This window comes from Nycticebus coucang, chromosome 10 (assembly GCF_027406575.1).
Source record: "Nycticebus coucang isolate mNycCou1 chromosome 10, mNycCou1.pri, whole genome shotgun sequence".
Taxonomy (NCBI): Eukaryota; Metazoa; Chordata; class Mammalia; order Primates; family Lorisidae; genus Nycticebus; species Nycticebus coucang.
In genome coordinates this window covers 50,199,998-50,344,176 of record NC_069789.1, presented here as the reverse complement: position 1 = coordinate 50,344,176, position 144,179 = coordinate 50,199,998, and the positions used below count along the sequence as shown (strand labels likewise).

Here is a 144,179-nt window from a genome sequence, read left to right as displayed (position 1 = left end):
TAATAATAAAAAAAAATACCTGGGTCACACTTGGGAGCTCCTGAGTCAGGGACCCTGGTGAGGCCCAGGCTTCTGTAATTTGGGGAAGTTCCCCAGGTGGTTCTGAGGGGTCTCCAGGGGCAAGAATCATCAGTAGAGGATCCTGCACCTCTGCTCAGCACTGTCCTGTCTCTGCCTTTCTGCCTGTCTCCAGATGGAGGTGCCCTCTGCCTCCTATCAGGGAAGAAGGATCTGCAGGACCCCGCCCCCACCTGCTAGGGCCAACAGACATTTTTTTTTCCCTGGTAGAGTGAAGTGTGGATTATTAGACTCTGGAGAACTCAAAACCCTTGAGAGGCTTAGAGACTGCACATTGTCTGAGTATAGAAATACTGACCCCTTTACTGAAACAGTAACAGCAAACTGCAGCTTTTCATGCATAGAGATGTTCCCAAAAGTGCCTTGGGTCCTGTTCTCCTATGCCTCGGAGTGGTTCCCTCTGAGTCCTTCACTCTCTGCTCATCCAAATTTCCTCTCACCTGCTATGGCTTGATTTTGAGGAGAGCTCAGATGAGGTGAAGATGCATTCCATGGCTGTGAGACATTTTTTTTCCCTAAGAAATAAGATTTTTATTTTTTAAATTTTTATTCAGATTAATATGAGGATACAAACGATTAGGTTACAATGTTTGCATTCGTAGGGTGAAGTCCCTGTTGTAGTTGTGCCCCTCACCCAAGGAGGTGTACCCAGTAAACCCTTACATTGTGCCCCTTAGGTGAGAGCACACCAATCCTCCTCCTCCCGCCACCCCACCCTCCTCCCAATTTGAATTAAATCGAGATTTTCTCTTCTGTGTATTAGTTTGTCTACTGGCTTCATATTAGTATCGAATACACTGGATATTTGCTTTTCCATTCTTGTGATACTTTACTAAAGAGAATGTTCTCCAACTCTATCCAGGTTAATACAAAAGATGGAAAGTCACCATCTTTTTATGGCTGAATAGTATTCCATGGTATGCATTATTAATCCATTCATGGGTTGATGGGCACTTGGGTTGAGTCCATATCTTGGCAATTGTAAATTGAGCTGGGATGAACAATCTAGTGCAAATGTCTTTATGGTAAAACGATTTTTTTTCTTCTGGGTAGGTGCCTAGTAATGGGATTGTGGGATCAAATGGGAGGTCTATTTTGAGTTCTTTGAAGATTCTCCATACTTCTTTCCATAGAGGCTGTATTAGTTTGCAGTCCCACCAGCAATGTAAAAGTGTTCCCTTCTCTCCACCTTCATAGCAATATCTGTAGCTTTGGACTTTGTGATGCGGGCCGTTCTCATTGGGGTTAGGTGATATCTCAGGGTGGTTTTGATTTGCATTTCTCTGATTATTAGGGATGGTGAGCATTTTTTGTGAGTCTTTTCTCCTGAAGTGTTGTGCAAATTCCTCCCATATCCTTGCTCACTGTGCCCTCTGGGGCTTAGCGGTTTGTCCCTCACTGAAGGACCTGGGAGCTGGCTGTGGTGGAACAGGGATGGGGACAGGTAAAGGAAATGGGAAGTCAGGAGGCCTGGCTTCTAGTCCCAGCTTGCCCAAAATGTTGTGAGTTATAGGTCTTTGGGCTATTCCATCCCCTGACTGGAACTTAGTTCTCCTCTCCCTGTGAGACGAGTTGGTCCAGTTGGCCTCTGAGCTGTGCTCCAGCTTTACAGAGCCATGACTCTGTGAGTGCTCTTACGTGGACAAGAACCCTGTCCACCAGTGCACCAGCTGAGAACTTACAGGGGACACGCTCATGCAAACGTGCTCTTATATTACAAGTTCTGAGGGGTAAGTTTAGAAAGGCTCATTTTGCCTTCTTCCCTACTAGAGGCTCAGGCTGCTCCTGCACCAGCAATGGTCCCAGCACCTGGGGACTCTCATAGGCCAATGTCTACTTTAGGTGCCTGGCACTGTACGACCCCTTTGCACATTTATCTCATTCCACCCTCCCCACAACTCCATGAGGAACTATTATTATCCCAATTTGTTTTATCTTAGTTTTGGAAGACAATTTTTTTTTCTTTTTTTAGAAGACAATTTTTATGTTAGTTAAAAATATTGCTGCCTGGACAACACAGTGAGATTCCATCTCTACAAAAAGTTTAAAAATTAGCCAAGCATGGGCGGCGCCTGTGGCTCAGTCGGTAAGGCGCCGGCCCCATATACCGAGGGTGGCAGGTTCAAACCCGGCCCCAGCAGAACTGTAACAAAAAAATAGCCAGGTGTTGTGGCGGGTGCCTGTAGTCCCAGCTAGCTTGGGAGGCTTGGGAGGCAAGAGAATCGCTTAAGCCCAGGAGTTGGAGGTTGCTGTGAACTCTGTGATGCCATGGCACTGTACCTAGGGCCATAAAGTGAAACTCTGTCTCTACAAAAAAAAAAAAAAAAATTAGCCAAGCGTGGTAATGTGGACCTATAGTCCCAGCTACTTGGGAGGCTGAGGCAGGAGGCTTGCTAGAGTTCAGGAGTTATAGGTTACAGTGACCTGTGATGACACTACTGCACTCTAGCCTGGGTGACAGAGTGAGATCCTCTCTGTCTCTCTCTCTCTATGTGTGTGTGTGTGTGTGTGTGTGTGTGTGTGTGTGTGTGTGTGTGTGTGTGTATAACGTATCAAGTCTGCTGAAATATAATTGTGGTCTTTTCTCTGTTGAACTAAAATAGGGCTAATTGTGTGACCATTAATGATTGGCATCTGCAGTAGGGAAAGTCTGGTGAGACTGAGCCCTTACCTTCTGGGATCTGATGCCAACACCAGGTTGATGGTGTCAGAATTAAATTGCAGGACACCAGTCTGGTATCAGAGAATCAGTCAGTGTGGGGAAAACGCTCTTACTTCTGGTGTCAGAAATAATGTGTGAGTGTAAAGAAACTGTTTTTCTCATCTACCCCAGACCTAATTTCCTGGCTTTCTTGTATTTGACCTTCAAAACCAAACTTGAGGCCCACTTCTGGGGAGTCTTCCCTGATCCTCAGTATGGGGGGCAGCTGATGCTCTTCCATGTTTCCTGAGCACATGTACCCCTCCATCAGCGCACTGGAGACATTACATGGCCTTGCTTTTTTTTTCAGCTTAACCAGACTCTGAGTCTTAGAGAGCAGGTCTATGTCTTAGGTGTCTTGGGATCTCCAGCACCTGAACACAGTCTGACACTTTACAAAGCAGTAGTTTGGGTTTGTCAGTTTAATTACATTGTATAGAAGGAGCATGTGGTGCAGAGGGAGATGGGGACAGGAGTTCACATGCTCACCTCACCATTAAGATGGTGTGGTGTGCTGGTAAGAGGCATGAGTCCAGATCTTGGCTTTACCACTCACAGACTACATGCCTCTGGGAAGGTGTTTTTTTTTTTTATTATTTTTTTTTTATTGTTGGGGATTCATTGAGGGTACAATAAGCCAGGTTACACTGATTGCAATTGTTGGGTAAAGTCCCTCTTGCAATCATGTCTTGCCCCCATAAAGTGTGACACACACCAAGGCCCCACCCACCTCCCTCCTTCCCTCTTTCTGCTTTCCCCCCATAACCATAATTGTCATTAATTGTCCTCATATCAAAATTGAGTACATAGGATTCATGCTTCTCCATTCTTGTGATGCTTTACTAAGAATAATGTCTTCCACGTCCATCCAGGTGAATACGAAGGATGTGAACTCTCCATTTTTTTTAATGGCTGAATAGTATTCCATGGTATACATATACCACAGCTTGTTAATCCATTCCTGGGTTGGTGGGCATTTAGGCTGTTTCCACATTTTGGTGATTGTAAATTGAGCTGCAATAAACAGTCTAGTACAAGTGTCCTTATGATAAAAGGATTTCTTTCCTTCTGGGTAGATGCCCAGTAATGGGATTGCAGGATCAAATGGGAGGTCTAGCTTGAGCGCTTTGAGGTTTCTCCATACTTCCTTCCAGAAAGGTTGTACTAGTTTGCAGTCCCACCAGCAGTGTAAAAGTGTTCCCTTCTCTTCACATCCACGCCAGCATCTGCAGTTTTGAGATTTTGTGATGTGGGCCATTCTCACTGGGGTTAGATGATATCTCAGGGTTGTTTTGATTTGCATTTCTCTGATATATAGAGATGATGAACATTTTTTCATGTGTTTGTTAGCCATTCATCTGTCATCTTTAGAGAAAGTTCTATTCATGTCTCTTGCCCATTGATATAAGGGATTGTTGGCTTTTGTCATGTGGATTAATTTGAGTTCTCTATAGATCCTAGTTATCAAGCTCTTGTCTGATTCAAAATATGCAAATATCCTTTCCCATTGTGTAGGTTGTCTCTTTGCTTTGGTTATTGTCTCCTTAGCTGTACAGAAGCTTTTCAGTTTAATGAAGTCCCATTTGTTTATTTTTGTTGTTGTTGCAATTGCCATGGCAGTCTTCTTCATGAAGTCTTTCCCCAGGCCAATATCTTCCAGTGTTTTTCCTATGCTTTCTTGGAGGATTTTTATTGTTTCATGCCTTAAATTTAAGTCCTTTATCCATCTTGAATCAATTTTTGTGAGTGGGGAAAGGTGTGGGTCCAGTTTCAGTCTTTTACATGTAGACATCCAGTTCTCCCAACACCATTTATTGAATAGGGAGTCTTTCCCCCAAGGTATGTTCTTGTTTGGTTTATCAAAGATTAGGTGGTTGTAAAGTGTTAGTTTCATTTCTTGGTTTTCAATTCGATTCCAAGTGTCTATGTCTCTGTTTTTGTGCCAGTACCATGCTGTCTTGAGCACTATGGCTTTGCAGTACAGACTAAAATCTGGTATGCTGATGCCCCCAGCTTTATTTTTGTTACAGAGAACTGCCTTAGCTATACGGGGTTTTTTCCGGTTCCATACAAAATGCAGAATCATTTTTTCCAAATCTTGAAAGTACGATGTTGGTATTTTGATAGGAATGGCATTGAATAGGTAGATTGCTTTGGGAAGTATAGACATTTTAACAATGTTGATTCTTCCCATCCAAGAGCATGGTATGTTCTTCCATTTGTTAATATCCTCTGCTATTTCCTTTATGAGGATTTCATAGTTTTCTTTATAGAGGTCCTTCACCTCCTTCGTTAGGTATACTCCTAGGTATTTCATTTTCTTTGAAACTATGGTGAAGGGAGTTGTGTCCTTAATTAGCTTCTCATCTTGACTGTTATTGGTGTATACAAAGGCTACTGACTTGTGGACATTGATTTTATATTCAGAAACATTACTGTATTTTTTGATGACTTCTAGGAGTCTTGTGGTTGAGTCTTTGGGGTTCTCTAAGTATAAGATCATGTCGTCAGTTTGACCTCCTCTGCTCCCATTTGGATTCCCTTGATTTCCTTGTCTTGCCTAATTGTATTGGCTAGAACTTCCAGCACTACGTTGAATAGTAAAGGTAACAGAGGACAACCTTGTCTGGTTCCAGTTCTAAGAGGAAAAGCTTTCAGTTTTACTCCATTCAGTAAAATATTGGCTGTGGGTTTGTCATAGATAGCTTCAATCAGTTTTAGAAATGTGCCACCTATGCCTATACTCTTCAGTGTTCTAATTAGAAAAGGATGCTGGATTTTATCAAATGCTTTCTCTGCATCTATTGAGAGGATCATGTGATCTTTAGTTTTGCCTCTGTTAATATGGTGGATAACGTTTATAGACTTGCGTATGTTAAACCAGCCTTGCATCCCTGGGATGAAGCCTACTTGATCATGATGAATGACTTTTTTGATGATAAGCTGTAATCTATTGGCTAGGATTTTGTTGAGAATTTTTGCGTCTATATTCATGAGTGAGATTGGTCTGAAATTCTCCTTTTTGTTTGGGTCTTTTCCTGCTTTTGGTATCAGGGTGATGTTTGCTTCATAGAATGTGTTGGGGAAGATTCCTTCTTCCTCAATTTTTTGGAATAATTTCTGCAGTACAGGAATAAGTTCTTCCTTGAAGGTTTGATAGAATTCTGGAGTGAAGCCATCTGGACCAGGGCATTTTTTGGTTGGAAGCTTTTTTATTGTTTCTTTGATCTCAGTGCTTGAAATTGGTCTGTTCAGGAGCTCTATTTCTTCCTGGCTGAGTCTAGGGAGAGGGTGTGATTCCAAATATTGATCCATTTCTTTCACATTGTCAAATTTCTGGGCATAGAGTTTCTGGTAGTATTCAGAGATGATCTCTTGTATCTCTGTGGGATCAGTTGTTATTTCCCCTTTATCATTTCTGATAGAGGTTACTAGAGATTTTACTTTTCTATTCCTCGTTAGTCTGGCCAATGGTTTATCTATTTTATTTATTTTTTCAAAAAATCAACTCCTTGTTTCATTACTTTTCTGAATGATTCTTTTGTTTTCAATTTCATTGATCTCTGATTTGATTTTGGATATTTCTTTTCTTCTACTGGGTTTAGGCTTAGATTGTTCTTCTTTTTCCAATTCCATAAGATCTCTTGTGAGATTGTTGATGTGCTCTCTTTCTGTTTTTCGAATGTAGGCATCTAAAGTGATGAATTTTCCTCTCAAAACTGCTTTTGCAGTATCCCACAGGTTTTGGTAGCTTGTGTCTTCATTGTTGTTATGCTCAAGGAAGTTAATGATTTCCTGTTTTATTTCTTCCTGCACCCGTCTGTTATTCAACAGAAGATTGTTTAATTTCCATGCCTTTGGGTGGGGTCGAGCATTTTTGTTAGAGTTGAGTTCCACCTTTAGTGCCTTATGGTCTGAGAAGATACAAGGTAAAATTTCAATTCTTTTGATTCTGTTGATATTTGTTTTGTGTCCCAGGATATGATCAATTTTGGAGAATGTTCCATGGGGTGATGAGAAGAATGTATATTCTTTATCTTTGGGATGGAGTGTTCTATATGCGTCTATCAAGCACAGTTGTTCTAGGGTCTCATTTAAATCTCTTATATCCTTGTTTAATTTCTGTTTAGAGGATCTGTCCAGCTCTGTAAGAGGAGTGTTAAGGTCCCCTGTTATTATGGTATTATCAGATATCATATTGCTCAGTCTGAGTAAGGTCTGTTTCAAGAATCTGGGAGCATTTAAATTGGGTGCATAGATATTTAGAATTGAAATGTCTTCTTGTTGTATTTTTCCCTTGACCAATATAAAGTGACCATCTTTGTCTTTTTTGACTTTAGTTGCTTTAAATCCACATGTACCTGAAAATAAGTTTGCAACTCCTCTTTTCTTCTGAATTCCATTTGCCTGAAAAATTGTCTTCCAACCCTTGACTCGGAGCTTTAATTTGTCTTTTGAAGCCAGGTGTGTTTCTTGCAGACAGCAAATGGATGGCTTGTGTTTTTTAATCCAGTCAACCAATCTATGTCTCTTCAGTGGGGAATTCAAGCCATTAACATTTATTGAGATAATTGATAAGTGTGGTAGTATTCTTTTTGTCTTATTTTGTGAGAGTCCATTGCTTAGTTTTATCTTTTGCATCAGTGTGGAGGTTAGGTTCTGTCCTTTAATTTCTGAGTTCTTACTTTGCTGCTGATCCATTGTGGTGGTCAGTGTGCAGAACAGGTTGAAATATTTCCTGTAGAGCTGGTCTTGCTGTGGCGAATTTCCTCAATGTTTGTATATCGGTAAATGATTTGATTTCTCCGTCAATTTTGAAGCTTAGCTTAGCAGGGTACAGAATTCTGGGCTGGAAATTGTTCTGTTTAAGTAGATTAAAGGTAGATGACCATTGTCTTCTTGCTTGGAAAGTTTCATTAGAGAAGTCTGCGGTCACTCTGATGGATTTGCCCCTGTAGGTCAACTGGCGCTTACTCCTGGCAGCTTGCAGGATCTTTTCTTTTGTCTTGACTTTAGACAGGTTCATCACAATGTGTCTTGGAGAAGCTCGGTTAGAGTTGAGGCGACCTGGGGTCCGCTATCCCTCTGAAAGCAGTGTGTCAGAGTCTTTGGTGATATTTGTGAAATTTTCTTTTATAATATTCTCTAGTATGGCTTCCATTCCTCTGGGGCATTCTTCTTCCCCTTCTGGAATTCCTGTAACTCGTATGTTGGAACGCTTCATAAAGTCCCATAATTCTGACAGTGAACATTCTGCTTTCTCTCTCTTCTTTTCTGCCTCTTTTACTATCTGAGTTATCTCAAGAACTTTGTCTTCTACCTCTGAAATTCTTTCTTCTGCATGGTCTAACCTGTTGCTGATACTTTCCATTGCATCTTTAAGTTCCCTGATTGACTGTTTCATTTCCTTCAGCTCTGCTATATCCTTTTCATATTCTTCATATCGTTCATCTCTTATTTGATTCTGTTTTTGAATTTCCTTTTGGTTATTTTCTACTTTATTAGCAGTTTCCTTCATTGTTTCCATCACTTCTTTCATTGTTTTCAACATGTGTATTCTAAATTCCCTTTCTGTCATTCCTAACATTTCTGTATAGGTGGAATCCTCTGCAGTAGCTACCTCATGGTCCCTTGGCGGGGTTGTTCTGGACTGGATCTTCATGTTGCCTGGAGTTTTCTGCTGATTCTTCCTCATGAGTGATTTCTTTTATCTGTTTCCTTGCCCTAATTTTCCTTTCACTTCCTCTTTCTCTTTAAATTTTCGTGCCTGTGGACTAAGGGTTACAGGACCAGAAGGGTGAGAAGGTTGAAGAGCAAAAAAGGGATGAAAGAAAGGAGGACCAAGTGATAAGAAAAAAAAAAGAAAAATAGAGAAAGGAGAGGGGGTGGGTAAAAGGAATATTGACAAAAAGAAGAGAGGCACAGAAAGAGGGAGACAGAGCAATATAGGTTCACAGTAGGGTACTTTGATACAACCTTAAAAAAAAAAACCACCTTCTGTGGGTGCCCAGTTGGGTGGTTCCCTTGAGGTCAGCAGCTCTTTGCTAACCTGATCAGACACAGTACCCCACCTCCACCAAATAGAGAGGAAAGACAAAAATGCTATAAATCAAACCAAAACAAGCAAACAGAAAACTTTACGGGATAAAATTGGCTGGAAAAACCAAATAATAGTGGTAGAAACACTAACAAAAATGAAGTTCTAATTATTGAAATAGGCAGCAATGGGAAATTATAATTAAACTAGAAAAATTGAGAAAGAAAAAGGATCTGTATGGAAAATGTTGAACTTAAAAAACAAAACAACAATCAACAACATCAAAATAAACAAAAAAAAAAACCAACCCCCCCCCAAAAAAAAACACAACCAAAAACAAAGCAGTATGTATATGTTATTGAATATTGTCTGGGCAGCACGTGGTCTTCTGGGGTATGAGATGTTAATTACAGTTCTGATACGACTGGAGGCTGCTAGTTTCTCAAACCCCAGCAGGTAGACACCCTAAATCTCTCTTCAGCCCACTTAAAAGGCACTTTGAACTTGTTCACTTGCTGAGCAGAAGCTTTCCCAGGGGAAGTGCTTGTCGCTGGAATCACTGCTGAAGTGGCTATCCACTTACCCTGTGTGCCAAAACTGGTCTCCCTCTGCCCCCGAGGGTTAGCTCAGCAAGGTGGCTCAGACCCGGCCCTTAGGCTACTTGGTCGCTGGGTTACCAGCTCCCACCCAATTCTATCTCTGCGACCCTGAGGGCAGAGCTTGCCGGGGCAGATCGCTCAGAATGGCTGCCTGTGACCCAGAGCCAAATACTATTAGCTTCGTCTGGCTCAGCGGCTCAGACTGGGGCCCTAGACAATGGCCAAAGTTCTCCGCACTCTCGCTCAGGGTCTCCCCAAGGTAGTTCAGCTGAGTGCCAAGTCCAAAGACACCAAAACAGTTCACAGGTAAGGCCTTTCTGGTTTGCAGTCTCGCTGCTACTGAACTTACAGTTGCGGGCGGGTTTAGACGGATTGAACACACGCGACCACTTGCCGGTTTTCCACTGTTTTAGTCCTCCTCCTGGGGTCCAGAAGTCTCTCGCTGACTCCCTGTATCCTCTCAGGGGTGATGATAGGCAGATCCCACCAGCCAGAGATGCCTGGAGTCCTATCTCCCCAGACTCACGGTGCCCAGATGCAAGGAAGCTCCTCTGGGAAGGTGTTTTAACCTCTCTGAGATTCAGCTGTCAGGACATGCAACTAGTAGGTAAATTATGGCACCCGTGATAAGAAAGGAGGTGCAATTTGGGGAGGAGGAAGTCAGTCCTGTCCCTCCAATTTGGAGATTCTTGTGAGTGGTAGATAGATAATCTGGGAAGGAGCCCATGGAGACCTAGGGTCATCTGCCAGTAATGACATTGAAAGCCACAGAGGTAGGTGTGGATGAGGTGGATGGAGGGGCATGAGCAGGGGAGCCTAGAGGGCTGGGTGAGATGAACAGGGGTCACAGGCAGACAAAAGCAAACCAGGGTGTGTGGGGAGAGGGGTCTCTGTCTTCCTGACTTTGCCAAGCTCTTATTCTGGTCAACCAAAAACCAGCTCAATTCTGCCTACAGTCATTAAATTAGGAATGCCTGGGATCTAAAATAGCTCCCAATAATAAATTATAAATAATAAATGATTTATGCAGTTATTGGCTGCAGCTTTCATTAGGAGCTGTTGGTAAAGGCAGTACAAGTGAGTTTTTCGAGAAGAGAAATCAGAATATAGAAGCAAGTGAAAGCATCCTCCCCTCCCCAGCTCCTGTGCTAGTGTGAACACTTCCTATGGGGAGTGGCCTGGGAGGAAGTGGGAGCAGAGGTGGGGGGTTGAAATGGGCACCTAAGGCATGAAGAAAGATGGAGGCACCGAAAGGTAGCAGCTCAGCCTAGTCCAGGTGGGTCTGTGCCCCAGAAATGATCTTCCTTTCTTCTTATGTGTTGTAAAGCCTTTCTTGAGTGTTGTAATTTACACCCAAAAGGGAAGTTCACAGTTGGAGCAGGAGCCATTCTTCAGGCCAGTTTTACTCTGGCCGGGGGTGCAGTAGGCAAGGCTTGCTTGGGCCGCCCCTGAGCAGGACAGCTGTATGCAGCGCCTACAGCACTGGGCCGGGGCCTTCCCCCTGACCCCCACAGACCCTCAGCTATCTACCAGCTGCAGCTAGAAAGAATCCCTGTGTGTTTGGTGGGGGCTCTTTTCAATTGCCAAGGGCAAAGAGCCACAGCCTGGTCATGGCCATTGAGGAACAGGCACTAATGGCCACCTTCTCAGCAGGCCTCCACGTGCACAATCCTTCCAGCATATTTTCTTTCTTTCTTTCTTTCTTTCTTTCTTTCTTTCTTTCTTTCTTTCTTTCTTTCTTTCTTTCTTTCTTTCTTTCTTTCTTTCTTTCTTTCTTTCTTTCTTTCTCTCTCTCTCTCTCTCTCTCTCTCTCTCTCTTTCCTTCCTTCCTTCCTTCCTTCCTTCCTTCCTTCCTTCCTTCCTTCCTTCCTTCCTTCCTTCCTTCCTTCCTTCCTTCCTTCCTTCCTTCCTTTCTTTCCTTTCTTTCTCTCTTTCTTTCTTTCTTTCTCTCTCTCTTTCTCTCTCTCTCTCTCTCTCTTTTCTTTCTTTCTTTCTTTCTCTCTCTCTCTTTTCTTTCTTGTTGGGGATTCATTGAGGGTACAAGAAACCAGGTTACATTGATTGCATTTGTTAGGTAAAGTCCCTCTTACAATCATGTCTTACCCCCAAAAGGTGGGGCACACACCAAGACCCCATCCCCCTCCCTCCTTCTTTCTCTCTCTGCTCTCCCCTTCCCCCACCCCCACTGTGTCCTTAATTGTCATTAATTGTCCTCATATCAAAATTGAGTACATAGGATTCATGCTTCTCAATTCTTGTGATGCTTTACTAAGAATAATGTGTTCCACTTCCATTCAGGTTAATACAAAGGTTGTAAGTCTCCATTTTTTTAAACGGCTGAATAGTATTCCATGGTGTACATGTACCACAGCTTGTTAATCCACTCCTGGGTTGGTGGACATTTAGGGTGTTTCCACATTTTGATGATTGTAAATTGAGCTGCAATAAACAGTCTTCTGCAAGTGTCCTTATGATAACAGGATTTTTTTTCCTTCTGGGTAGATGCCCAGTAATGGGATTGCAGGATCAAATGGGAGGTCTCCCTTGAGTTCTTTGAGGGACCTCCATACTTCCTTCCAAAAAGGTTGTACTAGTTTGCAGTCCCACCAGCAGTGTAAAGTGTTCCCTTTTCTCCACATCCACGCCAGCATCTGCAGTTTTGAGATTTTGCGATGTGGGCCATTCTCACTGGAGTTAAATGGTATCTCAGGGTGGTTTTGATTTGCATTTCTCTAATAATTAGGGATGATGAACATTTTTTCCATATGTTTCTTACGCATTCGTCTGTCTTCTTTAGAGTAGGTTCTATTCATGTCTCTTGCCCATTGATATATGGGATTGTTGGCTTTTTTCATGTGGATTAATTTGAGTTCTCTATAGATCCTAGTTATCAAGCTCTTGTCTGATTCAAAATATGCAAATATCCTTTCCCATTGTGTAGGTTGTCTCTTTGCTTTGGTTATTGTCTCCTTAGCTGTACAGAAGCTTTTCAGTTTCATGAAGTTCCATTCGTTTATTTTTGTTGTTGTTGCAATTGCCACGGCAGTCTTCTTCATGAAGTCTTTCCCCAGGCCGATATCTTCCAGTGTTTTTCCTATGCTTTCTTGGAGGATTTTTATTGTTTCATGCCTTAATTTAAGTCCTTTATCCATCTTGAATCAATTTTTGTGAGTGGGGAAAGGTGTGGGTCCAGTTTCAGTATTTTACATGTAGACATCCAATTCTCCCAACACCATTTATTGAATAGGGAGTCTTTCCCCCAAGGTATGTTCTTGTTTGGTTTATTGAAGATTAGGTGGTTGTAAGATGTTAGTTTCATTTCCTGGTTTTCTATTTGATTCCAAATGTCTATGTCTCTATTTTTGTGCCAGTACCATGCTGTCTTGACCACCATGGCTTTGTAGTACAGCCTAAAATCTGGTACGGTGATGCCCTCAGCTTTATTTTTATTACTAAGAACTGCCTTAGCTATACAGGTTTTTTTCTGGTTCCATACAAAACGCAGAATCATTTTTCCAAATCTTGAAAGTACGATGTTGGTATTTTAAAAGGAATGGCATTGAATAGGTATATCAGTAAATGATTTAATTTCTCTGCCAATTTTAAAGCTTAGCTTAGCAAGATAATAGAATTCTGGGCTGGAAATTGTTCTGTTTAAGTAGATTAAAGGTAGATGACCATTGTCTTCTTGCATGGAACGTTTCATTAGAGAAGTCTGCAGTCACCCTAATGGATTTGCCTCTGTAGGTCAACTGGCACTTACTCCTGGAAGCTTGAAGAATCTTTCCTTTTGTCTTGACTTTGGACAGGTTCATCACAATGTGTCTTGGAGAAGCTTGGTTAAAGTTGACGTGACCTGGGGTCCGATAGCCCTCTGAAAGGAGTGTGTTAGAATCTTTGGTGATATTTGGGAAATTTTCATTTATAATCCTCTCTAGTATGGCTTCCATTCCCCTGGAGCATTCTTCTTCCCCTTCTGGGATTCCTATAACTCATATGTTTGAATGCTTCATAAAGTCCCATAATTCTGTCAGTGAACGTTCTGCTTCTTTTCTGCCTCTTTAACTATCTGAGTTATCGCAAGAGCTTTGTCCTCTACCTCTGAGATTATTTCTTCTGCATGGTCTAATCTATTGTTGATACTTTTCATTGCATCTTTAAGTTCCCTAATTGACTGCTTCAGTTCCTTCAGCTCTGCTATATCATTTCTATATTCTTCATATTGTTCATCTCTTATTTGATTCTATTTTTGGATTTCCTTTGGGTTATTTTCCACTTTATCAGCAGTGTCCTTCATTGTTTCTATCATTTCCTTCATTGTTTTCATCATCTGTATTCTAAATTTCCTTTCTGTCATTTCTAACATTTCTTTATAGGTGGAATCCTCTGCAGAAGGTACCTCATGATCCCCTGGGGGGTTGCTCTGGACTGGTTTTTCATGTTGCCAGGATTTTTCTGCTGATTCTTCCTCATGAGTGATTTCTTTTATCTGTTTCCTTGCCCTAATTTTCCTTTCACTTCCTCTGGCTCTTTAAGTTGCTGTGCCTCTGGGCTAGGGTTTCATGAGACCCAGTGTGCCAAAACTAGTCTCACTCTATGCCCCTGAGGGCTAAGGCTGCAAGGCGTTTCAATCCCTGCCTTTAGGCTGCTCAGTCACTAGATTACTTGCTCCTGCATGATCCTTGCTCTGCAAACCTGAGGGCGGAGCTTGCCGGGGCAGATCTCCCACAATGGCTCCACATGGCCAATAGCCTAACACTATTAGCTCTGTCTGGCTCAGCGCCTCAGTCTGGGGCTCTAGACAATGCTTAAAGTCCCCTGCACTCTTGCCCAAGTTCTCCCAAGGTAGTTCAACTGAGTGCCCAGTCCAGAAAAAGCAAAACAGCTCACAGGTAAGGCCTTTCTGGTTTGCAATCTCACTGCTGCTATACTTACAGCTGCCTGTGGGATTAGACCGAACAAACACATGCAACCACTTGCCAGTTTTCCACTGCTTTTGTTCTACTCATGGGGTCCAGAAGTCTCTTGCTGACTCCCTGTGTCCTCAAAGGGATGTTTATGGGCAGATCCCACCAGCCAGAGATGCCTGGAGTCTTAACTCCCCAGACTCACAGTGCTCAGTTGCAAGGAAGCTGTTACTCGGCCGCCATCTTGGATAATATCCCAGCATATTTTCTAACTGAGTTAAAAGTCATGTCAGCAGACAACCCTGCAAACTAATGAAAAGGACCTATGTTTGCAAATTGGGTCTAAAGGCACAACTGCTAACTACACTCCATTATGGATTGAATTGTGGCCCCCTTAGAAAAGATAAGTTGGAGTCCTAGCCTCCAGAACCTGGAAAAACAGGATCACTGACAATGTAGTTAAGATGAGGTCATTTTGGTGAGCCTTAATCCAATGTGACTGGTGTCACAGGGGAAATTTGGAGACAGACACACAGGGTGCTTGCCGTGTGAAGATGAAGGCAGAGATTGAAGTGATACATTTACAAGCCAAGAAATGCCAAAGAATGCCAGCAACCACCAGAAGCTAAGGGAGAGACGTGAAGTACATTCTCTCTGGCAGCTTCAGAAGGACCCAGCTCTTCTGACCCCTTGATCTTGGACTTGCAGCCTCCAAAACTATGAGACAATAAATCCACCCAGTCTGTGCTACTTTGTTATCACAGCCCTAGTGCACCAATATACCTCTGTCCAGATTACTGTGTGGGTGGCACACATAGGGCCACACCTTTTACAATGGTGCAAAAGGCACCTCTTTGGAAAAGGGAGAAGGAAAAGTTAAATTTTCCAAAGAGTGTCTTCCTTCCGGTTTCTCAGCCAAGTTAATATTTGAGTCAAGTTTATATTTCAGCCAAGTTAACCCATACCTATACTGTGGCATAGGGACAAAGTCACATTTGTCCCTATACCACTGTCTTCCCATGACTCTCTCTGCATTTGTTCATTCACTTATCCATTTATTTGCTCACCCATCTGTTCATTTGTTTTTTCATTCATTCAACACATTTTTCTTCACCACACCCCGTATGCCAGCCACTGGTCCAGTTGCTGGGCACACAGTGGGGATCAAGACAGACATTTGTCCTCATGGGGCTTCCATGACACTGGAAGGACATGTCACTATTAAACAATACTGAAACAAATGTCAAATGACAACAGTGGGGAGTGCTGCACATGACCAAAACTGGATGCCAAGAGCAATTAGCTTGGGGTCTAATCTCCCAGCTAGCCCCGATGCTGGCCTTGGCCTATTTGTAAAGCCCATGCTTCCATATGAGGACAAGGACCCCTCAAGTTACACATAGAATGCCTCATGAGACTGTTAAACGTCTTGCCAGTTGTGAACATTGTGCATCTTGAGCACAGATGTGAACATTAGTTTGTGTCTGTCTCCTCCACAGCACTGTTTTTGGCCAAGGTGGGTCTGTGCCCCAGGAATGACTTTCCTTTCTTCTCGGGTGTTATAAATTCATTCTTAAAGACTGAGATGGGGTTCTCTGGCCAAGGTGGCGGGTATGCGCAATACCCCTTAGTGGCCAGATTTCCTGGCTAAAGACCAAATGGTGACAGCACCAAAGGGTTGTGAGAGACTCAGGTAGTCTCTGCAGGAGACCTGAGATCCCGATTATAGTGCAGAGCAGTATAACTCAAAGGGGGACAGTAGTACTACTGTTACCACTGCCTGGACCAGCAGTGCTCCCACTGAGTCAGGGACTCTGGAGGGCCAACACGCAGCTCTAGCATGCCCTCCAAGGGATGCTGATGCTCCTGGAGGGTGAGAACACTTGTAGAGGGCACAGGTATGCTTCAGGGGACAAACACTCCAGGTTTGAGAACTGGCCTTTTGCTGACTGCGGCTTAATTCTTCTTATCTTTAATAAGGAGATAAAAATTGTGAAGGTTACATTAGGTAATCCATGTCGAGAGTGCCTGGGATCTAGCATACAATAAACATTAGCTGGTGATTATTTTATTATGATGATGATTCTTGTCTGTGTTTGTGGAGAGCTGGCCTACCTACTGAAAACACTGGGGCATCAGGATGTTATCAAATAAACCTCAGTGTGACAGGACCTCTCTTGAGCTGGCTGCCCGGCTGGCTCTGTGTGCTCTGCTGGTTGAACCAAACTCATGAGGCCAGAGATACCGCCTGGCTTGGTGCCTCCTTAACCCGAGGGCTTAGGCAAGTGTTGCCAGGAATCTGGGCCTGAACTTGCTCCAGGAACTGTGGCTGACAATCAGGTTACATATGCAAACTGTCATCTCAACACAAGAAGGTACAAAATCAGTGCCTCATGCATGAACTAAACAGAGAAGGGTGTTGGCATTTCGAGGAAGAGTGGGCACAGGAGGGTGAGGTGTTTGTGAAGGGGCGGGTCCCGTACAGTCTCCAGAGGAGGAGCCCAGCCTCTAGGGCCTCAAGTGCTACGGAGCATTCTCAGTGTTTGCACTGCCTCTCTGCCTTCCTGCTTACTTTGTCACTTTAAGCACCTCTATTTGTCTACCCAAATAGGACGTTGTTCTAATCTCAGCTGCAATAAAGCTCTGAGCTTGAATCAGCAGTGCCACTACCCAGGACAGCTGCCCACACAGGTCAGAAAGACCAAGGGAGATTTGCAAATGCACTGAGCTATTTCCAGAACACGCAAATACTGCTTGGCCCCACTCCTTTACCACAAAAGTTTAACTGGGTGATGCTGGAGGAGGCCTCCCACATTGTTAAGACTTCTAGGGCTGGCTGAGTGGCGCAATTGGGCCACAGACGCACCTGCCGCCTCCTAAACAGGGCCCCAGGCACACTGCGTCAGAGGAGGCGGAAACGGGTTTTTCTCAGCTCCTTCCAAGAATTTCCTAGGAAGCGGACAAATCACTGGGACAAGATGTCAGGGTTATTTTATCCCAGAAGAGGAAACAGGCCAGTTTGGGGCCTGCCATAGTTCTTTTTTTTTTTTGAGACAGAGCCTCAAGCTGTCACCCTGGGTAGAGAGCTGTGGTGTCACAGCTCATGGCAACCTCCAACTCCTGGGGTTAAGCGATTCTCTTGCCTCAGCCTCCCAAGTAGCTGGGACTACAGGTGCCCGCCACAATGCCCGGCTATCTTTTGGTTGTAGTTGTCATTGTTGTTTGTCAGGCCCAGGCTGGATTCAAACCCTCCAGCTCTGGTATACGTGGCTGGCACCTTAGCCACTTGAGCCATAGGTGCCGAGCCAGCCATAGTCCATTTTGTGCTGCTGTAAGAGAACAGAGATTTGGTTCTTACAGTTCTGGAGGCTGGGAAGTCAACAGTCCTAGGCCTGTATCTGGCCGCGGCCTTCTGGCTGCATCCTCACATGGCAGCAGATGGAAGGGCAGGAGAGAACGCCGGAGAGAACAAGAGATTGCACCTGCAGCCTCTGGCCCTTTTACAATGGGCAGAATCTGTTCATGAAGGTGGAGTCCTGATGACCCAAACACCTCCCATTAAGCCCACCCCAGCACAGCTGCACTGGGGAATAAGTTTCCAGCATGTGCTTTTGGGGGGACAAATTCAAACCACATCAGGGCCCTGGTCTGCTGGGTCAAGGCCCTGGGCAGGTTGGGATGTGGTGTCTTACTTGAGGCTAAAAGGCCCTGGGCCTGTGTGTACAGGGGGCTCCTTCCTGGTCGGCTCCAGACTCAAGTCTCCCTCTGCAGCAGGTTCTGATCCCTCCCTCACTTCACTCCACCCCACTGCCACACAGACAACCAGCAAAGGTGCCCACATATTCCCTGGTGTGCCCAACTGGGTTCCCCACTGGGGCTCACAAAATGGGCTGAGTGAGCTAAGGTCCCAGCAAAATATAGCAGGCCAGGGTCTACAGGTGCCTACCACAACACCCAGCTATTTTTTTACAGATGGGATCTTGCTCTTGTTCAGGCTGGTCTTGAACTTGTGAGCTCAAGCGATCCACTCACCTCAGCCTCCTAGAGTGCTAGGATTATAGCCACCTATCCGCGCCCAGCTGCTCTCTGATTTTTGTTTTGTTATTTCTATGTCTTTGGATTCCTGAAAATTATCCAAAATCTTTATGAAAAAGACAGATTAAATATATATATATGGAAAATAGTAGTCTACTCCTCATCTCAGTGTAGGGGGATGCAGTGTGATTCTGGGGACAAAATGATTCCCCTACAAGTTATGTCAAAGACATTAAAAGGTAGGAGGGAATCTGTGGCACGCTGGCCATAGTGGCCACTCGGCTTCCAGAAACACTTCTTTTTGGTTTCCAGAGATACCCTTTGTTCTTGTTCTTTTTCCTTTTTCCTGTCCCCACCACCCTCTTTCCCTATTCCTTGCCCACAGAAAGAGGATCCGATGCCACTTGGGGAGCCCCCACAGAGGTAAAGGAAGAGGACACCCTCGTCTGATGGCCCCACCCAGCCCCTTGTTAAATATGGCTTGTGGCACTCCCAGCCCCACACACACTTCCAAAACCCTCTCCTCCCCCGCTTGGCCCCCCTCAGCCCTGCTGTGGCCCCAGGCTCCTGCCCACCCTCCACACTGCTGCTCCTCTTCTGTGTGACTGGAGTGTCCCAGCACGTGGCTAGATCCAATTGCTCTTTCCCACTGACAGCCCACCATGGGCAGCCAATTCATGTGATGCCCCCCCAAGCCCAAATCACACCTGTGTAATGTCATAGAAGGGCTCAGGCTCTTTATCGGTAAGACTTCTGTCCAGGAGTTAGTATATACCTCAGCACTGTGCTGAGGCGCGGGAAGGCAGGGCCTCTGCTCAGGCGTGATTTGCCACTTATTTGGGTGCTCTCGGGCAAATCACCACACCAATTTTTGTTGCTGTTATTTTCAAATTTTGGTAAAATGCACACAACATAAAATGTACCATTTTAAACATTTTTAAGCATCCAGTTGAGTGGTATGAAGCCACATCCATAGTGTGCAAATCACCACCATCCATCTTCAGAGCTCTTTCCATTTTGTAAAACTGTAATTCTGAGAAATTCTGACACATTCTCCAACATGGATGAACTTAAGGATGTTAAGTGAAGAAAGCCTGTCATAAAAAGAGACATACTATGTGACTGGCTCAGCGCCCATAGCTCAGTGAGTAGGGCGCCAGCCACATGCACCGGGGCTGGTGGGTTCAAATCCGGCCCGGGCATGCCAAGCAACAGTGACAACTGCAACAAAAAGTAGCCGTGCACTGTGGCAGGCACCTGAAGTCCCAGCTACTTGGGAGGCTGAGATAGGAGAATCGCTTGAGCCCAAGAGTTAGAGGTTGCTGTGAGCTGTGACGTTACAGCACTTTACAGAGGGTGACATGGTGAGACTCTGTCTCAAAAAAACCCCAAAAACTGTGTGATTTCACTCATATGAGGTACCGAGAGTAGTCAAATTCATAGAGACAGAAAGTAGAATGGTTTATTCCAGGGCCTGGGCGAGAAGGAAGCAGGGAGTTGTTTAAAGGGTAGAGTTTCAGTTTTGAAAGATACAGAAAGTTCTGGAAATCTGCTACACAACAATGTGCATGTACTTACTGCTAGACCATATACTTAAAAATGGTGTTAAGGTGAGGCTGGGAGCAGTGGCTCATGCCTCTAAGCCCAGCATTTTGGAAGGCTAAGGTGGGAGGATTGCTTGAACTCAGGAGCTGGAGGCTTCAGTGAGCTATGATGATACCACTGTACTCCAGCCTGGGCAACAGAGACCCTGCTTTTAAAATAAAGAAATTTAAAAAATGAGTAAGATGGTCAATTTTGTTATGTGTATTTAAAATGTAAAAAATTTTCCAAACTTTAAAAAACCCTGAAAGTCTTTATCCTCACCTCATTTCTTTCTGCCCCAGTATCTTCATTTGTAGAATGAGAATAATTAGGCCATCTACCCCTTGGGGCGGTGGTAAGGATTTGCTGAGTGATCATTCCCGTTGGAGCCTGGCCATCTAAGTGCCCTCGTGCCAGCTGTTATTATTATTAATGTTCAGGTTAAGCAGGGAAGGAAGGGTGTGTATTAGTGAGGAGCTTTGCTGAGGAAGGGACAGGGATACCGGGATGACACGTAGAGGTGGTGTGGGGGCAGGGAAGTCTATTTCAGGACCTGCAGAATCTACCCTGCCAGATGGAGGAGTTCATCAATGCTTGTCTGAACATCTGTGTCCCAGGAGAACTGCCTAGGCTTCCCAATGATGTAGACTCCAATTTTGAATTTGTGATCATTTATGCACAGCAGACTGATGTTTCTGAGTCTTTTACCAAGCCAAAAATAAAAAAAAAAAAAACCTGAAAATTGAGCTGACCTCATTTTTGACACCAACCAGATAGACTGAGTACAGAAGAGATTTCTAAATTTCTTAACAGAACAACTGCCTCCAAGACCTTAGGCAAGGGATTCCAGAAATATGGTTGCGAATCATCTCAACTGCTAGTCAAATAGACCCTCACAGCAATTTTTTTTCTTAGATTGTTCTTTTAAAAAAGTTTTTGAAATTTTCATTTTGATAAAATACATGTAACATGAAATATACCACCTTAATCATTTTTAGGTATACAGTTCAGTAGTGTTAAGTACATTCACATTGTTGTGCAATTTAAAAATTATACTCATAAAAAGTCTCATGAAACCATAAAATATGATTGCATTTAATACAAAAATTTTATTAAAAGAAGAAAAGTCACACCCTTGAAAATACAGACCCCAATATCGGGGTCCTACCCTATAAGGCCAGAGGCCTGGACGCTCCCCTCCTCCCAGTAGCCTGTACATATTTAAGAGAGACAGCTACTGAGCAGAGTCCCCCAGTGCTAAGGACAAATGAAGCAAAGAAGGGAGATTACTCCAAGGGGTTTTACAGCATCTGTTGGACCAAATGTTTTCGGACATCTGTACTAACTCCCTTGGGATCTTGCTCTGAGTACTCTAGTGACCTCATTTCCCCCTCATTTTCCCTCCAGCCAACCTACTGGCATGCCAGGGGCATTCTGCTGGAGAGGCTGACAAACCCCTGAGCAGAGCAGGTGAGGCTGGGGAGAGGCTGCTTGCTGTCCACTCAGTGTGTGTGTGTGGATGGGGGGTCCTGGGTGTGAGGACTGGAAAGCCCCTCAGAGCCTCACTCCTTCCCTCTGCCTCCACCCTCATGCAGTGGCTGCAGCATGGCTGGGAACACTGGAGGCACTGGCTTTTATCTTTTTCTGTTTTATAACTTTATCAAGGAATAAGTGACATATAATACATTTCAAATATTTAAAGTGTACACTCTGATAAGATTTGAAATACATTCATGCCTATGAAACCATCAACCAGATAGTGAACACACTCACCTTCCCCAAATGTGTACTGGTGCCTCCTTGTAATTCTTTCCTCCCCTCTGCACCCCAACCCCCAAATACTATACTCTCAGGCAACCCCTGATCTGCTTTTTTTGTCTCTATAGTTCATATTATTTTGTAGAATTTTATACACATGGAATGGTACATTATGTACTTTTTCTGAGTTCGTATTTTTTCACTCTGCATAATGATTTTGAGATTTCTCCATTTTTACATTTATCAATGGTTTATCCCTTCAATAACTGAGTAGCATTCCACTGTGTTAATATATCATAATTAGTTTATCCATTCAACTACTGTTGGACAATTGGGTTGTTTCTAGCATGGGTCCATTACAGAGAAAACTGCTATGAATATTTGTGTACAAGTCTTTATATGGACATAGATTTTTTTTTTTTTTATCTTTTTTTTTTTTTTTTTTAGAGACAGAGTCTCACTGTACCGCCCTCGGGTAGAGTGCCGTGGCGTCACACGGCTCACAGCAACCTCTAACTCTTGGGCTTACGCGATTCTCTTGCCTCAGCCTCCCAAGCAGCTGGGACTACAGGCACCCGCCATAACGCCCGGCTATTTTTTGTTGCAGTTTGGCCGGGGCTGGGTTTGAACCCACCACCCTCGGCATATGGGGCTGGCGCCCTACTCACTGAGCCACAGGCGCCGCCCGGACATAGATGTTTTTATTTCTTTTGAGTAAATACCTAGGAGTGGGATGTCTGGATCCTACAATAGGTACATGTTTATTTAAGAAACTATCTCACTGTTTTCTTTATTTTTATTTTATTTTATTATTATTATTATTTTTTGAGACAGAGTCTCACCTTGTCACCCTCAGTAAAGTGCCATGATGTCATAGCTTACAACAACCTTAAACTCTTGGGCTCAAGTGATTCTTTTGCCTCAGCCTCCCAAGTAGCTGGGACATTTGTCCTTAGCACCACAACGCCCGGCTATTTTTAGAGCAGGATCTCACTCAGGCTGGTCTCGAACCTGCGGGCTCAGGCAATTTACCCACCTTAGCCTCCCAGAGTGCTAGGATTACAGGTATGAGCCATCATGCCCAGCCAGGGATTTTTTTTTTTTTTTAAAGATTATGTTGAATCGATTTGAGGAGAATTGACATCTTACTACTTCTGATTCTTCCAAACTATAAACAAGGCACGTCTTGCCATTTATTCAGATATTTTAAATTTTCTCTCAGGATTTTTTTTTTTTTTTTGTAGTTTTCAGTGTACAGGTCTTTCACAGGTGTTTTCAGATGTATCCCTATTCCACAATTTTTAATGCTATTGAGGTGGTACCATTATTTTAAGTTCAGTTCTGATTGTTCATGGCTAGCATATAGAAACACAATTGATGGCGGCGCCTGTGGCTCAGTGAGTAGGGTGCCGGCCCCATATGCCGAGGGTGGCGGGTTCAAACCCGGCCCCGGCCAAATTGCAACAAAAAAAATAGCTGGGCGTTGTGGCGGGCGCCTGTAGTCCCAGCTGCTCAGGAGGCTGAGGCAAGAGAATCACGTAAGCCCAAGAGTTAGAGGTTGCTGTGAGCCATGTGACCCCACGGCACTCTACCCGAGGGCAGTACAATGAGACTCTGTCTCTACAAAAATAAAGAAAGAAAGAAAGAAAGAAACACAGGGTGGCGCCTGTGGCTCAGTGAGTAGGGCGCCGGCCCCATATGCTGAGGGTGGCGGGTTCAAACCCAGCCCAGGCCAAACTGCAAACAAAAAATAGCCGGGCGTTCTGGCGGGCGCCTGTAGTCCCAGCTGCTCGGGAGGCTGAGGCAAGAGAATCGCCTAAGCCCAAGAGTTAGAGGTTGCTGTGAGCCGTGTGACGCCACGGCACTCTACCCGAGGGCGGTACAGTGAGACTCTGTCTCTAAAAAAAAAAAAAAAGAAAGAAAGAAACACAGTTGATTTGTGGATATTTACCTGTATCTTGCAGTCTTGCTAAACTCACTTAATAGTTTTTGGCTTATTTGTAGAGTCAATCAGATTTCCTTCATTGATGACCACATCATCTGAGAATAAATACAGTCTTCCTTTTTAATCTGTGTCTCTTTTCTTTGTCTTATCCATTTGCTAAAGCCTCTAGATCAGGCGTCCTCAAACTTTTTAAACAGGGGGCCAATTCACTGTCCCTCAGACCGTTGGAGGGCTGGACTATAGTTTAAAAAAAAAAAAAACTATGAACAAATTCCCAGGCACGCTGCACATATCTTATTTTGAAGTGAAAAACAAAATGGGAACAAAAACAATTCACACCACTTCATGTGGCCCGCAGGCCACAGTTTGAGGATGCCTGCTGTAGTACAATGTTAATAGGAGTGGTGACAGTAGACATTCTGAGTTATACCTGATCTTAGAGGCAAGGCTTTCAGTCTTTCCTCATTAAGTCTGATGTTATTTGTAGGCAGGGTGAACAATGGTCTCGGTTTTCCTGGGATTGAGGGGTTTCCTGGGATGCACAACTTTCAGTGTTAAAACTGGCAGAGTTCTGGGCAAACCAGGATAGTCGGTCACCCTCGTTGTAGAATCTGGGTCAGTTTCAAGGATTAATTTTTCTCCTCATTATGGGTCGCATTTCCTACCTCTTTGCATATCTGGTGATTTTTTTGTTGTATACCAGACACTGTGCATTTTACTTTGTTGGATACTGAATATTTTTGCATCCCTACAAATATTCTTGCATTTTGCTCTAGGGTGTGGTTAAATAACTCGAAACAGTTTTATATTCTAGGTCTTTAAGATTCCTTAGGTGAGATAAAAGCAGTATTTAGTCTGAGGCTGGTTTTCTACAGCTGAAGCAATATCCTTCCGAGGGTTCTACCTGATGTCCCATAAATTATGAATTTTTCCACTCTCACTGGTCGTACCAGAAAGTAGTCCTGACCCTGTGTGAGCTCTGGGTACGCTTCTTCACCTTTTGGATTTTTTTTTTGCCTCACACACACATGCTGGTCAGTGTTCTGCTCAATATTTGAAGAGCACCCTCTGCAGATCTCCTGGGTCACCCTCTGTGTGACCCCTCCTCTTGGGTACTCCAAGGCTGTGTAGCTGCCTTGGTCTCCCCAGAATTCCAGTTGCTTCTCCTCACAAAATCTGCTGGGCTCTACCTTGGTTTCCCTCCTCTGCATCACGGCTTAGTAATTCTCTCAAGGCAGAAAAAGGGGCCATTGGAAAGCAGGATTTGTTTGCTTTCTGTCTCTCAAATGTTACTGTTCTTTTTTGCTGAGGGTCCAGGGTCTTGGAACCCAGGGTTTCCTACACCCTTTTATTGGGCTAGGAGCAATAAAAACCCAGGGTTTCCTACACCCTTTTATTGGGCTAGGAGCTGCTGCCTGGAAGGCAGCAGCTGTGCTTCCCTTACGGGGCTGGGAACTACTCGAGACCAGGCAAGACCTAGACTTCGGACTTCCTCTTTATGTTTTCCTCAAATCGTGTAATACAAGCCAGTTTAACAGATACTCAAGTCTATGGCATTTTACTGAATGGTTACTGTCCCCCAAGTTCATGTTTGTTTTCATGCAATAAATTTCATATGACTTCACTGCCTTCAAGATTGCTCTTTCTTACATCAAGTGGTCCCTGAAGCCACACATTCTTCAGAAAGTCTTCCTGGCTTGAGGTAGGTGAAATTTCTCCTTGCCACACTATTGGCTCTGGAGTTTGTGAATCTTTTTTCCTTTGTTTTCCATTATCACAGTGACTCCTCAGAATGCTTCTCCCCATGAAAGTTTCAATTAACCCTACCAGTTCTATGAAAACATATGGACTTTATGGTTCAAATAACTTTAGGAAATATTGCTAACCATATCCCACTCATGAAGATTCACAGAGCAAATTAAAACTATGTATGTATATATATCTTTGATCACTTAGGCTAGAGTGTACTGGCCTACATCAGAGCTTACATCAACCTCAAACTTCTGGGCTCAACTAAGCCTCCTGCCTCAGCCTCCTGACTAGCTGGGACTATAGGTATACACTACAATGCCTGGCTAATTTTTATGTAAGATTTTAAAGGCTGTAATAAGTACTGTAGTAGAGAAACCTGATTGCTTTGTTTAACATGTTTCCTAAATGTGTTTGATACCAGTGAGTTTTATTTAATATGGAATCTCTCTGGACTATTTATTATTTTTGGAAACATACTTGAAATATAATGGCTATCCCATGTCATCATGAACAAATAAGAGATTTTTATTTCTTTTCCCAGAGAACTCCAGAGACTTCAGAGTTTGCATCAGATGAATGTTTCAGGGTGAATGATTAAATGGCAAATTTGGGATCATTCTCAACAAACCATTCTCATTTTAACTATCCTCACTGATCAGGCTGGTTTTCCAGGGGACTCTCCTCAGCCTTTCCCACTGCAGGTTCAGTTGCTTCCCCCCTTTTATGTTCTTTGAACCCCACTTCAGTTCATTTTTTCCTATTTGGAATTGGTCTAATGCAACACGTGTATGGCTGTGTGCATGGACTGGAAAGCACAGGTGAAGAGCAGGTCCACAGTATCGCACAGCTTCAGGGGCCACTCTTCGCACTGCATTCTATATGACAGGCTATGGTTTTAAGGAAGGGTTTGCAAGTAGAAACTCCATGGACATTCTTATTTATAGATCTCTGTTCACACCATTGCCCTTCTTGGAAAGCTATTCTGCCTCTTCATTTGTCAAAATTCTATCAGACCTTCATGGCCTAGTCTAAAGTAGCCTCAAGGAAATCTTCCCAGGTTCCTGAAGGGACATTAGAATCCTCTTTCTATGTACTCCTCTGGTTTACCAGAGTCTGCCTTTGAACATGATTGTGTCCAGGCCTTTCTCCCTGGCTAGAGTATGCATTTCATAAAAATAGGAGCCATATCTTACTCACTTCTATATCCCTGGTTCTTAACGTAGGGCTTGGCCTGGCAGACACTCGGTGATTGAAGAGTGAAAGAACAAGTAAACTGAGATCCAGTGGAAACCCCCAAGAGCAGGAATCCTTTCTGGGAGAGTCTTGGATGCAGCATACGAGAGTTCTTCTAGCACTCATGGCAGACTGACAGGACACGAGGGGAGTTTTGGACATCAGGGTACATGTGTCAGCTCCGGGCCAATCCAGGGAAGTGGTGAGACTCGGTTCAATGTCCAGCCTGCTCTGTTGATGTCATCATCCTGCATGAACACTCGACGTGTTTACGGAGCAGGATGCAGGGCACAGACGACTAACTCTTATACACAGGGGCAACTTAGACAAACATAGGAATTATCACAAGAGGACACATCCTCATGGAGATGTATAGATGTACACTTGGATGCCTGGGTGTGTAGAGATACCCGTGAGGTGCACAAAACACACATACAAGCTCAGTCATCTTTGGGGCCCAAGAAACACAGCTGAGTGTGATAATAGGTGTCAACGGGCAAGCAAACGTGAGCCCTGAGCAAACACCTGCGCTACCTCTTGATAACCAAAGTCACAGAAAGCTGGAGAGCTAAATATTGACCTGCTCCCTGCCCTCCCTTTCTCTTTTCTAGAATGCAATTCTAGGATGTAAGGCACTAGGCAAGCAAGATCTCTGCAGCCACTGCCTCCTGTAAGGGGTGAGGGTGTCTGGCAAGTATCAAGCCAGGTTGGGCCTGTCTTTGCAGGGCTATGCACTAGAGCAGGGGTCCTCAAACTTTTTAAACAGGGGGCCAGTTCACTGTCCCTCAGATCACTGGAGGGCCAGACTATAGTTTAAAAAAAAAAAAACTATGAACAAATTCCTATGCACGCTGCACATATCTTATTTTGAAGTAAAAAAATAAAACGGGGGTGGGGGGGCGCGGCGCCTGTGGCTCAAAGGAGTAGGGTGCCAGCCCCATATACCAGGGGTGGCAGGTTTAAACCCAGCCCCGGCCAAAAACTGCCAAGAAAAACGGGAACAAATACAATCACACTGCCACATGTGGCCCGTGGGCCATAGTTTGAGGACTCCTGCACTAGAGAGTATGGAGGCCCCAGGGAAGGGGGTGACTTCTATTCTAATCTTCCCCTCTGGGCCATTCCACTACTGTGGTCTGATTCACTCTGGACTTTCTCACTGCTTATACTTTGCCTGTGACTGGTTCCAGCTACTATCATTACAATCACAGGGGTGGGGTATGTGCGCGAGCGCATGCGCATGCCCTGGGTCTGGCCCAAAGCTACTGAGGGATGGGATGATGCTCCCCACAGTTAGACTGAGTGTCTCTTTAGGGCAAACCATGCCTCCCGGCATCTTCCATTGGGAAACAGGCTGCTTTCTCCTTGTTTTCACAGTTGCTGAGGGCCCAGGAGGAGTGTGGTTTCTGAGCTGGGCTTCTATCAGTGGACCTTTGCTGTCTCTTCCCCACAGATCTTTTGGGAAATCCTGGGCACAGAGGGCTTTTCACATGGGGCTTGTGAGCCCCCAGACTGTGAGTGTTAGTCCTTAATAGGTTCAGAGACCTACAGGCCTGGGAAGTGATTGCCTGCTCAATTCCAATAGCAGCATCCAAGGGCTGGGTTCTCTCAGGTTTCTTGGCACTCCTGAATTGCTAGGGAATTGTGAGAACCTGAGATTTCTTCAATAATTTACACCCTTGCTCCTCCCTTGACAGGATCGCATGGCCTTGGACAAAGTTGGTGAACATTATCCTGGGATACCTAATCTCCTAGGTCCAGTAACAAGGGGAACAATACCAAGGATTACCCTGAACTCTGGCCAGCACCGTGGGAGATCTGGCCTAGCTGCAGGCCAATGAACCCAAAAGGCCTCTTAAGCTCAGCAATGGGCTTCACTTGCTGGGAGGTGGAGGATAATTGAGACAAAGGAAGTTGAACACTTTGGGAGCCTTAGGAAAAAGATGGAGGCTCTGTTTTGCCCAACCTCACTAGCCTACAGGGCTTCTGCATGAGGTTATTCTCGCCCAGATGCCCCATTCCCGACCTGCCTGGGGGAAAACTGTCTACACTGGAGGGGCTGTTTTTCCCTCCCACCTGTGCTCTGGGCCCATCCCCACCCCTTGTCTCATGTGCTCCCTCTTCATCCTTTGTTCCTACTGCCTCCATCCCTCGACACAGAAACACACTCAGATCTTTAGAATATTAACCTAAATCCTCTTATTCGTCCCTCCGGTTGTTACTCTACTTCTGACTCTTCCTTCCTGGAGAAGCCCCTGGAAAGCAACTGAGGGCACCACCTCCTTCCTCATCACCCACCACCCACTGTTTCCAGCCTCCTTCGCCTGCTCCATTCAAGCAAAGATAACCAACCCAGTGATGTCAATACCCCAAATAGTCCCTGAGCACCTGGATGCTCCACAGACAAACTCTGAACCTGGTATTCACCAAAAGGTGATTGAACACCTTCTTTTTCCAGGCATTGAACTATAAAGTAAATATAATTAGGTCAAGGAGCTTATGATTTGGTAGTAAACAGAGTCATAAACCAACCATCACCAGTTTGATTGTTAATGGATGCCACTGAGCTTTGTCCAGATGTTATGAGAAGCCAAGGAAGAGCACCATACTGGAAGAGCAATTGGTCCCTCAGAGAAGGCTTTCTGTAAGAACTGGGCTGGAAAAGAGGGTTGAAGGATATGCAGGAAGTGAGGAGAAGAAATTGGGATTTGGCCTATGGAACTCCAATTTTAAGAGACAGAAGCCCAGCGTGGACTAGATTGAGCAAACCCCCGGGACTCCACAACTGGGATGACTAGGTGAAGCTGGTCTCAGACCCACACAAGGCATTCATGTCTGCTGCTGCCTCACATGGCCTCTGCTGCTTCTTCCTCTCCTAATCAGCCAAGCTTCCTCCATGTTTCAGGAACAGGAGGGATATGGCCACAGGTAGTTCTGGGCTTATAGAACCCCAGTTTTGGGCTTTGCGCCATATGCTATGTGCACATGCGCTCCGTGGATGCCTGAGAAGCAAGAAATGAGCCCTGTGTCTCATTTACTAGCCCAGATGGAGGAGGAATGCCCAGTAAACTGTAGACACCAGATAAATAAATAAATGAATGCCATCCCCTGTCACCAAGATGGCAACTACAAGTACCTCCATAACTACAAAAAAAAAAAAAAAAGAAAGAAAAAAGAAAGAAAGAGAAAATAAAATGTCCTAAGGTGTTAGTGAACTACTCTGGAACAAAGGTGTTTTCCTCCCAACTCCCAACATTCATGTTCTTTTTCTCTATCCTTGTATCTCCCCTGGCTATAACTCTTTACCTCATCTAGCCATGCATGATATAGAATTGAAACCTGCAGTGTGTGTATGTTACCTGGATTGATTCCAAAAAGTGAATGGTTATGTAATTTTTCTGAGTCATGAGTTTTTAAATTTTCATATTATGGTAGCACCTGGTAGAGTTTTATCCCTAGAGGTTCTATATTTTAAACATACATATATAAAAACACCCTGAGTGGTGCTGGTGGCTCAAAGGAGTAGGGCGCCGGCCCCATATGCTGGAGGTGGTGGGTTCAAACCCAGCCCCGGCCAAAAATTGTAAAAAAAAACCCCTCAAACAAACGAACAAACAAAAAAGACCCAAACAAACAAACAAACTCTTGGGCTCAAGCAATCCTCTTGCCTCAGTCTCCTGAGTAGTGGGAACTACAGGCACCTGTCACAACACCCGGCTTATCTTGGAGTCCTCTACCTCAGGCATTTTCACCTGGCTTCACTCAAGGTTCCACTGGGGACTGATCCACTTCTAAGCAGGCTTCCTTCAGGAGGCTGGGCCAAGGTCCTTTGTTCCTGGTTGGCTGTTGGCTGGAGGCTTGCCTCGATTCCTCAACATTTGGGCCTCTTCAACATGGCAGCTTGTTTTATCAAAACCAGTGAAAGAGAGTCTATGCCACAATCTTTTTTTTTTTTTTTTTCTTTTTGCAGTTTCTGGCCGGGGCTGGATTTGAACCCACCACCTCCGGCATATGGGGCTGGTGCCCTACTCCTTTGAGCCACAGGCACCGCCCCTATTCCACAATCTTTTGTAACCTAACCACAGATGTAATATTCTTCTGCACAATGCCTGGCTTAGTTTTTCTTTATCTTTTTCTTTTTTTTTAGTAGAGACCTGGGTTGGGTGGTTTCTCACTCTAGCTCAGCTGGTCTCAAACTCCTGAGCTCAGGCAACCCACCTGCCTTGGCCTCTCAGAGTGCTAGGATTAAAGGCGTGAGTCACCATGCCCAGCCTTCACTCTTAAATATTTGATTGAAAACCAAACTTAATGTCAAAGTGAGCTGACATTTGTCTTTGCACTGGGATAATAATTCAGACTATGTAATTGCCTGTGATAGAAAACAAGTGTGAACCTGTCTAGGCAAAGGGGGGAAATATGTTGACTCAAGTAACCAAGCAGATCATGGCTGCAGCCAAGATCTCCAGTGCCACCAGGCCTCTCCCTGCACAAAAGGTCTGAGGAGCAGTCTTGATCTTCCAGTTCTGCCATTAGAATGAGACTGAGATGCATGCTGTCAGCCCTGAAGTCTAAATCACTCAGAAGAGGCTCTGTTTTCCTCAGTGTGAGTCACACACCCATCTCTGGATCAATCAAGTACAGTCAAGGGTATCAGGTGCTAGGCCCCACCTGTAGCAGGGAGGGACCCTGTCAGAGATATAGAAAAACTGGGCAGATGAGACAACTCTGGAGGGGGAAAGAGTCCTAGAGGAGGAATTTAAGTTTGAATTCTGTTTCTTCCACCTAGTTATATGTTGAAAATAAATGAAATCTTCCCAGCAACAACGATAAGCAAGTTGAAACTTGCACAGGTGAATTAGAAAGGGTGCTGGTGACTATGTTTCTTTGAAATAAAAGAATGGATCCTAACCCCGTCTGTCTCAAAACTTTTGTAGTGACCCATGTATAACCACAAGTTAGTAACTTCTCTGCTCCAGACCTTGGTGTCCCATTTTTAAAGGGGCAATAATAGTACTCGTCTTTTTTGCTCCAGAGGGCCACTATGAAAATAAAAGATAGTCAGATGACAGCAAATTTTGTTCTCGCAAAATTCATGTTTACTTGGAACCTCAGAATGTGACCTCATATGGAAATAGTGCATTTGCAGATATAATTGATCATAATCTTAAGATTAAATCATCATGTGTTTAAGGCACAGAGAAACTCAGAGAAAAAGGGAATGTGAAGCCGGAGGCAGAGATTGGAGAGAATGCGTTCCCCAAGCCAAGGAGCACTAGGATTGCTGGCAGTCACTGGAAGCTGGGAGAGCAGGATGGGTGGTTTCTCCTTGACAGCTAGCTCTCAACCTTGCCGACACTTTGATTTTGGACTTCTGGCCTCCTGAACTATGATAGAATACATTTCTGTTGCTTTAAACCACCTGTTTTGTGGCAATTCATCATGGCAGCCCTAGCAGATGAATATATAAGGTAAGATGAAAAGGGTGAAAAAAACACAGGGGGATGTTATTATAAGCAGAGTGATTACACCAAACCCTACGAAACTCATAGTTATTTTGCCTAGTTCAGAGTCCAGACCTGTTCCTATGTTGTTGCCATACCTTAATCCAGCCAGTGGTCACCTCTCATCTGTGCGGGAGTGACCTGCAGCTTGGAAGTCATCTCTGAACTCAGCGGCAGACATTAAAAGGACTCAGTCCCAGCTCTAGATAATGCCTGTTGAGTGCTTGTCATGGTTTTAGGTGCTCCATGAACAGTGCTCTTTAGCACACAGCCGACAGGCACAATTAGTACATGATTGAACTAAGATTAGACTCCAGGTGGCCAGGCTTCAGAAGCTGTGCATTAACCACCTCTCCACGCTGCCTCCAGGCAGAGGGAACCGTCCTGTCCTGACCTATTGGGCACAATACAGTTATTGCCAGAGCTTTGCGCTGTCAGCCTGTACTTCCCACTCATCCCACTCCTCCCCCGAAATCAAAGGGAATAACAGGCTCTGAAAAGACCCATGTTCTTGAAACCAGTGCTTCCTAAGCCAGCCCCTGCCTTCTATCCTCTCATTAGATAACTAGCTCCAGTAGCAGAAATCCTTTTCATAAGAGAAATGAGCTGGTTAGAAATATGAACCAGCTATCATCCAGCTCAGGCACTCAGTGTCGGGTGGGACTGGAGGAGTGGCTGATGGGCCCAGGCTGAGTGGTAGATCCTGTTACTCATGAGGAAGCTGGGTTCCTACCTGCATCCTCAGAGTAGAGTTGCAGGGGGTGCCCCCCACGTTCCTAAGTGCTGAGCTTCTGAGTTTTTCAGAGGCCCTTTAATCACCCCCCGGCCCCCTCCAACCATCAGAAACCCTTGGCTGCCTCTCTGCCTCAGTTCCCAGCTCCATGGGCCCGGTCCTCACGCCCAGCCTCTCACGGACACAAGTCTCTCTGAATCCAGCAGGAGTCCTCGACTGCCCACCAGCCCTTGGCGACCTCATCTAGTTTTGTCACTTCTGAATTTCTCTCTCCAGTCCTGACACACCCCTGAGCTTTAGACTTTTCACTCATGTGACATGTCCTCTCAGACATTAAGTGTCTGAAAATTAACATGGTCATCATTTTCTTGCTCTAGGCGTCCCCATCTCAGCAAATGGCACAATTCACCCCACTGCTTCAGCCCTGAGCCCAGGAGTCATCTCAATTCCTTTCTACATTCAATTCCTCAGCAAATCAAGTTACACTCTTCTTCCAGAACATACCCTGAGCTGCCTCAGTGCCACAATCTCCCACCCTGGTGGAGGCTATACACATCTCAAGCCTGGACACTGCAGCCCGCTCCCAGCTGGGCCCCTGCTTCCATCATGGTCTCTTGGATCCATTTCCCACATAATGGCCAGGCATCTGTAAAAACCTAGAAATCAGTTTTCATTGCTCTGCTTAAAACCCTCCAGTGGCTTCCATGCGACTCAGAATCCAAGCCATCCTCTTGTGTTCCTCGGGGGGCCTTCTCTCGCGCCTCCCCTTGTATTAGGCTCTCCTCTCTCAATTGTTTGTCACTGTCCAGCCACGTGGGGTCCCAGGTTGCCCTGGCTGTGCCCCTCCTGTCCCCACTCCTCGGGTCCTCACAGGCTGCCTGCTTCTTGTTATTCGGCTCAGCTGTCTTCTTCCCAGACGGGCCCTCGGTCACCACTCTGCTTCCAATCACACTCTATTCCATCCCTATGTGTGACTTTCTTCCTGGCTCTTATAAATAAAATTAGTCTTTCCTCATTATCTGCCATAGCTATGTTCTAAGAAGTCACCACAAACACTGAATTACTAAATACTAAACTAGTGAGGAAACATGAGGCCTAGTCCCCACTAGCCTTTGGCAACGACATTTTCATCAACCCATCAATACATAAGCTTGTTTTATGTGCATTTCTGTTTAAAGACACCCTCTTCATTGTAGGGGGTATTTTAGGGATACTGACCCCCTGGGCAGTTAAAAATCTGAACTTTTGACTCTCCCCAAATGTAACAATCAATATCCTACTGTTAATCAGAAGCCTTATTGAAAATATAAATAGTTGATTGACACACATTTTTGTTATATATATCATACATATTATACTCTTTTTTTTTTTTTGAGACAGAGTCTCACCATGTCACCCTCTGTAGAATGCTGTACCATCACAGTTCACAGCAACCTCAAACTCTTGGGCTTAAGCAATTCTCTTGCCTCAGCCTCCCAAGTAGCTGGGACTACAGCACCCACCACAATGCCTGGCTTTTTTTTTGTTTTTATTGTAGTTGTCATTGTTGTTTGGCAGGCCCAGGCGGGGTTTGAACCCGCCAGCCCTGGTGTATGTGGCCGGAGCCCTAGGCACTGAGCTACAGGTGCCAAATCCATATTATACTCTTGAAATAAATTAAGCTAAAGAAAAGAAAATGTTATTAAAATCACTAGGAAGAGAAAATATATTTACTACTTTTTAAGTGGAAGTGGATCATCAGAAAGGTCTTCATTCTCGGGGTCTTCACATTGAGTAGGCTGAAGGGGAGGCACAAAGGCAGGGGGCTTATTGACTCAGAGGCGCCAGAGGCACAAGAAGAGAAGGTGGAAGAGGGAAGGAGAGGCGGGTATTCCCGGTGTAACTTTTACTGAAAAAAACATTTGCTTATAAATGGACCTGCGCAGTTCAAACCCAAGTGGCTCAACAGCTGTATATACCGCTGACTCATTAGCATTGAATCACCGTAAACGTGTATTTTCTCTGCCAGGCCCGTCACTGGCTCCCCGCACTGAAGAATGCTGGACAACACTTCAGCACTACGCTTGGGGGCCATTTTAAACAGCAAAGTCAACAACTGAAAGCACAAAAATGCGGGAAAAACCATGGCACTAAACACACTTTGAAAAGAATGTTTGTTTCCACTGTGAGTATGGAAATAAGATGTGCATTAATCTGGGAACACCTACATCGGGCACCTCAAAATCGCTGCGACTCTGCAGATGACTCTGACCACACTGAGAGGATGGATATGAGGGGTTACAAGTAAGTTTTAGTGAGCAGGCAAATTTGCAAATACGGAATCTGCGAATAAGAAGATTCAACTGTGTTTTATTTAGTAGTTTTCTATTTCTCCTGGCCAAATCACAAGCTCCTGGAGAGCTGGTCTGTTTTCCTCCCTGCTGCGCACCCAGCCCCTGGCGCAGGGCCTAGCACACAGTAAGCACTCAGTACATTCCGACTGAAAGGAAAAACGAAGGCGAGGAAGAAGGAATGAGGACAAAGTCCAGGGTCCTCTTCACTCCTGATTACCAGCAATGTCTGTGCAGGAACGTCCTGCTCCCAGAGAGATCCCAGGGCCACTGCCAGCCTTGTCCCTTCACACCATTTAATCACATCTCCATCCACCCTTCCCGTGGTCCTTCAGCTCCTCGCAGGCAGCCCCATCTTCCCTCCTCTTTGCTGCCGCACCCACACATGCCTGCTCTCCAGGGAGTGTGGCTCTGTGCTTGGAGAGACAGCCTTCCTGGTTACGCTTGCTCCTCTCTCCCCGCTTCCACCCAGGAGCTTCTCGGGCGTGGTGTGCGGTCACGCTGCCGTCTTCATCTGTCTGTTACCCCGTGCCCATGCCTGGCTTCCAGAGTGTGGTTCCATCCTGGGCTTGGTGTCCCCCCTACTGGCTGACCAGGGCTGGATGATTCTCCTGCGAGGCCTTCTCCGGGAGTGGGGAGCGGGAGCCCTCTGGGGGCATTTGCATACCCCTCTGTCTCATTCCAGCTCTCTGGTTTAGGCCCGGCCCTGTTCCTTCTTCCTTCTGGTTCCTGCATTCCTCCTAAGACTCCTTACCATTTCTTCTTTCTTTTCTGGGACTTAAATAACACCCCATTCCCTCCTCTTCTTTCTGACCCCTAACCCCTCCACACAACAGCCACCACCATAAGGTTAACAACTAACGTACCTCTGGTTGGTGAGAAGGTGAGTCAGTCTTTAGATGTTCCTGAAAACGCGTCAGGACCTCGTCAGTGCCTCCAAGTGCACATGTGGCCTGCCGGGAGGATGTGTCCCGTGGAAACAAGTGAGGAAGCTTCCTGCCCACAGGGATAATTCCCTCAGTGTGCACAGGACTTGACCCTCCTGAGACCCTGGCAGGCATAATGATCGCTGTCACATGAGGCTCTAGAAAATCACAGACCTACTACAGATTTCTGTCTCTGCCCAGGGATCAAGTGCCCCCACAACCCTGCGACAACTCATGACTGGCCAGTTCAGATTCCAGACAAACAGGTGTTTGCCAGGCTAACCAGTTCCAAGTAATACAGTTAACTGTGCAGCACAACAGCTGCAAACGATGCTTATCACATGTTACATTTACACAAACTCCATTGCTTTGAAAATTCCATTTACAGGCATTGCTCATTCGCTCTCACAAGAACCCCATGGGGTAGACATGGACAACCGTCTCAAGAAGTGGAAACTGAGGAAATGTGACCTAACTGGCTAGAAATAAGCTGAGCCAGATCATACCCTGGGATGCCTGTTTCCTATGCCTGGATTCCGCCCCCTCAAAGATTAATAACAATTATAAACTTGCTCCTCCGCTCGTGTGTTCAGGGGTTCTGGCCTGGGCCGCCTGCCAACCAGTTTCTTTAACACTGTGTGAGGCAATAAGGGCCCAGAAAGTGGTTTCGAAGAAATATGGCCAAGGAAGGAGGCCTTGAGGAGGGAGGGAAGGACTAGGCAGAGGCTCAGAGCCAGCTGCTGAGCCCAGGACAGCCTCAGGCCCACAGCCAGAGGGAGCACCGAGGCGAGCTGCTGCAAAAAGGATGGGAGGGTGAGGGAGCACCAGTCTCCAGCCTTCTACCACTTCCCTGGGCTTTGGGCTCCTTCCCTAGGCTGAGCCTCTCCCGTGAAGCCTTTCAGCATCACCACAGCACCTCTCTGTGACACCATCCTCGGCCTGTCAGTAGGCAGCTGTGTGGGTCCTTGCCCCTTCCCAGTCCTCTCGGTGAGCACACTCCATGAGCAACAGCTGACTGGTCCTGCCCCTGTCCGCTTTCCTGTGCAGCCTGGGGTTGGTTCAAGCAGCCCCGTGTCTGCTGGGCTGGTGGAGGCAGTGGGGGGAGGGGCACTGCCCCAACTGCTGTCAGTCAGTGAGGAGAGGAAGGAACACATTACAGTAGAACCTCTGTATGCTGGCCACCCATAAGGAACTAGACCTACTGACACGTACATGCCGGGTGCGACCCAGTCTATGAAAATTAGGTCAACTTCAGGAGGTCAACAACGTGGGGAGGTGGTCCACTATGGAGGTTCTAGATCTGCGGTTCTCAATCTGTGCGTCGCAACCCCTTTGGGAGTCAAACGACCCTTTCGCAAGGGTCTCCTAAGACCCTCTAGCATATCAGATATTTACATTATGATTCATAACAGTAGCAAAATTAGTTATGAAGTAGCAACGAAAATAATTTTATGGCTGGGGGTTACCACAACATGAGGAACCGTATTAAAGGGTCGCGGCATCAGGAAGGTTGAGAACCACTGTTCTAGATGTATGTAATTCATAGAACACACACACTAGTTTGTGCCTGGACTTTCCTGTAAACCCCACCCCATATTCCACTGGAGGCTGGCTCCTAGGGAAATCTGGTGGCCCCTGTACACATGTCTAAGGTACCCCTTGCCGCATTGCCTTGGCTCACTGTGTTCAGCAGTTTTTACGGTAGATAGCTCCAGTTCCACAGGACTCATGCTCACCTTGGGCAGCAATCCCATCTCTAGCACACACCTGGAGTCTCTCTGCTTTTGGCCTTGAGGCTTCTCTGGTACCAGGGAAGCCATTTCCACTCTACAGGGGCAGCCCTTCCTGCGGGGGATAGTGAATGCCCAATCTCCTATCCAGGGCCAGCTCTGGGAGGCCTTGGGAGACTAAGCTTCCACTGCCCACAGTGTGCTACTCTTATTGTCCCTCAGAGCACCTGGTGCAGTGCCCCGGCAGAAGGGACAAAGGGAACCCTGAGGACCCCCAGGGGCCCGGCTCCTTCCCATTCTGCATTTCCTCCTTGGTGGGCCTGGTGGTAAGTTCATGAACTGTCCTTGTAATGCTCTGCTGTCATCATCTTGAAATTCCTAATACTTTTTGAACCAGGGGCTCTGAATTTCTCTTTTGCACTGGGTCACACAAACCATGCTGCTGGTCCTCCTACCTGGTGGTTTGATGCTTGAGGAGAGGCCTCTGTCAGCAATGAGAGCAAAATCCACCCTGTCCTCTGGCCAAGCTGAGCTCATTGTTCCTTCCCTCCTCTGAGCACAACAGAAAACGCAGGCACAGTGGGAGCTTTTATCAGGGTTCCTGTGACAAGGGCTCACAGAGTTGGGGGCTAGGGGAAGACAGGCCTCGGGGGCCAGCTGGTCCACCCCACACCCAGAGTTGGGCTCTCTACCCAGCACCCCTGGCACAGGCTCACCCAGCCTCTTTGTGGATTCTTCCAGTGACAAGAAAGGGCTTGTTTCATCGTGGGCTCTGATTATAATTGCCCCTCATTCTTGTGAAGTACCTCTAAGGTTCTCCAAACCCTTTCCCAGGATTATCTCACTGGATCCTCACCACTCCTCTGGGCGGCAGGCGTTTTGTAAGGGAGTGGAAATGGAGGAAACCATGGTAACTTCCAGATTGGCAGCCCTGGCTCCTCCCACTCAGCCCTTCCCTTCCTCCTACCCGTGTGAAAATCTCTCCTCATTTAGGAACCCGTTAGCCTGTGGAAAGAGAACACATAACTCCCAGTTCTGTGCACTACATCCTTCCCCTCCCCAGGCTGCAGACAACGTCTTTTATCAGATGTGCTTCACTTTGAATAACAGTCATAAAAGGGCACGAGCTAAGCATCCTCATTGTAGGTTTGTTTTAAAGGTACGAGACCTCTGTTTAAGGTTGGCAGAATAAAACAGGATCATACAGCCTCTCTCTCCTATTGCCCCCCAATACAGAAATCTGAAAAGAAAAACATAACGACCTCAAATAGCCAGAGTCACCAACTTCCATCCACAAGGGAAGAGGGCAAAGTGCCAGAGAAAGAAACAAAAGCTTCTAGAACCATGTGGCCTTTACCCCACTTCCAGCCCTGAGGAAATATGTCCATCAAGAACATCCTGAGCATGTCACCAACACCCTCCATTCTGAGGGGACAGGCAGGTCAAGGAACTGAAAATGGAGATCCCTGGGGAGAGCCTCGGCTTGCTGTCTGCTAGGTAGGGAGCCGCGTCAGGGGAAACAGGAGCCACGGGAGGTGCAGCCAGTGGAAGCCTGACCACGGCAGGGAGCAGTGTGAGCAGGCAGATCTCTGGGGCTGAGCAGGCCACCTGAGCCACTGGAAGGAGACAGACATATCTGCTCCCTGCTTGTGTTAGGCCTGGGGCTTTCTTGCTTCCATGACTTACAGCAAGCCCTCATGACTTGAGTCCTTTCTTTTCATTTCCTTCTTATCTTCAGTAAGTTCTGAGCCCACCATGGTCTGCCCCTCCTCTCCTTCCCACTCTTTCCCAACAGTAAGTACCTTCCCAATGAGAAACCTTCTGGGCACTCCTGCTCACGGACTCTTTTGTGTGCCTCCCATCGGCACCTTCACGGGGCTGGCAGGGAGCCCAGCTGTCCCTCCTCACCATCCTCTTCGGGGCCTAATAAAGAGTAAGCCAGAGTCTGAGGCAATGCTCCTCCTGACGTCTCTCAGACAAAGCTCCCACTCCTGTTTCAATTATTATTCCTGATCTTACATGGAAGTGATTCTGAGGGCCTGCTTTGAGTAGTCAACTATTTCATTTCTCTGCCTCCAAGGAAAAATAGCTTTATAAATTCCATATTCATTAACTCATCCTTTCCCTGTCTTTTCTAGCAATCCCCTGGGAACACACAGATAGGTCTTCTTCATTATAGGCCAGCCCAGGACTCTGGATATGATGCCCAAGCAGATGTCTCCGTGTTCATGAGTTGTTCATGCCAAGCTTCTACTGGCTGATAGTATCTAATGATTTCCAAATCTCTCCTGAGAGACTTGTTCCATAATCTCATCTTGGCGCTTCATCCTCTCTCTCCTGGAATTCCCACCTTTTTGTTTTTGTTTGTTTTTGGGACAGAGTCTCACTCTGTTGCCCAGGTACAGTGCCATGGCATCAGCCTAGCTCTTAGCAACCTCAAACTCCTGGGTTCAAGAGCTTCTCCTCTAACTAGGATTATAGGTGCCCAACCACAATGCTCAGCTAATTTTTTTATTCTTAGTAGGGACGGGGTCTTGCTTTTGGTAAGGATGGTCTCTAACTCCTGAGCTCAAGGGATCCTCCCATGTCCGCCTCTCAGAGTGCTAGGATTAGAGGTGTGAGTCCCTGCAACTTTCTAATGTTACTCTGTAGTTCTGTGAAGGGGGAGGACTGAACAGCTTGTCAAGTTTTGGGCTGGGGAATGAAGCTCCACCAGCTCATCACGTCCACACTCCCATCCCCTGTAGAGCAGGGCTTGGAAACTCTTAGGTTCCTTTGTGCCCTACCATGACACCTCAATAACCATTAACAATATTAAGATTCTAACCTACCCACTTCCTTCCAGTACCCAAATTCCTAAGAATTGAGCGCCTGGCATTTACCACTGGAATAAAAAATGTTAATTCTCAAGATATAAACTTGTAAGTCTTCTGCTAGTAGAAAGAAAAGTCTTCAAAATTCTTTCAACTTCTTGAAGCTTTAGAATACTTTCAATGGAGAGTTCTATATTTAGGATAATATGAATTATAGAGAGCCATGAGCTAGTGGATAGCTTCCAAATACTAGAAATTATATTTCCCTCCCTTATGTTAATCAGTTCAAGGTCTTCACCACAAGAGACATCATGTCTCACAAGCAAAAATAGGTCCCTATTAAGACTATGTACCATCTTTTGTCTAGCAGGTCCTGTGTCCTCCTTATGCTCTAGTCTCCTCACCTTCCTAATTGGCTCTCCAAACTCCAAGCTTTTTTTTGCTGCTGTCTGGAATCTCAGATACATTAGACAGAGCCTGACTGCGTGGGGGTAGAAGCTTGGCTACGCTGATTGCATGTGTCTACCTTAGAAACCCAAAGGACCCAGAGCTCTGGAAAGTAGGCAGGAGGGCATTAATAGCCTATGTTACAGAAATACAGTTTTTGTGCATGGAACAAGTCATTTGGTGTTTAGGCACAGCTAAGTATGAGGATAATTTACATCGTCTGTTAAACCCAATTGGGATGGGATAAATGCAGCCTCCTTACTGAGCATTCAGAACAATGTGCTAATGTCCGGTGTGCTTCCTGTACATTGTCTCATTTAAAACTGAAAAGAACTCTTTGAAAGTTTCTCACTTATAATACCAGAGGAGAGAAGCTGAAAGGATAAGAAACTTGTCAAAGGGCAGAGTTGGGATTCGGTTCATGGGCCTGAGTTCAGGGTTTTGCTGCCCTTCTGTGGGCTCCTACTTGGACAAGATTTTGAACTTAAAAGCACACTGAAAGAGGGACATTCGGGCACTAGAGGCAATCATGTCCTAGAATATAATACCCACTACCAGTCTCATACCTGGAATTCAGAAATGAAAGGAACTACTATGAGATTGGAATCTATCCCCTTTGGTCTGACATGAAGACATTTTTCTCCATCTTCAACTATACAGGGCAAAAAATAAAAAAATGCATTTCATTTCCATATCTGAAAACATAAAAATCATGAATTTCAGATATTTTTTAGTGCTTAGTTACATCTCTACAACAGCTGAGGGGAACACTAATAAAAACATTATCTTTTAGTGTTTGGGGATTATTAAAATCAAGGAAAAGGAAATTATAAAAGCTTCAGCTTTTAGATCCATCACCCCTTTGACAAATGTGCTTATTTAATCCTTTAGATTTAACTCTTATTTATGAAAACTAGCAATCTGAAAGAGGAAATCCGCTGCTTTGGGGAAAACATTTGAGTGGGTATCAAGAGAGCTGGTTTTGGTCCCTACAATTCTATTAAGTAGCCAGCAATGGACCAAAATTGTGCCAGATGACAAGTGCCATCCCCAAAGTGAATTCTAAAGTTCCAACCAGCTGTGAAATTCTAAGGGCCAATGACTGTTGTATCCATCAGTGCCAAAAACAGTATAAAGATTATTCCCAAACTAAACCTCTATTCTTTTGGCTAGGTGTTCACTTGATCACTGTGACTTATGAAGGAGGGACGCCTCAAGAGACCTACTCCTCTTAAAGTGTTGAGAAACTCAAAAAATGTCCAACTGGTGGAAATTATGGGCAAGCTTACCCATCTAGTGTTCTTTATCAAAATGACTGAGGACTTTTTTACTGTGACAGATGATCTTTTTTTTTTTTTTGAGACAGAGTTTCAAGCTGTCCCCCTGGGTAGAGTACCATGGCATCACAGCTCACAGCAACCTCCAACTCTTGGGCTTAAGTGATTCTCTTGCCTCAGCCTCCCAAGTAGCCGGCACAATGCCCGGCTATTTTTTGTTGTTGTTGCAGTTATCATTGTTGTTTTAGCTGGGTTCGAACCTGCCAGCCTCGGTGTATGTGGCCGTCACCCTACCCACTGAGGTACAGGCACCGCCCTGTGACAGAAGATCTTTAAGGAAGGCTCCCAGTGAACTGTGCCTCTCAGTTTTCACATCCTTTTGTAGACTCTCACACATTGAATCTGGACTGGCCCCAGGACTCATTCTAACTAAATATACACAGCAGCAAAAGGGACTCTATACCAGTCCTGGGCCCAAGCCATAGGAAGTCTTGGTGGCTTCAACTTTTGTGCTTCCGAGAACCCAAAATTGCCAATGCAGCTCGTTGTGACACTAGCTATATCAGAATTCAGTATGTTAATACAGGCCCCATTTTTAGTGCCATTCTTTGTCCTTACTGAAATCCATATAAGCCAGGGAAAGACAAAAAGCTCTATTGTCAGGCTATATATGCCTTGCTTAAAAGAAGCTTCTGTGTCACCAGTATTTGAATTGTCCCTTTGTTTGGCACCACGGAGGAAGATGTCTCATGGCTGAGAGGTATGTCTTTCTCCTGTAAAGTGGGCAGTATCTGAAATAGGACGAGGGATCCTCTATGAGTGGGTGCTCAGCAATGGCACTCTTAAAGACAGAGGAAGGGGAGATGATTTCCGTCTTTGGAAGTCTTTGTGTACCTGTTTGTGAACAGGAGCCTTTGGCCTTCCCTTTCTCTTCCAACACTCCTGGTCTTTCTCCCTAGCACTCCAAGCTCTTCTGATGGCTTCACTTCTAGATACCTGAGTTTCCCCCCCACCCTCAATTGCTCATCAGCTGGTCCTGATACAGTGTTGACTGGTAAAAATCTATTATAAAGATGAGACCCTTGTCTAGGAGTTTTTACATCACAGATGAAACAAAGGGATAAAGATGCAACAATTGATATTTTAGGGGAGGTACCCCAGCCCCATGTTTCTCCAATGACATTGCTAAGGAAGATGCTAGAACTGCAGATGTTCTCTCTTTCCTTAGGTAGGTAAACTGTGAGAATTTTACCATCTCCATCTCCAGAGTGAGTCTTATACCTCCATGGCAAAAAGTAATCCTTTTCAAAACAAACTCTTTTCAGGGGAAACCTCAGGAGTGAGCTCTGTGACATGCTCCAAATTTATCAGCAGAAAACATTGCTCCAATTTCTTTCGTCTAAAATGGGTTTAATCATTCCAATTTAAGGATATTTTTCTGATTATGAAAAGATCCTGTCTTATTTCCAGTGGTTAGCCAACCCATATTCCACTTGTGTGTTTGTTTCTGCATTCTGAATTGCTGAGACTTAGCCTGTTTCCAAAGCCTCTAAGAGTTAAGAACACCGTTACTCGAATCCTGAGAGGTAAAAATTTATTGATTTCTATCATATCAGCATGTTATGATATGGTCATGCCTGTTCATACAGCTGACTTCTTAGAGAGCCAAAAGAATTCTTTTCCTTTTAAAAATACATTCTTTTTCAGGAGGAAGAAACATTTTAAAAACAAACATTTTCATATTAAGTGGTAATTAAAAACAATGGCTTTCCCCCAACTCAAGAGGAATGAATAGGGCTGGTCAGCAACAGATCTCTGAGGCTTCACAATGGCCTTCAGGCCTCCATCCCCACTCTATTCTTTGTCTTCCAGAAAGTACTTCCAGGGAGTAACAAATTAGAACCTGCCCATAACAGCAGCCTAAATACAGACAGAAAAAGAAGAGGTAGACTGAACTGTAATTATTTAATTCATTTGGTAGACTGTGTAAGACATTTTAATATGTTTCAATTTTTTAATGGGATCAAATCTGTTCTCTAAATACCTAACCAATTGAAGTTTTAAATGCTAACAAAAATCTCAGATGCCTAAATCACAGTTTACTTAGCTCTGAGAAATTAAAGTACAAACACAGCTTTGGAAATATATAAGCTTCCCATGTAATTCAGGAAAAGTCTGCTTTTACCAAATTCTTCAAAATCAAAATCTCACTCTGTAGAACTGTTAATGCTTTTCCCACTTTTAAAGCCCCTGCCAGGGTCAGTGAGAGGAATTTCCTGAGATCAGCAAGTAGAATAACTATGAGGAGTTTAAACTGATAGTTTAAAAATAAAACAAAAATAGGATGGGACATTGGTGTGCTGGATGTAGCTTCTGCTGGCTCCCAAGAGCCAATGGTTAAATTTTAGAATTTTGCCAGCAGTTGTTAAGCAGTCATTATTAAAATGAAATCATATAAACTTATAATTAGTGTTGAAGCTAAAAGTGGTTTCAGTTTAATGAGTGTAATTTGTACAAGGGCAAGAAATAGTTTAATAGCAGATCACATATCAGATTGAATGACAATAAATTTATTGTGAAATGAGTTAGTAGATTAGGATATAATGCCATTCTCAAATTATAGCTGAAATGCAATCAAAGGTTGGCTCTGAGTTCTGTGAAAAGCAATTAAGTACCCTATGAGGATCAACTGGCTATGTGGGATTTACAATAAGTATATCTTATTATTTAATTGTGTTATGCATCCTTACTATCAGCAAAATTTATAACAAACGTACATACACTTGTATATATAATGTTTTTCCAGGAGAGGGGACTAACCACCACACCACTGGTGAGAAGAAGGGAAGGAAGGAGGCAAATAGTTTTAAATGAAAGAACAAAGTCTGACATTTTTTCATGTGTTTTTTTTTTTCAGTTTGCCCTCCACATCCAACTGCCATGGTATGCTTTAAGTACATGCCCACAGATGTTAATGCCCAAATAGCCACAGTAAAATACAAAACCCCCATCCCCACTACTAAGAATTAAAAGCACTTTACTTAAAAAAAAAAATCAACTTTATTTTTTTCTAGGTTAAAAAAAAATAGAACCAGCTATTAATTTTTGTTGAGAAAATGCTTCTTTTGGTGTTCACATCTAAATTTCTGAAAAGGTGATCTGGTTATTAAAATCATCTCAAATGCATTCGTACACCAGATCCACATGTGACCAGCCCTTTACAAAAATTAATTATGGTTGCCACAGCCTTTACATTCATTCTCATCACACGTTACAACATGCAGATACACAAAGAAAGGTCAACAAGCTGAAGTAAACATTACGGCATCAGAAAAACAAAAATCTATCTGTAGAAAATAAACACGATCTTGTAATAACTGTAAAATAAATGAAAGCACTTAAAAATAATGGCAGTTGAATGTATAACTGTCTCATTACCCAATCATAAAATAAATCACTGTAAAATGCATAGACTCCTTACACGTAAAGAATTTGTGCATCAGTCATGTGTTCAACAGTTTATACAATAAAAATAAAGCCATTCAAGATATGTGTGCATACTCTGCAGCTAGATACACTTAAAAAAATTTTTGCTCTTTAAACTGTCTTAAAAAAATATTAAATGTAAAAATCTTCAGATGGAAATTTTGCAGAAAAATCCATATTTTATCTTCCATATGGCTACTGTCACCCTCCTGCAAAGTCTAGCACCCTCAGCTTATTCCCAGGGTCCATTTCCTAATTGTTGGGGATTGGTGCAGAATAATTACACTAAGGCACCAACCAATGACTGCTCCAGAGAGTATCTGGCCCATCTGTGATCTAGAAATTTTCAACTTAGGTGGTTTTGGTCCCAAACATATTAGTTTCTATGCCTCCTGTTTGACGGTGCTGCTTTTGATTTCGCCTTTCACGTTAACTGATGTAAGGCTGGCTCACGGCACTGCAGGGCAAATAAATACAACAAACCATTTTTATCCTTCGTTTGTGGACCAGAGCTGAACATGCTCATAATAGCACTTCGCTCTGTAGTGAAGTCCTATACCGTGATTTCAAAGAAAAGAACAAAGAAAACAATGAACTCTTCCTACTCAGTAGTGCAAATAAAACATTTTCTTTTTAAATATAACAAGAACCCAAGAAGACTATCCATGATTAAAGACTTACTTTCTATTATTAGAACCAGGTCCAACTATTGTAGAAGTCTTTAGGGAAGTGATTGTCAAAAAACATTACTAAGACAAATCCACGAGAAATGAGCAACATTAGCAAAGAATGAGAGGCATTCTTAACATCAATCCAAAAGATACCAACGCTAGGATGATGTTCAGAGGTTTACATTTGGTGATTTCGGATCTCATTTTTATAAAAAGGCTTGAGAACAATTTCAATACCGCCGACTCTTAACTGTTCAGGGATGCCTTTTCTACCCCATGGATTTTTCAGGCTTCTGTATTTCCTCTTCTGGATTGCTGCCTGTCTTTCTGTATAGTTTCACTACTCAATAACACAGTCATATATGCAAAAGAAAACTAATAAACAACTCAAATAATTTTTTCAATTAGTAAGCATCCCTATGAGAAAGAGAAGGTTCGATGAGAATACAAATTGACACTCCTAAATAAAAATAGATTTGTGGCTTACCTATCACTCATTACTGGATTAATTATCCAGTTATTAATTTCTTATTTATCCAGTAACGCCTACTCAGTTTACTGTGGAAAATTAAGGATTGGTTGTAATATTACAAACTAAAAATATGACAGATCTGAACTCATAGCTATCTTTTAAAAAACCTACTATTTCAACTCTCAACTAATTTGTTTGCCCATCCAAATATCCTTTTCCATTCTGTAATTTTTCTTTACCTTCCATTGCTTATAGGTTTCTCTACAATATACGTATATTGCAATACAAATAATTGTTTCTGTAGTTAACAGTGAACTGTTGGCGTGGTCACATCTGTAGCTGCTGAACTTGCCTGTAGCCAAACAGATGCTCCATCACTGTGACTTGTTGATACCAGGATTCCAGCAATGGGTTCTCAAATCTGTCTGCTTGGGAAACTAGCTAGGTAGTTTAGTCAAGAACAAGAAGTGCTCAGATTCTACCAGCTACTGGTATAAAACTGGCACAGTTTTATTTTCTTTCCCCTTGACAAAATATATATCCTTTAAACCTCCCTTCATCTCACTTCACAAAGAAAGTACAAATTAGGAATTTTTATTCAGTTCTATACAGTGGCATATTGCTGCTTCCCCAGACTGCCATGTAAGAACACGATTCTCTCTTTACATTCTCTAGTGCAAGCAGAACTCCAGTTACCGATAAGGAGAGCGTTACTGATGCTCTCAAACAAATGTATTTTGCAAACAGAAGAAAGAGAACATGTTGATACTGAGGGAGAGGGCAGGGCAAATACACATCTATTTACAATACACATCCAAAATTAATTCACACATCTATTGGTATTTGTCACCCTGGAGACTGCGGAAATGAGACTGCACTTAAAAAGTAGAGCATCTTACAGGACAGTTTAACATGTACAGTACACTTAAAAATGTCATGTTCCTTTGAAGCACAATGATGTTAAAAGTGGCCCTAAGCCATATTTATGTACCCATTTTTTTTGGATAGGAGAACTGGCTACTCTACCCTTGCTGTAGCAACGAGTAAAAAGGGTCTATTAGCTAACACTGGGCATGCTCTCTCTGACAGTGAGCAACTTCTCCCCCAGATGGCTGACTGATCTCTTAAATCATCTTGTAGTTCAGCAGTATTTGCTTGGCCTCGAACAAAAGCCTCCATGTGGCTTCCTACCTTCATCCGTACCTTTAAATTGAGATTGATTTCACTAATTCACTGTCAGTATAAGACACAACGAAATACTTAAGATTTCAAGAAAACTGCCTTATAACAACCATTGCCAAACACATTAACACTGTCTTCTGCATTTTACCAGTAGTAGGATAACATTCAATGAGGTATTTCAGTTAACGCATCTTTCTCTTTCACCTATGCACTGAGTTATTCTAAAGATGAAGCTGCTGTGGGCTTTTATTTGGTGTTGCTTTATGTTTCCCACATAACTGGGGGAAAATTCACATCTTTTCAGTTTTTTTTTTTTTTGGTTTATTTAAAAAGAGAAAACATTAGCTGTTATTTTTTGATAGCCTACTTCTCGGAATCGTTATCTGTGTGATTAGTGACAACAGGGGACTCTACAATGCTCATACTACAGAAAACTACCACTGACTTGCTAGGATCCTAACAGTCTTACAATCACAAACCAAAAGTCATACTCCACCTCAACAGTGACATAGTACCAGCACTTTTTGAAAGAGAATACAGTGACAAAGAATAAGAGAACATAGTGACAAATTTTAAAAAAGGTTTCCTAGAGATAGAAACTTGACTTTATCCTCTTCAAAAGAAATTTAAAGAGATTGGGAAGCCTTTTGTACTGGTTTCTCTCCTGGCTACACTTACCTCGTGAGGGAGAGCTCCCCAATGTGATGACAGAATAGATTACTGTCTGCACGGGTTCTCGGGGGTGCCATGTGAGAACTTATCACCATTGTCAGCCACTAGCTCCCACTTTTCTCATAAGCTAGTCTATTTCCCCCTGAATTGATCATTTAAATGTTTTATACAGGGTAGGCATATTTAAATTGCACATGAACTCTCTGATCACCCTGTGTTAATTTGTTTTGACCATCCTTTAGAGTGAATGTCAAAATGAAAAAAATTCATACAAGCCTCTAGGCTAGAGAGGCATGATGCCAGAGGGTGCCCCCCGCAGGGCAGTGCTGGAGAACAGCAGCAGGCCAGTGAACGCCAAAGCAAGACAAGAGAGCCTCTCCTTGATATGCTTACATTTGTGTTCAGCTCTACCACGAATCCTTTGCTCTATTTGCCTCTGATAAAAGTGCATTTTGTCAAATACAATTGTCAACCTATGATATGCTTTCTATATGCAATGAGAACTCAGGTAAGGGAAGGAAAGCACTAGTGCATGTAAACAAAACGTGGGACTGAGCTACCTTTGTGAAGAACACATTCTAGTACCAGAATGGGTTCAGTGGACACTGCTTTTTCCCCACAGAGAATGCCAAAAATGTACCTCTGTTAGTTGTTGAGGACTGGAGTTTGTTACCGTAAATGATGGAAATGGTTCTTCAGAAGGTGCTAACCAGCTCCCCTCAAGGTTTCTAGTCGCACAGTGTGGGCTGGTAGAAGTGAGGGCGTTCCACAGCACTGCCCCAATATAGACTACTGCCTAGAGGGACTAATACGACTTTCTGAGCTTGAACTAAATTACCAAGTACATCTGGTGGCAACAGAATTTCTCTCAGATGGTCTTCTAGGATGATTTTATGATTTCCTCTTCTCCAAATGTGATGTTTGCGTAAATGTGCAGTAGAGTGTATCTTTTTAAAACATAAACAGTTCTTAAAATATATTAGCAGGTCATTATATTACTAAGCCTCATTTTAGTAGAGTTTTTAAAATATCCCAAAGGGGGATAAATATTAATCCATCTATGAATTCTTTCCTTTTTTTTTTTTTTAACATATTTTGATTTGCACATGTAAAATAATGCACACTTATGAAACAAAGTCTGAACTCCTATGGTGACCTTGACAAATCCAAGTCAATTCCTAAAACAGGCAATGGTAAAAATACTGAATAATGCTGTACCACATGTAGCCTGACAAAAATGCAAAAGACTGTATAAGAAATAACCACACGTTGCTGAGGGTCATCTCCCTGGAAACAGTTTCCTTGTGGACCTTGGAAGTTGGAAAAGCTCCTAAAAAACAAGATAGAAATATTAATTTGTTTTATTTTAGTTGTAGGTCTCTTGGAATAAAAATTGAGTATTAGGTTAACTGGGGTGGGGGGGGATGTTAAACTATGTTCTATGACCTTCCATTGCTCTGGAAGAGACATCTTATTTAAAATACAATTTCCAAACTTTCTAGTTCTGAGACTTTGCCTTCATTCTCTGCATGGGATGCTCTTCCTCCATCAACATGAATGGCTGGCATCCTTCTCAATCAGAAAAAATATCCACCTCCCTTCTCTAGCCACTCCTCAGCTCCACATTTATTTCCTTGCTGGCATTTTCTCCAACATGCCATGGTCCTGATCTACCGTCTTTTCCTTTCTGCAGACTTGTTTACTCTCTGTCTCCCATTGGAGCCCTGGAGACTCCCACACTGGTCAGGACACAGAATGTGTTAAACTGACATCAAATGATTTCTGAAATAGCATAATTTATACTAAGTTTCTATTTATAAACTAAGTAGGTTTTTTGCCAAAAAAGTGGTTGTATAAAACGGATATTTTCCAAAGTCATATGCTTTATGAAATATATCTTAATAATATAAATACAAAGCAAACAGATATCTTTATATTTGTTTCTGGGAAGGAAAGCTAGATCACTTCAGAGAATATTACCTAAGGTCACGTTGATAATACTCTCCAGCATTTCAAACAGCCTTTGTCCTTGCTGATAATCTCTTAGGGTAAGCTGATTCATGAGGGGATTTGCTTCTCACAAATTACAGACTGCACTTTCATTTCAAGATCTAGTATGCAAATAGCTTTCTTAAAAAGAGGCCTCTGCTACTGTTGCTACAATTTAGCAATTATTTAGAGGATACCATGTACCTGTTTCATAAAAATGTGACAAGAGGTCCTCTTTCTCAATGAACCGTTGATACAGCCAATTGGTGAGGTCATCAGTTTCCAGGGGTACATCTTTAACTGGAAAGATCCTATTAAGAGTTAGGAAAAAAAAGTGGTAAAAACTACTTTAAATTCAGAAGTCGAAATTATTCAGAAATACACTTAATGATGAAAAGCTGAATAAGATTATGTCATCGCCTTTTGCTTTTGCAAGGGTTGTTTCTTGATTTCTCAAGGCATCTTGGTTTTGTAACATTGTTGATTACACAACAGAGTTCGATTATGCATTTATTCAAACATTTACTAGTCTATTATGTTAGGTTCAGTGCTAAATGTTGAAAATATATTACTAAATTATCTTATATATATGAATAATTACTGAGAAGAACTTTCTTTTCATGTTTGTGGGGTTAAGTAGGATTGGTATTTAGAACAGTAAAGTTTTCAAATGCAGCTAAATCAGAACGCATTTAGTCATTTAATTAAATGCTTGGCCAAATAATGTATCTTAGCAATGTTCTTTTGGTGGGGGTGTCTTAAAACCAGATGGAATCTGCCTAAATTATTAGCTATTCACCAATTCTATCAGAGATATTGGTTTATGAATAGGAACAACTTTCTACTGATTGGGAGTGGCTACTGAACAGTTCTGAAAATTCTGAGACAATGTGTCAACTCAACAGGAAATGAGACTGTAATGATCAGTGGTCTCCAAAAGTAAGAGGAGAAAGGGGCAACATGAACACTAGGCATTTTCTGACCTTGAAAAAGTGTTTTCCAGTTTTGTGGGGGGTTTTCTTTCTTTCTTTTTTTTTTCCTTTATCAAAGATACAAAGGTACCTAGTTTAAAAAGGTCAGCAAAAGGTTTGTATAAAAAATGGCAGTCTTGGTCCTCTCCCTTTGTTTCTCCTGTTCTAGAGGAACTGATTTTCACTTCTTTTAGCCAGTGATCTTAGCATTGATTACAATGTTTCTTTTTCAGTTTTATGCCTCATTTGCTGTCTTCCCAAATAAAAGATGAAGATCAAGCTCTTCCCATCTCCTATTTCCACACACCCCCATACATTCTTCCTTTCTTCCCAATATGGTTGTATAATAATTTCAGTAAGCTCAATATTAGACATTTATATTACTGTAATCACCTAAAGATAACTAGAGTAAGGCATGGAGTAAATCTTGGTTGCTTTTCCTTTTCTTGTCCAATTTTTATTTTCCCTGCATCTGGCAATTATGTTGTAGTTTTGTTTGCTTCATTTTCTATGTACATATATCTAATTCGACCATAAACTCTCAGCCACTTGTCTAGAATCAATTCTCTACATCTGGTCTGCAAGCTTCTTCCTAAAGGGCTGGAGAAGATACACTGATAGCTTTGCAAGCTATTTGGTCTCTGTGGCGAACACTCAGGTCTGCAGTATGAAAGCCAGAGACAAGGTATAAAGGATTGTGTACAGCTGTGTTCAAATAAAATTTTATTTAAGAAACAGGCAGAGGGCCAGACTGACCTGTGGCCTAGATCTTCTCCCAAGGTATTTCCTTGCATCAGACATGCCTTTAATTTCACCTTCCTAAAGAAATATCAGCCAGACTCTGGATTTGTTACCTGCAGTTTTTATTCTGTGAAGTTCCTTCGTCATTATCCTGGTGAGTCCCTACACTCCTAAAATGGATATAGTATTTCTTATACTTCATGTCTTCCGCTATAATTACTCATTGCAGCGGAGCAGATCCTTTAGCAGATTCTTGAGAAACTGTACTTGAAATCTTACATGTCTGCCAGTATCCTTTTTTGTGCCTGATAATTCGGCCAGAGATAGGATTCAGGGTTAGAAAACCATTTTTTCCCATCTCTATCTTTTGTCCTCCTTTCTGGAGATTTATTTAACTTCTAAATCTTTTATAGAGTTTTTACTTATTTTCAATTTTAAAGAGCTCTTTTATTCAGAATGTTCCTTTTTTAAAGTATGCTAGTTTTATTTTTGCAGTATCTTATCTTTATGAGAACTTTTAAAAATTATAATTGCAATTTTTAAACATTCTTGTAAGGAGGGAAAAGGATTAGTGGACTCTCATGTACTATACAACTATTACAATTTTTGGAAGCAATATTTTCCACATTCTCTGTTTCTCACCTCGCCTTCTTATGCTTGGTTTAGTCTTTACCTTTCAGAGTTCAGGCTGGTTAGGTTAGGAGGGAACCCGGTATTCCTTGTTGTTTATTCACATTTGCAGATGTGACACTGAGCACCTGACTAAAAGCTCTCAGCACGCGAGGAGAATGTTGACTATGAGCCTCACTGAGAATTATCTGGCTGCACCTTTGAATTGGTCTTTCCTCTTGAACTCACCCACTTCCCCAGAGAAGATCCTCTAATTTCCTGCCTCTGGAGTTGAAGTCCTACTGGTCTCTAGCTTTCTGGTAGCTAGTGAGAGAGGGCTGGGCCTCTCAGCACTTTGCACACTGATGTGACTTCACCATGCTGCTTTCACTCCAGGACCTCTGTGCCTCACCTGTAACTTGCTGCTCCTCAGTCCAGAGGGCCTCTATTTCCTTCTCAGAGAAAACTTATTCCAGTGTTTGCCAGTGTAGGGAAAGAATAATAATAAGCTGTGGGATTCAGGTTAGGGACTTGAGGTTCATATGACAAGAGCATTAGTATTCTTATTTATAGCCTTAGAACTGTTCTTAAGCAAACTTAAGATAATACCTAGCTTTAAGAGCCCCTATAGAACTGATTTGAAGTTCTGGCCAATCGCAGTGAATACTTCCCAAACCAATTAGGTGTGGGGTCACTGTCAGAGCCCTGTTGGGGCCACACAGTTTGCTGGAAAATTTTTCTATTTTAGCTTTCAACTTCTCCTGAAGTGTCTATATAGACACAGCAGATGGTATGTAATACTGCACTGATTCCCTCCCGTTTAGCCAAAAGGAAATCCAGCACTGCCTGATTATCTAGGAGTATCTGGCCTAGCAAGTTGATTGATTTATGTTGAGCCCTAAAGCTTTTTGCATTTCTTCCCTGATCACTCTTAAAGAGTTGGAGACAAATTTCTAATCACAATCTCTCTTGGCATACGGTTTGTAGATTAAGACTAGTATTTCCAGTAAGATTTGCAGTGTTATTTCTGTGGCAGTTATCCCAAAATATTTTGGAGTATTTTTAATTTCTTTTGTCCCCATTTTGTAATTAAAAGGTTTTCCATATTAAACACAAACACATTACATACAGACAGAAGCAGATTTAAGTTAGGTATCTGTTCTTCAAATTTGTCAAGAGAATTTTTAAGGTTAGCCATGAAATTGTTGCATGTTCTTTTTAGTCCTAATCTTTTAATAAATACAAATAAATGTCAAAAGCACCCAGCTGTGTCCTTGAGAGTAGCACTCATAGAGAGGCAAACAGTATCTAACTCTGATCAAGCAAACAAGGAGCAGGAGACACAGACAGATGGAAATTTTCAAAGAGTGAAGAAGATCTTAACTAAGGAGTCTCCTACCATTTTCCATGGCAGTGACAAAAGCTGTCAGGGTCCCAAAGGACGCCTAAGTTAAAGGTGCCATTTTCAAGACATTGAGAGTCATTATCAAGTTTGTATTGAGGCCAAGCAGTATTACAGAAGAAAATTAAGCAGTTAGGCCAGATAGGGCTTGAGGCTGAGGATGTTTGGGTTATGGAGAAAGTAGCCAAGAAGCATGCCCTTAGAAGGGTGTCTAAATTGAGGGAAAGGGAGGGTATGGACAAGGACCTTAAGGGAAGGCCAGAAAAGAGAAATCATCTTCAATCTCACTCTGACACTCCAAGAGGTGAAAAGGACAGTCTCTAATCAAGGAATCCCCAGAGTTAGAGAAAGTCCGGAGTGGGGCCTAGGGCCCAGCTGGTAGGACAATGGGAAAAAAAGGATAGCAAACCGGAAATCCTGGGAGGGAAGGCCAGAATCACTCACTGAAAAAGATGGTTGAGAAATTGTGGTGTCCTGGTAGTGGATGAAAAGCCAGCAGTGGAAAGGAGAGACTTTCCACAGTTTCTCTGCAGCTAACCTGGTATAGGACCAGGTTCAGCACCATTAAAAGATGTTGAGTATGGGATATAAATGGGGTGATAGTTTGCAGAAAGGAGATGAGGCCAGTCTGGAGACCAAAGAGGAATTTGTAAGGAAAAGAACAGAAGTGGGCTCTGAACCAGAGTAAGCCTGCCCCTTCCCTGTTCTAGGAATTCTTCCATCTGGGACAGATCTCCTAAGTTAAAGGGAACGTGGACTGCAATAATACCCTCGGATCTCATGTATTCATGTGGCTGTCCTTGACAGTGGGCATGTGGAAGGGGAAAGGGACCAGACGACGAAGGTGGGAGAGCAGGGCTTTGGGACCTAGTGGGGGCAGAAAATTCAGGAAGTGGGGACACATAAGAAAGGGGCTCGGAGGGGTGAGCAAGATCAAATTCATAGTCAAAGGTACAAGGCATGGGCCGTGGTTGCTCATTGAGAAGAATTTGAAAAGTAGGGCAATCTTGACAAAGGGAGAGGCAACCTGAAAGAAGAAGGCTTGAATGCTGGGGACCTGAGACCACCCCAGTTGTAGGTTATGAAATTATCAAGATCTTGGAGAATGTTTAAATTGAAAGTGCCACTTTCAGGTCATGGAAGGAGACAGCTCAGTGGTGAGTTTTGAGAAGGAAGGAACATAATGGCAATTATCCGTTGTCCATAGAGTAAGAGACAGGAGGAATGGTGCAAAGGCTCACTGAGGGATTGTATCAGGGGAAAAGGGACTAGTGTCCCAGATTTCCGGGTTAGTAGTAACCCATGCTAGGACATGAAATAGAGAAGAAGATGGATGGACAGGTGAATGAGCCTCTTCCTCCAACTCACTGAGTGCTAGAAAATTAGTGTGCAGTGTTGGTCATTAGCAGGGCTGTGGCAAGGGGCCTGGGTGGTCCCAGGAGTGAACTCCCTGCCTTCTTCCAGGGTTTTCAGTGCCATTTGTTAGATGTTGAAAGGTGGACAGATGCCACAAAGAGCCAGGTGGAGTAGAGTTAATGGCAGAGATTTTATTCTTTATTTATTTATTTTGAGACAGAGTCTCACTCTGTCACTCTGGGGTGAGTGCCGTGCTGTCATAGCTCACAGTAATCTCAAACTCTTGGGCTCAAACAAGAGGTTGTCTCAGCCTCCTGAGTAGCTGGGACTACAGGCATGCACCATAATGCCTGGATAGTTTTTTCTATTTTTAGTAGAGATGGGGTCTCACTTTTACTCAGTCTGGTCTTTAACTTCTGAGCTCAGGCAATCCACCTGCCTTGGCCTCCCAGAGTGCTAGGATTACAGGTGTGAGCCACCATGGCCAATAGCAGAGATTTATTAAGAGCATCTGTAAGCAGATGGGCTGCTCCCAAAAATGGAAAACGGCAACAGCCCCAGTTTAGGGTAAGGGGCCTCTTTTAAAGCAATTCAGGGTGTGGCCTACGTGCAGCTTAGGAGGTAGCAGGTGTGCTGTGACAGAGATCAAAGTCAAATGCTAGAGGCTTATCTGTTCGAAATCTTTTGTAACCTGGAAGGACTTTTTTAACAGAACCAGAAAAGCAAGGAGAGTTCTATTCTTTGCTTAGCAAATGTCCAGACCCACCAGAGCCAGAGAAAGACAACGATTCCACAGTAACAAGAATGATTATACTCAGATTCCTTCAAAGGTTTTTTAAAAACTGCTTATGTAGAATAGTCATTTGCATGTGACTTGAAAAAAAATCAGAAATGAACATTATTTATGAATTATAATCAGATCCCTTTTTCTTATAATCTAAACATTTAAATATCAGATTAGAAGTATTTTAATATCCAAATTAAAGTATGAATGGACAGGAAAAAGAAAGAAGAAAGGAGTGTGTTATGAAAAAATCTATTAAAAATCAATTTCACAAAAAGGCAGAGACAAGATGGCTGACTGAAGCCAGCTTTCCACAGAGGCTCCTGTCCAGAAGGAGAGTTAAAGGACAGAAATTAAGCAAGTAACCTGGTGGATTAGAGCTGCACCAAGAGAGAAGTTTGAAGAATGCACCTCAACACCACTGAGGTGAGCTGTGACCCCAAGGATACAAACAAAAGGTACAAAATCCATCACCAAGCGGACAGGAGTCCCCTCCCCCATGAGAATGGCTCGCAGTGCCCCACAAACAAACGAGCAGGGTTCAAAGATCCTCCCATTACACTCCACGGGAAAGACCCTCTAAAAACTGGACCTACCTCCCCTACGAGGGTGCACGGCATTCTCCTCACAGGCACAAAACTGTATAAAACTGTATATATTCCCTACCTGCAATCCTGAGCTCCCAGCACTCCACTCCACTCTCACTCTGAGGTCTGGAGGCCTGTGCCCCAGGAGTCCAGATTCTTGGGTGATTTCTCAAGGGGTGTGGACAGGGCCTAGACTGCAGCTGGTCAGTGCTGATTCTGCGGCACGGTAGTGATGAGAGGACTGAGAGGGAACCACACCGGAGCGGCGGTGCCCCAAGGCGCAGAACAGCAGCTGTTTTTGGCAACAATAGGGCTCACCCCCAGATATTCCGAAGCCACACCCCCTGTCTCTCCGGGCAACCAGAGGAGGCCAGGCATCTTCTCAGGTGGCAACCACCACAGAACACATCTGGGACGGAAACACAGCCCCGTGAGTAAAGGGTTTGCCTGAGGTGGTACTGGCCTGGGTAGAGCGCTGGGACCAGAAAATGCATGCGCAGAGCTGGGAAATTCCCAGGGCGGGGCTGACCCAGAGGACCGCTTTACTGAGCTTGAGATGTACCCGGCTCTCAGGGGATCGTTAGCCTATAGATAAAGGAAGGCAGGAGGCTAGAACTGACAGCTAACTGAATACAAACCTGCAGGAGCAAAGACAGGGCCTGAGGAGCAGGCTCTGGGAACTCAAAACAGCAGGGGAATTTGGCAGGGACAGAAACAAATTCCCACAAAGTTGTTCTGTTCTGTTCTGTCAGTAACATTAATCAGGGGCGGGGATGTAACTGAGTGAACACCACCCAGCCTCCATCAAGCGCCCAAGATTGTCAGGCCTCACCTCCTCCTGCTAGATAGAAGCAGAGCGCAGTGGCCTGGCTGAGCAGAAGTAGATTTCCTTGTGATTCAGGCAGGTGCAACCCCCTGGAGTATCTGTTGACTACAGGCAACTGGGTCAGCCAACTGTGGGGCTATCAGTGACTGGGGTGCAAGGTGGGGAAGGAAGCATCAACCTTCCCAGACTAATCTATTTGTTGGGTGGGTCCTCCTGACTTCATGGAACACCGGAGCAAGTCATATCTGAGTTGTCACCAGACCCCTGCAATCCAGTTGCCAGAGACCTTTTAAACTCTTCCATCTGAGACAGGTGTTGACTGAGACAACTGATTTGGACCTTTTGAACTAAGCCAATCGCCCAAGGACTATTCAAGTGCTGCTCTGGGTGTGTGGTTGTAGGAAGGTTTGATTTTCCTTTTCCAATTGTTGCCTGTTGGGGACGGGGTGACTTAATTGCTGGTATTTCTATACAGCTGAGACTTCAACCCAGAGTAACTGTTTCACTAGGGTTGAACAGAGACCAGCTGAAAACAAGACAGAACCACTTAGCCCCACCACACCAAACAGGTCCCCAGTTTCTCAGGCCATAGCACTGTACGGGTCCTCGACAAAGCTCCAGGGGAAAAATAAAAAGGTGTAAAATAATCATGGGGTGGAATCAGCAGAAAAACTCTAGTAACATGAATAACCAGAATAGATCAACCGCCCCCAAGGAAAGACATAGCAGATGTAACTGAAGATCCCATTCATAAACAGCTGGCTGAGATGTCAGAAATCAAATTCAGAATGTGGACTGCAAACAAGATTAATAGAATGGAGGAAAATTTGGAATAGAAATTTCAGGAGTAATTCAAAAGTTGGAATTAGAAATTCAAGGAGAAATTCAAAAGTTGTCTCAAGAATTTAATGACTTCTTCAAAACCACCAAAGATTTTGACACACCGAAGCAGGAATTTCCAGCCCTCAAAGATCTCAAAAATACAGTAGAATCCCTCAGTAACAGAGTGGAGCAAGCAGAAGAAAGGATTTCTGACATTGAAGACAAAGCCTCTGAATGCTCCCAAACTCTCAAAAGAGAAAGAGAAATGGAGAGCAAAAACAGATCATTCTCTGAGAGAGCTCTGAGATAATTTGAAGAAGGCTAATATCCACCTCATTGGAATCCCTAAAAGTGATGAAGTGGCCTCGCAAGGCACACAGGCCCTGCTCCATGAAATTATAAAAGAGAATTTTCCAGACATGCCAAGAGATTCTGAAATACAGATAGCAGACAGTTTCAGAAACCCAGCACGACTAAATCCGAATAAGACATCCCCCAGGCATATCATAATTAACTTCACTGAAGTTAATATGAAGGAGAAAATTCTGAAAGCAGCCAGACGTAAGAAATCCGTTACCTACAAAGGGAAGAATATTAGAATGACTGCAGATGTCTCTGCTGAAACTCTTCAAGCCAGAAGAGAGTGGTCATCGACTTTTAATCTCCTAAAGCAAAATAACTTTCAACCCCGGATCCTGTATCCAGCTAAACTGAGCTTCATGTATGATGGAGAAATTAAATACTTTAATGACATTTATATGTTGAAGAAATTTGCCATAACCAAACCAGTTCTTCAGAATGTTCTCAGACCTATCCTCCATAATGACCAGCCCAATCCTCTACCACAAAAGTAAACTCACTCAGAAACTTTTGATCAAACTCCAACTTCCACAGTGGCGAAAAAATTAAAAACGTCCACTGGACTTTCGAAAACACTCGATACTCAAAATTTTACCAGACTTATCAATATTCTCCATTAATGTGAATGGCTTAAACTGTCCTCTAAAGAGGTACAGGTTAGCTGACTGGATAGAAAACCTCAGGACAGATATTTGCTGCATACAAGAGTCACATCTTACCTTAAAAGATAAATATAGACTCAGGGTGAAAGGATGGCCATCCATATTTCAGGCAACTGGTAACCAGAAAAAAGCAGATGTTGCAATTCTATTTGCAGACACAATAGGCTTTAAACCAACAAAAGTAAGGAAGGATAAGAATGGCCACTTCATATTTGTTAAGGGTAATACTCAATATGATGAGATTTCAATTATTAATATTTATGCACCCAACCAGAACGTGTCTCAATTTATAAGAGAAACACTAACAGACATGAGCAACTTGATTTCCTCCAGCTCCATAATAGTCAGAGATTTCAACACTCCTTTGGCAGTGTTGGATAGATCCTCCAATAAGAAGCTGAGCAAAGACATTTTAGATTTAAACCTAACCATCCAACATTTGGATTTAGCAGACATCTACAGAACATTTCATCCCAACAAAACTGAATACACATACTTTTCATCAGCCCATGGAACATACTCCAAAATCGATCACATGTTAGGTCACAAATCTAACCTCAGTAAATTTAAAGGAATAGAAATTATTCCTTGCATCTTCTTGGACCACCATGGAATAAAAGTTCAACTCAGTAACAACAGGAATCTGCATACTCATACAAAAACATGGAAGTTAAATAACCTTATGATGAATGATAGCTGGGTCAGAGATGAGATTAAGAAGGAAACTGCCAAATTTTTGGAACAAAACGTCAATGAAGACACGAATTATCAGAATCTCTGGGATACCGCAAAGGCAGTCCTACAAGGAAAATTTATAGCACTGCAAGCCTTCCTTAAGAGAACGGAAAGAGAGGAAGTTAATAACTTAATGGGACACCTCAAGCAACTGGAAGAGAAAGAACATTCCAACCCCAAACCCAGTAGAAGAAAAGAAATAACCAAAATTAGAGCAGAATTAAATGAAATCAAAGCAAAAGAATTATACAACAGATCAATAAATCAAAAAGTTGATTTTTTGAAAAGGTCATAAAATAGATAAACCTTTGGCTAACCTAACCAGGAAAAAAAGAGTAAAATCTCTAATCTCATCAATCAGAAACGACAAAGACGAAATAACAACAGACTCCTCAGAAATTCAAAAAATCCTTAATGAATAATACAAGAAACTTTATTCTCAGAAATATGAAAATCTGAAGGAAATTGACCAATACTTGGAAGCACATCACCTTCCAAGACTTAGCCAGAATCAAGTGGAAATGTTAAACAGGCCAATATCAACTTCTGAAATAGCATCAACCGTACAAAATCTCCCTAAACAGAAAAGCCCGGGACCAGATGGTTTCACGTCAGAATTCTACCAAATCTTTAAAGAGGAACTAGTACCTATATTACTCAACCTGTTCCAAAATGTAGAAAAAAAGGAAGATTATCCAACATGTTCTATGAAGCAAACATCACCCTGATCCCCAAACCAGGAAAAGACTCAACAAGAAAAGAAAATTATAGACCAGTATCAGTAATGAATATAGATGCAAAAATATTCAACAAGATCCTAACAAACAGAATCCAGCAACACATCAAACAAATTATACATCATGACCAAGTCGGTTTTATCCCAGGGTCTCAAGGCTGGTTCAATATACATAAATCTATAAATATAATTCAGCACATAAACAAAGTAAAAAGCAAACACCATATGATTCTCTCAATTGATGCAGGAAAAGCTTTTGATAATATCCAGCATCCCCTCATGATCAGAACACTTAAAAAAATTGGTATAGAAGGGACATTTCTTAAACTGATAGAGGCCATCTACAGCAAACCCACAGCCAATATCATATTGAATGGAGTTAAACTGAAATCATTTCCACTCAGATCAGGAACCAGACAAGGCAGCCCATTGACTCCACTGCTCTTTAACATTGTAATGGAAGTTTTAGCCATTGCAATTAGGGAAGAAAAGGCGATCAAGGGTATTCACATAGGGTCAGAAGAGATCAAACTTTCGCTTTTCACAGATGATATGATTGTATATATGGAAACACCAGGAATTCTACTACAAAACTCTTAGAAGTGATCAAGGATTACAGCAGCGTCTCAGGTTACAAAATCAACAATCATAAGTCGGTAGCCTTTATATATACCAACAATAGTCAAGCTGAAAAAACAGTTAAGGACTCTATTCCATTCACAGTAGTGCCAAAGAAGATGAAATATTTGGGAGTTTATCTAACAAAGGACATGAAAAATCTCTACAAAGAGAACGATGAAACTAAGAAAAGAAATAGCTGAAAATGTTAACAAATGGAAAAACATACCATGCTCATGGCTGGGAAGAATCAACATTGTTAAAATGTCCATACTACCCAAAGCAAAATACAATTGTAATGCAATCCCTATTAAAGCTCCACTGTCATTCTTTAAAGATCTTGAAAAAATAATACTTCGTTTTATATGGAATCAGAAAAAACCTCGAACAGCCAAGGCATTACTCAGAAATAAAAACAATGCAGGAGGAATCACACTACCAGAACTCAGACTATACTATAAATCAATAGAGATCAAAACAGCATGGTACTGGCACAAAAACAGAGAAGTAGATGTCTGGAACAGAATAGAGAACCAAGAGATGAACCATTATTTGATCTTTGACAAGCCAATTAAAAACATTCAGTGGGGAAGATTCCCTATTTAACAAATGGTGCTGGGTGAACTGGCTGGCGACTTGCAGAATATTGAAACTGGACCCACACTTTTCACCATTAACTAAGATAGACTCTCACTGGATTAAAGATTTAAACTTAAGACATGAGACCATAAAAATACTAGAAGAGAGTGCAGGGAAAACCCTTAAAGAAATCAGTCTGGGTGAGTATTTTATGAGGAGGACCCCCCCGGGCAATTGAAGCAGCTTCAAAAATACACTTCTGGGACCTGATCAAACTAAAAAGCATCTGCACAGCCAAGAACACAGTAAGTAAAGCAAGCAAACAGCCCTCAGAATGGGAGAAGATATATGCAGGTTATGCCTCCAACAAAGGTTTAATAACCAGAATCCACAGAGAACTCAAACGTATAAGCAAGAGAAGAACAAGGGATCCCATCGCAGGCTGGGCAAGGGACTTGAAGAGAAACTTCTCTGAAGAAGACAGGTGCACAGCCTACAGACATATGAAAAAATGCTCATCATCTTTAATCATCAGAGAAATGCAAATCAAAACTACTTTGAGATATCATCTAACTCCAGTAAGATTAGCCCATATCACATAATCCCAAGACCAGAGATGTTGGCATGGATGTGGAGAAAAGGGAACACTTCTACACTGCTGGTGGGAATGCAAATTAATACATTCCTTTTGGAGAGATGTTTGGAGAACATTTAGAGTTCTAAAAATAGATCTGCCATTCAATCATATAATTCCTCTACTAGGTATATACACAGAAGACCAAAAATCACATTATAACAAAGATATTTGTACCAGAATGTTTACTGCAGCCCAATTCATAATTGCTAAGTCATGGAAAAAGCCCAAGTGCCCATCGATCCACGAATGGATTAATAAATTGTGGTATATGTACACCATGGAATATTATGCAGCCTTAAAGAAAGATGCAGACTTTACCTCTTTCATGTTTACATGGATGGAGCTGGAACATATTCTTCTTAGTAAAGTATCTCAAGAATGGAAGAAAAAGTATCCAATGTACTCAGCCCTACTATGAAACTAATTTATGGCTCTTACATGAAAGCTATAACCCAGTTATAACCTAAGAATGGGGGAAGAGGGAGACGGAGGGGAAGGAGGGGGAGGACGGGTAGAGGGAGGGTGATTGGTGGGATTACACCTGCAGTGCATCTTACAAGGGTACATGTGAAACTTAGTAAATGTAGAATATAAATGTCTTAACACAATAACTAAGAAAATGCCAGGAAGGCTATGTTAACCAGTGTGATGAAAATGTGTCAAACAGTCTATAAAACCAGTGTATGGTGCCCCATGATGGCATTAATGTACACAGCTATGATTTAATAATAAAAATAAATAAATAAATTCAAAAAAAGACAAAAGACCATTTCAGAGAGTAATAAATGCTATGAAAAAACTAAAAAAAAAAAATCAATTTCAAGAACTCACATAGTTTTTTTTAAAGTTTTACTTTCAAAAACTTAAAAGGATGAAAGGTCATCAAAATACAATTTGTCCAGAAAACAACACTCCCATTCTTAATCATCCATTTTTCAAAATACAATATTACATTGCTCCAAAGCAGTAATACAGAAGTGTTTTTGTTGGCCAAATATTTTAAGGGAGTAGGAAATCCCAAGGTCCAGAAACTTCACATTTTGTATCATCCCTTATTATTAGAATTTGAATTTGTTCTGAATGAGGTAAAAATAGAAAGATGAATTAAAGAATGTCTTAACTTTTAAAAAGAGAAAAAATATTGAAAATGTTTATGCTACAGAAAATCATTCTGTAGTCTAATATTTTTAGTCCTTTTAAGACCTATATTCCAAAGTAACTGCGTTTCTTCTGTCTTCTTTTCTCTTTCTGTCTGTCTGTCTCTTTCTTTTTACCCTCAGAGAGTCTTTGCTTTTACGCACGATTAAAATATCCCAGAAGATGGGCGGCGCCTGTGGCTCAGTCGGTAGGGCGCCGGCCCCATATACCGAGGGTGGCAGGTTCAAACCCGGCCCCCGCCAAACTGCAACCAAGAAATAGCCAGGCGTTGTGGCGGGCGCCTGTAGTCCCAGCTACTTGGGAGGCTGAGGCAAGAGAATCGCTCGGGCCCAGGAGTTGGAGGTTGCTGTGAGCTGGGTGAGGCCACGGCACTCTACCAAGGGCCATAAAGTGAGACTCTGTCTCTACAAAAAAAAAAAAAAAAAAAATCCCAGAAGATAAGATGGCTTATCAATTAAGAGGTATGGGCTCTTGGGCACACTGCCTGGGATTGAATCCTGGCTCCACCACTGCCAGCTGAGGGAGGCTGGGGAACCTGCCTCTGTGTCACTTGGTTCCCTCATCTGTAAGATGGGCTAGTCATATACAAAGTTGTTCTGCATGTGAATTGTTTACAGTGGTACCCAGCTTATGGAGTAAGTGCTCAGACAAACGCTGGTATTGGCTGTGTTAAATACTCATCACTCAAGGCGAGCACTACTACGTTTCCAGGTTCACTGTGTTCAGCAACAGCTGTTGTGACTACACTGGATCTGCTGGTATCACGAAGAGTTTGACATTCCCTGACTATTTTCACACAGTAAGATAAAGAACAGTTGCTACTGAGTGTTAAAAATCTCGACAGAGATTTTAAAGACTCTTTTAATGTCCATATTGATAGAATCAGAGGAATAGAGACAAGGAAATAAAATCTCAAAGGAGGAAGGGTTCCTGGGTTATTTAAATAGGTTTATCTTTCTGTTTCCTCTAACGGCTAACTTCCACTCTTTGAATAATAAGAAATGCTCATGTTAGAAATGATATTCCAAGAATTTTATTGTCTTCTCTTTCTTCTCCCCCCCATTTTAACTAAAAATTACTATGTGGGTAAAGTTACACAGGATACACAAAATCCTAAAGCTGCTTCAACAAGGCTATTTCAACTGAAGGGTATAGGAAATCCCACACAATTCAGCCACCAGGCAAACTTTTTTCATTATCATTCTATTAAAATATTTTTGATTTTTTTTCTATGAAAAAATGTTCTGTGTTCACTATATACTTGCTAATAAGCTCACATCTCTTCACCCTCTATATCTTGGCTCTTTGGCTGCAAAAAGCCAAACTCCCTCTGTCTCAAGCCACCATTTCCACCTGCAGTGGATTTGAAAGGAAGATGATTAAAAAAATAAAAACAGCCACTTACATATAAGGGTTTAAGTTGGTGAATAAGTTATTGCTTGTACCCATTAAGGAAACTTACAATTTTAATTTGCAGGTAGGAAGACAAATTAATGCAAATGACAATTTTGTTTTTACTTTTCCTACGTTTATACTTTTGATTTTTTTTTCCTTGCCATAGTGCCCTGACTAGGACCTCTAGTACAATATTGAATAGAAGTAGTGATAAAAAAAATAGAAGTAGTTATCTTTCGTTTTTAATCTTTTAGGTAGTTAAGAATTCACAATTAACTATGATATCTGCTATAGATTTTTTGTACCTAGCATTAATAAGAATAAAGAAATCCCTGGGCGGCTCCTGTGGCTCAGTTGGTAGGGCGCCGGCCCCATATACCGAGGGTGGCGGGTTCAAACCTGGCCCCGGCCAAACTGCAACCAAAAAAATAGCCGGGCGTTGTGGCGGGCGCCTGTAGTCCCAGCTGCTCGGGAGGCTGAGGCAAGAGAATCGCTTGAGCCCAGGAGTTGGAGGTTGCTGTGAGCTGTGTGACGCCACGGCACTCTACCGAGGACCATAAAGTTAGACTCTGTCTCTACAAAAAAAAAAAAAAAAAAAAAGAAATCCCTTTCTGGGCAGCGCCTATGGCTCAAGGAGTAAGGCACCAGCCCCATATACTGGAGTGGTGGGTTCAAACCCGGTCCTAGCCAAAAACTGCAAAAAAGAAAGAAATCCCTTTCTATTCCTAGTTTGCTAAGAGTGTTTTCTTTTTTAAATCATGAATGAGAATTACATTTTATTAAAAATGTTTTCATCTATTGAAAATATAATTTCTCCTTTTATTCCATTAATGTGATAAAATATATTGATTGATTTTGAATTTTAACCAAACTATTACTCTTGGGCTATATGATGTCACTATACAACATTTGTATTTTCTATGTATTTCTGGATTTAATCTTGCATCTATACATCTGCAATCATGTAAGAGGTTTACCTGTAAATTTTCCTTTCTTATAACATCCTTAGTTCAAGTATTTTTGGTCATCTTACGTCATGTTGGCGTCAGAAAACCAGCTAGTAACTGTCCCCTTTTTCTATGCTCTGGAAGAGTTGTGTTTAATGTCCTTTCATTCTCTTTTTAATAATTATAGAATCTGTAGTGATATCTACCTTTTCATTCCTGATGTTAGTAATATAGGCTTTTTTCTTGACTAGTCTTGCCAAGAGTTGATTGATTTTATAGTATTTTAAAAACAAATTTTGGGGTATTGTTATTTTCTCAACTCTATGTTTTCTAATTGAATAAGTACTCCTTTGTTTTTCCTACTTTCTACTATCACTGAATTTAATTTGCTTTTCTTTTTCTAACTTTTTTTTTTTTTTGAGACAGAGTCTCACTATGTTGCCTTGGTAGAGTGCCGTGGCATCATACATGACAGCAACCTCAAACTCTTGGGCTTAAGTGGTTCTCTTGCCTCAGAGTCCCAAGTAGCTGGGAGTATAGGCACCCACCACAACAACTGGCTATTTTTTTGTTGAGGTTGTCATTATTGTTGTTTAGCTGGCCCTGGCCAGGTTCGAATCTGCCAGCCTCAGTACATGTGGCTGGAGCTATCACCCCTGTGCTACGGGTACCAAGCCTTCTAACTTCTTAAGATAAATATTTAGAATCACTGACTTTTCATTTCCTTCCTTTCTAATATAAGCATTTCAAGGCTATTAATCTTTTATGTGCAGATTAAGCTATAACCCACAAGTTCTGATAGATCATATTTTCATTATCATTCTGTTAAAAATATTTTCACTTTTATTTTAAGAGCTAGGGTCTTGCGCCGTCACCCAGGCTAGAGTATACGGCACTATCATAGCTTATTGGAACCTTACACTCCTGGACTCAACCATTCCTCTCCATAGCTAGGACTACACGCATGTGCCTCCATGCCTGGGTAACTTTTAAAAATATTTTGTGGAAACAGGATCTCACTATGTTGCCCTGGTAGGCCTTGCACTTCTGGTCTCAAATGATCCTCCTATCTCAGTCTGCCAAAGCACTGGGATTACAGGCATACAGGCGTAACCCACCAGCCCAGCCAAATATTTTCTAATTTTCATCGCAAGCTCTTAATAATGGTAAATATTAAATTCTTCTTATCCTCTACTGATGAACAGTTTCTCATCTTTTGTTATTATAAAAAAATGTGGCAATGAATAACATTATATAAATGTCCATTCATATGTAAGTTTATCTAGAGGATAAATTTCCAAAAGTGAAATTGTTTCTTTTCCTTTTTTTTTTTTTGAGACAGTCTTACTTTGTCACCCTTGGTAGAGTTCTGTAGCGTCATAGTTCACAGCAACCTCAAATTCTTGGACTCAAGCAATCCTCTTGCCTTAGCCTCCCAAGTAGCTGGGACTATACAATGTCTGACTATTTTTTAGAGACAGGGGTCTCGCTCTTGCTCAGGCTGTTCTTGAACTCCTGAGCAATCTACCTGCCTCGGGCTCCAGAGTCCTAGGATTAAGGGCATGAGCCACTGCACCTGGCCAGAAGTGAAATTGTTATATCAAAAAATAACTGTAGGCCAGTCATGATGACTCATGCCTGTAATCCTAATACTCCAGGAAGCTGAAGCAGGAGGACTACTTCAAGTCAAAAGACCATCCTGAACAAGACTGAGACCCCATTTCTACTAAAAATAGAAAAAATTAGCCAGGTATGATGGTGCATGCCTATAGTCCCAAGTACTACAGAAGCTGAGGCAGGAGGATCACTTGACTCTAGGAGTTTAAGGTTGCCATGGTCAATGATGATGCCACTGTACTCCGGTGAGACACTGTTTCAAAAAATAAAATAAAATAAGGTACCGATAAAACTGAAAATAAAAAAATTTTTAAAATTAAATGCGTTAGTAATTCTGCACTGCCACACTGTCTTTAAAATGATTCTATCAATTTAGATTTCTACTAGCAATTTATAAGAATGCCTTTTATGCGATCGTGGGGCACCATACACTGGTTTTATAGACTGTTTGACACATTTTCATCACACTGGTTAACATAGCCTTCCTGGCATTTTCTTAGTTATTAAGACATTTATATTCTACATGTACTAAGTTTCACGTGTACCCTTGATCGCATTAATGTACACAGCTATGATTTAATAATAAAAAAAATAAAATTAAAAAAAAAGAATGCCTTTTATGTTAAGATTTTTAAACTGGAGAATAACAAAGCAAAGGCTCTCAGTTAGGACTATAAGGGATTGCTAGTAGTGCTTTTCAATTGTGCTGTACCATTTTGGGGACATCTATTCTTGGTTATCCATCCATGAGTTCCCTTTAAGAATACAAATACCTTTTTTTTTTTTTTTTGTAGAGACAGCGTCTCACTTTATGGCCCTCGGTAGAGTGCCGTGGCCTCACATAGCTCACAGCAACCTCCAACTCCTGGGCTTAAGCGATTCTCTTGCCTCAGCCTCCCGAGTAGCTGGGACTACAGGCGCCCACCACAATGCCCAGCTAAGGAATACAAATACCTTTAAAGAAAGATGGAGACTTTCATGTTTACATGGATGGAGCTGGAACATATTCTTCTTAGCAAAGTATCTCAAGAATGGAAGAAAAAGTATCCAATGTACTCAGCCCTACTACGAAACTAATTTATAGCTTTCATATGAAAGCTATAACCCAGTTATAACCTAAGAATACGGGGAAAGAGGAAAGGGAGGGAAGGGGAGGGGGAACGATGGGTGGAGGGAGGGTAATTGGTATGACCACACCTACGGTGCATCTTACAAGGGTACATGTGAAACTTACCAAATGTAGAATATAAATGTCTTAACACAATAACTAAGAAAATGCCAGGAAGGCTATGTTAACCAGTGTGATGAAAATATGTCAAATGGTATATAAAACCAGTGCATGGTGCCCATGATTGCATTAATGTACACAGCTATGATTTAATAAAAAATAAATAAATAATAAGGCCATGTGATTCTGAGGCCTATGTTTATAATCATTACGGTATAATTCAGTACTCCTTTAAAATGTAACAGTCCAGAAAAGCAAACAAGAGCATTCTTAAGAGCAAAACCTAACCTGCCACTCCTTAAAAGTTGAGATTTAGCTGTAATTCTCCCTATGACTTTTAATATCCATTGAAATAAAACAAGAGAGTTCTGTTTCTTCTAATGGCACAGTAGTTCATAGGTAATAATGATAAATTCTGGATAAAACATAGAAAGTAATTAGTGGATGGTACTGGAGCAACTAAAAGCAGGAAGATATGGGGAAGAGTCAGCTTTGGAAGGCAAATATGATACTGGGTGTGTTCCTTACTTTTTGCAGCTTTCCACTTGAGAATAATTCCCGGTTAGTGGCACATAAGGAGGCTAAAATTTACACAGACATATGGATCAGTCTTACTAGTTGAAGAATCAGAGGACAACGATTAGGGTGATCATAGCAACTTCAATGTGAGGAATCAAGAAAAAAAGCAAGCAGAGTGAGAACCACAAACTCTTTGTATAAGCCCCTACCCATGCCTTTGGTTTTTTTGTTTGTTTGTTTTTTGTTTTTTTTTTTTTGATACAGAGTCTCACTTTGTCTGCCCTGGGGCTAAGTGCTGTAGTGTCCTCATACCTCACAGCAGCCTCAAACTCTAGGGCTCAAGTGACCCTCCAGACTCAGATTCCCAAGGAGATGGGACTGCAGGTGCCCACAACGCCTGGCTAGTTTTTCCATTTTTAGTGGAGACGGGGTCTTGCTCTTGCTCAGAGTAGTATTGAACTCCGGAACTCAAGCAATCTAGAGCGTGAACTCCCAGAGCTAGTATAACAGGTGTGAGCCACAACCCAGCCCATCATTCACATCTTTGGATGACCCTTGAATGAGGCAAACTCCAAGCAGAGATAAAGGCCCACAACTCTTGGCCAGAACAGTTCTGAGCTCAGGGCTACACAGGAAATTTAATTATTCTGAAAATTTAATTGTTTGGTTCTTTCTCTTTCCTCCAATTTAAATATCTCCCTAAATATTAGAATGTTTAAGAAGGTCAGTTAACTCCATCCTGATTATTATAGGCATGTCTTAAAATTTAAAATGTAAATTTAAAACCTAAAAGCATCAGGTTTTATTTTTAAAACAAATGATATCACCAATTACTGAGTTTTAATTTTCAGATAATTTAATACTAACTTAACATAGCTTTGCAGTGTAAATAGAACTTTTTAAACTGTTCACCCCTATCACACTGAATAGCAGCCAAATATCTGCATTACTTTTTGACTCCTAAAAATATATTATCTTTTGGGTGGTGCCTGTGGCTCAAAGGAGTAGGGCACCGGCCCCATGTACTGGAGGTGGCGGGTTTAAACCTGGCCAAAAACTGTAAAAAAAAAAACTATCTTTGTGTTCTTGACACTCAATATTTTAGAATAAATAGCTTATGCATGCACAACCACTCTTAGGAATCCTCTCACTAAAGGAAAAAAGATTCTCTAGCTTTTCTTTAAAAAATAAAAGAAATCTGGCGGCACCTTTGGCTTAGTGAGTAGGGCGCCGACCCCATATGCTGAGGGTGGCAGGCTCGGACCCAGCCCTGGCCAAACTGCAACAAAAAAATAGCCGGGCGTTGTGGCAGGCGCCTGTAGTCCCAGCTGCTCGGGAGGCTGAGGCAAGAGAATCGCGTAAGCCCAAGAGTTAGAGGTTGCTGTGAGCCGTGTGACGCCACAGCACTCTACCCGAGGGGAGTAGAGTGAGACTCTGTCTCTACAAAAAAAATAATAAATAAAAAAATAAAAGAAATCCACCCAAAGTAAATGTCTGCAAATTTGTTATCACTCAGCTAATGTCATAGTCCTGGCCAGAGCCTGTCACCAGACCACCATTCTACCAGCCATAGGGGTCAGGGTACAGAAATGTGCTCAGAACCAATCAGGGCCAAGCAGTTGATAATGGAAGTTCTATAGGGGCTTTAGGGAAAAGTTTAAAAGTGAACATAAGAAAAATAAAATCTGGGGTGGCACCTGTGGCTCAAAGGAGTAGGGCGCCGACCCCATATACCAGAGGTGGTGGATTCAAATCTGGCCCGGCCAAAAACTGCAAAAAAAAAAAGAAAATCTATTTTTCCTCTTGCTTTTATCTTTCATGGGAAGTATAAAGTATTGAATTTCTGGAACACCCACCTAGCTATTGGCTGAAGATGAAACCAACATACAGAGGAGAGAAGAGGTGGGAGAAATTGAGCCTGAGTCACCAGATTAAGAGTATCATAGAACTTGTCTTATTTTGGATGTCCAGTTATGTGAGTCTAACTGGTTGCATTGGGCTTTCAGTTACCTAGAAATAGAAATATTTAGCTTGACTTTAAAGTTTATGCCAAAATCTGCATTCAACTCTTCAGTCTTGTTTTCTACAACTTCCCCGTAGATTGTTACATTACAGACTACTATTTCCTACACATGTGCTTCCCTTCCACACTTCTGTGTTTGTTCATACAGTTACTACTACACGTTGTTTGCCCACACATCTACCCCTCTCATCTCCACCTCTCTAAATTCTGTCATCCTTGAAGGCCTAGTATAAATAAGCCTTCCATAAAGCTTTCTCTGGCCTAAGAAGGCCACAAGCCCAGTGGTTAGCACAGAACAGTACTCTTTATGAAACACAAATCTGTGGTATCACATCAAATAATACTTGCAGTATATATTTTGTTGTATAAGATTTAGTTTCCATTAATATAAAATCAGGCCTATTCAACGTAAGCATAACTTAGCAAGAATCAAAGAACTAAAGAAAATCTTGAAATAGTATTTAAAATATCTTTAGCAAAGAAAAGTTGACATTAAAAATAAGGCTAAATTAAACAGAAGAATTTAGGTTTACCAACTGATCTCTTGAAGAACAGTGGTGAGGCTGATGAAGCATTTATTGCTTTAAATGGGGGTGTACATGGGGATAGGGCTGTGCATTACCCTACCATCTGCCCAGAATAGCTTGGATATTCTCTTGCCTTAAGAGACAGCCAGGAGGGAAGACCAAATGCTCCCTCAAGAGCAATCTACTCTGATTGCTTTAGTCACCATAGGATTAAAATATTAAAATGACTAATCCCCCAACATGGCAAAGGATTAAATGCACTGAATATCAGACCTCTTGGAATCAAATAAGAGAAGTTCTTAGGGTATTTAAATAAGTAAATGCATACATTCCAGAAATAAATCTTTGTAGTACCAACAGATATCCAAATGAAAAATTAGCTAATTTTTGAGAAATGAAAATTCTTAGCAGTAATCCAGAATATGGTCTTCAACACAGAGTATTCTACCAAAATCCACATGTTAGATTTAAGAGCACTAGATGAAATAACACTTTCAAAAAAGAATGTAAAATAATGTTTAGCAGCTGGCACCCCCTTATCCTAGTTAGAACATTCAAACTTTTATGTCCCCAAGACTCGAAAATGTGAGCCCACAAACATGGTGAACCCCTCAATTTCATTATGTCAACTATGTATAAAGAATGAAGCACTGAAGAAGATTCTGAGATAAATGGTTCCTGCTTTCAAAAGCTAATAATCTAACCAAAAAATAACAAAAGTAAACAGCCAGAATATGATAAATGTTGTACAAGGAGTTTCAAAAACTGTGTGAGTCCAAATGAAGGGATGTACATGTTTACTTACAGCATAGGCTGTAAGGAAAAGGCATCACTTGAGTTTGGCCTGAAAGATTAAGTAAGATGGTATGGTTTAAGTGGTTGTCTGCTCTGAAATGCATGTTGAAATTTAATCCCCATTGTAACAATATTAAGAGGTGGGGGTCCTTAAGAGGTGACTGGATCATGAGGGCTCTGCCTTCATGAATGAATTAATCTATTCATGGATTATCATGGGAGTTGTCTTGGGAGTAGGTATGTTATGCAAGCAAATTTGGCTCTCAGTGTGCCTCTCTCATCCTGAGATGCAGGATGTTATGATAAAATATAAGGTCTTTACCAAAAGCCAAACAGATGTGGCCACCTGACCTTGAACTTCTCAACCTCTAGAGCAGTGACTGTCAACTGGTGTGACAGCGGCACACGGGTGTGCCATGAGAGGATCTTATGGTATAAGAGGTATGCCGTGAAAATTTTTAAAGATCATTAATTAAATTATTTTTGAAAGAAGTTCAAAGCATAGTAATATATTCTTTCTTTTTACTTTTTTTTTCTGAAGAACATAATTTAAGTGCGCTATGGAAGTTTAAGGTTCGAGTGTGCCATGAGATAAGAAAGGCTGAAAAGCACTGCTCTAGAGCTTTAAAAAATAAATTTCTATTCTTTACAGAAATCAGATATTCTGTTACAGCAACAGAACAAGGACAAGACATAGGAATAAAATGTTTTAAAATTTTTTAATAAAGTAACACACACAAATAATTTTCAAAAGTCAAAGTGTACTACATGGTAGACAATGAAAAGTAATGGCCCTATACTTTCCCTCCTCAGTTATGTTTCCCAGATACAGCCCCTTCCAACTGTTGTTTCTTTTGCTAACTTACATGAAGTTATAACTTCTAAACATGCTAATGCTAATAACACTATTTCCAGATTATCCCACTATGGCAGACAAGAATTTGGTTATCTTAAACCCTTGACCTTTTCCCCTTCAGTTTCCTCTTCTTCCTCCTCTAGACAGTTAAAAATTCTTTCTTAGTGCCACTCTGTCCTTTGTAACTATGTCTAAGATTATCCTTATCTGTTTGTGTTCTATTATTTTCTTACACGGCTGTTTCCTCTATGAGACTGTGCTATCCTCATCTTTGCATATCTATGTATAAATCAGGGCCTGGTCCCTAGTGGGAACTCAAGTTTACTGAACTGAATTAAATTGACAGTAATCTGCCAGTGTAAAAATTTATGTGGTGCCATCTATAGATAGGCATCAATATCCTGGGCATTGTTAACTGACACCCCCAGGGTTAGTGTGATAAGAATAACTTGGAAATCCAGAAACTACTTGTTATAAAAAATAGATTTATGGACAAGAACAGATACTGTCAAATTTAACATAGCAGAATATCTCCCAGCACTCAAGTCCCTGAAGTTTTACTTTAAGCCAATACCCTGAGGTAAGCTTTTCAGACCTACCAACACACTAAAATGTAATATTTATAGCTCCCCCCACCCCTGGAACCACTAGAAAGGATAAAAAAAATACCACTCAATTATCTGAAAATAAAATTCAGAAACTCAGATGTGAACTTTTACCTACTTTAATATATATGATAAACCAATGATATTTCCAAAGACTGTACAGGTAGGAAACCTGGGGACATACCAGGAGAGACTGCTGAATTACTTTAGTTTGTGTAGATAGGAATATGGCAAATAACTGATACCCTGCCACTGCTTCCCTTCACAGTCAAGGATAATTGAGCCCCTTTCTCTCAAGCCCTGCTACCTGAAATAGTCAAAAGCAAATTGAGATGCCACTTAAGGATATGAACAATAAGATGGCATTGTTTAGAACTGGAACTTATTTATTATATCTTTATTCATTTTATTTTTGCTTAACAAATGGCCAGGTACAGTGGCTCATGCCTGTAATCTTAGCACTCTAGGAAGCTAAGGCAGGTGGATTGACCGAGTTCATGAGTTCAAGACCAGCCAGAGCTACAGTGAGACCTCATCTCTAAAAACTACCCAAGCATTGTGGTGTGTGCTGGTAGTCCCAGCTACTTGGGAGTCTGAGGCAAGAAGATCGCTTGAGCCCCAGAGTTCGAGGTTGCCGTGAGCTAAGATGCCATGGCACTCTACCAAGGGTGACAAAGTAAGACTGTCGCAAAAAATAAAAAAAATAATAAATAATAAATAAAATAAATTTTAAAAGGTGCTTAACAAATGCTTGCTGCGTGAACAGAAGTTAACTATCTAGTAAGCAAAACATGATATTGGTATATTTGTTTAAGAGAATCACCATTGTGGTTTCCATGTGTCTAATGGCTTTTAAAAAACATTTTATTTTAAAACAGATACTTCCAATGGCACTTTGCTAGCTAGACCTTGAAGAGACTAAAAGTGAAAAGGACATGCTGAAGCTCCAGAGAGACAAGGAAGAGGAAGAGAGATCTTTATTTCCAATGTTTGTTTCCAGTCACTTATCAGACTATGACATTTTCTAAGTCATATTATGCCTAGATTCATATATTGATAGCCTATCAATAAATTAGCTTTTTTTTTTATAACATTGTTTTTTTTTTTTATTTAACAGCAACCTTGTGATAACTTGTATTGGTACTTCCATTTTCTTTTTTTTTTTTTTTGGCCGGGGCTAGGTTTGAACCCTCCACCTCCAGCATATGGGACCGGCGCCCTACTCCTTGAGCCACAGGCGCTCAAGGAGTAGGGCACACCCTCAATAAATTAGCTTTATCTTTCATTACCTTGATTCTTTACTGTGTGTGATGGCTAATCTTCTGTCTGGGCTAAGTCTTTACTGTGCTAAGGAATGCCCAAATATCTAATATCTAATAGAACATTATTTCTGGGTAAATCTATAAGGATGTTTCTGGAATTAATTCGCATTTGAATTGATGAACTGAGTAAAGTAGGTGCTCCCTACTCCCATGTAGCTAAGTATCATTCATTCCACTGACAGCTTGAATACAAAAAAAAAGAAAAAAGCAGAGGAAGGGCAAATTCACTCTCTCCTTGAGTGGAGCCATCTACCTTCTTCTGCCCTTGGACATTAATACTCCTGATTCTTGGTCTCTCAGACTCAGACTAGGACTTATACAATTGGTACCCCAATTCTCAGGCCTTTGGACTTGGACCAGGACTTCCACCATCAGTTTCCCAATTCATGAGCTTTCAGACTTAGACTGAGACCTACACCACAGGCTCCCTTTGTTCTCAGGCCTTTAGGCTTGAAATGGAACTTGGACTGAAACTTGAACAGCGATTTTCCTGGGTTTCCAGTTTACAGACAGCAGATCATGGGGCTTCTCAACATCCATAATTGCATGAGCCAATCTTTCACTAATATTATCTCTTTCTATATATCTATATGCAAATGCTGCCTGACTTATAATGGGGTTACATCATGATAAACCCATCAAAGCTGAAAATACCATAAGTTGAAAAGCATTTTGTAGACATACCTAACCTATCAAACATAGCTCAACCTAGCCTATCTTAAACATGCTCAGAACACTTACACTAGCCTATAGCAGGGCAAAATCATCTAACACAAAACCTATTTTATAAAAAAGTAATGAATACTGCATATACTTGGGTGTTTTGTAGACATGAAGGGATGTGAAAACACAAAACACGATATCCATAAAACACTGGCAACCTAGTGCACTGCAGAGTATTGGTTGTTTACCCTCACAATGGCATGGCTGACTCAGAACTGAGGCTCACTGCTGCTGCCCAGCACATTATCAGAGTGTCATAAGGCATATCAATGCCCAGGAAGACGGAAATTCAAAAAGATTCTAAGTATGGTTTCTACTGAAAGACTATTGTTTTCATATCATTGTAAAGTAAACCTACCATTTGATCCAGCAATTCCCATTGCTGGGTATATACCCAAAGGAAAAATGGTCATTTTATAAAAAAGGACTTGAATGTTTATGGCAGTACAATTCACAATTGCAAAAACATGAAACAACCCAAGTGTCCACCAGCACACGAATGGATTAATAAAATGTGGTATATGCATACCATGGCTACTACTCAACTATTAACCCAAGCAGTCTAGTATCTTTTGTAACAACCCATGGAACTGGAAGCCATTCTTCTAAGTGAAACAGCACAGGAATGGCGGAACAAACACATATATTCAATACCAAATTGAAACTAATCAATCAACATTTAAGTGCACATATGGAAGCAAATCTCAATGAAAATCAAGTAGGGGAAGGGATGGGTAAATTCACACCTACTGGGCACAGTCACACTATCGTTGGGGTTTGCTGCTGGCCCCAACCTGGGCTGGGAGTCAATAGGGGAGAGGACGCTGGGGGAAATAATGATATTTTACACTAACTTAATGCATGAAATCTGGAAGCCTCCAAAAGAGCCGTGCATTGACTCTCACACTTTGTGGCAGACTGGGACAATGCAGCGACTTTCTGACTTCTCAGCAACCTTTTATTGATCCCCAACCCAAATTATATATACAAAATGTAAAGATGCCAAAATTCTGAGAGGATCAGAAGAATCCTAAGACCGCAGGAAGGGTGGGTAAAGAGGAAAGGGCTGGGTAATTGGGAATGTGGGGCAGTGAGTTGTCAAGAATGGCCAATAACATATTTAGAAAACAGGGAGAGGAAAATCAGTTTCATTCCCACAGGGCAAGCAAGCCAGATTCCCCAATCTAACTGCACATTAGGATTTAGCAGGCTTAAGGACTCAGCCCCACCAACCTGGGGACTCACAGGTCCAGACATAGTCCCTCTGACTTTGTCTGGGGTGGGGGAGTGTGCCTCTGGGATCCTTTATCTCCCTTAGTCTTGATGAGCCCCCCCATGGGATGGTTCATCTGCGAGCTTTCCCCTGGATTAAGTCCGGGGGCTGAAAGATGAGCCTATCTACCTTCCATACACCATATGCGTGAAGGACACACTTATAACTTTGACTCAATCTACACAAAAACAAATTATGTAAACAAAACGTGTACTCCTAATATTCTGAAATTTTAAAAAATTGGAAAAACCTCATAAACAGAACAATCATAAGTCAAGGACCATCTGTATATCCTCTTGATTTTGTTTCTCTGGAAAACTCTGGCTAACATACTATGGTTAACATACAAATTTTCCTTCATGTATAACTTTTTATAAATATTTGAAAAGAAATTAGGCATATCATCTAACAAAAGGATGAAGATTTTACCTTATTTGAAATGATTCACCTGTTTCAAATCTTCAATTTCATTAGAGAAACACAGAATTAAAGTCACAATATAGCCAAACTTCAATGAAGACCACTTATTTAATGCCTCTGTCCTGTAGGGTGTCAAACTAAAATGCTTACCTTTTTTATAAAAGAAAGGGAGAAGAGAACCTGCTGTGTGAGGAATGAAAAGAAAAAAAAAAACAAACTTGGGCAGTGCCTGTGGCTCAAGGAGTAGGGTGCCGCTGGCCCCATATACCGGGGGTAGCCCCATATACCAGGGATGGCGGGTTCAAACTGGCCCCAGCCAAAACTGCAAAAAAAACTTGTGGGTGGTGAACATTGATGACAACAGCCAAGCAGAACTAAAACCTTGAAGGTTAAATTTAAAATGTAGTTTCTATTTTCCAACTGGAAGCTCTGTTGACTGAGAGTGAAGCCAATCCAGCCTTTTCCAGGAAAAAAGCAGGATACAGAGGCAAAGCAATAGAAAACAAGATGATAAGAAAAGCAGACAGAGAGTAGGAAATTATTAGAATGCAGAAGTAGGGGTGAAATGATCAATAACTGTGAGCAATGATAGAGAAAAGCCCTACCATAAGAAAAATTAGATAGGACACTGTTTCCTTCTGCTAGAGGGGAAAATGCAACTTTCAGTTTACAGGCAATCTTATTACTCTCAGATGAGTAATTTTGGGGCTGAAACTCAGGGTAGTAAACTCCTAACATTTATCATTAGTGCCTAATTGTATATTACCTAGGTGTGTCTGTTTTGGAGTTACATATAGTTTTTAGAAAAAGTTGACCTAAAACTTCTCTCAATATGCTGAATAACTGATTTTTACTATATTAATTTTATTCTACTTTATTCTAACCTTACATCAAAAAAGTATTATTATATAAATTACAACCTCTTAAGCCTCAGTTTTAAATTATGGATAAACACTACAATATGAAAATCTAGATTATGTAATTGGAATATTTCAATACCTTTACTTAAGAGGTAAAAATTTATTTGATATCTATTAAATGTTATACATCTTAAATGAGAAATCATTACATTTTTTTAACTACAAGATAAAAATGCTTTTGTTGCTATTATTCAAATAATTGCCACACCCAAATTCTAAGTTCTGTGGGCAATTTCTCTTTTCAAATTTTTTTTTTTTTTTTGAGACAGAGTCTCACTGTATTGACCTTGGTAGAGTGCCATGGCATCACAGCTCACAGCAACCTCAAACTCTTGGGCTCAAGCAATTCTCTTGCCTCAGCCTCCCAAGTAGCTAGGAATACAGGTGCCTGCCACAAGGCCCGGCTATTTTTGGAGGCAGGGGTCTTGCTCTGGCTCCGGCTGGTCTCGAGCTTGTGAGCTCAGGCAATCCACCCACCTCAGCCTCCCAGAGTGCTGGGATTACTGGTGTGCGCTACCATGCCTGGCCTCCTGTTTCAACTTTTTTTAAAATTGAAGAATACATGCAGATTACCAAAACACCCCAAAATACAAAACCCAGAAAGTATAAGGAGGAGAGTCCCTTCCTAGAGGCAACCACTGTCAACAGATGGATAGCAGCTACATGGCAGTCACTGTGCTGCCTGCCCTTTTTCTGTGGGGGAGGTGGATGGAACAGCAATTATCTTTCAGACTTTTATTTGTTTGAAGTACTTGCCTGCCAAATATACAATTCAATTATAACCAATGCCTTATAATATTGATTTTAAAAAGTCTCCCAATTTCAGAGATGTTAATATGCAATAAAATATGCATCTTAATTTATGAAATATGATTTAGGATTCCTCTTTCATTGTACGGTTTAAAGAACTTTCAGATTAGCTGCATCAACTTGTGTATAAATATTCTTACAATCTCACCAATACTCGATAAAGTAAAAAACAGTATTTTACCCTATTTTGTATTTCCTTGATCTTTAAAAACATTTTTACCTCTACGAATAATGAAGTCTTTTTATGTCTTTTGCCCTTTTGTTAGGAGATACGCCTAATTGCTTTTCAAATAATTTATAAGAAGTTAAGCATGAAAGAAACTTTTTATGTTATCGTAATATGTTAGTCAAGGTTTTCCAGAGAAAGAGAATAGTAGCTACAGATGGTCCTTAACTGACGGTTATTCTACTTATGATTTTTTTGACTTTACAATGATATGAAAGCAATAGCCTACCAAACACCACAGCTCAGCCTAGCCTATCTTAAACATGATCAGAACATTGATGTTAGACAAAGTTCGATCTTTTCCTGGGCAACAGCAGTGAGCCACAGCTCCCAGCGAGCCATGCAGGTAAATAACTAATACTCTGCAGTGTACTAGGTTGCCAGTGTTTTATGGATATTGTGTTTTGTGCTTTCACATCCCTTCATGTCTACAAAACACTCACGTATATGCAGTCTTTTAAAGTCTTTTTTCCATTTTTCTATTGGGTTTTAAAAACTATTATTGATCTACAGAAATTGTTTACATATACAGTCATGTGCTACATCAATGTTTTGGTCAACAATGGACTGTATATGTGATGGTATCCTGTAAGATTATAATGGGGCTGAAAAATTCCTGTCACCTAGTGACAGTGCAGTCATTGTGATCTCATAGTGCAATTATCTAATTTTTAAATAATTTAATGTACAATGTTTATGAAGTCTTAGTAGTATACAATAATATCCTGGGCTTCACATTCACTCATCACTCACTTCTAGTCCTGTAAATTCCATTCAATTAGTGCCCTATAAAGGTGTGCCATTTTAAAAACCTTTTATACTACATATCGCTGCACCTTTTCTACATTTAGATATATGAATTATTACTACTGTCTTAAAATCCCCTGCAGCATTCAGTAGAGTAACATGCTGTACAGGTTTGTAGCCTAGGAGCAACAAGCTACACCATATAGCCTAGTAGTGCAACAGGCCATACCATTCAGGCTTGTGTGAGTACACTGCAGGACGTTCACACAATGATGACATTTCTCGGAATGTACCTTTATCAGTAAGGGACTCATGACTATACAATCAGTATTAGTCCTTGACTTCATTTACGGTATCTTTTGCATACTCCAGCTCTTAGTTTTGATACAGTCATATTTATCTTTTCCTTTGTGATTTATTACTTTGGATTTTTGTGTCCTATAAGGAAGGGCTACCTTACTTGAAGACACTAAGTGTCTCCTGTATTTTCTTTAAATGCAGTACTTTATTTTTTTAGAGACAGGTCTTGCTATGTTGATCACATTGGCCTCAAACTCATGGACTCAAATGATCCTCTCACCCCAACCTCCACAGTAGCTGAGACAATAGGAACAGGACACTCCATCTGGCCAAATACTTTAGCCTCATTATTGATGCTGAGATAAAATCCATCTAGGATTTATTTTGGTATATGGTATGGGGTAAAGTTCTAATTTTATTTTCCCTCATATTGTGAATTAATCATCCCCAAACCATTTATTGAACAGTTCATCCTTTCTCCCTTGATATGTGATGCCTTCTCAATTATGCATGAATTCTCAAATAGATCTGGATTTTCTAATATTTCCATTGATCTGGCCCTGCTCCTCTACCACACTGTCTTAATTACACTAAAATTACCTTGACTTTTGATAGAAAGAATGCCTCTGTTTTGTTCACCTTCAAAGCTATCTCAGCTAGTCATTTATCTGAAGGGGATTACATTAAATTTACAGATTAATTTTAAGAACTGTCATCTATGTAATTGTGAGTCCTCCCCGCTATGAACACATGTATGTGAACTTCCACTTCATGTACTCAGGTATTTTATGTTCTTAAATTTTAGAATACAAATAATGACATATTTACAAATGAAATGATATAATGGTTGAGACCTGCTTTGAAACAATCCAGTGGAGTCTGATAATAACATAGAGGAAACAACATTGACTGTAAGTTGGTAACTGCTGCAGGGGTGTGATGGGTATACGAGGCTTAAAATTTTCCTTAAAAAGATTTATAGGGAATAGCTATTTCTGATACTTACAGCCTCTAAAACTTATAAAAACTTGTGACTTTTTTGTTTTGTCTTAGAGAGTAAGGGTAAAAGTAGAAGAGGAAACCAAGTGATATTATTAATCATAAGTATATGCAGACTTAGATATAAAATTACTAAATATTACATTGTTGTTTTTAAGTGTTGGTAAAAAAATTACCCTCCTCTTGTTGACAATCATTCTCACTATGCAGATGTCATTTCAATAATACTCACAAACTAATGGAGCGCATGTATGTGCTCAGCACTGTGTAGCTCAGCAATGTATATTGCTAGAGTATATACATTTTTACCTTAGTAAGTATAGTCAAATAGTTTTCAAGGTCATAGCAAATTATAATCTCTTTAGCATTACATAAGATCATCTTTTCCTATATTTATGTCAAAGTCATCACCATTGATTTCTGCAAATCTGATTGGCTTGAAATGGTAAAGCATGTCTTTTATCAATAAAAAAATCCCTGGAGCAAATGTCAAAATAATAATATTTATTTACTCTTGCTAGAGAGCACATATTTTTAAAAATACTAAATATTCCTTTTCTGAATTAATTACCCCCAAACTGAAAATAAGTTCTTTCCCAAACTCTCTAATTGAAGGCCTTCTCCAAAGTAACCAAAATCCTAATCAAATTAGACATGAAAATCACATCTCTGCTTTTAGTAACCTATCTGTGCCATTCCACATATGGTTGTATCTTCTCTCAAGATTTAAAAAATGAAAATACAAGCTGCTTCTGTCCAAGATGATCAACTTCTCTAACTCACAAATCTAATTTGGAGGTCGAATTAAGAAGCAGATAGTCACAGTAGGAACAGGAGTCACTTCTGATTTTTACCTCTGCAAATAATCTATCCCTGTGATTAAAACCTAATCAGGTTCAATTTTCCTCCCGACCACTTAACAGAAGTATACCATGCTTACTGCTTACTTAGTAGGAATAAACTGTCTTTTAGTTTGGTGGAAATAAAAAGGAGAGGAGGAGGAGAAAGTTCTTTTGAATTTTTCTTAGTTAAGTCTTAGTTCCTCTTTTAAAACAAGCTTTACTTTTGAAAAAGGTGAATGTAGTCGTATGCATATTAATAAAAAGTATTTCCCTAGTTAAACAATAAATAATATTCAGAAAGAATAAAAAAAAGACATTTTTTCCTCTTAAAGTAATTAGGTGAGATCCAATATATGGGGAAAGCTGATTTATAAATATTGGACTTATTAATAACCTATACATATATCTGTACATATACAAAGATATGCTTTATATATCTTAGTAAGGGCACTTTATGTTTGTACGGTGCTTTGTAGTTTCTAAAAGACTTTTTTACAAGTATATCATCTGCAACTCAAAACAATGAACTCACTGCAGTTGGGCAACTTCATCACTGAAGTCCCAGGATGGACTACTTCAGGACTTAAACATATATTGCATTTAATTAGCAAAATACCAGGGCACTTAATCACCATTTGCCACAAGTTTTGTAAAAAATACACTCCAAATACCTACTCTAAAAGTTCGATTTTTGAAAGACAACATTACCTATTTGTAAGATAGGATCTAGTATATAACTCTGCCACAAATATTTATATTCTCATCCACGCAGTATTTTAGGCATTTATGTGGTATTTTATATGTAATATAACATGTATATTTAGGGGTCATCTCTTCCAGAAATCCTAAAAACAACATAAGCTTAAGAAGTATAAAGTGAATATAGAAAATTGCCACTGGAAGAAAAACATAGTCTATTTCAGAGTACTTAAAATAGGCTATTGCATTCTTATTCTTTTCCCCTAAGCATCAGTACACAAATTTAGAACTGAGAAAAACATTCTGCTGCACATTCTGGCAATCTAGATATTCTTTTCCCATTTGAATAAAGAGCAAATTTTTTTTAAGAACTTATTAATGAAAGGAGTTTCTCTGTGGAGAAAATGCCATTTCTGCTCGGAGACCTCCATACTCATACACTTGTAACATTGTGTTCTGATGAGTTACAGAACTGGCGTGGAATTTATTTGGTGGCTTTTACTATAATTTATAAGAAGCAAGGAAATGTATAATAGAAATAAAAAATGGGCTAACCCTGATTAAGTTAAATAAATGCCACCAATTATACTGTTGCCCAGGGGAATTCTGATGTTAAGACATGTTACAGCATAACAATATACCCCAGCCACACAGAGGCACCTTTTGTGGCTCTCAGTAGAGACCAAGACAGACAGGAGAGGACAGTTATTGCCCTCTATAAAATTTACCTAAAGGATGATAAAAGTGCCTCATATATACAGAACCATTACAGACTTAGAACTTATGAATTGTTTAATTTAGAATTTAGAAGAATTTACTACATCTTATCCCGTTCGTACTTTTAACTTGGAGTTTCTCTTAGAATTGTGTCCTTTAATTACTATCACCTTCAAATTTGCTTCAATTTGATTTAAATAACTGCCTTTGAAGTGGTACTTGGGTTCTGTGATGTATTTATGTTAGCTCTTCTGATAATCTTCTATTAACGATATTATTTCTTTTGAAATTGAGAAGTTAAAATACATGACATATTCTAAGCATGATCTGATAAAGGCTGAACAGAATGGAATATGTCCTACTCTATAAGATTATACTGAAAAAACTAGCAATAGCCCCCTGGCCCAGCTAAACCATAATCACTAAGTGGTTACTTGAATTAAATTTTCTAAGAATGAGGGCAGCTTTGTTTTTTGTTTTTTTTTTTTAAAGTTACCGAGTGTTGTTTAGAAGAAAACAAATCATTTTTGTATCATGTGAAAAGAAATTGACTTGCACTAATTGTAGAAAAAAAATATATTCATAGTTTTTAAAATCTATACATAAAGATAAATAAGCTAACACTAAACAAAACTATTGTTTTTCAGCGAGCTTTATAGTTTCCAGACCTTCAGACCTTTCCTATCTTTTGGGGCACCTATTCCCCACTTTAAGCAGTCAATGTTATCCAGTTTTTTCTTACCAAGTTCTTCACATTAAAACAGAAAGGGATCTAATCCCGGTTATTTACATTATTCATATAGATATATATATATATACACATATATATGATTTCTAATGATGTACTTTAAAACTTTTATTCAATCAGAAACATCTCATCCTTGTTTAAAATCTTTAAAATAGGGCGGCACCTGTGGCTCAGTGAGTAGGGCGCGGGCCCCATATACTGAGGGTGGTGGGTTCAAACCCAGCCCCGGCCGAACTGCAACAAAAAAATAGCTGGGCGTTGTGGCGGGCGCCTGTAGTCCCAGCTGCTTGGGAGGCTGAGGCAAGAGAATCACATAAGCCCAAGAGCTGGAGGTTGCTGTGAGCCATGTGACGCCACGGCACTCTACCGAGGACAGTAAAGTGAGTCTGTCTCTACAAAAAAAAAAAAAAAAAAAAAAGAAAACAAGAAAAATCTTTAAAATATAACCAAACAAATGAGTCTGAAATAAAACAACTTTCTTTCCCTATCCCCCACAGTGTCCAGATGGCCAAACAATATATCAGGAGTAAACTACTCCTGGGAGCTGCTGAGGACATGGCCCACATCCCTTCCCACAAGCTTCCTGCTACATTCATTACTACCTGACACTAGAACACCTCTGTGCTCTCTTGGCCTTTTCATTTGCCCCTCTCTTTCCACCTGAACACAGGTCCTTCTCCTCCCCTAACACTAGTTAGACAGTAATCTCTACTAAACTCATGGGAAGAAAAGGAAACCATAGCTCCTCATCTGTTCTAGTATATATATGTGTATATATATTTATAAATAAATAATCAGGCATAATTTACACTTTAATATTTTGGCATATGATTTTTATATAGTAATTTAATCTCTACAAATCTAACACAACAAAGACTGATTATTTCTAAAGCTTCTGTACAGAAATATATTTCTGAAAATACTCTTCTTTATTTTTTTTTAACAACTCCTCCCAAATGAGGAATGTTTTTCTTTGGGGGTGTTTTTTGTTTTTAGTTATTTTTTATTAATATAGCCATTTTTCTATATCAAAGTATGAACGAAAGTAAAATCTTAATGCTCCCCTCAGGGGCTGACTGGCTGGAATCCCTCTTGGCGAAAGGGATCCTCTAAAACTGAGTTGCTAGCCATGAGAAAAGAGATCAGACATGCCTCATCGTGTCCTTCATGTCCCCCTGCCTTCTCAGAGATGTCCTTTGTGACTCATCAACAGGCCTAAGGATATGAAAGACATAACTGCAGGCCCTCAATATACGTAATAAACCATCTAGGTTTGGGTACATACCCAGTAGTTTGTCTCTGTTTAACAGATACCTATCTTTTTTTAATTTCAAGTTAATAGGAGGATACAAATGATTAGGTTATATTGTTTGTGTTTATAAAGTTCAAGTTATAGTTGAGGCCATCATCCAGGGGGTGTGCTGTTTACCCTTACACTGTGCCCATTAAGTGAGATCTTACCAATCTCCTTTATTTCTCCCCTCCCCTCTTTCCTCCTTCCCCACCCCCAACTTGAATATAATTATGTGGGTATGCAGTTGTTATATTGATTTTGTATTAGTATTGAGTATACTGGACACTTGCTTTTCCATTATTGTAATACTTTACTAAGAAGAATGTTCTCCAACTACATCCAGGTTAATATAAAAGATGTGAAATCTCCATCTTTTTATGGATGAACAGTATTCCATGGTATGCATGCGTCAGAGTTTATTAATACATTCATGTGTTGATAGGCACTTGGGTTGATTCCACCTCTTGGTGAAGCTGCAGCTTTGGGACTTTGTGATGTAGGTTATTCTCAATGGCAGACCCTTATCTTAACTCAAGTATTCCTTTTTGCTGACTCCTGGTCTATTAGGCAAAGCCTAACTTTCAGCCAATTGTCACCTACAGAATATGGCTTCTTTTCCATTGACAAAACTCACCATTCCTCATTTTCTATCAATTATTTGGTTTTGATCTTTAACTTAGGGGTACTTAATCCTTTTTTAGGTTACCATAATTTTGAAAATAGAGTGAAACTATGAACTTTCCCAGCTGAAAAGTACAAACATACAGAAAATTTTGCGTAGAGATTCAGTCAAAAAATTCTCTGAGGTCTACATATGCGACCCAGGTTAATAACCTCTGCTTCAAATAAATTTCAGAGTCTTATAATTGCTCCTGTTAATTTTGCTAAAAATGGACATTTCTTCAATTTCTAAGATTCTTTATGATTCCATTCATTTTTTCCTGATTATCTAAAGACTTAAATTTCCTCTATTGTTGATTGAAAAAGAAAAGCAGCGTCAACTATACTTTAATGCCCATATAACTGAATGTTTTCTTCCTTTTCTCAGTTCCTTTGTATCTTTTTGGGGTATGATCTGCTAGGAAGATCTACATATATCCAAAGCCATGTATTCCTAGCATTAACACTCACCTTCATTTATAGATTACAATTTAAAAACATACTGAAGGCTAGATAGAACTACTCCTAGAGAAATTCTGTCAGAGTCTAGCGCACCGCCTCATGCATAGTAGGTGTTTCATTTTACTTAAGTTGATCACCCAAGGGACTGTAACAACTTAAGTAAAATGAACAATATGTGGAAGGGAGTCAGAACGAACAACAAGAATTATCTTTGTACCTTACCTATGAACTTCATAATGCAGCACTGTAAGTCACACACAGAATTAACTGCAATTTCACAGTCATCCCTTACATATCAAAAACTCAAATCACAATCATTTCAAGTTTTAAAATTCAAGTTCCAAATTCTTCCAATTCTCTGTTTATATCTGTAAAACTCTGATGGCTTATACCTGTACCACTGGTATACGACACACTTGATCCTATAGTTAAGCTTCCACGGCACACTCAAATTATGTTGATCAAAAAAAGAGTAAGAAAAAGAATATACTTAACTGTGCTTTGAACTTGTTTCATAAATAATTTAATTAATGATCTTTACAAAATTTCACAGCACACCTAAGATCCTCTCATGGCACACCAGTGTGCTGTGCAGGACATTGAAAACCACTGGTTTATGCATATGAAAATACACTACCGATCTACTATCAATGGGCAAGTAATTTGAGTTATTTTCCTCTTGAAATGAGAGGTGTTTTTTGTTTTTTTTTTTTTTTTTTAGACAGAATCTCAGCATGTCGCCCTTGGTAGAGTGCTATGGTGTCACAGCTCACAGCAACCTCCAACTCCTGGGCTCAAGTGATTCTCCTGCCTCGGCCTCCCAAGTAGCTGGGACTACAGGCGCCTGCCACAATGCCCAGCTATTTTTTTGTTACAGTTGTCATTGATGTTTAGCTGGCCGGGGCCAGGTTCAAACACACCAACCTAGGAGTATGTGGCCAGTGCCCTACCTACTGAGCTACAGGCACCGCCCTGCATTGAGAGGCCTGCATTTTATGGCAATTGTGATCTTTGTTGGGACCAATTTCCTGCATTTGTAAGTTAGTTACCATAGGTTGAGGCTTTTGACAAGGAAATAGAGTAAGATTAAATATTAAAAAATTAAAAGTGTAAGTCTTATCTAAATTACCAATTTAATCATTCAGAAATTCTTAATAAGGATTAAAAACCCAGCAGAGCACTTCTAGCCTAGAGGGTGAATAATGATAGATAAGACTTCCATGGTAGGGCGGAGCCTATGGCTCAATGAGTAGGGCACTGGACCCATATACTGAGGGTGGTGGGTTCGAACCCGACCCCAGCCAAACTGCAACAAAAAATAGCCAGGTGTTGTGGCTACTCGAGAGGCTGAGGCAAGAGAATTGCCTAAGCCCAAGAGCTGGAGGTTGCTGTGAGCTGTGACGCCAAGGCACTCTACTGAGGACAACAAAGGGAGACTCCGTCTCTTAAAAAAAAAAAAAAAAAAAAAAAGACTTCCAGGATATATACAATAGAACCTCTATAAGTTGATCACCCAAGGGACTGTAATAAACTAGTCAACATATGGAGGTTACAAGAGGTGGTCTTACAGAGGTTCTACTGTATATATATCTTTAATTTCTGCCCTTTAAGTTGACATTTACTCAAAAATTTCAGGCAACAGGGCCAGGCACAGGGGCTCACGCCTGTAATCCTAGCATTCTTGGAGGACGAAGCAGGTAGATCACCTTAGCTCAGGAGCTCCAGACCAGCCTGAGCAAGGGTGAGACCCCCATCTCTACTAAATATAGAAAAACTAACCAGGCATTGTGGTAGGCACCTGTAGTCCCAGCTACTCGGGAAGCTAAGGCAAGAGGATTCTTTGAACCCAGGAGTATGAAGTTACTATGAGCTATGACACTGTGACACTCTACCTAGGGTGACAAGTGAGACTCTGTCTCCAAAAACAAGTTTCAGGCAATTAAATAATCATAGTCATTCTAGCATTCATTTTTAGACATTTTTAACACTCAGTGAAAAAAATTACTTGAAATGATATTTTCATATTAAAAATTCAGTGTAAAACTGATTTTTAAGCCAACCATTTCCATCTGACTAAATACTAAGCACTAAAACATTCACATTGTCTTGGGATAGTACTGTTGGGTATATCTTGAGTACTAATATAGAATTCTTACCTGTAATGTACATGTGTGACTGTTGGTTTCCTGTATCCAAGAATCCAGGTTTGAATATCTATAGGTTCAGCTTTAGGATAGGCTATAGTTGTATCTATTATCCACTGGAGGCCTTCTGATTTCCTGCCTGAGAACAAAGAATAAAAACAACTTAAAATTAGACCAAATTTTATGCCACTTATAGCAAATAACATAGCTTATTCAAGCAGTATAAAACATATCAATTTACCTTTTTCTTTAAGAAAACAGGATAAACTTTGGTGTTACAATGCATTTAAGATGAAATTAAGGAGTGCCTATGATGTTATAAAATGGATGGACCTCAAAATTAACAAACAACAGAATACTACTATTTACTGGACATGTACCTTTCAAGTATTCAATACAATTATATACTATGAAGGTCTAATTTACATTTAAAACTCCTATAAAAAAAACTGGCCTATGAGAAGGTCAGAAGCTAAAGTATCACATCACAGAAATGAAAAACAGACTTCAAAATCAAACCATTCACTGAATACAGTATAACCTGATCTACAAACATCAAAATTTGTGATATTTGGGAAACACTGATAAATATTGGAAGAAGGTAATAAAATTAAGCAGTTTTTTTTTCTTTTTTTAAACAGAGTCTCAAGCTGTCACCCTGATTAGAGTGCGGTAACATCACAGCTCACAGCAACCTCAAACTCTTGGGCTTAAGTGATTTTCTTGCCTCAGCCTCCCAAATAGCTGGGACTACAGGTGCCAACCACAACGCCCAGCTATTTTTTTCTTGTAGCTGTCATTGTTGTTTTAGCTGGCCCAGGATGATTCGAACCCACCAGCCTGGGTGTATGAGGCAGGCTCCCTACGCACTGAGCTATGGGTGCCGCCATTAAGCAATCTTTGGACACATATTATCAGTTGCTCTTGTTTAAAACAAAGTAAAAAAAAAAAAAAAAAACTCTCCCAATTTCAGCAGGAGATACATACAAATAAAGCAATAAACTTTCCTTCCCTTTGGAAGGGAAAATGCTTTTGAGGAGAGGAGGTGGGGAAGTTCAGTTTAGTTCAATCCTTTGAGTAGTGTTTTGATTCCCAAAATGGAGTATAAAGTTGAGCAAGACTCAAGTGGGTAATCCTCACAGAAAAAGCTGATAGCCAGACGTTAAAGTGTAAGAGTTTATTCTTTGAAGTATTTAAGAGAAAAAAGAAAACTCATTTGCAAGCATAAACCCAAATGTGCACTAGGAATCAACGATATATTACTTTTGTAGGTCAAATAATTTTTAAAACTGGCCTTAAATTCTTTGAAGATTTTAGAACATTCTAGGAGAAAAAAACAAAAACAAACAAAGACAGGGAACAAGTAAAAACACTAATTTTTAAATAAGAGGTATTGTTAAAGGAATAGAGTTTATGTAAAGAAATACACCATAACAAGCTACCAACAATATATGTGCTGAAACATTTAATAATAAAGTATCCTGATGTCTGCAGCTTATTTTGAGATGCATTAAAAAGAAACTAAGATGGACTAAAGGATGGACAGGAGTATGGTAAGAAATATGATAAAGCAAATATGTCAAAATGCTAATTATAACATCTAATTGATCAACTCATATATATCTACTGTAAAAGTCTTTCAACTTTTATGTATGTTTGAACATTTTATTTATTTATTTTTTTAGAGACAGAGTCTCACTTTATCACCCTCGGTAGAGTGCCAGGGCATCATAGCTCTCAGCAACCTCCAACCCCTGGGTTTAGGCAATTCTCTTGCCTCAGCCTCCCAAGTAGCTGGGACTACAGGCGCCTAACACAACGCCCAGCTATTTTTTTGTTGCAGTTTGGCCAGGGCTGGGTTTTGAACCCACCACCCTCGGTATATGGGGCCGGTGCCCTACTCACTAGCCACAGGCGCTGCCTTGAACATTTTTATAATAAAATGATACAGGAAAAACTCACCAGTTCAGTTTAATATCTGTTAAATCATATGATAAACAAACAAACAAAAAACCCCCAATCCTTTTAAAGTTAATCAGACAGAACTCAATTTTGATTTACGAGTATATATCACATTTTAAAACAAATACAAAAGCATGCTTTGTGTTTACATGGAATATGAACACTAAAGAAAATAAAATGCAAACTACCAAAACATACAGAATAGTAAAACATAAGTAAAACTAGTTTTTAGGTATACTTATGATTTTGTTTCTAAGAGCTAGAATACAAAATTTTAATTAAGGTAGGACAAAAAAATAAACTACTTTGCTCTGCTTATAAACCCAAATTATTTATCTACAAAAGGAAAAAAATGTTTTTTTCTTCACTATTATGCAATCAATATGACAACTGACCCTACCTTTGAGCTCTAGAACATCACAGGGTATTGACTGGGTGGAACTATTTTAAAACAGCAGTCTTTATTAGAGCAACTAATCCTGTTTGGACGACATTTGCTTTCAAGCTTTGGCTTGGCTGACATTGCCACAGTGTCTCTCCAGCAGTGAAGCTATTCTGAACTTTCCTTTTCTATTAAAAGACTCTCAATTTGTCTTTTTAATAGATGATGAAAGATTAAGAGAGCTGACTGCCAAGCGGCTGCTTGGGGAAAAACAAATGAAAGGAAAACTCAGTTAAATCTCATGGGCATTATTTCCGTGTCTGGTCCTTATCTCATTTAAAAAACACATATTTCTGAGGGCTGATGCTTCAGTTCTCATTTATCTAATGAGTATTAAAAGAAGTAGCAAAGTGCACAAAGGAAACAGAACTAGTGTCTTTCAGCTTTTTAATATATAACCAAATTTTCATAGCAGTATCTTAAATAAACTTGTTCAAGCTATTGGCACAAATACCTTCTGCAAAACTTCACAATTTACCAGACAATTTCCAAGATAGTTCCATCTTTGAGTGTGATTTACTTAAGTAAATCACACATTAAAAGTAATATATACTATTTAAAAAATGGAAAATTTAGAGAAATATTAATAAATGGGGAAAAATTATGTTATAACTCAGAGAAACAATCACTCTTAATATTTTGATCTCTTTCCTTTCACTCATTTCCTACCACCTTACTGTTTATAGATTTGAGCACAAATTGTTTTTACAATAGTATATAGTATATTGTTCCCCCACTTTGATATCACAAACATTTTTCCAAGCTAATAAAAACTTTCCACAAACATCATTTGTAATGGCTGTGTTGTATTCCACTGCATGGATAATTACTTATTTATTCTCCCTCTGGCTATTTCTAATTTTTTGCTATTATAAATAATCTGTGAAAACTTCTTTGCCTGCACTTCAGAATATTCCCTTTTGGTAAGTATTATTTCCAGTGAAATAACTGAGTCCTTTATTAACACTTTAAGGGTATTAATAAATATTGTCACATTGCATTAAGTTCATTCTCTATGGCCAGGCATGGTGGCTTATGCCTGTAATCCTAGCACTCTTGGAAGCCAAGGCAGGTGGACTGCCTGAGCCAGAAGTTCAAGACCAGGCTGAGCAAAAGTGAGACCCCATTTCTAAAAGTAGCTGGGTGTTGTGGCAGGCACCTGTAGTCCCAGCTACTCAAGAGGCTGAGGCAGGAGGATCCCTTGAACCAATGAGTATGAGGTTGCTGTGAATTATGACACCATAGCACTATACCAAGGGTGACTAAGTGAGACTCCGTCTCAAAAAAAAAAATCCATTCTCTATATTAAAAACACTTTCTAAACTTGATAAATAAAAGCATGTATTGTTATTGTCTGCATTTGTATATCTATGATTAGCTTTTCAAACGAGTCATTTCTATATTTAGATCTTTTAACCTAGCAATTCTACTTCTAGGAATCTGTACTACAGAAATAGTTCTACCAATATGTCAAGACATTTACAGGTATGGCTTACTGCAGCAGTGGGAATGGCCCAGGATACGGCTAAGTAGGGCAGGAGAAAGACACCTTGACTTTCTACATTTCTGTATTCTTTGAATAAATTATTGTAAGTATGGACTACTTTTGTACATAGAAACATTTAATAGATTACAGTTTCATCGTCTAAGTATTATTTCTGTTTAATAAAACCTATAAATATAAAAAAGAACAAGCATCATCCTCTGGAACTCCAGAAAATCCTTTAATTCCAACAAGGTAAAAAAATGCTACAACCCATCATACCTAATTCTTTAGCATCTCCTCCTGCAGGACTTCCATTTTCCTGTCGTGCTACAAGTGCACTCAAAATAACTTTTGTCGCCCCACACCTTGGCAGAGTGACATGTGTAAGAAATGGCAAGTTATTTTTCTTGGCAAATGCCTGACTTGTTTCTCGCCTCTTCCTGAGGAAGCCCCCTTCTGGAAACAAAACAATCCATTTTCGATCTCTGCTTCTGTAATAATTTTCTAAGTGCTTCTTGAGAAGCACCAGCTGTTGGTCACGATAAGATCTTCCCTAGAAAGTACAAACACATGTAATAAGTACATCTGAAATTAAAATGTCATAAAGTAGAATAATTTAAAATTAATTTAATGCCATAAAATTAGAACTGCTAAATTAAAATCCAATCACAGAATAGAATAGTGATTCCCAACCCCCACCCCCATTTCCCTTTTGATTACAGTGGTAAAAAAGGAGAAATTATTAGCACTTAACATAAACCTTTCTTTCTGAAGAGAAAGGAAATTGTTCTCATTGCCCCTGAAAGTTTGGTCATTCATCAATTTAGTGACTACTTGCTGAGGGCCTACTATTTGCCAAGTATGCCCCTACACACTAGGCCTATAGGCAGAAATAAGAGTCCCTCATGGAGCATATACCCTAGTCAGCACAGACATTAAATTCATTTGGTGATACATGATAGGAAGAAAAGAGTAAGAGGACAGAAAGGTTCAAGAAGGTCAGGGAAAGCTGCTTTGAGTTGGTGACATTCGAGCCAAGAGCTGATAATGTGGAGAATAAGCCACTGACGATGAAAGGCAGAATATTCCTGACGATGAGAGGCAGAATATTCCATGGTACAAGAAAAAAAAGGGACAAGGACCCTTTGGTGGGAACAAGCTTGGTATGTAAAGAATAGCGCCAAGGCCAACGCAGTGGAAGTGTGATGTATGAGGAAGTTAGTGGTAGGTGATGAAATTGCACAGGGAGGTGGAAATCAAAATAAGAAGGGTCTTGTGCATAGCAAACAGCTTTGAAGGGGACATCTTCAAATACTTTTGAACGACAAAGTACTATAATTTTATTTATATTTACAAAAAATCTGCTGGCTCCTGTGACAAAAAGATTATAGGAAGTAAATTAGGTGACTATTGCAGTTTGACGAGATTCAATTATAGTATATTGATGAGAAGTTGGCACATTCAGGGAAAAAACTAAAAGGAAAGAGGATTTTCTGATACGGATCTTTGTGTAAGGGTAAGATAGAAAAGACGATGATTTGAAGACTGAAAAGCAGAATCCGAAGACTGAAAAGCAGAATCCACAAATATTTGTAGGAAGGACCAAAACTACAACTAAATATCACAAAGGTTCTTCCTTTCACTATCATCAATTTGCTAATAATTTTTCCAGCCAACACAATTATAGAAGCTCCTTAAAATAAATAATATGCTGCAGTCTTCAGATTAAATGGATCCCAAATAAATAAGACATTTTATTAACTAGTTTACTGAATTGAATTATGATTAAGATACTAAATTCCCAAAACTACAAGTAAAATATTTTTATTATTTTTGGAAAATCTTGTGAAAATGTAGTAGCAAAGTCCCAAAGATTTTTTAAACATTAATACTTCTTCTCTTTCTTATCCCCATTTCATAGATTTTTATTACTAATCTAGAAGGGAAAAATGTTGCTCTTTAAAAATGAATTTGCAGGGTGGCGCCTGTGGCTCAAGGAGTAGGACTCCAGCCCCATATACTGGACGGGGTAGGTTCAAACCTAGCCCTGGCCAAAAAAAAAAAATTACAAAAAAGAAAAATTGAATTTGCAAATCTCCCAGGTACTTTGAAATGCAAAAGTATTTTGAATATGCAAAACTTTACATTGTAACAACAAGGAAAATATTTTAGAGTACATTATTTTCAACACTTATCCCTTCAAAAGTACACCATTAGTTTAGAATAATTTAGCTGCTTTTTGTCTGAGGGTCATCATTAGGGCCAGCTACACTACGTTATGAATTCAGTAATTTCCTCAGACGGGAAAGGATGTAAAGGACCCAGCAAGGTCTACCAGATTGCTAACCTTTCTAGTTTTTGGTTCTGCTACCTTCTCAAAGGTTAGGTTATTTGGTAAGTTGTTTTGATCACTGTTTATTTTGTCTTAACCTTGTAGCCAATCCCCACTGCCACTTCTTCCTGAGGTTCTAGTCCATGCTTCTATTAGCTTTTCTTCCCAGAAGAACCAACAAGTTTCCAAAAGAAATGCGGTAACTGCATAGTACATGAAAAATAAAAATCTGTTCTGTACATAAAACTGTCTGGAGTAAAATATTTGTGTTTCATGACACCTATTTTCACACAGAGTTCTGAATTTTTTTCTATTCATTTCCAGCTTATTTCTGAATTTGTGGTTCTTAGAAGAGGTTTAATTAGATTCACCAGTTATTCATGAAGTACTTACTATATGCAAGGCACTGCACAATCCAAGTTGAAGTTGATAAATATATAAACAGCAAATAAGTGTGACATTACCTTACATAAAAATTCTTACATTTCATATTTCAGTAATCCACTATGGAGAAAATAAAGCATGTGATACTAGAAGCATACCAGAGAAATCCTAACATAGTACTGACCTGATAAGAGGCTATGATTGCTTTAATTCTTTTTCCCACACAAAACTATTCCTAAAGATTGGGACCCTTCCCAATTCACCTTCCTCCATCAAATCTGTACCCATTCTTTAAAATTTATGCCAAGGCCAGGTGTGTGTGGTGGCTCATGCCTGCAATCCTAACACTTTGGGAAGGCAAGGCAAGAGGATCATTTGAGGTCAGGGGTATCTTGAGCAACATAGGGAGGCTTTGTTTCTACCTAAAATTGAAAAATTAGCCAGGCGCAGCGGTGCCAGTCTGTAGTCCCTGCTACTCGGGAGGCCAAGGCAGAAGAATTGCTCAAGACTTGAGTCAGGGATTTTGAGGCTGCAGTGAGTTATGACTGTACCACTGCACTCCAATCTAGGTGACAAGAGTAAGACCCTGTTTCAGAAAAAAAAATAAAATAAAATCTATGCCAAATATCTTCTCTAAAAGTTTTTCAGTATTCACAAAAATCTGATATGCTTACTTTTCCTTCTATGAATTCACAAAACATTTCCTATTATTATATTAATTAATAAATAGTTTCTCGGCTTGGTGCCTGTAGCTCAGCAGCAAGGGTGACAGCCACAGAGCTGGCGGGTTTGAACCCAGCCCGGGCCTACCAAATAACAATGACAATTACAATAACCCACAACAAAAAAATAGCCGGGCGTGGTGGCAGGTGCCTATAGTCCCAGCTACTTGGGAGGTTGATGCAAGAGAATCGCTTAAGCCCAAGAGTTGGAGGTTGTACTGTGACTCCACAACACTCTACTGAGTGCTACATAGTGAGACTCTGTCTCAAAAAAAAAAAAAAAATCTCTACTGTTAATTTAGACATCTTCTGTACCACACAATAGTGTCTTATAAATAAAAATAATAGTGAGAATATAGATAATGGTAGCAGTAATCATGATAAAAATGATGTTGAAGGTAACAAGCACCGTTCTGAGTGCTTTATGTGTATTACTTCATTAAATATCTAAAACACCCATCTGGGGAGGGGTACTATCTATTATTCTCAAATTACATTTAAGAAATTTGCCCAGGGGTGACGCCTGTGGCTCAAAGGAGTACGGTGCTGGCCCCATATGCCAGAGGTGGTGGGTTCAAACCCACCCCCCCACCCCCCCCCACCCCCCCACCCCCGGCCAGAAACTGAAAAAAAAAAAAAAAAAAAAAAAAGAAAGAAAGAAATTTGCCCAGAGCTAAAAAACTGAAGAGCAGGGAATATGTTGGGAGCTTGAAAAATGTTTACTAACTGGACTGTATCCCCTTGATAAAAGGACAGTGGAGATTAGAATATGTGCATTATTTAGACTCAAATTATGAGTCTTAATTATTATGATAATTACTCATTATCTTTTACTCAAATTCACATTGAATAAATGTTTAAGAAATAAAGATTCATAGGATGAGCTCCCTGAGACACTAGAACCAGCCCAACCTATTATAATTGGCTTTGTTATGCTTTTTTTTTTTTTTTTTTTCTTTTGAGACAGAGCCTCACTCAGTGGCCCTGGGGTTGAGTGCTATGCCTTGACATCACAGCTCATAGCAACCTCAAACTCTTGGGCTCAAGTGATTCTCTTGCTTCAGCATCCCAAGTAGCTGGGACTACAGGTACCCACTACAACAACTCACTAATTTTTTTTTAGAGTCAGGGTCTCACTATTGCTCGGGCTAGTCTCAAACTCCTGAGCTCAGGCAATACCCCCACCTCAGCTTCCCAGAGTGCTAGGATTATAGGCATGAGCCACTGCGCCCAGCTTTGTTATGCTGCTTTTTATAATCAAAAATCAGTTTAATCAGGCTATCACCATGAAAAAAAATGTTCATTACTTACCTGTCTTATAAAGAAGTCTCCATGAATTAGAGAAACAATTCCAAAGTTTGTGTACTTAAAAATATGATCCATCAACCACATCATCTGAGCAACAACCTAAGATATTTAAAAGCAAAATATAAGTCATGTTAGATAGAAGAAATCTGACTATAGTCTAGCCAAGTCTCCAACCATTAAATAAATCATCCAAACATACTCTTAATTAACCTAAGTATCTTAAACCTCATGGTATTTCTACAAATGCAGCACACTTACTAATACAGTCTACATGAAAAATTATAGATCTTAATTCTAAGTCTTTAAATCCTAAGTCACAGCTATAGATATTATCACTATATATCAAGTGAAGGTGAATTAACTTCTTAAATTTAGACTTAATGATTTCAATTTTGTTCTACCCTAAATAAAGTCTCTGGTAATTCTTATATAAATTATAAAATATTTTGAAACAATATAATAAATAATTAGAGTTATCAAATGAGAGCTATACATGAAAGTTTTACAAAACGTGAGTATTCCTTCATGGTTAATATGTAAAAAGTCAATGTCCAAAATAAAATGTTTGAAAATTAATATAATAGAGGGATCTATACATTCTATTATGTTACGAAGAATATTTGTTGGTTTATGCAAGGTCCTAATCTTTGCCAGAATAAAATTATTTATAGTTTCTCAGTTTATAACTACAAAAATATTATTTATTCCTGATTAGAGTTAATACTATATGAACATAAGAAGATTTCATTTCAAGCAAATTTATAAATTACAAGTAAGTATAAACAGGCTACAGGTAACAAATTGGTTAATTGTTTTTTTCCAGCTAAAGAAGTAGCATTCCTTCTTATAAGCCTTAAAATGAAAGCTACCACCTCAGACAAGAATGCAATGAGCTCTACTTTGGTTTCCAGTGGGAATAATAAATGTAAACATTATCTCTAAGCACTAAATTATGTGAATTACATATAAGGAAAAACTAAAACATTAACACCCAGATGCTTCTTTTATAAAGGTATTATAAAAGTGTACAGATATTATTCCAGCTTCTGCCTTAGTTTTGCAGTTATACAACTCCTATTCTGTCAGCTTCACTATATCACATCGCTTAAAAAAAAAAGATGCATACCAAGAACTAAGCCCCCAAGTCAATTAATACAGAGTAAAATAATCACCAGTGTCTTGTTTTTAGTCTTATTGTGCTTTGCAATAACAACTACAGTACTCTGTTTAAATAGACTAAGATTTGAACTAAATAAAATTTCTTAACAAGTGCCCCAAGTAACAAACCAAAAGCAGTAGATTCAGCCTGTAAAGCATTTTAGCTTTATACTCAGTATAAAGTATAGCTGCAACTTACTGGTTTCTGGTTTAGAATACCAGCACTAATATAACTAGCTTTTATGTTTAAGCTTTCATTTATGGTGGAATTACTCCTCAGATGAAGGATCACCTAAAACAAGTTGAGTAAGCCAAACTGTCTTCTGAGATATGTATGGATAACTGTGTCCTAACTTATTTTGGGGGGAAATGTTATAAGCCAATAAATATTTATTAAACATTTAATAAAAGTTCTTTTGACAGAAATAAAAATTCTTAGTTTTATCATAAATTGCTATAAAAAAGCAAGAGTAAGACCCTGCAATTCACAGATAATTATTTAAAAGCTACTAGCACAGCAGAAAATACAGTTAATCATTTTTGATATTCCTCAAAAAAAAGATCAGTAAACACAAGATGCCTAAATCAACTCTGCTAATATTTGATAGGATTGTCACTCAAAACTTTGTATGCCTAGGAGACAAAATTGGTCTATATCAATTATTTTTTATCTGGAAACACGGATTTTCTACATATCAAAACATCATCTACACTAGAGAGATTTAAATAAAGGACTCCATTCTTTATGTCCTTTTGAAATAATAATAAAGTCAATGGTTCTCTATTGTGTGAGTTTGAAAATTTGGACAATTTTGATTGTCATTATGACTAAGAAGTGCTACTAGAACTCAGTGTGTGGCAGTCTATAGTTGGGTATGCAAAACATCCAGCAATGCCCACAACAGTTCCCAGAAACAGTGCTGTCCTACCAAAATATCCATAGAACCCCCACTGTTGGACACATCAAGTCTCCTGAATTCAAAAAGTTACGCTAATGTTATCATTAAAGTAATATTTTTGTAACTGGCATACAATTTAGCAATAGTCTTCCATCTTTGAATGTACCCAGAGTATAAAATAAATCAGGTGAACATTTCTTCTGGTAAATACAAAGTAATATTGCCCTGTACTTCTTAGGCAGGAGGTAGAGATTATAGTGCTTCCACTCTTATATTTATCAATTAGTCTTTTATGAAAGAAAATAAAAAGTTCTTCTAGGTGGTGCCTGTAGTTCAGTGGGTAGGACGCTGGCCACATACACTGAGGCTGGTGGGTTCGAACCTGGCCCGGGCCAGCTAAAACAATAATGACAACTGCAACAACAAAAAACCAGCCAGACGTTGTGGCAGGCACCTGTAGTCTCAGCTACTTGGGAGGCTGAGGCAAGAGAATTGCTAAAGCCCAAGAGTTCAAGGTTGCTATGAGCTGTGAGCTGTGACATCACAGCACTCTACCCAGGGCAATAGGTTGAGACTCTGTCTCAAAAGAAAAAAGTTCTAGATTTCATATTATTTAGTAATATGATCATTAAAAATGTTCAATATTAATCTAAAAATAAAAACAAAATTACTTGGGACCAAAAAATGAATCTAGACAAACTAAATCAAATCATTTTACAATAACCAAAAATACTTCTTTTGACCACATGACAAAAGGTAATAATTCTTTTAATGCTAAATTTATTTTTTAAATCTATTCAATGTATAGACACATTCTACTGATACATTAATATAAGCAGTGTAAAATAAACAGTCCAAACAGCCTGGATAAAATGGGCCTAATATCTTGCCTTTCAATTTACTTTGTAAATGAAATCTAAAATAACATGATCTTATTTTCTTCTGGCCAAGATCACGTAATTCACTAACCAATTTTACTCTTCTATCTTATATCTTAAGCAATAACACTTCTTTTCCCCAGAGAGAGGAGTCTCACTATGTTGTCCAGGCTAACGTGGTCGTTCACAGGTGCTATTGTACTACTGATCAGCATGAGAGTTTTGACCTGCTTTGTATCAGACATGGACCAGTTCACTTCTCCTTAGGCAACCTCCCCCCTCCTTGGAGGTCACCATAATGATTCCAAAGTTAGTGTGGACATTAAATGGACATAGTACACTATAGCCCAGAACTCCTAGACTCAAGAGATTCTTCTGTCTCAGCCTTCATACACTACCATACTACATCAATACTGCTTTTTGTGTTTGCATTTTTCAAACTCACATTCCCCACTTCACCTGAAAGCAGCCTTCCATTTGCTACTATCCCAGTCATTATTTTTTAAAAGTTTTATTGAGATATAATCCACATATCCCAGTTATTATTTTTAAGTCTCTAAATTCTCCTCCTCGGTTGATTTAGAACTATATATATATATATATATATATATATATGGGTTTTTTTTTTTTAGTATTTGCTAAATTGTTAGGAAAAGCATAGATAGTAATGTCTAAGTCTATATCCAAAACCAAAGTAAGATTTTTGAATTGATTCTTATTTAACTTTCACCTTTGAGATGTCCCCTATTGCCTTCAGGGCAGCTTACCAGTCCTTTGTCCTGGAGGCACATCATGAGTGTGCACACATCCCCTGTGGCCTGATGATTCACCAACATCACTGCTTCATCTTTTGAAATTGCTTTAATATCTTCCCCCCATTCCATCACTGTAAGAATAAAAAGTTTCAAGACTGTCATTTTAAATATTTGTATATTACTACAAAACTTATATTAGAACAAGTGGTGTTGGGGTGGCACTTGTGGCTCAAAGGGGTAGGGTGCTGGCCACATATGCCAGACGTGGTGGGTTCAAACCCAGCCCTGGCCAAAAACTGCAAAAAAAAAAAAAAAAAGAAAGAAAAGAAAAAGTGGTGTACATTTATGATGATACATCATCTAGCTAAAATTTCCAAAAGTTTAGAACTAAATTTATTTTTTATAAAAAGCAGAACATTAATATAACATTTTACAGAGCCCCAAAATATCCATTAAAACATAAAATGGTCACATCTAGAAGTTCTATTTCTTAGAATTTATCCTATAAAACACTGTTCAAATAAGCAAGGATATGTGTATAAAAAAAGTTTGTTACAACATAAGTGTTCTCCAATAAGAAAATGAACAAGAAAAACATGATATAAAAGAAGAGAATAAATTCATGAAAAGAATGAAGGGTATCTCTAATACACTATTCCAAAAAAGACATACTACCAACTAACAAAGCAAACCACAAAATGGTATATACAGCACAATCTCATTTTTTAAAAAGAAGGAATACAACTTATGCGTTATTTAATGCACTGAAAAAAGTCTGGGAAAATGAATTTCAGCTATTAATGCTGACTATCAATGAGAGGTCACTGAACTCTTCGAATTCTGTTTTATACAAAAACATCCAAAAAATTATAAAAGCATATATTTCACTTTAAGAAAACTAATAAAATGACAACTTTATTTAAAATCACCAGATGAAAATTCATTGCACCCAAATGTGTGTGTATATATATATATATATTTTATAAGGAAAATAGTGCTATTTCAATGTAGTTATGCCTCATTTTATAGTAAATATATTTCACAGAAAAAATACAACTGAGCATAGTTTTCAAACCTCAGGATTCTACAAAGAAGCATCTAGGGTTCCTCAAATGCCTGACATGAATTATCAAAGGCTGATTCTACCTGAGTATTCACTTTTACCCTACCCTCATGTCAAGCTTCCTGTGCATCACAGTTGGGGAGTGGGGAGAGCCACTGGAAGCCAATTTTGCTCTATACATATTTCAAAATTAAGAAATGTACAAACCTTTTCACTCAGTAATTCTACTTCTAGGAATTCCTCCTACAGATGTGCAAAATGAGGCATATACAAGGCTATTTACTGCAGCACTATATGTAAAAGCAAAAAATGAAAACAACTAGAAAGAGAGACTAGCTCGAATTCGTAGAAACAGAAAGTAGATTGGTGGGTACCAGGGGTTAGGGGTGAATTTTTGTTTAATAAGTACAGAACTTCAGTTTTGCAAGATGGAAAAAATTTAGACATTGGTTGCACAACAATGTGAATATACTTAACAATTAAGCTAAACTAACTGCCAGGTGTGGGAGCTCATGCCTATAATCCCAGCACTGTGGGAGGCTGTGGCAGGAGGACTACTTGAAGCCGGCAAGTCAAGACTAGCCTGAGCAACATGAGACCCTGATTATACAAAAAAATAAGAAAAAAATTAGCCAGGTGTAGTGGTATGTGCCTAACTACTCAGTAGGCTGAGGTGGGAGGAACGCTTGGGCAGTGAGATATGACTGCACCGCTGTACTCCAGGCTGGTTGACAGAGCAAGCTCCTGTCTAAAAAAAAGGAAAAAAGTTAAGATGGTAAATTGTATGTTAGTGTATTTTACTACAATTAAAAGTTTTAAAAGGGAGACTAGCTAAATAACATATAATATATCCATTCATTGGACTATTATGTAATTCAAGCACTTATGTACTAATATGGAATGATATACCTAAGAAATGCAGAGTGTAGAATAGAGTGAAGGGGCGGTGCCTTTGGCTCAGTGAGTAGGGCGCCGGCCCCATATGCCGAGGGTGGCGGGTTCAAGCCCAGCCCCGGCCAAACTGCAACAACAACAAAAAATATATCCGGGCGTTGTGGCGGGCGCCTGTGGTCCCCGCTGCTCGGGAGGCTGAGGCAGGAGAATCGTGTAAGCCCAAGAGTTAGAGGTTGCTGTGAGCCATGTGACGCCACGGCACTCTACCCGAGGGCGGTACAGTGAGACTCTGTCTCTACAAAAAAAAAAAAAAAAAAAGAATAGACTGAAGGACGCCACTAGTTGCGCTTTTAAGAATGGAGAATATAGTCACTAAATGAAAACTTCCCATTATGTCCCTGCTGAGAGTCTTCTATGGAGACATACACAGACACATACACATGCATCCCCTCCATTCTTTCATTAATTCATTCTTTAGTCAATAAACCAGCATCAGGTAGTGTTAGGTGTCGTGGATATGAAACAAAGAAGAACGTTTCAAGTACGATTCCAAAGTGAATAGCAGTTAAAAGTCTCAAGAAAAGCTTGGCTTGGTTGTATAAATATTAAGCTACTAAGAGGTAATGTGGAAAGTTTTCTGGCTCCACACCTGTATTAATAGATGTTTCATAACTGAACAGTCCTTTAATGCAATCTCTGCTACATGAATGGAAAATACTACATACCAAGTCCCATGCAGTGGGAAAGCATATACGTAAATTTAACTGCAAATACAAATAAGTTTTTTTGCATAAAATGTGTTACTTGCTTGCTTTATGTAAAGTAGATAAACCTGGTAAGAGTGATTGGTTTAAATATCAAAACATAAATTAAATTTGGATCCCTCTACATTGGGTTGAATAGTATATCATGAAAGTTGATGTGCATCTGTGAATGAAGTTAAGATTAGGTCACACTGGATTAGGATGGGCTGTTAACAGGAATCTAACATGATTGCCCTGTAAGAAGTGGGGAATTTGGACACAGACACACAGGAAGAACGCTGTGTGATAACAGAGGCAGAGAGTGAAGTGATGTGCGTACAAGACAAGGGAGACCAAGGATAGTGGTCAACCACCAAAAGCTGGGAAGAGGTGAGGACAGATCCTCCCCTAGGGCCTTCAGAGAGAGCATGGCCCTGTTGACACCTCAATTTCGGACTTTTAATCTCTGAAACTGAGAATAAATTAATGCTGTTTTAAGCCACCTACCTTGTGGTACTTTGTTATGGCAGCTCTAAGGAATGAATATAACACCTCCCCTAATTTTCCGTATCCTCTCTCTCCCCTCAGAAATTTTCCCCCAAAATTTTAGGGTTTTTTCCTATCAAGTATGGAAACAGATTTTACTATTTACTATCTAGAATATTTTAATAGACATCTAACATTATACAAATTGTTTTTAATGTTTCTCTCTAAATACTTTAAAAGTATAATTACGAGTTAATCCAATATGTTTTATCATTCAACCAGAACCTAGCCAAAATTTATTTTCAGACTAAATGTGAAGAGTTATCAAGACTCACGTGGCATGCTAAATCAAAGAAATGATGATGGCTAGATCAATTTTCTTTTTTTGGAGACAGGTTCTCACTTTGTCACCCTTGGTAGAGTTCCATGGCATTATAGCTCATAGCAATCTCAAATTCTTGGGCTTGAGCAATCCTCTTGCTTCAGCCTCTCCAGCAGCTGGGACTACAGGCACTTGCCACAAGTCTGGTGACTTTTTGAAACAGGGTCTCATTCTTGCTCAGGCTGATCTCGAATTCCTAAGTTCAAGCAATCCACTCACCTCAGCCTCCCAGAGTGCTAGGATTACAGGTATAAGCCACCCCTCCCAGCCTAGATCAAATTTTAATCAAGAAATCATCCTGGGGCGGTGCCTGTGGCTCAGTTGGTAGGGTGCCGGCCCCATATACCGAGGGTGGCGGGTTCAAGCCCGGCCCCGGCTGACCTGCAACAAAAAAATAGCAGGGCGTTGTGGCGGCCGCCTGTAGTCCCAGCTACTCGGGAGACTGAGGCAAGAGAATAGCTTAAGCCCAGGAGTTGGAGGTTGCTGTGAGCTGTGTGATGCCACGGCACTCTACCGAGGGCCATAAAGTGAGACTCTGTCTCTACAAAAAAAAAAAAAAAAAAATTATTAAAAATTCCAAGATGGTGGGCGGCGCCTGTGGCTCAGTCGGTAGGGCGCCGGCCCCATATGCCGAGGGTGGCGGGTTCAAACCCGGATCCGGCCAAACTGCAACCAAAAAATGGCCGGGTGTTGTGGCGGGCGCCTGTAGTCCCAGCTACTCGGGAGGCTGAGGCAAGTGAATCGCTTAAGCCCAGGAGTTGGAAGTTGCTGTGAGCTGTGTGATGCCATGGCACTCTACCAAGGGCCATAAAGTGAGACTCCGTCTCTACAAAAAAAAAAAAAAGAAATCATCCTGACATAGCAATAAAGCCATGCTGAATTTTATAATAAATCCTAATTTTTATTCAACAACAAATGGAATTTCTAATATATGGGGTATTCTTCTTTTAGAACAAGCTTCCAGGATCACTACTGGAAAGTTAAGTAACTAACAAAATTTATTTCCTACAGGAAGTAGCTATGTTCCTAAGGTCCTGACCTGCTATCACAGAATCAGTAAATGTAAAAATAAAGCTAATATCTTAACCAAGGGAGAGGATTACTCTCATGTTAAACTACAGAAGCTCTGGACACCTGCCAGTTCTTACATTGCACTTGATTAGAAGAACAGAAATATTCTATCACACTGTTCTGTGAAATAAATTCTCCAAAAAAAATTGGGTCAGGTCCATTTCCAAAGGGAATAGAGGACAGAGAATAAAAACTGGAAAAGAGTTTTCTAGTTGTAATAAATTTTTAAAATTCTTATTAAAAGCCAAAACTAAAGATTATCACCTACTATACATATCCCCCCTCAATTCTATATACCAATATACTTTCCCCAAAAGTTATATATTAGAATAGATTAGGACAGTTCACATTTCAAAAAGTAAATAAAAACACCAATAATCCACAGATTCCTTAAAAACAGTGAAGCTAAAGCCATTATACTGACCCACAAAGAAGAATTAATTTGAAAAAGAAAGATTACTTAATATACAAACATAATAAATTACTTTTCAAAGTTTCAAAAGCATTTTTCTGTGCCTTAGTTTTCTCACTTTGAAATATTAACATTAATACTGCCCAAACATGTTGTGAAAATGAATGAAATATAACTGATAATACCATAGAGACCTTAGTAATTGGATTACATGACAGGGAAGTCACTTCTGGAATCACTGTTAACTAAAAAAGCCATATGGCTGCTGTGTCACGTAAAGTCAGATATTCTAATATGGATAGTAAAAATTAAAGAGCAAAAATAATCCATGAATGCATCTCTCATAGCTCAAAGAAATGTGGCTTTCATTAGCTGTGGTTAAAGGTAAACGGGCCTAGAATTATCTAAGGTTAGGGGTTAAGTGGAGAAAATGAAGCAAAAGAGAAGGGAATGAGGATGTTAATTAAGAATGGCCATGAGAGGCTAGGCACTGTGGCTCACACTTGTAATCCTAGCCTTCTGGGAGACTGAGGTGGGAGGGTGGCTTGAACTCAGGCGTTCCAAGACCAGCCTGAGCTAGAGCAAGACCCCATCTCTACTAAAAATAGAAAAGCTAGCCAGGCAAGAGGCACAGGCCCATAGTCGCAGCTACTTGGGAGGCTGAGGCAAGAGGATCATGTGAGCCCAGGAGTTGGAGATTGCTGTGAGCGAGGCTCATGCCATGGCACTCTAGCCTGGGCAAGAGTGTGACTCCGTCTCAGAAAAAAGAATGGATGTGAGAAAGTGGTTTGAGGTACTGATTACAGAGGGGAGATCAGTGAAGAAAAGAAGCCAAGCAAGGGGATGATTAACTAGAGGCAAAGGGTCAGGGCAATAACAAGAAAGGTACTTAATGCCACCTCCATCTCCACATTCTATTCAAACAACCTGAAAGAAGGCCCAGACATTTTGAAAAATTGAAGTGTTGATAAGTTTTATTTTATTTTTATAAAGCAAAAATACAGACTACACTAGGAAATCATGTTCAATGCCCCCTTTATGGCACTTAACATTCAAGAAGTTGAAATCTGACAGAGCAAGGCTCAAGGTGTAGCTTTTGGAGGTATTATTTACAACTAAAAAAAAAATAGTGGTATATATTATTAAATTGATATATAAGTAACAATCTTACTGGCTAACATTTATAGAATGCTTATTTTATGCCTTGTAATCACCTACTCCGCATATCCCCACTCAATTCTATATACCAATACACTAATAGAAAATAATTTATATTATTTACTTATTTAATTTTCACAATTCCAAACATACAGATACTGCCATCCCCAACTTAAAAATGAGAAAATGAGGGCGGCGCCTGTGGCTCAAGGAGTAGGGTGCCGGCCCTGTATGCCAGAGGTGGCAGGTTCAAACACGACCCTAGCCAAAAACTGCAACAACAAAAAAAATTAATTAATTAAATTTAAAAAATGAGAAAATGAGACACAAAAGGGTAAGCAGTATTTTCAAAGTTATACAGTTAGGTGGTAGATGAACTGGGATCGGAAACCCCTGTATATCATACCGCCACTGCTGGCATGCTTCAGGTCCGAGAACCTTTAGAACAGGAGCTTGGCTAAATCACCCCTGCCAGCCCTAAAGTTGCCTATGATTGTATCAGGGAGTAGGCTGGAAAAGCCCAGTATCAAAGTCCTCAACAAATAAGGCTGATGGGTGGTAGCAATAAGGAGGGATAGGGAAGTATATAACCAAAGAACTAAGTGTTTTTTGAATGACAGTGGAGTAATAACCAAATCTGAAGAGATAATGGTATAAGAAAAAAATCAATATTGTCTTTGGGCACTGTTGTGACATCTTGAATAGAGTATGCTCAGTTTAGAATTCACTCTTTTCCCCAGTCTTCTCCACCTTAGCAAAGAATGCCATTGTCCACCTAGTTATCTTAAGACAAAACCTAACACCATCTTTATTGCTCCCTTTCCTTCATCCTCCACATTCAATCCCTCTCATGCATCCTTTATGTCTCTCCTTTAATACTACCACTGCCATCCAAGCCACTAATAACTCTGGCCTGGATTTCTGCAGTGACATCCTAACTAGTTTTCTTGCTTCTAATCTGGCCACCTACTTAAAAGACATTTCTAGAATTCTAATTTCAAATATTTTTAAAATTGTAATCACTATTAGCAAGCATAAATTAAGGAAAAGCAGGAAAATCAAAGATAATTAACTAGTAATTAACTGGTATTGACATTTGCATTAAGTTAAAATTCACATTATTTTCAAAAGGGAAGCTATTGGCATTTTAGGGAAGCAATTTTTCCTCCTACAGTCAGCTATTCACACTACAAAACCTTTAGCATCCCTAGCCTATAGCCTCTATTACAATCCAAAAGGGCAATTTTAAACATCCTGCCTTTACCCTCAGCCTGTTTGAGAACTACTAAGTTAAAGGGTTCAAAACAAGCAGGTTAATATAAGCCTGTGGTAAAATCAGGGTGAGGTTGAATAGCAAGTGACACAAGGACTAAATAAATGTGTACGGGAAACAAAGATCCATCTCTCTGATCCCCTCCCTTACCCCTACCCAGCTCCCAGGGTATATCAGCGCAGAGTTCAGAAGAACTTTCTCCAGAAAATCTGACTAGATCAAGAGAAAAAATAAAATAAAAATATTGACATTTGTGGTTCCCCCAATGAAACACTGCCACCAGATCACACTACCATGAGGCTCAATGTCAACCTTTAGCTACTTGCAAGTCTACTAATTAACATTTTAATCTCTTACTCTCAAAACAAAAACAAATAATTGAAGGAAAGTATGAGTATGCCACCCTAGAATATGTCACAGTGGCACACAGATTATTTTGAGCTGATGGCAATAGAGAAAACAGCAGATGCAGAAAGGGCTCTTTGTCTTTTCACCTAGAAGTAAGGCATAAATTCCTCCTAAGAACATTACACTCCTGACACCAGGAAGAAGAAACATTTTTAGCCCTGAAAGTGGGAAGTCGATATGGAGATGAGTTTGCACAATAAACCTTACCAAAATAATCCTTTTATTCTGTTAGTTTCTCCCATATATTTCCTAGACACTTTCCCAAACTTACTGCCTCTAGAAACCCAAACAACCTTTCCTTCATCTAATCACTTCTCTACAGTGTATTACCCTTTGTTAAAATGGTATATAAGATCCTCAATCTAACTGCTTCTTTGGAGTTCTCAGTTCTTTTCTATGAAGACCCTGGTACCACATAAAAATATTAACGTCAAACAAACTTTGTAAGAGCTTCTCCTGTCAGTCTGTCTTTTGTTAGCCTAAGTTATGGGCCTCAGACACAAAAATCTAAGAAGGCAAAGCAAAAGTTTTTCCTCCTCTGCATAATCATATATTATGACATATTAATAGATATGTGAAAAAATTCCCAATGTAAAAGAGAGCAAAACAAACAGAAAAATAAAGACTCAGGAAAACAAAGACAATGCAAAAAACCCCCAAAACTTCAAAAGAGACCAGCTGTAATATCTATATTGAGGCAAAAGATAAGATTATGATGATAACCATGAGGCCAGTGGGAAAAAAGCAGTTAGAAATTAACATAATACTCAAAATGAAAGTCTCAATAGAAAAACTGAGAGATAAAGCCAGAAAAATCTTCCAAACAGTAGATAAAAAGACAAGATGAAAAACAGGAGAGAAAAGATTTTCTTTTTTTGAGACAGAGTCTCCCTTTGTCACCCTCAGAAGAGTGGCGGGGTGTCATAGCTCACAGCAACTTCAACCTCTTGGGCTCAAGTGATCCTCTTGCCTCAGCCTCCCAAGTAGCTGGGACTATAGCTCTTGCTCAGGCTGGTCTGGAACTTGTGACCTCAGGCAATCCACCTGCCTTGGCCTCCCAGAATGCTAGGATTAAAGGTGTTAGCTACCACACCTGGCCTTAGAGAAAAGATTTGAACATTAGAGTATCACTGCACAAAGTCTAATTTTCAAATGGCAGGAGTTCCAGAACAAAGGACAGGGAAAAAGAAATCAAATAGAAGATCCAAGAAACCATCAGATAGGAGAAAGAGGACACATACAAAGGACAGACTGACTTTCAACTTCTAGAAAGCTAAAATATTGTGGAGTTTTATCTTCTAAATTCTCAAGAGGGTAGTCATAGTGTCTCATACCTATAATCCTAGCAATGCTGGAGGCTGAGGCAGGTGGACTGCCTGAGCTCAGGAGTTTGAGGCTAACCTAAGTAAGAGTAAGACCCTGTCCCTACTAAAAAAAAAAAAAAACTAGCTGGGCATTTGGCAGATGCCTATAGTCCCAGCTACTTGGGAGGCTGAGACAAAAGGATTGCTTAAACCCAAGAGTTTGAGGTTACTGTAAGCTATGACGCCACAACACTCTACGGAGGGCAAAAGAGTGAGACTCTGTCTAAAAAAAAAAAAAAAATCCTGAAGAAAGGATGGTCTCAATTGATTGTTCACAGTCAGTTACAGAACAAATTCCTTGTCCTGAAGAAAAACTATTTCCAACCTAGAATTTTCTACCCAGCCAAAGTATCAATTAGGTATGAGGGTAGAAAAACATTTTCAAGTGTACAACTATTTTTTTTTTTAGTCGGAGTCTCATTCTGTTGCCTGATCTCCAACGCCTAAGCTCAAGCTCCTGTCTCAGCCTCGCAGAGTGCTAGGGTTACAGGTGTGAGCCACCAAGCATGGCCACATGTGCAACATTTTAAAAATTAATCTCACATTCTCAGGAAGAAATTGGATGATGAAGCACGGTGATGTGCTTCACTGAAATGAAGTAAATCAAGAAAGAGAAAGACATGTGACGCAAAATGTTGAGAATGCAACCCAAACGAGGCAAGAAGCATTTCTAAGATGATAGAGAAGGGAGGTAATCAGGATGTGAGCTGTGCACCAGCCTTAGTCCAAACGGAAGCAAGTTAGAAGTTTCCAACAAAGAAGAAATTAACAGAGTAGCATCTGAATGACTTAAAGACAGCTCTAAAACTGACAAGGAGTTTAGAGGTGAATTACTGATCATTTCATAAAGAAGTACACAAAGCAAAAAGTAAAAATTATTAAATCTAGGGAAAACCGTGTAGGAAAGTAAAATTAATAATTTTACATATGGCTCAGCTATGAATAAATAAATGTATATATTCATAATAAAGAATAACTTTGAATACTGACATAAACAAAATTATAATAAAATTCAAATATAAACTAGAATATTTACCTTTAAAACATAATTTTAAAATAGGGTAGCAGCAAGTCTTTTCTAATAAGGGATGGCCTTCTGAATATTAAAATAATGTATATTCATTACAGTAAGTCAGAACAATACCAAAACACAAAGAAGAAAACCACCCAAAATCTCACTATCCAGGGATAAGAAACACTATTAAAATTTTATACTATATCTCCCAGTGATTTTTCTATGTGTGCTAACTTTTCAAACCAAAAAAGAATGATTCTTAACATACTTTTTTATACCATTTGAAATTTAATATAGCATACAGAATTGGCTATCTCTAATATTCTCCCACAATATGATTTTTTTTTTTTTTTGAGACGTAGTTTCACTTTGTCATCCTGGGAAGAGTGCCCTGGTGTCATACCTCACAGCAAACTCAAACTCTTGGGCTCAAGCAATCCTCTTGCCTTAGCCTTGCAAGCAGCTGAGATGACAGGTGCCCATCACAACACCTGGCTATTTTTAGAGATGGGACCTTGCTCTTGCTCAGGCTGGTCTCAACTCCTGAATTCAAGGGATCCTCCCACTTTGGCCTCCCAGCGTGCTAGGATTACAGGCGTGAGCTACTGTACCCGGCCTCACAATAGGATTTTTAATGGCTATATAAAAATTTATTACACGTAAGTTACAAATGTATGAATTCTCTAATGCTATGTCCTAGTCAGTGATAACAATAAGTATTACACAAATAAACATACAAAAGAAAGTACTGGGGTTTCTGCTCCAAAAGTATAGTGACTTTCTTAAAATAAAGAGTAAAAATGTTCCTACAAACAAATGTTAAGTCAGGAAAAAAAACCCCAAAGCAGGAAAGTTTATTTGGGGAGGTAATGAACTGCTCTATTATCTTGATTGTGGTGCTGGTTACGTAACTCCACATGTCTTTTAAAACTCACAGACTGGGGCCAGACATGTAGCTCATGCCTGTAATCCCAGCACTTGGGAGGCTGAGGCCGGTGGATGGTCACCTGAGCTTAGGAGTTTGAGATCAGCCTAAGCAGAGAGAGACCAGTCTTTAAAAAATAGTTGGGCATTGTGGCGGGCGCCTGTAGTCCCAGCTACTTGGGAGGCTGAGGCAAGAGAATCACTTAAGCTGTGAGGTTGCTGTGAGCTGTTATGCCGTAGCACTCTACCAAGGGCCACAAAGTGAGACTCTGTCAAAAAAAAAAAAAAAAAAACAAAGAAAAGAAAATCTTATAGACTGTATACTGAAAAAAGTAAATTTCACTGTTGTAAATTATACTGCTATAAACTTAACTAAAAACACACACAAAATTAAAAGACATAAAGACTTTTGAACATATTCTTTTTTTTTTTGCAGTTTTTGGCTGGGGCCTGGCTTGAACCCGCCACCCTCGGTATATGGGGCCGGCACTCTACTCCTTGAGCCACAGGTGCCGCCCTGCAATTCTTTGAGATAGTGAAAAAATTCATATGGAAATTTGGAATTTTTTGGATATAAGTAAGTTCTACATTGGTATAATACTAAAAGAATACCAAAGAATCAAAAGCAACAGCAGAAATCAATGAAGTCGATAAAACAAAAAACTAGACAAATAAAAAATCAATGAAACCAAAAGCAACTACTGGAACTGTCAATACAATATATAAAATTAATTTCTAACAAAACTAACAAAGAAAAATCATCAATGTCAGGAACAAAAGAAAAGACATACTGCAGATGTTTCTTGACATATGATGGAACTATGTTCCAATAAACCCAATCTAAGTTTAATTATCACGAGTTGAAAGTGTATCTAATACATCTAACCTACAAAACATAAAAGCTTACCCTATCCTACCTACAATGTGCTCAGAACACTGACATTATCCTCCAATTGGGCAAAATTTAACACACAGCCTATTTTATAATGCAGTATTAAATATCTCATGTAATTTACTGAATACTGTACTGAAAGAGAAAACAACGGTTGATTGGTACAAGCATTAGTAAATGAGTGTTGCTTTCACACCATTGTAAAGTCAAAAATCACAAGTCAGACCATCAGAAGTAGGGGAACTGTACTATGAATAACCTTAGAAACTTAAATTTGACAACTTAGATGACATGTACCAATTCCTTGAAAACCACCAACTATTAACTACCCAAACTCAAACAAGATAAAATAAATAACCCATTTCTATTAAAGAAATTGATTTTATAGTTAAAAACATTCCAAGAAATAATTTGCCTGGCCCAGATGATTTCACTGGCATATTCCTCCAAACATTTTAAAAAAGAAACAATACAAATTGTATACAATCTTCTTTCAGAAAATAGAAAAGGAGGAAATACCCCCAAGTTTATTTTATGAATCTAGCATTGCCCAGATAACATAACCAGAAGACAAAAATTACAGACTAATATTCATCATGAATAAAAGCAAAAATCCTCAACAGAATATTAGCAAATAGAATCTAACAATATACACCATGACCAAGTTAGGTTTATTCCAGGAATGCAAGGCTACTGATTCAATAATCAATCAATGCAATTCACTATCTTAAATCTAGTTCAATAATAAAAAGAAATAAAAAGCATACAACTGGAAAAGTAGTGAGAATGGAAATCCCAATAGTAATTTAACCTCTGCAAAATCCTCAACTTGCTCAAAAGTTTGTTTTCTCAACCTTTTAAACAGTTCCTTTCATTTATCTGTAAGTTGACCAACAGAGTACTACACTAAATTTAGAGATGAGAATTTAAATCAAAGGTACTTTATTTATGTATTTATTTATTTTTTTTTGTAGAGACAGAGTCTCACTTTATGCCCCTTGGTAGAGTGCCGTGGCATCACACAGCTTACAGCAACCTCCAACTCCTGGGCTTCAGTGATTCTCTTGCCTCAGCCTCCCGAGTAGCTGGGACTACAGGAGCCCGCCACAATGCCCGGCTATTTTTTGGTTGCAGTTTGGCCGGGGCTGGGTTTGAACCCGCCACCCTCAGTATATGGGGCCGGCGCCTTACCGAATGAGCCACAGGCGCCACCCTTATTTATTTATTTATTAAATCATAACTGTGTACAATAATGAAATCATGAGGTACAATGTGCTGGTTCCATATACAGTCTGAAATATTTTCACCAAACTGGTTAACATAGCCTTCATGGCATTTTCTTAATTATTGTATTCAAACCCTTAAAAATCAAAGGTACTTTAATTTTATTCCACTGGGAAAATTTTAATGAAGTAATATAGAATTCAGCAGAAGTAATGCCCTTTTGTGCTTGAGTGTGATATCATTGCGTTACAGAATTACATGCTTTTGGTTTTGTAATAAAAGATTGGTATAGATTTGGGGGGCTGGGGGGCAATGCAGCCTTTATTCCACTCAGGTACAAGTGAGCTGAGTTTGAAAAGGAAGTCAAGATTGGTATAGATTACCAGCTCATTAAAAAGGGGCATTATTTGTACTGTTATTTGTAGTTTGCATCACTGGCATATTTTCTATAACATAACAATATCACATTTCAAGCATAAAAGGGTGTTACTTGGGCCAGACCCTGTAGAATTGATTAATATCAATTTAGATTGCTAAAATGAGTTACTGGAAAAAGGGAAATTCTAACTTTTCCTAAAGGTAAAAGTCTACACAAAATCATATACAATAGGGGTTTTGACCTTAAAGAAATTTAGAGCTAGAAAGGAATTTTGAGATAGTTTAATACAAACCCCTCACTTCACAGATATTTTAAATCAAATACAAGAAACAGAATTCTATGACTCTTCCCTGCCTGACTAAATTAGTTGCAAAGAAAAACACACAGATGGTAAGTATAATTAATTTAGATTGCCTCCTGCTCATTATTCCCCAAAGTACTTATTGATATATTCATTCATTCAACTGGTTTTAATTCTCTTCAGAGACATGGGGGTCCACTACTGTGGAAGACATAAAAGCATATTAGAATTTTATCATGAACTAATTACAACTTACGAAATTCAGCTATATGAATTTTGCAGAAACAAAAAAAAAAAAAGAGAGAAAACGTAGGTGAGGGAATAGAAAGGGTAGAAGGAAAGAGGAAAGAAACAGAAATATGTTTTGAATAGTAGACACAATTTTGCCAGCCTTTCCAGTCAACAGATGTATATGCTCTGGAGTAAGGACGAGGCTGAAATTTTGAATATACTGTTCAAAATGTTTAGTTATCATGTGCCCATCAGCATGTTAAGCATCACTTGGCTATATGATTTTAAAGATATCTTTTTCCCATATATTTCCCTTAAGCTGACTTTTAAATTGAGGTAATATGAGGGCAGGGGCCCTCAAGAAGTTTGCTCACTTATTGGAAGTAAAAGCAAACGGGGAAATAATACACATGAAAATACACAGGAGCTAGGAAAGAAGAAATCAATGTCAGCTGAAATATGAAGGGAAGAGAGACCAAAATCATGGGGGAACATGACTGGATGGAGTCCTTTTGGAACAGATACAAGAGGAAATAAGGTAAATCTGTAAATACAAATTCATATTATAGATTTACTTTTAAAAGTCAGATACTAAAATATAGACCAGGAAATATAAAATTCCTTTTTTATCACCATGCAGGTGACAACTGAGGGAAGTAGGCTTCCTATATGTGGCCATACAGAGTGGTGGGGACTGTGTTTAAATAGAGAGTGCATGTCCCATCCAAAGAGGGCAGCCATTATTCAGTTGCAATCTCTTGCTGATATTTGGGAATGAGGAACCAAGCTATATCCTCCAATCCTTTGGGAGCAATTGGAAACTCCAGAGATTTTATACGAAAGAGAACATTAATAATGAAGGCAGATTAGATTCCTGGGCAAGCAGGAAGGAATGGAATACAAACAAAGGGACTGGCTCTTGATAGGAGGAACATCCCACACTGTAGCAGGCGAGATAAAGGACAGGAGTACCAAACTAAAAGGGAAGGCTGAAGAAGTAGGCTTGGGCTGGGCTGCGGAGGATTTTGAATATTATCTCATAAACAACAGAAAGCCAGTGAATAAAAGGAACCACCAATAGGTGTGGCACAGAGGGAAGGAATGAAGAGCTGTGGGAATGAGAATAAGTAGTTGTTTGTTAAATGGGGATTTTTTTTTTTAGGATGAGAATGTCTTCACTTTAGATCCTGGAAGATAAGAGCAATGATAGAAGGAGATGGCATTGGTGAGGGGAAGGGAGGAAGATGAATTATCAACCTGGGATAAGAGACTTATCTACAGATCAATGAATAAATTAGGCAAGGAGGAGAACCCAAAAGGGGAAGGGTCAGCAGAGCACAGTCCCAAGTCACCAACCAAATCCATGGTAAAGAGGATAAAGAGAGAAGTTAAAAACTGACCTAGGAATAGGAATTGTTCAGAAAGTTATCACAAATACAGATATCCTAAGTGGAAATGAGCTAGACAAAGCTGGAGATGCCCCTCAAAATTAGGAAGCAGAATGTACAGGGTTCACACCAGCCAAATGTCTCAGAGAACTTAAAGCAAAGAAATTCATAGTTGGGGCTAAGGTATCCTTTGATTTAAGGCTTGGCCACATTCCCAATTTTTGTTTTTTTGTTTTTTTTTTTTGTAGAGACAGAGTCTCACTCTATGGCCCTCGGTGGAGTGCCATGGCCTCACACAGCTCACAGCAACCTCCAGCTCCTGGGCTTAAGCGATTCTCTTGCCTCAGCCTCCCGAGTAGCTGGGACTACAGGCGCCCGCCACAACGCCCGGCTATTTTTGGTTGCAGTTTGGCCGGGGCCGGGTTTGAACCCGCCACCCTTGGTATATGGGGCCGGCACCTTACCGAATGAGCCACAGGCGCCGCCCTACATTCCCAATTTTTGAAATCTAGGAAGGTAAAAGACATACCAGCCAGGTATCGGTCTTATTTAAAGCTAAGGATCAGAGAAGATAATTGAGCAAGGTAATACTGTAAGTAAGCACTATAAATCTGACTAAAATCCAGTCAAACTACAGCACAGCTAGCCCCCTGTCTAAGGAGATTACTGACAATTTAGCTAAATGTGAAGTGCTCTATGTTTTCGTGGTATAATAGACAAAACGTGGACCTTAGGAAACAAGACCATCACTCAATAAATTAGGTCTGTCCCTTGCTAGCTCTATCACCCCCATTGAGCAAGTTACTTAATTTCCACCAGGCTTCGTTTGCTCATTTACATAATAGAGTAGTCACCACCTCTCTCACAGCACTGCTTTCAGCATTAAATAAGAAACCATGTATAAGCACTGCTAAAAGGCCTACCACAACAGGAACTCAAGGTAAGTTTCCCTTCTTCCTGGAGGCATTACCAGTTATCTATGCTTTGCATAGATTAGAAGTTAGACTCCCTGCTGCAGAATGAAGTAAAAAAGGCTTGGGAAAGGCTTTCTTTTTAACAATGACTCTTATCAGAAGATAAATAGTTCCTCAGAAAATCAGAGAAATTAAAGAGCAAACTATAAAATGATAGAATCTAAGATGAGAAGGAAAAAACATCTCAAGACTAGTATTAATAGGATGATGAACGTAAGACACAGAGAGAGGACAGAAAGATAAGATTACACAACTGGGACACACTATAGGTATAAGCTTCTCAGTGAACAAGGAGCCCAAACCTAACCCAGAGTCCATGGGCTCTACAGATGAACTTCATAGAGTTGTGACCCTTAAAACCATAAAATTGTGAGCATGTGCAAAAGTTCTGTGGAAAGCCAAAAAATGCACCCCACAACCAAGATACCCATGTCAAATCCCTGGAACGTGTGCCTTATCTGTGAAGTAAGAAATATGGTTAAGTTAAAGACCTTGAGAGGAGGTACTTATCCTGAAATATCCAAATGGACGTCAAATCCAATGACCAGTGTCCTTAACAAGGTACACAGAGAAGAAAAGGCAGCAATGTGGCCCTAGAGGCAGAGGATCTTTTAGCACAGTCTGGGGAGTGGGAAGAATCAAGGCCCTGTGTAATTTGAACTTCTGGCCTCCAGAACCGACAAATTTACATTGTTTCAAGCACTTCCTTAGTAATTTGTTATGTTGGTCACAGAAAACTAATATAGGTGCACTTTTCTGAAGGGAGGGCCCATAACTTTCATCAGATTCTTGAAAGAAGATCTAATGAACCCCAAAAGATAAAAGAACCACTACTATGGAAAGTAAAGCAAAAAGCACAACTTTCTATAAATAAGAGATTTAGAAATTTTTAAACCTGCAGAACAAAGTAGTCACTTGGATAAGTTCTCGTAGCTACTAAATGTTGAAGTAAAAGAATAATTCATCCTCTGACTTATAACTCAATATTCATTTCATTATCTCTTGGTGTTCAACCCTACAAACACATTAAAAGTGATCCCCAAACAGCTCAACAGTTTGTTAAAATACAGGATTCCAGGTTCCAACCCTGATGCATTGAATCAGAATCCCAAGGTAGAAGAATCTATACTTATTTTTATACCTATAACCATACGAAGTCTGACAATTAAGTTCGTGAACTTGCCACCATGTGCTTAGATTAGCAATAGCACACAAACAGTTCCATAAAGTTTCATAATCCTGGCTGTGAACCCTGCTCACAGCTGTGTTTGTGTCAATGTGTGGCACTTGCTGAGTGGCGTTCATTACTATTGTTGCATGTTTTTGTGAGCCATCAGAAGAATGTTGGAGCTTGGATTGGAACAACGAACAAACATTAAATTTCTTGATAACTCAGCAAGAGTGGAAATGAAATCAGGGGCATATTATGGGGGTTACAGGGTAATGCCATGAAGAAAATTGGCAGTGTACAAATAGATTAAACATTTTTCTGAAAGGAGAGAAAGCATCACTGATGAAAAGAGGTCAGGGTGACCAGTAATGGGCAGAATGATGAAAACACTGCAAATTTTCATCTAATTGTGTGTCAAAATCGTCGGCTCACTGTGAGAAACATAGCAGACCAAGTAAACATCAATAGAGAAACAGGAAAATTTAACCGAAAATCTTGGCATGACAAAGGTGTGGCTCTTGTATCAGGACAACGTACCAGCTCACAGGGCACTGTCTGTGAGGGAGTATTTAGCCAGTAAACAAGTAAGTATTGGAATACCCTCCCTACTTACCTGATCTGGCCCCCAATACCCTCCCTTTTTTTAAACCTAAAGATAAAGAAAATATTTAAAGGAAGACATTTTGATGACATTCAGGACCTCAAGGGTAATACAGCAACAACTCTGATGGGCATTCCAGAAAAAGAGTTTCAAAATTGCTTTGAGGGTGGACTAGGAGCTGGCATCAGTGACCACAGTGATATTCAGCAATGAGGTATGTAGCACTTTTTCTAAGATGAGTTTAAGAACTTAACTGTCAGACCTCATATCTTTCTTACTTAAAGGTCAGATAATTGAGATGTGTAGACAAATTTGGGAACTACTACTACAAAGCAAGGATAGACAAACTTCTTCTATTAAGGGTCAGATAGTAAACATTTTAGGATATGCAGGCCAAGAGGCAAAACTGAGAACATTATGTAGGTACTTACATAATAACTTTGTTTCCTAACCAATTTCTACATGATTTTTATTGACAAAATTCAAAATACAATTTAATTGAATATAACTTTTTGTAATATAGGTTTGCTAATTTTAAAAATGGAATTCTTTCTTAGTAGAGACAACAGTTTGCTTAATTAGGGTTCAAAGTTAGTGTTTTCCTATCATCAGACGGATTGCAAATGTTAATCTATGAAACCTCCTTAGCTGGAGAGGACTTACAAAAAAGGCCATGAGCTGGATTTGCCCAAGGGCTGCAGTTTGCCAACCTCTGATGCCAGGTGTAAGGAAAAAGAACCACAACCCCTGCTCTTAAGCAAATAACAAGTTTGTTTAAAAGGCAGGAACAGCAAAGGTAAAATAATAGAGAAGAACATGAAGCAGAATTCTGAATGTTATATGTTGCAGGTACGGAGAGCAGTGATTCCTAATCTTTTCAAATATGCATTCTTTTCTAAGGTCAAAAATGTGGAGGACCTCCATATAATGGTTTTTTTTAGCATTGAGTGAAAATACCCATAACAAAAAGTGACTATAAAGTGGACAACCATACTAATCAAAACAGCAGACGCATACATTTGAAAACATTAGCATTTATTTACAAGACACATTATTATTCATTCATCCACAGATGGTACTTAATATGCATTTCCTGACCCCCTGAGATAACTTGAAGCACTTCAGGAAATCTCTCTCTGCCCAACGGTTAGGAACCACAATTACAGAATAGATGCCAAAGAGGTTCAGAAGGAAGGAAACAGCTGAGACCAGAGTAGTGGAGAGAAAGGTGTCACAGGGACAGGCAGGCAGAAATTTTCAAACAGATGTTAGAGAGAGGAACGATGTAAATGAGAAAATGCAGAGCTTTAGGATAGCAGCCTCACTAAATAAAAAGTTTGGAACAGGACCAGATTGTGGAGGCTATGGACCTCTCTGCCTGTCTTTGCCACTAGAGCCAACATTTAAGTGCTTTCCATATACTGAACTTTGATTAGAATTCTCTCATTCAATCCTCACCAAGAATAGTTTCCTAAATATACTAGCTATGGAAGTGAATGACCCTAGTTTCATCAGGTACAACCCCTTAAGTGGGTCAGGATCTAGACTTCCATCTTAAAATAAAAAATAAAATTAAAAGCCTTTCCTTAACCATATATCCCTCCTGCACCTATCACCCTCTATTTCTTCACGTCCAAATTTCTGAAGAGTCATACATTCTTATTTCCATTTTATGCCCTTCATTCATCATTCATGTCCAACCCACTATAATCTAGTCTCCACTTCTACCATCCCAATGAAGCTGCTCTTGTCAAATGCAATAAAAGATATATAATATGTCAACAGTATCACCTTACAAAATGTAAACTCTCAGCAGCACTGAGTAGGCCCAGTGCTAAACACTATTGATTCTGTGACCCCACCACACTTTTAAGACAGGATTCCTTCCACTTTTCTATCCACTTCTCCTTAGTCTGTGCCATCCTCCTCTCTCCACCTCCACCCCAGGTCTCTCATTACTCAGTACTTCAATCTCCCCAGGTGATCTCATCCATTGTAATAGATTTAAATACCATGGATAATTTCTCAATTTCTCTTTCTAGCTCAATTTTCCTGAGTTCCAGTCTGTACAACCATGTCTATTTCATAGCTCCACCGAAATGTTTCCATCCGCCCTATACTAAATTTTTAAAATCTTTTCTCTCAACATTGCTGCTGCTTCTCTGGGCTTCCCTATCTACCCAGCAGCTCCCACAGAAACCTCAGTAAGTCCTCACTATTTTCTCTCCTATAAAACTCCCCAGTTAGTTAACTTCTTTCCCTCTCCACTGCCATCACCTCGAGACCAATCCACTCTCACCTTCACCTGGAGCCGGTGAGACTCTTTCAGAGGGCCTCCCTACCACATACACTTTTACTTCTCTCAAATCCATTTCCACAAAGCAGGCAGAGTATATAGAATTACAACTAGGAATCTGATTTCTTCATTTTCATACTTAAAATTCTTGAGTAGTTTCCTCTCCAGATAAATTTTAAAATCCTTATTATAAAATGCAAGGCCTCAAAGGATTTAGCCTCACCAGCTTCCCCCAACCTCCCTGCTCCTCTCCCCCTCATTCCCTTCATGCTACAGCCATGTCTCAGACATGACAAACCTTTTTCTGCCTGAACATGCCTCTCCTCTTAGCTTTGCTGGCCAATTCCTACTTTTTTCTCAGGTCTCAATCTCAATGTCACTTTTTTTTTTTTTTTTTAAACAGAGTCTCACTTTGTCGCCCTCGGCAAAGTGCTATGGCATCACAGCTCACAATAACCTCAAACTCTTGGACTTAAGCAATTCTCTTGCCTCAGTCTCCCAAGTAGCTGGGACTACAAGTACCTACCACAACACCCAGCTATTTTTTAGAGATAGCGTCTCACTCTGTCTCAGGCTGGTCTCAAACTCCTGAGCTCAGGTGATCCACCTGCCTCGGCCTCCCAGAGCGGTAGGATTACAGGTGTGAGCCACTGTGCCCAGCCTTTGATGTCACTTTGTCAAGGACCATCCCTCCCTGACACTGTTCATCTCCAGATTAAGTCCTCTGTTACATCCTCTATTAGCTCCTAACTTGTTCTCCATAGCCCTTTCCACAATCGCAATTACAGTTATTATTATGCGACTCCTGTTGTGTGTCTCCCACACTGAAATTGAAACTCCTTAAGGAATGGAAGCTCTGTAGCTCCGTGTACTCCCAGCCACCAGCACAATGTCTGACACACAGCAGGCACTCAAAGATTTTACATTTTCAAATAGGTGACTGAACTAATTAGAAGATAGTTAAACATAAATTGCTCTGAAGCATTTCAGAATTTATAAACATACAATTTAATCAATTAATATTTTACTTAGAGAATGGCTCAAATTATTTTTATTTATTTATTAAAGCAAAAACTTTACTGAGCTACACTGATAGCTAAGCATGAGTATCTTCAAATATATAGTATGTCTAAAGCTACCCCATAAGTTAACTTTTATTCATTTAGACATGCCTTTTCCCAAAACGTTAACATAATTCTTTTCCTAGGCATTGATATAATAATAATAGCAATGAAAATTACCATTTATTGAGTGCCAAACACCATGCTATGCACATTCAGGTTTCACAGGAGATAAATGTCATAATCTCCATTTTCACAGATGATGAAACTAAGGCTCAGAGAAACTATGCAACTAGCTCGAAGTTATACAACCAGGAAGTGGGGTAGCAAGGATCTAAAATTAAACTATCTCAAAAATCAATGCTTTTTCCAACACATCATGCTATCTCTAACATTATACTTATTTAGCAATATCTATTATTTGTTGAAAATATATCTGTATACAGGTATCTCAGGCTTAACACAGTTAACAGTCACATACCAATAGGGGGGCAGTCAGGGACAGTTTGTTTTTGCATGTCCCTGACTCCCTTCCTATTGGTTTGTAAATGTTTTAAACTGATTATTTAAATTTTAAAATGGCTGTCCAATTCAGTCTCTCATACACAAAAACCAATTATATCGCACCCATATAAAACATCAGCAACAATTATTCCAATGACACTCTTATTCCTTAATCATGTAATCTATACTTTTTTTTTTCTTGAGTCTCACTATGTCACCCTCAGTAGAGTGCCGTGGCATCACAGCTCACAACAACCTCAAACTCTTGGGCTTACATGAGCCTCCCATGTAAGCCTCCCCTCTCTTGCTTCAGCCTCCCAAGTAGCTGGGACTACAGATGCCCCCCACAACGCCTGGCTATTATTTTGTTTGCAGTTGTCATTGTTGTTTAGCAAGCTCGGGCTAGGCTCAAACCTGCCAGCTTTGGTGTAAGTGGCTGGCGCTCCACTCACTGAGCTACGGGTGCTGAGCCTAATCTATACTTATTTTACAAAACAAAATTAGCTCCTAGTCAACTGTTTTCTCTGTAAGAACCAGAATGAACTTAAAAAAAAAATGGAAGCATCATATTAGGGGAACTTGTCAGAGGTATATTTTGAATACACAGTTTAACCTATAGTTAAACTTCCACAGCACACTTAAATTATGTCGTTCAAAAAAAAGGAGTTAAAAAAAAAAGAATATATTTACTATACTTTGGACTTTTCTAAATAATTTAATTAATGATCTTTAAAAATTTTCACAGGACACCTAAGATCCTCTCGCAGCACACCAATGTGCCTCACTGATAAAGACAATGGAATATTACTCAGCCATACAAAGGAATGAACTACTGACAAAAGTTATAATATGGATGAATGTTGAAAGTGCTAAGTAAAAAAAAAAAAAACAGACACAAAGGCGGCACCTGTGGCTCAAAGGAGTAGGGCGCCGGCCCCATATGCTGGAGGTGGCGGGTTCAAACCTAGCCAGGCCAAAAACTGCAAAAAAAAAAACCAGACACAAAAGACACATTGTATAAGTCCATTTATATGAAAGGTTCCAAATAAACAAATCCACAGTGAACACAGTAGTAGCCAGGGGTGAAAAGAGGAAGGCATGGAGAATGACAGGTAATAGGCTCAAGGTTTCTTCTGAGGGTGATCAAATGTTCTGGCATTACAAAGTGGTGGTACATGCAGCATTTTATAAATATACTAAAACTACTGAATTATATACTTTAAAATGATGAATTTTATAACAGATGAATTATATCCCAATTTTTTAAAAGTATATATACATATGCTTAATACTAAAGCTATGCTGAGCATCGTTTTTGTCTTTTGATGATTAGAAGCATCTTAATATATTTAAATATGCAAATCTTTTTCTCTTAGTTTCAATTAATGCAAATTTCTAATTAATAGCATATGCAAAGTAAGCATCATACACATGATATACATGGTTTCTTAAAAAAAGTTTAGGAAGATGGGCGGCACCTGTGGCTCAGTCAGTAAGGCGCTGGCCCCATATACCGAGGGTGGCGGGTTCAAACCTGGCCCCGGCCGAACTGCAACAAAAAAATAGCCGGGCATTGTGGTGGGCGCCTGTAGTCCCAGCTACTTGGGAGGCTGAGGCAAGAGAATAGCTTAAGCCCAGGAGTTGGAAGGTTGCTGTGAGCTGCGTGATGCCATGGCACTCTACCTAGGGCCATAAAGTGAAACTGTCTCTACAAAAAAATTAAAAAAAAAAAAAAAAAAGTTTAGGAAGAGTGTTTTGCTAGCAAAATTCTGAGATCTACACACCTTAAGAAAAAAGTATAACCTCATAATCTTTTTATAATACCATTTTTTAAATGAACAGCTTTTAATACAGCTCAGTTATGTAAAATACTATGTATTGTAAAAGATCTAGGAAACTAGAGCTTCAAGTCATGTTTTTAAAAAGCCATTATGCTTAGTTGAAAAACCCAACTACAGAGCACAAAACTGCAACAAGGGCTGTGGTGACCCATGCTGCCCACAACCAAGTCCTCCCAGAGCTGCAGCCACACATGGTAGAGGTGTCACAATGACCTGCTGTGTGGACACAGCATGCCCAGCTTGGGGAGCAGGGTTGGGGGCAGAATTTGGATCCTGTTGTTGCATGAGTATTCTTGAGCTAGAACCGGCAACAGAAATCAGGAACCAGATGACATGAGATTAACCTGGACTTAATCCTTCCCCCTGCCCCACTCTATCCCCAACCTTCAACCTCTAGTTATTAGCACTTCCTGGGAGCTGTGTTGGGTTCTTTTAAGTTTGTTAAACACAGTCCAGTCTAAAAGTGGTGACTTCTCTAGCTTGCTCATGTACTACAGCCTCTTATTTCACTGTGCACTGCAGAGGAGCCATTTAGCTGACCTCTCACCATCCTGCTGATCACCCATCGTAGAGATCTCCTGCGTCAGTCGCTTGAAATGCTCAGAAGATCAGCACAATGACTTGTTTTCACAGGGTTTCTGAATCTCTCTCATAACTTCAGTGTTCCTGAGCATGTTCTGATGAATGATGAGCATGCCAGGTGAAGAACAATGCTACTAGGGTTTGGGGTAGACCCCCTGGATGCAGCACACTCAGTGTCCTCTTCTCCTGAGCCCACTCAAGGACCTTTTTCTCATCAGTAAGGTCAAGGGACTCGAGTTGTTTCTCCTGGTCTGCTGCATACAGTTCCAGGAGATTATCAAAATTTGTAGTTAATACAAGGGCTCCATTTCCACCAGATGGGGAACTGACTGAAGTAGCTATTTTCCAGAATCTTCCATCTTTGACTCCAAGTCATCAAATACATCATATAAACAGTCTTTGAAAAATGTGGATCGAATGTTACTGGTGCAAGGAGAGAATTTCTGGATAAGGTCATGGGCAACACGGACAAAGTTCTTATCCTCCTGGAGACACTTCTGAAACTTTTTGCTCGTCTCATCTTCTAGAAGATCAAAATTGATGGCAGTGTCCAATAAGGCCTGGATCAACCCCTTCCAGGATGGCAGGGCTGGAACCTGAGGGCAACGGCAGCACTGATGCCTGTTCCAATCACCAGCACAAGTTTCCAAGGCCTTTTAGTTGTTAAGCTTGGAAGCAGCTTCCTGGGCTTTTTGGTGGGAGGTGCACCATCACCAAAGAATCCAAAAGTCTGTATCAGAGGCCTGGCTCCCTATAGAAACCATCCAGTTTCACATCACTTCCAAACGCTGCCTATAATACTACTTTTATTTAGTTAACTGGACCATAATTTAAAATAAGAAAAATCAGCAAGACTTTCATATATAAAATATGAAATAACAAAGAGAAGTAGATAATTTTTAAAAATCTAGATTTTACACAATTATATTCCTAAGAAGAAATGCGACATTCTACTAATAATAAGTGTACAAACAGCAGGAAGCGCTTTACCAGGTTAGTAATAGGGTACATGAAACTCGAAGAACCTTGAGACCACAGCTCTTGCTACCAGTACTTCATTTTTCATTTCCCACTAAATGCCTCTGCTTCAAGAAATCAGCAATTAAAACCACGAACAAACTTTCAGTTTTTAAATGACAGAGTTCATTAGTTTTAGGCATTACTAAGGCATATAAATGCAAGGAAACTATCATACACCTTACAGAAACAGACTAGTTAGTAAGTGTAATTTCAATTCTTTTAAATGAACATTTCCCACATCTCTGGGGTCCAAGTAGGTAATGTTAATGAGCAAAGCAGGCCCCAAGTCAGACAAGAAGATGTGGGATCTTGGGTGAACTGGAGAGTAAAGGGGCAGCCATCACACAGTTCCAGCAAATTGCTACTAGGCAGGAAACATGGCAAGACTTCTAATTCCTCAAGAGCAGCTGGAAATATGGATTTTTTTTTTCATGTTTTGTGAAATCGCCCTAATTTTGAAAGTTTGAGAAGTAACTTTTTTTAAGGTTAGTGCTAAGGCCAAATAAAACATATTAGCTGTGAATATGGCCATTGGTTTACAAATTCTGAAAAGAAACTCCTAAAACAAAGGCTAAGTACTCAGAAAATCCCAATTTTAGATTAGGGATAGTAAACATAGGATACTAGTTTATAATGATATTTATCAAAGATTGGGGGGTATTAGTGATCCTTGAAGTTCTCAAGATGGTCCACAGGCCAGACCCTAGAGAGTTTTACTATATTAATGTCACATTTCATTCATATACCTTCCTGAAGTAACAAGGGTAGCTCATTTCTTCCATTCATTTTGATGACTTTTCTTACTGTAGCTAAGTGGAAATAGAGCGGATGTCTTAACTACGTATTGGTAAGTAGTCCAAGAATCAAAACAGTTTGGAAACCACAGTGGGGGGAAATACATTATATATATATATTGGAGGAATACTTTTTGCTTTTTAATAGACCTCAAAGAAAATTAATCAGATGGTAAAATTGATCTTTATTTTATAACAATCAACTAGAGTACAGTAGAATGGTGACAGAGCTATGTGAATTTTATTTACATGGTTGAACAAAAATCTTGGGTCATACTTTCTAGTATGTTTAGTACAAACGTAGTAGCATAAGACATGACTCTTCCTAGAAAATACACATACGAACATGGAGAAAAAAACTGCCTACAACTTCTTTTCCAAAAAAAATGAAGAGAAAAACTAAATATAAAACCTCCAAAGTAGGAGTTTGAGAGCAGGGCTGATTTCAAAAAAAGGTAGACAATATGCTGAGGTGGAGAACAGCGATAGCCATAGCCAGACAGCTTGGCATGTGATGAGGAGGGCCAACAGGGGCAAATCTCAGATAGCAACAGCAATAGTTCACCTTCTTTAAACAAACAGGTTTACACTGGAGCTGTCTGTGTCCCTCTAGGAGGACAAAGGAAGGAGCGGGAAGTCCAGAATTGGTGGCAAAAGGCCTCCTAGGCTGCTCTGGTTTGGAGAAGCAAAAGACTTGCGGTAACACAGAGAAACACGCCCAAGTGCCTTAAGTGAAAAAGGCAGAAACCTGGAAATCTACTCTAGCCCTACCCAAACTTCCTATAAACAAAAGACTGAGGAAAATCCAATTATTAAATCATAAGGAATAAAAAGGTAACTGACATGGTACCGACTGAGAGATACTATAAGAAAAATGGTAGAAATTAGCAACATAATGTATCAACTATCAAAGAATACTCATCGAAAATACTAGATGAAGATGAAAATTGTAGCTAAATATTCTTACATGAGTTTAAGAAAATCAATGAAGCCATCACCACTATGAGCAAGACCACAAATCAGAAATATAAAAATTCAAGGGGAAAATGTCTAGATAACAGGTATAGGAAGCATGACATGACAGAACTCAACACAGAAATGAAGAAACTAAAAGAACAAAGAGACACTACAGAAAACACAGAGATATGAAAGATAGAAGCAAACAAATGCAAGTGTATCTAAAATGATTAACAGGGCTTGGCACCTGTAGCTCAGTGAATAGAGTGCTGGCCACATACATAGTCTGGGCCTGCTAAACAACAAAGATAACTGCAACCAAAAAATAGCCAGGCATTATAGAGGGTGCCTGTAGTCCCAGCTACTCGGGAGGCTGAGGCAAGAGAATCACTTATACCCAAGAGTTGGAGGTTGCTGTGAGCTGTGATGCCACAGCACTCTACCAAGGGAGACATAGTGAGACTCATTCTCAAAAAAAAAAAAAGAAAGAAAAAAGAAAAAGAAAGAAAGAAAATGATTAAAAGAAAAATAATAAATAGAAAAGATACATAAAGAGAGATTCAACATACATATTACTATGGTCTCCAAAATAGAAAACAAAACAATAAAACCAAATAAGTATTTTAAATATAATTAAAGAAATCTTTTCTGAAATAAAAATAGGTTTGAATATTCAGTTTAAAAGAGCACAGGAAAAATTGAGTTAAACAGTCAATATCAATAAATCCTGGGCAGCGCCTATGGCTCAGTGGGTAGAGCGCCGGCCCCATATACCGAGGGTGGCAGGTTCAAACCCGGCCCTGACCAACTGCAACAAAAAATAGCCAGGCTTTGTGGGTGCCTGTAGTTCCAGCTAATCAGGAGGCTGAGGCAAGAGAATCGCCTAAGCCTAGGAGTTGGAGGTTGCTATGAGCTGTGATGCCACAGTACTCTACTGAGTGTGATAAAGTGACACTGTCTCTAAAAATAAAAAATAAATAATACTAATGAAGTTACTAGATATCAGAGATAAGGAAGAATCCTTTGGACAAACAGGCAAAAAAGATTAAGTCATTAATAATGGTAAAAAATTCAAGCAGACTTCACACATCTCCACAGTAACATTTAATGACAGAAGACATTTGTATAACACCTACAAGGAAGAGTGAACTAAGGATTAGATCACCTGCTAAGCTGTCTATTGTAAAGCAAAAAAAAAAAAAAGGTGTTCTGAAAATGTTGTAAGAATAATATCCTCATATTGTTCCCATGAGCCCTTATTGAAAAACTACTAGATGGAACTTCAGCAAACCAAAGAATGAATCCACAACAGTACCTGGGAGCATTATATATATTTAAATAAAGAATTAAAAGACAAAAACAGATGGAGGTAAGGTTGATAAAACAAAACATAAACATTGCAGGGCATACCATCATAATTTAGCAAATAACCTAAATTAGGTGAAGGGAGAAGTATAATAAATTTACTGATTATCTTGATGCAATAGCTGGGAACCAATGGATAGTTCACAAATGAATTAGTAGCAATATAAGCACACATAACAATAAAGCATATATACTATTGTGAATAAATACTATTGACTAAAATTTAATGATGGAGAAGAGAATGGGGAAGAAAGAAGGATTAAAAAGCATTTTACCTTTGTTCATAGAAAAGCACTAATATAGTTACTACCAATAGAGAACTAAGAATGTTATATAAAGTAACTAATAAGACAAAAATACAAATTTTCCTGAACAAAAGAAAAGCAAAGAAAAACTACATCGTGAAAGAAAAAAGAAAACATAAAATAAAATGCAATGACAGAACCAAGACAAAACAATTTTAACAGGTGAAAAATGTAAATGAATTCAACTCATTAAAATAAAAAGAGATTTTCAAGTTGAATTGTAATGGCAAAACCTAACTCAATGTTATATACTACAGACACATCTAAATCAAAGTAATTTTAAAAGTTTAAAACAGAAGGATGGACAAAGACATATCAGGCACATGTAAACAAAAAATAAGGCAAGAATTGTTTCACCCAGCCCTTTCTGGCTCCAAAACCATAGGTCTTCACCAATATAAACACTACAAACAATGCCTCACGCGCTTCTGTAATAGTCCATGTGGGTGTGTGTGCATGGATGAAATACACACAGGTGGTCCCTGGCTGTATAGACAAGATATTCCTAAGAACGTCTTTATGTGGGATTTGCACATAACTTAGATCCCTGATGAACGGTGTACATACGGTAATAATAATGGTAATAACAATACTATAAGGACTCATAGGTGATAACAATAATAGGTGCAATACTGTAATAATAATAATACCTCTGTGCTATAATAATACGTTATAGAAACTATTGTGTTCTTTCGTTTAATAAACAGAACATTAAAAACAAACTCGTATAGAAGTTTTAGATTGAAGACAGGAGATAGAAGACAGGAGAAATTTCAAAAAAGAACACTGAAAGTTAGCCTGTGGCTCAGTCGGGAAGGCGCCGGCCCCATATACCGAGGGTGACGGGTTCAAACCCGGCCCCGGCCAAACTGCAACCAAAAAATAGCCGGGCGTTGTGGCGGGTGCCTGTAGTCCCAGCTACTCAGGAGGCTGAGGCAAGAGAATCGCCTTAAGCCCAGGAGTTGGAGGTTGCTGTGAGCTGTGTGAGGCCACGGCACTCTACCGAGGGCCATAAAGTAAGACTCTGTCTCTACAAAAAAAAAAAAAAAAAGTTAACACTCACCTAATGGCCTGGTGTTGAGGCCAATAGGAATGTTGCACTTCTTTTGATCTTCTGACCAAATCAATAACCTTTCCATTTCAATAATTAATCCACTATACTGGTTAGTAATAATTGATGCTTTCATTGGAGCACTGCCTTTCACATGTTCCATTATTCTCACTTTATCCTTTATAATTGCTTGGCTAGTAGAGTGACTGAAGCCTAATGCTTTCCCAGTGAATGATGGCTTCTGGCCTGACCTTTCTCCAAATGCTAATTATTTCTACTTTTATTTCCACTGTTAATCACCTTTCTCTTTGCTGCAGGCTCAGCTGGACTTGCAATAGACATTAGCTTTTGGAGTCATGGTTATGAGGATAAACGCAGAATCACAACATAAAGTAAGAAGGACGAAAGTGATGCTGTGTGTAAGCAAATGAGACTAGCCATTAGCCTAAAGTGCTGGGCCAATGAACTGCTTATGCCATGCAGGTTTGTTTACATGCACAGAAGAAATAAGTTCCCGAATTATTTATTTAATTATAAATTGTCCTTGTGGGGAGCCTTAGGAGGCTGTTCATAAATACAGAACACCATTAAGTGGGGTGGTCCATAATCCCTGGACTGACTGTATTTCTTATTTTTTTCTTTTATTTATTTATTATTTATTTTATTGAGACAGAGTCTCACTTTGTGACCCTTGGTAGAGTGCCCTTGCATCATAGCTCACAGCAACCTCCAACTCTTGGGCTTAAATGATTCTCTTGTCTCAGCCTCCAAAGTAGCTGGGACTATAAGCGCCTGCCACAACACCTGGCTTTTTTTTTTTATTTTGTAGAGACGGGGTCTCGCTCTGGCTCAGGCTGGTCTCAAACCTCTGAGCTCAGGGCAATCCACCCGCCTTGGCCTCCCAGAGTGCTAAGATTATAGGATTGAGCCCCCACACCCAGCCTGGACTGCCTGTATTTCAAAATAACTATCTAAAATATTCAATTACAACTTGTCTTTTAAGTAAGACCAGATATCAAATCTGCAGTATCCCCACACTGTTGAGTTTAAAGCATTTAGTAATACTTACATTTAATGGTATTATTTTCCATATAAAAATCAAAACACTGAACTGAAAACTCTTCTTCTGAATTTGTATCAAGATCATGTGTCAACCTAAAATCATGCAATAACTCCTCATTTGGATGACAATCTATTTTCAAGCACTCAAAAACTAAAATTCCAGAAATTCTCGGATGGAGAGGGGTTCCTGTGTACACACATTAAATAAATTTGACAGTTTTTCTTTAAAAAAAAAAACAAAAAAACTAAAATTACAGTTGAATTGTTAGTAGAGACTTAAGAAGGTGGGATTTTTATAAAATTTCCAGTATACTACAAATATTTCAATTGAAGCAACAATTTTTTAACCTCTTACAGAAATCCATATCCATGATAGTACTTTCTGATTTTACAGCTGTAGCTTCAGAAAGAGACTTCATACCTCAGAAACAAAATGGCATACGGGTGTAAAAATTAACAAACACTCTAGGAACATTATCTAAAGATCAATATTGACTCTTTAAATATAAAAGTAAACTTGTGGCGACATCAATTCAGTTAATACTTGAGGGGAATTAACTGAAACCTATCCCAATTTCAACATCAATAACAAAAGGAGAAGGAATAATAGTAACAACCTGACAAAACTGTTGTGAGCACTGAATGACTAAAGCACTTAGAACCCAACCTGGCTTAGATTTCAATAAATGTCAGCTAATATTATCACCACAAAGACACAAATTTCAAGTCATTGAGATCTATTATAATCACTGATAACAGGTTAGATAAGATATCTACAGAGAAATATTTTGCTGTAGAAAAGAGGCTCCTGTGAGGCTTCTACTTCCCTAAATTCCCTATTCCCTCCCTGCCACCACCTACCACTGATGCTAAATCAGGAGCCCCTCCTTTCATCCCAGGGTACATCTGCGTCTTTTCATTGTTGGTGCACTGTCTCCCCCATCAAGGCTGTTGCGAGCTCCCCTAAAGTCAAAGAGATTGTCTTGCATATCTCAGCCCTCCAGGGTACCTGTTCCCACACATAATAGAAGTTCAGTAAAGCTGTATTAAGTTAACAAATGTGGCGTTGCCAAAAGTTATATATACATAATAAACATGATCTGATTCAAGGTTTATAGATTATAATGACCTTCATATCAGACCTTTCAGTAAGGTGGACAACTTAGGGCCCAAAGAGGGTTCTTCAATTCAAGGCACTCTGTTAACATCAGGTAAGAAAAAATAAGGTTCTAAGGTTATAAAGAAGGCCCAGAGGGCACCAAGCAAATAAGGCTCTCTCTCACCCCTACCAGTGAATAGAGATGTTAAAGGTACACCAAGACCACTGACTCAGAGTGTTTCTAAATTGTAGTGCTCTTTCCACTAGAACAATGCCTTTAAATGTTGACTGCACGCATAGTAAAAAATACCTTCTGCAGCACTACTCGGTACAGATGCACTATTTCTGATCATTTCTATTTAATTCTATTCTATTCTCACATTTTTAAAATGTTGATCTTGACACACTAAATTGGTTTTATAACTCAAAGGTTGAAAAATATTACTCTAGAAGATACAGTTTTAAAACTGTCTGTAGAATTTCAAAGTTGGCTCTAATTCCTGAAAATTCTCATACGATAAATTTGTATCCTAACAGAAAAAGGGCACTATCAAATAATCAAATAACTCTCCGAGACTAATATACAGCCCTGGCAGCTGCCACTTGGGGAGGGGAAGGAAACTAAACCAATCTTCATCAGCTTCCCTAAAGCCTCCCCCCAAAATACTCAATTTAAGGAAAAGAGCATTTGCTAAACAAAAACAGCTTTGGCAACAAGTCCCCTGGCACTCCTGTTCCCCTTCTAGCCAGACTCTGCCCCTTAAGACTCTCAGCCTCTGTGGAAATCCTAGAACTTCTACTTGCAATAAATATTTTTAAAATATTTCATGTACAGACTTTCAATGTGTTTAGATGACAATTACTTCATTAAAATAAGTAAATGAATATTAAAATAAACTTTTTTTTTTCCTTGAGACAGAGTCTTACTATGTCACCCTCCGTAAATGGCTGTGGCGTCACAGCTCACAACAACCTCAAACTCTTGGGCTTAAGCAATTCTCTTGCCTCAGCCTCCCAAGTAGCTGGGACTACAAGGGCCCGCCACAATGCCCGGCTATTTTTTGTTGCAATTGTCATTGTTGTTTTAGCAGGCCCAGGTGGGCTCAAACCTACTAGCATGGGTGTATGTGGCTGGCACCCTACCCACTGAGCTATAGGCACTGGCGGAGGCAAACTATTTTAAATAAAAACATTATGTTTGGTAAAAATCTCTCTCTAAAATTTGCCAATCTTCACTTACTTGTGTGTGTTTGTGTGTGTGTGTGTGCTGGAGGAAAGGGGAATGTATTGATTTATCTCAGATCCAAATAAAGCGGGGCCACATGAGGTGGTGTGATTGTATTTGTTCCCATTTTGTTTTTTTTACTTCGAAATAAGACATGCGCAGTGTGCATAGGAATTTGTTCATAGTTTTTTTTTTTTAAACTATAGTCCGGCCCTCCAACGGTCTGAGGGACAGTGAACTGGCCCCCCCCCCATTTAAAAAGTTTGAGGACGCCTGAAAAGCATAAAGCATGCAGAAGTAGATCAGTAGTTAAGCTATATCCCTTTTTGTTCGCCCTTCAAATAGTAGGGCAAAGGCAATGTAAAACTTTTCCTCAATGTAAGATGTTTGTACAGTTTCCGCCGAAGGAAATGTGGTTAAAGACCATCACTCTCTAGTATCATGCTAAGTATGAAGAAACACCAGTGTCTCCAGAGTTCTTTTAAGAAATATATTCCTCTGACAAAACTTAAAGTCAGAAACAAGCAGAGAGACCATAAAATCCTTTTTCTATCCTCTGTGTCCACTAGCAGTTCTCCAGCTCTACAAATGCAAACTAAAGTACAAGAATGTTCATTTAAGCTCTTGGGCTAACTAGCCTCACCATTCCCCATGCAAGAAGCATGTCCGAATTTAAAGAACTCAAGTTTGTGATGTTTGCCTTAAATTAAGAGACAACTTTATAAAACTTTAATGTCTCCCTGTCTTTCCCAGAAAAAATCTGTTTAGAACTAGAGAAAGATATTCTTTTTTATAAAGATAAAAAATGCAATTTTCGTAAGAAAAGGGAGAAAATCATACCCACTATTTATCAGCTCTGTCCAATATAACTTTCTGTGATGATGGAAATGTTCTGTAACTGTGCTGTCCCAATACAGTGGCCATTAGCCACCAAGTAATGAGCACTTGAAACATGGTTGGTACAACTAAGGTACTAAATTTTAGTTTATTTTAATTAACTTAAATAGTCACATGCAGCTAGGGGCTACCATATTGGACAGTGTAAATTAGATAATCAACGTAAGTCCTCAGCAATGGAGCTGAGAAACTGACTCATCTTACAATGAATGTCACAATTTGAGAAAAATCATGTTCTAGTTATACCATATCCAATTTTCAACTTCCTAATTAATATTTAACGCTTCCTCGTAAACGATTTTTCAACAAAGTTTTGGCAATTTTTATTCTGAAACAAAAACATACTAAGTCTGCTGAGCAAAATTCCTTTGGCAATATTCAATTTCCCGTCTGTGAAACTTAGGCATAGAAAAAACAAAAAAAACTTAATAAGCCCACCCTCCTCTGATATAAAGGGAAGAAATGAAATACATAATCCAAAGAAAGGCTAACATAACCCCCAACATGCTTTTATGGGTGCACCTGTTCATTAACCCCTGCTTAGGTTTGCTTCTTTTAAACCTAGTTGTGGCTTTCAACAAAATTAATTCCTATATTTGTTTAATCTCTTGTTCTATTACAATCAGACCCTCTGAAATCAAGTATGCTATCTATAGGAAAACCATTATAAAATATTCACACTAAAATATTCTATATTTGAGTAAGACAAACTAATCAAATTATCAAAGTGCAGTAGCCTAAAGAAGAGCAGATGCTTCAGAGAGACTAAAATATGCAGATCGTGCCAAGACCACTTCTCAAGCAGGTGGCAAAATAAACTATACAGTTCTACAGTCAGCAAGAAAGAAACACCCCCAAGAAAAAATGCTTCAAAATACACAGCAGCCATGCCATGGCCATAGGATAACTAACTGCAAGCAGTATACTCCTTGTGACCTCAAGGTCAATATCAAGTACATTTTTTTCACCTTCCCATCATGTTAACACTTATAAATATACCACAGACACAAGCACAAAACATTTCAGCAATTTCATTGTGTTTAAGCGGAATGAACTTCTAGAACTGGTTTCTGAAAATACAATGAGCTCATTTAAAACAAGCAAGCTTAAATATACCATAGAAAGAATAAAGCCACTACTATCACATAGGATATCTGGGAACGCTCAAACTACACCAAGCAAAGCAACCCTAAGACAGCAGTACAATTCAGGTAAGACTTCAGCACCACAGACTAGAACTTCATTTTTTCCTCTATTTTTGCTACTGCTGCCATCAAATCCTAAAAAAAGACTAGAAACTCTCCTACTGCATCTAAAGAGCATTGGAAACACAAGGCAGGTGACAAGGAAGCACTATCACAGGGGCTTTAGCTCTTGCATAATAATAAATGGCACTGCCAGAAGAAGAAAAGGCTTCATCTGGGGCAATTGAGAATACTCAGACATAGCAAGACTCTATTAGACTCCATAAAAGCTGTGTACTGTCAATATTTTTCTTGTGTGTGTGGATAAAATCTGCAGATGCAGCCTGGGCAGGAAAGAGAGAGACAAAGAATTTTAAATGGAGAACTTCCACAGGCTTGATCCTGAGAGTAGCCTCCTCACGATTTCATCCTGACCACAGCATCTGCAGCAGTATCTCCACTTGCCTACCGGTTATAAATCTCTGTGATTAAAGCCTCCATGTCCGACAAGTGCTAGAAATCTCAATTTTTTTTTATTATCCTAATTCTTGGGGGGAATTAAGTAAATGCAATAAACTATACAGAATTTTCACAGCCGACGAATCAAAGCACATAAGATTTATACATTTAATTCTATAAAAGTCCACTTCAGAACAGCGTTACTCCTGATTCCCAAAATGCAGTTTAGGAGCAGAAATAGAAATCTATTTAAGGACACTCAGAAGATAAATTAATTTAACTCAGATAACTTATTTTTTTTATATTTAATACTCCCAGGTTTATGAGATAAAATACAGATTCTAGTAAACAAAAAAAAATGTACACTACAGAAAAGAAAGCCATTTGTTGCTTGGCTTAAAATGCCATTAACACAGCATGAGATAATGTTAAATGAAAAAACTTATTAAACTATCTTAGCACAAATATGGCTCAGGCATTATACTAAATTTCCAATGTTTGTGGGCTACATATTTTACATCTTCACTTTATAAGCTCTTAAGTCCTATATAAAGCCCTATTCCTTTATGAGAGTTTTTGAAGACTTATTTTAATAAACGAATGGCAATCACATTAAAAACATATTATTTAAAGAATGTATCAACATATAATTATGAAATTATACTTCCGAAAACATCAGACTTTCTGAGTCCCTGAAGAGAAACCCAACAGAATTGTCTTCTATTTAGCTTTTCAATAGTCAAAGCATAAAAGTATTTTCAACCCAAAGTGTAATGTAATGTAATCATGGCTCTGACTTAAGCATAATATTACAAATATCTTCATATGCATTAGACAAAATTGCTCTCACTCTTACCTGTGTACCCTGCATACCATCCCCAGGAAGCCACCATTCCTAAAAGCCATTTATACATGATTCCTTCAATATACCAGAACCGCTTACTGTCCAGCACTCGAAGGGGCTGAAGTATAATTACATAGCAGATGTAGGATGGAATAGCAACCAGGTTGTTGGCGACCATGAAGGCAAATCTCATCAGTGCTTTCAACAAGATCCAGCCCAGCCAAGGAGCTTCTTCCAAAGTCACAGCCATTCTCCCTCTGGAGTCGGTCTTGTCTTTCTGGGGTGAAAGAAAAATTCACTTAAAAAGGAAAACGTATTAAATACATCTAGTTACCAACGCAGAAATTGCCTCCAGCACAAAAGGAAAAACAAAACAAAACAAAACGAGGATCCCATTGTAGTACCTTGGTTATCTCTCCGGGAAATTCCAGAGAGGGACAGACAGGAGGGAGGAGGGACCACACAAGGTCAGGGGAGCTGTTGACCGAGGCACGGGGTATGTCCCAATATATTTAGCAAATGATAATACAATTTCACTCACTGATCACTGCTGTCACCACCGCGTCTCGATGCGGTCGTCTATCTGGACTTTAAGGAAGAAAAAATACACCCACTTGCTTCAGACACCCTTAGTATCTCCAAACTGACAACACGAGTGAAACAAGTGACACCACCGAAATAGGGACCCCTCGGTCAGATTTCCCAGATACAGAGCACCTCGGGCTCCTCCTCACCCCCGTTCCCATTCCCGCACATCGATGCATTCCTTTAAAAGGTCTCTGGCGTTAGCGAAAAGAGTTACGCTCACGATTCTCATTTGCAGCAATAGGGTTTTTGTTTTACCTTTTTTTTTTTTTTTATTAATAAAAGGAGAGGGGACTAGAAAAGAGAGCTTAAAAGGTGAGAGCAAGAAAGTGGGGGTTACACGGCGAAAAAGAGGAAGGACAGGAGTAGGGGGAGGGGAGCAAAAGCCAGAAAGAGGGAAAGCAAGGGGGCCAGGGATGAAGAGGAGATCTCCCACCAGAGGACAGGGAAGCGAGGGATGATGAAAGAAGCAGGGAAGAAGAGGCGACGGCAGCGCGGGGGGCGGGTGGAGCCGGCAGCGGTTTCCGCGGATGTGGAAGGGGTCGGGGCGGCGAGCGCGGCCCGCGCTCGCAGCTCACCTCGGCGGGCGCGGACTGCAGGCGGCGGAGCGCGGGGGCGGGTGTCCCCCGCCGAGGGGTCGCGGTCATGGACGAGGCGGCGGCCGAGGCGGCCCAAGGCGCGGCGCGAGCGGCCGCACGGGCGCCCTATTCCCCTCGCGGCAGCCTGCGGACAGAGGGACGGCGGGGACTCAGAGGCCGGACCTGTCACCGGGGCGGGTCCCGGGGAGGCGGGCGGATGCCCCGCGCCCCCGCCTTCTCCCCGGGGCCTACCGCGCCCTCGTTCCTCAGGCCGCCGCCGCCTCCCCGGGCCACGCAACGACACCCCTTCCCTGCCCCCACGCCTCCCCGGGCCCGGCTCCACCGCCGCCCCGGGGCCTGCGCCCGCCAAGCCAAAGGTTACCTCGGGCTGGCTGGGCCCCGACCCCGGCTGCGGGAGCCAGAGGAGCCGGAAGAATGCATGGCCGGCGGCGGGGCCGGCGGAAGGAGGAGGCCGCGGTGGGCCCCGGCCCCGCTCCGACTGCGGCGCGGCCCGCGCCCGGTCTCCGGCGGCGCCGAGACTCGGTCCCTAGGGCCAGACCGCGTTCGCCCGGGCCGGCGGGGAGGGGCGGCGGGAGGAAGCGGCGGGAGTCGGGACTGCGGCAGAGCCGCCCCCAGAGCGCCCTCTAATGAAAGCGCGGCGGCCGCCTGGCCCGCTCGCTCTGCCACCGCCCGCGCCCAGACCCTTCTGGCGGCGAGTCGGGCACCCTGGGGCTTCCCGGCCACCAGGCCAAGACCTCAGTGATCCCAGAATCGAGGAAAAGAGCCGCTCGGAAAGCTCGAGGAATGAACACCAATTCTTACACCACAGGAGGAGTGCTCTGGTTCGAACTGAGAGCCCCTATTCAGCCAAACGGCCGTTTTTCATTGTTGAGGCTCTCCCCTCTGCCCAAACTGGGAAGCGGTCTCCTTGAAGACTGAATGTCCTTTTTGCATTCCTAATAAAACCCTGTTGAACTCAGGGCTTTCCTTCAGAACCTCTCCACAGTGTTAATGTCTGGAGTTTTAAATCAAGTCTTTTGAGCGCCAGAATTCTTATTTCTGGAAAGCACCTGGAACATTAATAACACTTCCAAATTTCCCATTCATTCCCCTCCCATTTCCTAAAAATAAAAAATTATAAAAGGAATGGGTGGGAATGAATGGTCTACACAAAGAGACTGAAGTTCGGTTAGTCAAGAAGGGAAAAACATTCAGCCAAGTGTCTGGCATTAACTTCTCAGAAACCAATCGCCGTAAGAACTCCTAGACGGGCCTGGTCACTGATACCATAGTGGTATTTAAAGATTGAACCATCTGAAATTGAGAAATAGCCCAGTGACCTGTCCGTTTATACATGCTCAAATGACCTGCCTAAATTTCAGTTATAAAAAACCAACTTATAAAACCTATGTCCCTTAATCACACTTGTAAATGGGAGATAGGCAGGCAGGTTTTACCCTCCCTAAGGAACTGCCTTCTATTCTGTCTACTTTGAAAACGTTTTTCTGCGGGTTTACTTTGGATTCTCAACTCTTTCTCTAACTGTAGTTCCTCTTTGGTCCACAGGTGAAGGAAAGAAAAGTCACCTTATGTCATGTGAAAGAATATTTTCTGTTCCCATTCCCTTCGGTGATGAAGAAATAAGTGAAAACACAGAGTCTGAAGTATTTATTAGAGTCTATTTCATTTATTGTTAGCTAATTTTTATTTATACATGTAATTTACCCATTTCACTAATATATTTTATTGTACAGAATATAAAACGGAACAGTCTTTGTCAGAGAACTTTCCATATAAGCTCAACTGATAATATAGTAACAGAAAAGTCAGATATGCCCATTCTATTCCTTGCATTTTCTCTGTTCATTTAGGTGCCAAGGTAATAAAATCTTTGAATAAATCTCATGCGTGAAATACTGTATGTACTATAGATTATAATTCATTATATTATTACATCGTTATATGAGGCACATATTTCTTTCCCGATTCAAGAGTAAACTCTCCTAAGGATTCCATCCGGTCCATGTCATTATGCTTTCCCACATGCTGGGTAAACACTAGCTGACACCTGGAGGTAGATAGCTTACGGTGGGATTTACGCCTGGTTCCTGGATCACAGAACATCTGCCAGAGCACCAGACACATCAGCACTTCGTTAGATGTAATTAGTATCAGCCCAGAATTAGTTTTCAGGCCAGAGAAGAGCCAGAGGTGAGGCAGGATCATGAACAGTAGGTCTTTAGTTTTAGCGTACAAAAACATCACTTGGGGTGTCTACCAAGGAGACAGAATCTTAAGCCTCAAACCAGAACATTTGAATACCCTAGATCCAGTGAACCTGGGAAGCTGCTTTTTACAAAAAGCATCATAGGTGATTCTGATGGAGGTGTTAGGCAGACCATGCCTTAAGAAACCCTGATCTAAAGGTATCCTGAGATGACAAGATCCTTTTCTAGACCCTTCATAATTCTAAATCATTTGATCATATCTGTTCTCATACATAAAAATCTGCTAGGGCTGCCATAACAAAAGACTACAGATTAGGTGGTTTAAACAGCAGAAACTTATTTTCTAACAGTTCTGAGGCCAAATCCTGAGGGCCTGTCTCCTTGGCGCTACCTTCTCCCTGAGGGTTCATATTTCTTGTCTGTGGTGGGAGGCTGGGTGGGTATGTGTCTCTCTCCTAATCTCTTCTTATAAAGAAATGAGTCAGATTGGATTAAGGCCCACACTAATGACCTCGTTTATTATTTCATTACCTCTTTAAAGGCCCAATATCCAAATATAGCCGACCTCTGAGGTCTTGGGGGTTAGGACTTCAACATATGAATTTTGAGGGAACATAATTCGGTTGTAACATCATCCTTCTACTTTTCACACTGCAGAATTCTGCCATTGTGGCTCCTCATGCAAAGAATATGAAGCCCTAATCTCCTTGATCATTTCAGGTGTTCTATTGACTGACTGCAATCTTGTTAGACCAAGCTCAGCAAACAGTACAACACATTGTGTTCCAGGTATGCGTATAGATATGTCCTGATTTTGTGCCAAGGATGTAGAGGGGGGTTATCTTCTTAACTTTCTGATCACAGAAATATTCAGTTTCTGGATAATTTAGCACCTATAATAGATAAGAAATTGCATCCTGGCTGACCTCTTCAGGAAACAATTTCATAAAATGCTTAATATTTATTTCTTGCATTTCAAAGTTCATTTTAGTTGCATATCTCGTATTCTTTCACTTTATATATAATTCCTTCCTTTTTATTGCAACTTTTTAACCACTTAGACAACCTCCTGAGATTTTTCTGTAGCTTACTTTCACTGCATCATGGCCAGAGAGATGTATAAATGCTCTGAATCACTGTAACAGAAAGGTTAGAACAGCCAGTTCTTTAGAGTGGACCCATCTGTAGAAAACAAGGAACTTCTTCAATGACTAATTAGCTTCCAGTCCCCTATCCTGCTACCTTAGAGCCGTCTTTATCAAACACAAACATGAAGTAAAAAATTTCTGAGCCTTCATATACA

At 40.3% G+C, this 144,179-nt stretch overlaps 1 protein-coding gene and 1 pseudogene across 3 annotated transcripts; both read right to left on the bottom strand.

The window, feature by feature from the left end:
* Positions 1-45,433: 45,433 nt before the first annotated feature.
* Positions 45,434-141,292, bottom strand: LPGAT1 (lysophosphatidylglycerol acyltransferase 1). 3 transcript variants are annotated; one of them, XM_053606720.1, is made up of 9 exons: positions 141,031-141,292; positions 140,649-140,793; positions 139,498-139,762; positions 102,598-102,716; positions 98,899-98,994; positions 94,429-94,702; positions 90,272-90,398; positions 51,063-51,169; positions 45,434-50,199 (listed from the first exon to the last, which is right to left on the bottom strand). In XM_053606720.1, exons 2-9 carry the CDS (start codon positions 140,715-140,717, stop codon positions 50,048-50,050), a joined length of 1,209 nt encoding a protein of 402 aa, XP_053462695.1. In that variant the 5' UTR covers positions 140,718-140,793; positions 141,031-141,292; the 3' UTR covers positions 45,434-50,047. The 3 variants fall into 3 exon arrangements, with proteins under 3 accessions (XP_053462695.1, XP_053462693.1, XP_053462696.1); XM_053606718.1 differs by lacking the exons at positions 45,434-50,199; positions 51,063-51,169 and adding an exon at positions 85,804-86,091; XM_053606721.1 differs by lacking the exons at positions 45,434-50,199; positions 51,063-51,169; positions 140,649-140,793 and adding an exon at positions 85,804-86,091 and having other exon boundaries at positions 141,031-141,189.
* On the bottom strand, positions 126,685-127,987 carry LOC128596890 (protein FAM118B-like; annotated as a pseudogene).
* Positions 141,293-144,179: the final 2,887 nt, after the last annotated feature.

Coding starts and splice junctions, on each gene's coding strand:
- LPGAT1 (XM_053606718.1), bottom strand. CDS start 140,717: ATGACCGCGACCCCTCGGCGGGGGACACCCGCCCCCGCGCTCCGCCGC. Junction 139,763..140,648: donor TGCAGTCCGCGCCCGCCGAG/GTGAGCTGCGAG, acceptor CTTTCACCCCAG/AAAGACAAGACCGACTCCAG. Junction 90,399..94,428: donor AGGAGATGCTAAAGAATTAG/GTATGATGGGTT, acceptor CTTTGTTCTCAG/GCAGGAAATCAGAAGGCCTC.